Below are 144,179 nucleotides of genomic sequence, written 5' to 3'. Positions count from 1 at the left end.
TTTGTTCAGAATATGATTGTTACATTCTGTGGCATTTTAAGTTCAGGCTTCTATTGTTTCTCTTGAACAACTTTGTCAGTTTGATGTCATGTATAAAACATTAGTTACATTGGTAACCGCTTAAGTATGATATATGGTCAAGATGGGTTACAAAAACTACAATTCAAGTTAAAGCAATTACATGACTTGTTATGCATATTTACTTATATAAGAAAATCATGCTTCCCCTTGATGTTCACTGTAGTGTATGTCATTTATGACAAGTTAAGGCAGTAGTGTTATTATACATAAGCCCATGTTATTAAATCCTGTTTTTAATATCTAAATTCAGCAGACTGTTTCATCTTATATGATGATTATATATTTTATATCTAGATTTACTAAAATCATACATTACATAACTATTGTGTGTGTGTGTGTGTGTGTGTGTGTGTGTGTGTTTTTTTTTTTTTTTTTTTTTGGCTGTTGCTTAGTTATTTGAGAGACCACAAGCTGTAATGCTTATTCTTATTATTAGCTCCTTCCAAGCATGTTTATACAGTCCATAGACTTTAAATTATGAGACCCTTCTAGTTTCTTATTTGTTATAAGTATATTTCCATCCTTACATACACAATTATCAGTACTTCAAGCACAAGCAACAATGCCCATCCAGTTTTGCCAGAATACCATTCACTAGTTCATGTGGTGTGTTTCCAGTCTGTTCTTAAAATATCCAAACCAATATTTGTACTGTTCCATTTTACCAGCCTGTTCCATGCAGTGGCCACTCTGCCAGTGTACCACTCAATACACCTTCCATTCCCACAGATATTCCACAAAGGAAATCTGATGACTCTTCAGCACTTCCTGGCAACCCCAAACACCCCTAGAATCAGCTATCCCCATATGCCCAACACGTCTGAGCAAGCTCACCTCCCAGACCACTGCAAAGGGTACTGCACAAGACCAAGTGCTCTTGGTCTTTCACAATAACTCAGACTTCCACTCTCATGTAAGTCCTTAATGTGTTTGCACCAAAATACATTTTAAATATAAAATTGTGCTTATTTTTTTTTTTTATCAAGAATCAACTTAATGAGCTAAACAAAGTGTTGGGAGACCATCAATATGTGTACATGTGGTTTAAAACAGACCTTTTATTATATATTTTTTTTAACCAAAATCTTCATTGCTGAGAATCATCTTGGTGGCTCCTCAGAGCCGTTAAGTATTATTGTCACTTTGTCTCCATTATCATAGCATCCTGGGAAGGTCAGTTTCTGTTAGTGTGTCTGTGTACTGCATACCAGAGGCTCATGATGCACCTGAAGCAAAGCTTCACTTCACTGCAACTTCAAGCCTAAATTCCCTCCCTTTCAGCGAGGCAGCAGCCAGGAAAAGAACGGAGAGCAAACAGATCAAAAAAAAAAAAAAAACTCCCAACAAGCTGCCACAACAAGAGATAACACATTCTTCCAGCCTTCCCACCTCTCACTCAGCAGATGTATAAACAAACTATTCTCTTCCAAAATATCCCAAATCACAGTTTTATCCACCCCCTTCCCCTGGATCCAGGCTAAAACACCAAATGTCTCTTCCTAACACACAAGCATCAGTAAACCTCGATCAGAAGCTACAACCCACAGCTTCCCAGAGATGAAAATGGCAACATACAACAGCTGCCAGACACAGCTGCATCCACACACATCATGTCAGGCTTAATCAAACAGCACCTGAAGCTATGATAACTGCCATAACTGATATTAACTATGTATAGACAGAATAATAATGACATTTGTACTATCTGCCAGACACAGCTGCACCCACACACACCATACCAGGATTGATCAAACAGCACTTGAAGCTATGATACCTGCCATAATTGATATTAATTATGTTTAGACTGAATAATAATGACATTTGTACTAGCTGCCAGACACGGCTGCATCCACGCACACCATATCAGGATTGCTCAAACAGCACTCATAGCTGTGATACCTGCCATAATTTATATTAACTATGTTAAGACAGAATAATGATGACATTTGTACTAAGAGCTTGCTACTATTATTTAATCAGGATATACATGACATTTCTAAATCATCCTTTAACTGAAGAAGGCATTAGTCTCCATGACAGCATTTTCTTTTCAAAACACTCGTTACTGCTATTATATATAATGTTAATTTGTTACATTTGAGTCTGAACTCTGATGAATGGTACCTTGTTGAATTAGTTAATTAATTACTTAAATTATTATAAGTAAAATCAATGAAAAATGAACAAGATAAGTATTCACTGAGTTCAAGTAGGGGAATATAAACTTCTATGTTTGTTTTATATGTTGCTTTGTTTGGCTTATATATAATGTAAATAGTAACCCATCTTGACCTACCTTTGTTTGTGAAGAATTATTGGACTCGGAACAGTCTGAATAAATCATTAGTGTTTCTCAGTTGTTTAAGAAACCCTCCTTATTTTAAATAAAAACAAATGACAAGTGATGTACCATATCAGTTGATACTTTGAGAGATGTAGTTGTAAGAGTTATTTTTTGGGGACAGCTATCTTGGAATCAGTTTTTTGTTTCTTCTTTCTAGCATCAGTCCAAAGATTTGTTTCTTTTATTCTTTTAAGAGTATGGGCCATCCATTCCATTTCTTCTGGGACAGACACTATGCTGCTATTTTTGTGAATATAGTAGCTTCTTCTAAGTCATTAAAGGTTCTCATCTCATTGGCAAAAAAAGTATTTTTATCTTGACTGGAAAGGCCAGCTGTGCTTTAATTTTGTTTTGTTTCAACAGTTTTATTATTGACCAGACATTTTTCCTTTGTTCCAGTATTCTGGAAGAATAATCATTGTCAAACCTTATCAGGCTTTGATTGTATTTTAAGGGTGATTTTCTCCAAGCAGATTTTAATATTAGTTCTTTGTCCAGAAATTAAAGAAATTTTATAACTATGGATCTAGGTGGAGTATTTGTTGAGTTAGAAGCAGGCCTCCTCAGTGCTCTATGTGCCTTTTCAATTCCAAATGAAAGTCCCTCTTTCAAGTCTAAAAATTCAGGAATCCAGGTTGTTAAGAATGAAATAATGTCTTCTCCTTCAATGTTTTTAGGCAGACCAAAGATCTTTATGTTGTTTCTCCTTTCCCTGTTTTCTAAGTCATCTATTTGGTTAAGCAGCCATGTATTCTGTTTAAGCAGATTTTTTTAGGAATTATTCCTCTTTGAGTCTCCCTTCAATGTCATTTTGAGAAGTCTCTATATTTGTTATTTTTGTATGGTGTTGCTGTAATAGTTCCCTATGAGTATCAGTCTGTTTTTGAGAATTTAATTTGAGGTTTTCTAAGTAATTTTCAAAGCCATCAATCTTCAAAGATAGTTCCTGTAAGGTAGATGTTATCAATTGCAGTTCTTTTTTCAAAGCAGCATCTGGGTGAGAATTCCTTGAGTTGTTCATATTCAGTGACTCAATATATCTCCAATTTACGTGACAGGAAACTTTTCTATATCTCCACCAAAATTGATATTTATGTAGGTTAGTAGTTTATCTATAGATTTCTGATGTTTTAAACTTGAAAATAATACAATTTTCCTATATTATTATACTAGTTTATGGAGCTCTCAAAATTCACTGCTCTCAGTTGGCCATCTCACCATATGAAAACTCAATCATGTGACATAGACCTGGTTTAAGATCTCATCTAAATGATGATGCACTCAGAAATACAGCACTCTCTTTATGCTGCACTAGAATGTCAGTACTCCATCTTTGGGACTAGAACCCACAACTTTCTGTATCAAAGGTAAATGTGCTACTTGTTACACCACTACCAATGAGCTACCTGCACTTAGTGGTAACTTTGGATGAACTACATGATTTGTGAAAAGATCGCTGACCATAAGATCCAGCCATGTGTATTAGTTTAAATACAAGAGTATTTGAGAGCATAGAAATATTAACCTTCTGATAATGTGCTTAGTCAATACCCACAGTCTCTCCACAAGTCAAAGTCATCTGACTAATTCCACATTAAAGAGAACTACTACTAATACAGAGGTAGTTTTAGCAAACAACTTCATCTACAATTGCAGTGCCTGCTCCCTTGTAGAGTCAATTGCCTATGTATGTAGCATTAAAAATGGTGTGCTGGTGATATTGCCATAATATTTTCTAATGCAATAGGGAATGGCTGGCAAACAATGACAACAGGTTCAAACTTACTAGGCATGCAGTCCTGGAGACCATTAAGGAGCCTAGCCCAATCTCCCAATTACTCCAGATCACTTTTTGGTTAAGTGATTTATTCAATGTCACAGAGTAGCTAAATGAACATTCAAACCCTGCACCTTTGCTACAGGAAGCAGTTAATTAACACATTGGAGCTTTAACCCTCTGCACTAACTGCTAAAGTAACATTTTCCAACTAAATGCAGAAATCTTTTACAATCCAATCTTGTAGAGAAGACATTATCACAGTAATATGCAACAATGACTACATAATGGATACTGAGGATCAGACAGTTTAGAACATCAGTCTAGATAATGTAGACTATATCACCTGACAATGTCAACCACTTTACAGTTACTGGAGACTGTAAAGAAAGAAATGCAAACTATATTACTAAGATGCAAATTGTTTAGACTATAGTACACAATTCAGGCATTATAATGAATTAATTAATTCTTTAGTACAGTGAATAAAGCTAGCTTTTATAATAAGCAGCATACACGGCACAGTAGCGATGCAAGGCAGGAATATATAAGGCAAACAATCGCACAGAAAGGATTTCCACTGAATAAATGTTAAAAACACTGGTTTATTACAGCACAGAAAAAACGTGACAAGCACTTTCACCTGAACAGGCTTCTTCAGACCATACAATTAAGTCCTCAGCACTCTTAATATACAAAAAAGAGCGCCAAAAAACATTACAAAATCCTTAACGATACATCACACTAATCATAGTGCTTCAATCACACAATGTCAAATCTCAACAATAAAATCCTGTTAAAAATAACTAAACATACATATAAAAAACAACAAAGTCAAGCACAGCAAAGTATGCTCACTTAAATCTCCTAGATCTCAAGAAGAGTCTCAGGGATATCTTATCATTCAGTCCAGGGAATACATCCGCCCTAAGCCTGACAATCCACCTGGACTCAGCACCTTCCATCCTACCCCTTACATCACCACCCCCCCCTCCCCCAGAACTAATCTGTATAACATCTAACACTTTAAAATGGAAAATGTGTGTATGGTCAGTGGACAAAACATGCTTGGAAAGGGCATTAACAGTAGAACAAACCCTAATCTGATAAAGATGTTCCCTTATCCTGTCCTTTAGCCTCCTGTCCATCTTACCCACATAAAATGCGGTACAGGCACAACAGGAGGCTAAATAAACCACATGGGAAGAATTACAATCAGCAAACACTCTGACCTCATCCTTTCTGTGTGATTGTTTGCCTTATATATTCCTGCCTTGCGTCGCTACTGTGCAGTGTATGCTGCTTATTATATTTGGATTGTGTTTGGCACAGGGAGTGTTTACCTTGTGGGGAGTGACTCTTATTGGATTCTTTTTTATTATGTAAAGCTAGCTTTTGTTCAACAACCCACAGGTCATACAAAATTCAGAAATATTACTGCATCCAATATGCCATTTATTGTTTTTTTTGGGGGGGGGCTTACATTCTTGCAGGACACGTAGATCTAATTTTTGACCTTCCTGTGCCTTCTCTGTCATCAAAAATAACAAATTCCTCCCTCACCACTCAGTACAAGTCTGACTAAAGTTGAATGGCAAATAATGTGATATTGTTGCAGCACAAACCTCCTGAGTCAACAAAGGCAGATCGTGGACAAATGGGGACCTATGCAGGGTAATGAATCAGTCCATCCTCAGCCATACCAATATCCTATTACCATAAATATTGTTCAAACCAGTCAGGCTGCATACTATTGTCTTCTTTACTTTTACCATTATCATATCAATGTACATACTATTTCCTTATTAGCTTTTATAGTTATCACAGAGATGTGAATTTAATTTAAAACTTACTTCAAATTTTATGAAAAAAAACACAGATAACCATCTTCCAATCACAACACTCTCATACTGAAGACAGACATCATGAGAAACATTAAATGCTTCTTCCCTTGAAACTCACATTTAGTGGAAAATGCATCCGGCAACTCATTAAACTACAAGACACATACAGGGATTCATACTCAGCATATATTCATACTCAGTGAAGTACTAATGCGAATGTGAAGGGTGCAGGAATTCGGAAGATAAATGATAATGCATTTGCTGATAACCTGGAACAGCCAATTTGATACAGATATCTCTCTCTTCAGGAGCAGCTCCAAATATTGTTTGGTGAAGTAACTTGAGTCACATATAAGGCAAATGAAGGCTGAGGGAATCAAACCACGTACTACAGGAAGTGCTAGACAGACTGTTGTAGCCCAAACAGTGCATTTCACACCTGTGTGCCTGCAAAAATAAAACTAAATTAAAAATGTGTTTGTGGCTAAAATATTAACATTAAATTCAGACCTCATGCCCTCCAATTTATTCAGAGCTAAATAATAAACATGCTGTTAATATTCAACAGAACAATAAAACCAAGGATCATATCTAAAGAATATGGCTCCTATGATGAGCCTGTTTACTACAGTCAATTTCCTTCTTTACACCATAACTACTGTTGTTCATGGACAGTTACTAAGCTTGCAGTTCAGGGAACCATTTAGGTGCCTACACCAAATTCCCAGTTACCCCAAAGCACCACATGATTAAGTGACTTGGTCAAGGACAGAACATAAATATGGAGCAAAATCAGGGATGTCCTGCAAAACTAAAAACGAATAAGAGCAGAGTACTCTAAATCACTTAAAAAGTTAAGTGAACAACAGGTTTTATATCAAATGTAATTTGTGAACCATGAAACTCTAATGGCCAAAGTTGACAGACTGCAATCCTCGGTGATTTATCAAAGAAAACAGCAAAAAAATCTTAAGGAGATCTGGCAGTTGATTTAGAGGATGAAGGCCTTGGCCTTCAATACCCTTGATACAGGGTTTGAGTCTGTGTGACATCTAACTAGACAGTCCCCCAACTGGAGCAATATACACAAACACACACACCTCATTCCATGGACACCACTAACCTGGTGTTACAAAGATTGTTCAAGAGGCAGAGTTACAATACATTTCCTGGTTTGGCTCATTCAGCATGGAAAAACATTTCCAAGGCTCCTTCTGACTTTTAAATGTTGTGCAGAAAAGTCCTGCTTTGGCGGAAATCTTGCATGCCACTCTGCATGTGTGTCTACACACTGAGCCATTTAAAGGGGAAACAGAACTTTTTTAATCTCTTTGTGTTTTAAAGGGAAAAATGGACATGTTTAATAAAGCTTCATGGGGAAAATGGATTTTAAATAAAGTTACATGGGAAATACAGACTAAACTGAATTTTTTAAAATAAAGTTTCATGTGAAAATGGACTAAACTGACTTTTTTAGAATAAAGTTTCATTGAGAAAAAAGACTTTTATTTAAATAAAGTTGCCTTGTTTGCCCCCCCCCCAGCCAGCACCAGGCCATAGGCAACTGCCTAGGTCACTGTGTGCTGGATCCAGCCCAGTCTATAAGCAAAGTTGAGTTCTGTAATGGGATTCAGAAAGGTTACCATCAGCAGTGAGCCCTTTCTACCACTAGCAGAAACTACTTCCAATTCAGAGACAGTCTTGACACAGTGCTTCACCTTGAATGATACCGCACAGTGGCGGGTTGTCAATTTGGCTTACCACAAATGCCAATGAGTATTCCAGGGGAGTGTTATATGCTAATTATACATGTACTCTCCCTGGAAATGCCTGTAGTAAGACACTTACACAGCTGAGCAATATTCTGAATCATTTGACCTTGATTCACCATTGCCAGCTGAGTTAATTAACTTGGCCAAATGGTAGCATTCAGCCAATACTTTCACTGGGTGAGACTGCATTATTAGTTAAGTTCTGGGGACTTTAGCAAACTGCTAATTGTGTGTGTGTGTGTGTGTGTGTGTGTGTGTGTGTGTGTGTGTGTGTGTGTGTGTGCGTGTGCGTGTGTGTGCGCGTGTGTGTGTGTTTGTGAGTGTGTGTGCGTGTAGGGATTTATGGTCTTGGGTGTGTATATGGTTAAATGTGTAAGTGTAAGGTTTTAAGGCTAAGAAGGCTGCGTAAAGGCCAAGAGAAAAATCCATCCATTCCTTTTTAAGGGATGTCCACTGAGGAAAAACATGTTTTGCCTTTTGTTTCTTTTTTAAAGAGACATCAACTTTAACAAAGTGTGGCAGAGTGGAATTCTGATGGATCTTGATAAGAGAGCCAGCTACCTGTTCTTTCACTAGGATCTGAGGTATGCCCTCTGTTCCCTCAGAAATTATCACCCTGGGTACCCCCTTCTCTCCTGTAGCAGTGAGAGATTTGGTTTCATTGGACATGTGGATAAGAGAAGCCATACTGGCCTCCGGTTGGCTTGTGGTAGTAGGTACCTCAGATGGAGTCAGACATGCCACACATTCTTGCTGTATCTCAGATGGGACATTCAAGTCCCACTGGGCAGCCAAGTATCAGGCTTTAACTTTTTTGCACTTCTTTTTAGGTGAGAGTGGGACATCTGAGGCTGAGTATTCTAATATTTTGATAAGTGCAAGGCTCTTGAGGCATTGTGTCTCCAAGCAACTGTTCAAAGAAGCTAAGCTGGTTCCAAGAGTTTCAGGGATGAATAACTGACAAATGTTACAGCTATAGTAATCATGCTGAGCCCCTAAGCAAAACAGTGAAAGTGGAGTTCTTTATAAGGAATTTGCCTTCAACAATTGCACTTCCTTTTCTTAGCTGGCATGAACAAACCTTTAGGACAAGAGGAAGGAAAAAGAAGGTTCCCCAACAGGGCCCTTATCTGACCAAGTCTTGATAGTGATAGTGGCAACAATAACGCAGACTGACATTAGCAAAGCTTCTACATTCGGTATACCTTCGTTTGTGTGAAAGGCATGTGACTTTAAATGCCAACACACAACATATCGAAAAAACAAACTGTCGAAAATGGTAATCTGGAAAACCAGATTAGACCAATTTCAAACTCAAAACATCGTTATGCAAGGGGTGCAAGCCTCCCCTGCACCCCCACACCCCCCCTGCTTTAATATACAAACTCCAAGATCGCACTACAGTGAGGGAAGGGTTCATTCCCGATCCCTGCTATAGTGCGATCTGCACCTGAAATGCCAAATTCCAATGAGCAAATGCCAATGTGCATTCGCTCATTGGAATTCACACTGTCACTCGACATTCCATACATCTAGAGGTTGTACTTTTGCACTTTGGTGCATCGTACAACCTCCTTTCAAATAAATGAAGGTATACCTCTATGTTCAGACTGGCAGCAAGATAGTCCAAGGATCCTATGCCAATATCTCTGCTTATTAACTGGAAGTCAACAGGAGGATTGTTGGGCAGAAAATATCCCAATAATGCAAGCATCCAAATCAAAACGTGTCATCAAGATTGAGGATTGTGTTGTCAGCCTTTGTTTCCCAATCAATTAAAAAATCATCATAAACACATTTGATTAAGGATAGAAGTTAATCAGAGGCTATATCGTCTTATTTTGCTAAAAGGAACTTAATTAAGTTAAAAAACGCAGACTTCGAAAATTTTTGCTAAAAATCCATCAGTGTCTCCTTTATTCATGGTAGATGAGCACAATGATGCATTTGGTTCCAACCAATTCAAAACAAAGTAATATATAACTATAATTGACATAGCTTACAGTCAATGAGTTCATGAGGTAAAATTGTGTTACATACAAAACAGGACTTTTAATTTGTCATTATACATTGGCACAAGTGTAAAATCTCTCCTACTTAAGGGTAGTGGGGCTTTTATTTTTCCCTTCATTGGTATTTTCGACATTAGAAACTTGATACGTGTTAGTACAATAGGACACTTATGAAGCTGGGGATCAGTGTGTGGACATTATGCCTGGGAAACCTGAGTGGTAAATATTTCAAATATAAAAGGAAATAACCAATAGTGAGCGGGCAGTGGTGCACGGGAATCTGTGGGTTGGAGTGTGTCGAAGGTAGAAGAAAGTGGGGTGGATGAGAAGAAGGAGGCAAAGTGAGTATGATGGATCGTATTGGGATTGGTTAAATGATGTGGGGGCAGAGCCAATGGGAGCATATGGATTGTGATGTTGGGGTTGGTGGAACTGCTCTGGAAGAAATGTCAGCTGAGGGGCAGAATCTCCAGCTCAGAAAAATTGTGATATGGGAAAAGGGCAGTGTATAAAGTGTGTGTTTGAACAATTGGATGATGAAAAGTAGGGGGGTTTGCATGTGTCAGGCGGGACGTATGATGCGGTTGTATGGGTTTTTTGTGGGGCGGGGTGTGCTTAGTGGGAGACAAATCGAAGGACTGTCTCAGTTGGACTGGGTATGAGAGCCACAGATGAGGGTTGGTTACTGTACGAGAAGGTTTTCTAGGGTGCGCTTGTGATTGCTAGTGTGTGATCTAGGGTACGGGGGGCCCATGAATTCATGAGGTTGATGTTGGGTGGGGCTAAGTGGCCTGATTAACATGCCAATTTTCTGGACAGGTTATTCCCAGTAAAAACACAATAACATTTAGTGTTTTAATGGAGATTACCTTTACATATGAACAGTGCTCCTAAAGTATTGCTGATTCTGTTAACCCTTGAGTACAGGGTGGATTTCTCTGGGGCAGGGATTGTCCCATGTGCATTAAAATGAAAAAAAACTTATCATTAGTAAAAATCTGAGGATTTAGAAAGGCACATGGTGCAAAACTTAAAAAGCTATACAGAAAAAATAAATAAATAATAATAAATAAAAAGAAGAATTGTTTTCCGGTGTGTTATAACTAATACGAAGAGTTGTGGTCCGGTGTGTTATAACTAATACGAAGAGTTGTGGTCCGGTGTGTTATAACTAATACGAAGAGTTGTGGTCCGGTGTGTTATAACTAATCCGAAGAGTTGTGGTCCGGTGTGTTATAACTAATCTGAAGAGTTGTGGTCCGGTGTGTTATAACTAATACGAAGAGTTGTGGTCCGGTGTGTTATAACTAATACGAAGAGTTGTGGTCCGGTGTGTTATAACTAATAAGAAGAGTTGTGGTCCGGTGTGTTATAACTAATACGAAGAGTTGTGGTCCGGTGTGTTATAACTAATACGAAGAGTTGTGGTCCAGTGTGTTATAACTAATACGAAGAGTTGTGGTCCGGTGTGTTATAACTAATACGAAGAGTTGTGGTCCGGTGTGTTATAACTAATACGAAGAGTTGTGGTCCGGTGTGTTATGACTAATAAGAAGAGTTGTGGTCCGGTGTGTTATAACTAATACGAAGAGTTGTGGTCCGGTGTGTTATAACTAATACGAAGAGTTGTGGTCCGGTGTGTTATAACTAATAAGAAGAGTTGTGGTCCGGTGTGTTATAACTAATACGAAGAGTTGTGGTCCGGTGTGTTATAACTAATAAGAAGAGTTGTGGTCCGGTGTGTTATAACTAATACGAAGAGTTGTGGTCCGGTGTGTTATAACTAATAAGAAGAGTTGTGGTCCGGTGTGTTATAACTAATACGAAGAGTTGTGGTCCGGTGTGTTATAACTAATACGAAGAGTTGTGGTCCAGTGTGTTATAACTAATACGAAGAGTTGTGGTCCGGTGTGTTATAACTAATACGAAGAGTTGTGGTCCGGTGTGTTATAACTAATACGAAGAGTTGTGGTCCGGTGTGTTATAACTAATGAAGAGTTGTGGTCCGGTGTGTTATAACTAATACGAAGAGTTGTGGTCCGGTGTGTTATAACTAATACGAAGAGTTGTGGTCCGGTGTGTTATAACTAATAAGAAGAGTTGTGGTCCGGTGTGTGAAAGAGCTGGTAAGAACTGATCTGTAACATGTTTGTTAAAGGGAAAAGAAGGGATGGTGGTTTCGTAGGAAACAGGGGCCATGAGATTGTGAATGGGCCAAAGAACTGGTTTTAGAGGGGTGCAGGTGGGGTGCAGGTATCATCATATATGTCTCTGCTTATATACTGCTCCGCCCACAAGCTGAGGCTATACACTGGATGTACGGAGTGTCAAGAAAGTTTTTTTCACCTTGGTACCCAGGTCAGATGTAAGGTTACCCTCAGCAGGATAACCCATGAATATGTAAATACTACACCATTAATCTAAGGAAGGACATCATAAAGTTATTGCTGCTCAACACTATGAGCCTTAACAAAAACCTCCACTCCTACAAGCACTCCTTATCCTGGAAAATACTGCTCTATGCATTGTCAAAGAGATCTAGTTCAAAATCTGTGACAGCACGCTTTCAGTGCAGGGTTTCAATGCCTACCACCCATTCGGACCCACCACATTAGATGAAGGCACTAAATGCAGCAGTATATCCATATTCTTAAAAAAGCATTTCACTTCCATACTCGTTAGACAAGATAATGAGCTGGAAATTGTCCATGTCCAAGTTATTATTACCAGCATCCCCTTATTATATCATAGTTAACTATAGACTCCCTCCATGTCCCTCTCAGCCCATACTTCCTATATAACCAGTTTGAAGTCCCTATTTATGCATTAAGCCAACCACCATTCTCCTAGGAGACATTCATTAGCTACCACTCTATTAACCTGAAGACTTCTACAGCCTCAAACATGTATGCCCAGAAATTTCTGGACTTCATTGATACAATCTTAATCAACCACATTAACCTAAAAACTGAAGCTGGAATAACTTTGTATTCAGAAATTATGTCAAGGCTAATCTACTAAAACTTAGTGATGACCTGGTTAAACTCAAAAACCCCTTCCATGTTGAGAAGTTCACTGCTTACGCAGAGTCCTTTACATCCAAATTCTATGCACATGTAAATAGTTGCATAAGTGCATCTGTCCCCCTTCAGAAAGAAATAAAACACAAAATTCAAATATAAACCCCTATGGTGGAACCATAATATAAACATAATAAAAGAAAAAATCCTTGCACGCAAAAATAAATTTTACTCTCTAGACACCAATAACACATTAGCTAAACTTAACAAGGAACTCTGGACCCCTAATGAAATCAACCAAAGCCATATGTGAGGTAAATATAGTCACCAAGGTAAAGGATAGCCACAAATGTTAGAAATCTCAGAAACAATGTCCAGCAGTACACAAGGTAATAGTGAAGGATATGACATACTTGTAACCAGAGGACATAACCAATATACTAGCTGGCACATTTAGATCAAACTTCATCCCACTCCTCCCTCCTATATTCCCAGAACAAATAACTACATCTATACCCCCCTTAAATTTCCCAAACTAATAGGTGGTGTCAAAACCATGGACTAGAACTAAATACCAAGAAATGTATAACCATATCTTTCAGCAAGCACACAACTTCCCTTGTAAATCACATTGACAACAGACCCATGAAATATATCCCATAATTAGAGATCTGGAAACCTATGCCAACAATGAACTGACCTTTGATCACCACATATACACTACTGTAAGGAAGACATTTTTCATCACACAGCTTATATCTAAAGGTATGGCTTTCAAGTCCAGGATGTAATCATTCCACTGTACATGTCTCTCATCAGGCCAATCATTGAATATAATTCTCGTTGTATCCGAAAACCACTTGTTACAACTGGAAAGACCATAATACTTTCTCACAAAAAAAAAAAAAAAAATCAAAGGCCTAAATCATAAAAACTATGCCAATCATCTCAAAGCGTTTTTCCTCTACCCAGTACTATACAAGCTACTAAAATGTGACCTCTGACTTCTGTAATAGAGCCTCAGCAGACCCTGTCCTATCACACCTATTGCACATTTATTTTATTTATTTATTTTAACATGTATTTCGCGGGAGAGTCCAACTGGGACACAGCCCATTTTCAGAGGAGATCCAGGGAGAAACACTCCAGATGCATGTCTTTGGAATGTGGAAGGAAACTGGAGCACCCAGAAGAAACCCGCACAAACACAGGGAGGACACGCATACTTCACACAGAAGGCATTCCAGCTGAGAATCGAACCCGAGAGCCTCTTGCTGTGGGGCAACAATGTTAACCGCTGCACCATTGCACCACCCAATGGTAGAGTGAACACCCACATAAGGGATCTCAATCAGTTTTGCAATATAAATAAAACATGTTGGAGATAGGTATTTATCACAAAGAATACCTCTTCTATGGAACTGTCCTCCTCTCCACATAAAGCAATGTAATTCTCTTACCTGCTTCAAATGTAATATGGATGAATGAGTTTACCCATGGTTTAGCATCCACGTCCTTCATAGAAAGGGGCAACAAGTAAATATGCCAACATATCCTTGTTTCTGCCTGCCTGTGGGTTATTTGTATGCAAAACATAAGAGTTAAAACCTACCGTGGGAATATAAGGCTAGGCTTCTTAAGATCCTCACAGAGCAATAGCCTAATAAGTACCTATGAACCTAAATATTACTATAAATCAGTTAAAACAAACAGACAAAGGGCAAAGGTTCTTTATACCCTTAGTAACAGAAAGCATCACTTTTACTAAACAGAGCTTTATTCTATTCCACCTGGGGACTTTGTGAAGTGTCAGGGCTGGAATCCTAATGTATTTTCTGAACAATAAGAAGTCTGAACCTCTAAAACAAAATCAAAGCAAATGAACAACAAAAATAAGAAGTCTGAAACTCTTAATGTCTGGCAGTACTGACTACAATAATCTGTGAGTTATGAGTAACAGACCAGGTATAGAATGTGAAATCAGTGACATTCTATAAAATCATTAACAGCTGTGAAAAAGGATGGAGATGTCTGGGGAGGGATGCCATACCTATAAATAGCCATGCTCAAGACTTCCAGACAAATCCAGAAGGAACACTAGACAACACCAAGGAGAATATTACTTGGACACTTAAAAAGATAATAGAGATCTAGCACCACAATGCAATTTCTGAGCAATAGGAAAAATGAAACTCTAATGTATGGCATCATTAATTAACTGTAATCATCTGATTTATGAGGGGCAGATGAAAAAACTAAGATGCTACAGTAGGGATGTAATGAAACTAAGGGACTGGCAAGAAGTGTGGTGGTGTGTCCATATGTTTGAATGTCTGCATATGTGTGTGTGTGTGTGTGTGTGTGTGTGTGTGTGTGTGTGTGTGTGTGTGTGTGTGTGTGTGTGTGTGTGTGTGTGTGTGTGTGTGTAAGAATGCATAAAGGGAAGTACCTGTGGCAATGGGATGCATGGGCATCCAGCAGTGGTTACTGCAAGAAACTACTGATCAACACAGGCGGTAACATCGAGCAATTCAGAGACATGCAGATCAGTTGATAACAAGGTCTTTCCTCATTGCAGCTAATGTGTCTCTGTATCACATTTTCCATGATTGCTCTAGCAATCGGTTTACATTTAAATTGCTGAGGAAAGTTTCGGCGACCACAGGTTGTCGGATGACATTTGGTTGACCCGTGTTGCTGATCCTTTCCTTGTGCGAGTTTTGTTTAAGTGAATGCTCAGTGCATTCGCAAAGATGAGGTTGGTCATTGAACTAGAGACCGCGGTACAGTGAGGATCGGGAAATGTACCCTTTTCCCCACTGTAGTGCAATCTTGGAGTTGGAATATATATTTTGCAGGAGGTGTGGGGGGGAGCAGGGCGGCTTGCCCCCCTGCAAAATCCTCACGTTACATCTGGTGCAGTGTAGGACTGTAGTCTAGTAATGTTGAGTAAGGTCGAATTTGCATATTAATATGCGGATTCGACATTTTGCACATTGGTACACTCCGTTTTCGGTTTTCCAAGTAGATATTACTGCATATCAGCCAACTGCATTTCATACTTATGATAGTAAACCCTAGCAAGCCCTTTTTACTACATTATTACTGCTTGCAGCCACGTCTGTCTCTGAATCCAGCTCTAATCGTTCTCCGCACCAGCTTCCTTTCTTATTATGAATATACTTACTTTATCGCTTTCTTTCCTAGCCTTGGTAGGCTAACCTTCTATAATCTTTTTTCTTATCAGTAATTCCTTTTAAATCATTCACTATGAGATGGGTTTCATACAACAGTTAAGGTCTTTGACTTTTAGACACAAAGTACAGGGTTTGATTCTCACCTTGGGTTATTGGTTAGGCTTAAAATGACCCTTGCAGGCAGTTACCTGTGTACCTAAACCTTTGCCGCATTTCTCTTAATACTGTTTCTTCAGCTCATGCTACCAAATACATCTAACTTTCAAGTAGTGCTTACTTTTTAATATCTATTCATCCTTTCTTAGTCAAGCTTTCTTATCCAATACCAGATATTATTTATTAAAATGCTCCTAGTAATTATTGTAATAAATCCGTCTCAAATGTAAATATGTTTTATCTAGTCTATGAAGTGTATACTACTTGTACGTTTTTTTTTTAGGTCGCCTATCTTGTTGACCTATGTTAAATATTGCTATAATTCTATGCATCTCTTTGTACATTAGTGATATTGTATCACTTTGTGCTTTTGCCCTGGGCATCCACTAAAAATTAGCTCTAGCAAGTTGGATTATGCTGGTGAATGAATGAATGATTGAATGAATGAATGAAAAATAGATGAGATAAAGAACTAGAAGCAGCGATGGAGGGAAGGTTCAGAAGCAGCTTGAACTGGAAATTAATTAAACGTAATTCACAGAACTCTGAAACTAAGGGGGTCATCAGAGAAAAGTATAATGTAAACACACACAAAGAAATAGTGAGAATTTGGCTTGACACAGCCTAATAGGGATTACATGTGCATGCATGTCAATGTAAGGAGGTCATGCTAAAGAAAGCACTACTTAATGAATCTTTGCAGCTTTGATAAAAAACAATAAACATGCTACTGGACCAAATGCAGTATGAGTGATCATGTGAACCAAAGGAAACCATCAGGCAGGGAGCGTGCCTATGTTTTACACATTCACACCTGTGTTCAGGTGTCCTATAGCTGCAACACTGGCATAGTAGGCAGACAATACAAGTGCATCTCAGCAAAGTACCAAGTCATTTTACTATGCATGAAGGGAGGAAATGGGAGACGGGGCAGACAGAAATTAGCAAGACACAGTAGAGAAACCTTCAGAAGAGCAGGAAGGGAAGTCTGGTATGGGGAATAAGGGTCTACATTTTTGCTGCTTAAAATGCCCATTTAGCAGCAATTGAAAAGTGTGGTTAAAATGGAGGGTAAGAGCAAGGAACAGGGGCAGGCAAACATGTAATGCAGGCAAAGTCTGACAGGGAAGGTAGTGACACATAAGGGGTGGGGCAGCAGTGCTGAAACGTGGAATGACAGAGTACAGACGACTATTGATGGGGAGGATTGCACTACACTGGACTATAGGGGATGGGAAACACAATAATGGATGATAGTGGGGGATGTTGATGGCCAGTTTAGCCAGCCCAGAGAAGAACCTACTTAGAAGACAATCACCTGTGTGGCTGACCTCATGGGTGGTATCTGCCCCTGGTGACTTAATGGTTGGGGCGGGCTAGTTGAGTGACTTTATCAGCTGTACATGGAGGTGCTCCAGAGTGCCATCCAGTCAGCAGTCCACCACAGTCCTCACCAGCCACTGCACCTCCCACCAGGTGATTCTGGAAGGCTACTCTATACCATTCTCAAATGAGGAGCCTCTGCCCCCTCTTGACAGATGCCCATGGAGGCCAGAAAGAAGGGTGGACTGCTGGGGACCCAGTGATAGGCATAGTGGCTACCATATCATCACTGCTTGCACTAGGGCTGATCCATGGAGAAAAACAAGTCAAACTAAATAAAATCAGAAAAAAAAACAGACACAAATGCAACAGATTACTAATGTGCATAACAGTTTATTAAAATAGTGCAGTATTGCCAACAATACTTTATGTTTAAAAGAAAAACAATAAATTACGCTTACCCTGCTACCTGGAGAGCCTGTCTCACCTCCTCTGACAGGGGATCTTATTTATCCAGAGGTGCTGGAAAACATAAAACAAACAGTAAAGCACAAATCATATCTCTGACAACAGGTGGCAAATACAAATAGAAATACTAGATAATATATAGAGCAACACCTTGTAAAAAAAAAAAAAACAAAATCCTTGTTTCCCGCCTTTACTGAACTAGAATAGTCCAGTCTTCAGGTATTGCTGATCTCTGGGCTGTGTCATAGTTCCTGTGTTGCCCATATCCTTATTTGGATAGGGGGAAGCTTCTTTGTTCACCAGTGAGAGTGGGGAGCTCTGAGCAGCCTATCTGTCCCTTGAGGAGTGGTTACAGCCCAGTGACCTGTAGCTTATTGGCTGTTTTGGGCCATTTCCTATCTCTTCTAACCCCCTGCTTTAAAGCCAGCTTTAGCGCGCTTTTGCGCTTGAAATTTAAAGTTTGTCCTGTTTGTTGCATTTACCTGTTGAGGCTACACACTCAAGTGTGCTAGCCTGTGTTACATATTTATTGCATTTTCCTGCTGTTTGTTGCAAAAAAAGAAAGAAAAACAAAAAAAATTATCCTTGTTTCCCGCCTTTCCTGACCTAGGGAATACAGGCGTTGTTGTATTCTGGACTTTTGGAAAGTTCCTGTGTTGCTCATTTCCTTTCTTGGATAAAGGGGGGCTTCTTTGTTCACCAGTGACAGTGGGGAGCTTAGAGCAGCCTATCTATCCCTGGAGGAGTGTTCCCAGCACAAGAATCTGGTAGTCTATTGGCCATTTTGGGCCGGTTTCTAGCTCTTTCAAGTCCCCCTGTATAAAACCCGCTTTGGGGCGGTTTTTGCGCTTGTTACTACTCAGCCAAGCTCCTCGGGGTCCTGCAGAGTGGTGCTAGCAGCAGAGAGGCCAAAAGAGCAACTGCTAACCTGATAAAAGTGTTTTCTTTCCTGCTACTACCTGGGCGACTGTCCGATCTAGCTAAACTGCAAGTATTTCTGCTTCTTGAACTGTTTTAAACTGTTTAAAGTTGTTTTTGCACCTGCACTTTTAAAGTTTGTCCTGTTTGTTGCATTGACCTGTTGAGGCTACACACACTGAAGTGTGCTAGCCTGTGTTACATATTTATTGCATTTTCTTACTGTTTGTTGCAAAAAAGAAAAAGAAAAAAAAAATTATCCTTGTTTCACGTCTTTTCTGACCTAGAGTAGTCCAAATACAGGCTTTGCTGTATTCTGGACTTTTGGAAAGTTCCTGTGTTGCCCATTTCCTTTCTTGGATAAAGGGAGGCTTCTTTGTTCACCAGTGGCAGTAGGGAGCTTAGAGCAGCCTATCTATCACTGGAGAAGTGTTCCCAGCACAAGAATCTGGTAGTCTTTTGGCCGTTTTGGGCCAATTTCTAGCTCTTTCAAGTCCCCCTGTATAAAACCTACTTTGGTGCAGTTTTTGCGCTTGTTACTACTCAGCCAAGCTCCTAGTGGTCCTGCAGAGTGGTGCTAGCAGCAGAGAGGCTAAAAGAGCGACTGCTAACTTGATAAAAGTGTTTTTTTCCTGCTACTACCTGGACGACTGTCCGATCTAGCTAAACTGCAAGTATTTCTGCTTCTTGAACTGTTTTAAACTGTTTAAAGTTGTTTTTGCACCTGCACTTTTAAAGTTTGTTGCATTTACCTGTTGAGGCTACACACTCAAGTGCGCTAGCCTGTGTTACATATTTATTGCATTTTCCTGCTGTTTGTTGCAAAAAAAAATATATATATATATATATATATATATATATATATATATATATATATATCCTTATTACCTGTCCTTCCTGACCTAGAGTAGTCCAAATACAGGCTTTGCTGTATTCTGGACTTTTTGAAAGTTCCTGTTTTGCCCATTTCCTTTCTTGGGTAAAGGGAGGTTTCTTTGTTCACCAGTGTCAATGGGGAGCTTACAGCAGCCTATCTATCCCTGGAGGAGTGTTCCCAGCACAATAATCTGGTAGTATATTGGCCATTTTGGGCCAATTTCTAGCTCTTTCAAGTCCCCCTGTATAAAACCCGCTTTGGCGCGTTTTTTGCGCTTTTTACTACTCAGCCAAGCTCCTCGTGGTCCTGCAGAGTGATGCTAGCAGCAGAGAGGCTAAAAGAGCGACTGCTAACCTGATAAAAGTGTTTTTTTCTTGCTGCTACTACCTGGGCGACTGTCCGATCTAGCTAAACTGCAAGTATTTCTGCTTCTTGAACTGTTTTAAACTGTTTAAAGTTGTTTTTGCACCTGCACTTTTAAAGTTTGTCCTGTTTGTTGCATTTACCTGTTGAGGCTACACACTCAAGTGCGCTAGCCTGTGTTACATATTTGTTGCATTTTCCTACTGTTTGTTGCAAAAAAGAAAAAAAAATATCCTTGTTTCCCGTCTTTTCTGACCTAGAGTAGTCCAAATACAGGCTTTGCTGTATTCTGAACTTTTGGAAAGTTCCTGTGTTGCCCATTTCCTTTCTTGGATAAAGGGAGGCTTCTTTGTTCACCAGTGGCAGTGGGGAGCTTAGAGCAGCCTATCTATCACTGGAGGAGTGTTCCCAGCACAGGAATCTGGTAGTCTATTGGCCATTTTGGGCCAATTTCTAGCTCTTTCAAGTCCCCCTGTATAAAACCCACTTTGGCGCGGTTTTTGCGCTTGTTACTACTCAGCCAAGCTCCTAGTGGTCCTGCAGAGTGGTGCTAGCAGCAGAGAGGTTAAAAGAGCGACTGCTAACCTGATAAAAGAGTTTTTTTCCTGCTACTACCTGGGCGACTGTCCGATCTAGCTAAACTGCAAGTATTTCTGCTTCTTGAACTGTTTTAAACTGTTTAAAGTTGTTTTTGCACCTGCACTTTTAAAGTTTGCCCTGTTTGTTGCATTTACCTCTTGTGGCTACACACTCAAGTGCGCTAGCCTGTGTTACACATTTATTGCATTTTCCTGCTGTTTGTTGCAAAAAAGAAAAAAAAAATATCCTTGTTTCCCGTCTTTCCTGACCTAGAGTAGTCCAAATACAGGCTTTGCTGTATTCTGGACTTTTGGAAAGTTCCTGTGTTGCCCATTTCCCTTCTTGGATAAAGGGAGGCTTCTTTGTTCACCAGTGGCAGTGGGGAGCTTAGAGCAGCCTATCTATCCCTGGAGGAGTGTTCCCAGCACAAGAATCTGGTAGTCTATTGGCTGTTTTGGGCCAATTTCTAGCTCTTTCAAGTCCCCCCTGTATAAAACCCGCTGTAGCGCGGCTTTGTGCGATTTTGCGCATAGCGCATCGGGCAACCCCGCTTAATTGGGTTTAAACCATTCTCGGCTCCACAAAGTCTGTTCTTCACTTTTTCCCTTAGAACTGATCTAGTTCTCATAATAAACACCCTATTCCTACTCTAAAGACTGGCACTTGCTCACTAAAGCAATTATATAAGTCAGCACTAAAAAATTAAAAGCACTACACCCTCACAAACTCCTCTTGAGTACCTTGTTCCCCATTGGCCCTTTTTTCAATTATAAAGGAATTCCCAATACTATTCTAGCATGTCCAAAGGTCAGTTGTCAATCTCCTCTCCGGTCCAGCTGGTGAATCTGGGAATCTTGAGGCAATGTTACAACTGCCTCATGTACACAGACAACCCTCTCCTCCTCCCAACAAATTCCAACACATGTGAGAGATGCAACCATATAGCCAAACTGGAGGCTAAGCTCTCTCAACTCAGTACTGGCGTAACCAGTCAGGAGGAGAAGGAAACCACACTCACTACAATTCCAGTCTCACATAGACCTACCACGACAGCAAACCAAACACATAAACACACAAAAACATACTCGGAGGCTCTAAATAAAAATCTGAATAAGCAACAGAGACCTCCAAAGCAGACACCCAAGCAACCGCTACCCCAAAATAAAACACGTGCAACACATAGCTCACAAAGCCAGTGTGCCGAACAGTCACAGCCCTTAAGGCTAAACAACACACCTGATACACTTGTAATAGGTGACTCTATTGTCAGGCACACTGATGTCCCGCTCACCAGGCTGAACAAGGAGAAGGTCACAGTGAGCTGCCTGTCAGGCGCTAGGATCCGCCACATAACACAAGCACTCAGGTCACTCCAAGGCAAGTACAAATATGACTCAGTCATTGTCCATGCTGGTGTGAATGACCTGAGACGCACCTCCCTGGACTACATGAAAAGAGACATAGAGGAGCTCTCTGAGCATGTAGCCCAGGCCGGTATGACCCTGACCTTGAGTAGCATCTTATTCTCACCAAGAATGATGCCACAATATGAAGACAAGATGATCAATTTCAACAATTGGCTTAAGTATTGGTGTCATTCAAAGGGGATCCAATGCCTGTCAGCCTGGGATGACATGCTCGACAAGCCACGATGCTTCGCTAAGGACGGCTTGCACCTGTCACCCCTGGGCTTTCGGATATTGGCAAAGGCTCTTGCCACCCCCATAGTGCCTTTTTTTAGGCAAGGCTCAAAAGACAAACCCACCTCCATAGGTATCACAAGGGATAAGAAACTAAGAGTAATGCTACTCAATGCCAGAAGTCTAAACCTCAAGATGCACGCACTCGAAACTCTCCTTAGCATGGAGAACATCGATATCTGTGCAGTAACAGAAACCTGGTTCAAGGCTCCTGAGAGCACCCCAGCACTACTAGATTATACCTCATACCATGTTTTTCGCCCCCAAAACTTGGACCGAACCACAAAAGGAGGGGGAGTATCAATATTCATCAAAGATACCCACACCTCCAGGTTGGTGGCACAGCACGAAGCATCAGAGACTATCCATGTGCAACTAACAGTGGGTAAAACTGCCTTCCAGTTGATAGCCTGCTACAGACCACCCTCCCAAACCCAGGAACCCCACTCAGCCTTCCTGAGAACACTGGAAAATATGAAGGTCTCTCCAAACACCATTATATTGGGCGACTTCAACTACCCAAACATAGACTGGGAGCATTACTCTAGCTCCAACACCCTAGCCCAACGGTTCCTAGAGTTTAGAAACTAAAATGCTATGGAACAACTTGTTAACACTCCCACAAGAGGGGAAAACATACTGGACCTGATCTTCACCAACATGGGGACTCTATGCTCCAGACCAGAAGTGTATCCCTCACTGGTAAGATCAGACCATAAACTAATCTCACTAGATATTCACATCCCGACCCCAGCCCCTGCCCAGAAAACCACAGTGAAAAACTTCTCTAAAGCAAATTTCACACTCCTCAAAACCGAGGTGGAATCCTTCAAAACCCCCGGGCCTGTGGAAAATATGGACCAGACTGCAGAATCCTTTATAAACGCATTCTATGAACACCTTCAGGAATGCATGGATCATGCAATCCCAAACAAAACCAAGACCTAATCCTCCAAAGGCAGGCATCCTGTCTGGTGGACCCCAGCCATAAACAAACTATGCAATAGAAGGAGGAAGCTACTACATGATAGAGCAAAATCCCAAAAAGGGAAGGCATCTCTGATCAGTATTAGCAAAAAACTACGGGCACTCATAAAATCATCTAAGGCCAGCTTCGAGAGAAAAATTGCACAGGACACTAAGGATAATCACAAGGCTTTCTTTAGTTATGTTAGGAACCTGGGTGGGAATTCCCAGATATGCTCAGAATTAGTCCAAAATGACAAAAAATACACTGAACCCACAGACATTGCCAACATCCTGACAGGTTCAGCGCAAACTTCTCCCCCCCTTCCCCACCAAAAGGGCAAATATCTATGCCAGCAGAGTGCTGCCCCCCTAACATCTCAGATACTCAGGTAAGAGCCACCCTCTCCAAAGCAAAAAACACAGCATCAATGGGACCAGATGGTGTCCCAGGCTGCGTCCTACATGAACTCCAAGAAGAACTAAACCCAAACATAAAACTACTGTTCAATCTCAGCCTTACTACAGGATATGTACCCAAAGAGTGGCGTACAGCAACAGTGGTCCCCTCTCCATAAAGGTGTTGCCACAACGGATCCTGGAAACTATCGCTCCATAAGCCTGACTAGCTTGGTCTGCAAAGCTATGGAAAGGATCATCATGGACCTCATAAATAAAGATATTGGGGACCTACAGACACTGGATCCTACCCAGTTTGGCTTTATTAAGGGCAGATCCTGCCTCTTAAACCTGGTGGATTTCTTTGAAACAGTCACCAACGCCATTGACGAGGGGAAGGTGGTCCACACAGCCTACCTGGACCTCGCAAAAGCCTTCGATACAATATATCATATGCCCCACTCGGGCATTATAGATAAGCTCACCAGCTTAAATATAAACCCCTATGTCACTAGATGGGTTGCAAACTGGCTCAAGGACAGAACCCACATGGTTAGAATTGCTGGAGCCATGTCAGACTCCAAACCAGTTACAAGTGGCGTCCCACAAGGCTCAGTCCTGGGACCTCTCTTGTTCAGTATATATTTCTCAGAGGTACAGGCCAACACGGAAGGACTGTGGCTGACCAAGTTCGTAGATGACTGCAAACTGGGCGCCATAATCGACTCTCCAGCCGACACAAGCATCCTACAAAAGGGCCTCATAGAAACAGACAACTGGTGCCAGAGCCATAGCCTCAAGCTAAACGCCAAAAAGTGTATAGTCATCCCCTTCGGCAAAAACAAAGTGCCCACATATTACCACATAGATGGTAATCCATTAAGTGCGGAAAAAGTAATTAGGGACCTGGGGACCCAAGTTGATAGCAATCTCTCATTCGACAACCACGTGGCCAAAGTGGTTAATAAAACATTTTATATAGCCCACCTAATCATGAAGGGATTCACATCTAGATCAGGGGAGGTCATCGTGTCTCTTTACTCATCCCTCATCAGGCCCATAATTGAGTACAATGCCCCTTTTGGGATGTACCTTACCAGACACCTGCAGCAACTGGAAAGGCCCCAAAAGTACCTCACCAAGAGGATCAAAGGGCTCAAACAGATGCCATATGCTGCCCGGTTAAAGAAACTCCAGCTCTACTCAGTGGCATACCACCTGCTCAGAGGCGATCTATGCCTGACGTATAAAGCCATGTCCAACCCGGAATTAATGGACATGCTGAACCTCAGAAAATCCAAATCCCATTGAGCTACGCGCTCGTGAGACTTGAACCTCAGCACTGAAATAAATAGGACATGCTGGAGGGACAGATTCATAACCCAGAGGCTCCCTTCACTCTGGTTAGGCAGAGTCCCTCATTGACTCTCTTCAAGAGGAATCTTGATGAGTGGATGCGAGATTGTAGATTTACGGGTATCACTTCTGTGTCACTGTTAGACAGAGGCTCAGTATACTAACCTCGAAAAAGGGCATAGCAAAATTCATTTAAAATGGGTGGCGAAAGCCAAACACACTCTGGCTAGGCTTGTAAATGCCCTAGGGCAGATAGCCTAGTATGAACCTATGAACCTATAAACAATAAAAGTGTGCATGTGTGTGTGTGTGTGTGTGTGTGTGTGTGTGTGTGTGTGTGTGTGTGTGTGTGTGTGTGTGTGTGTGTGTGTGTGTGTGTGTATGTGTGTGCCTCTCTCTCTCTCTCTCTGTGCCTCACTCTCTCTCTCTCTTTCTTTTCCCTCCAAGCTTTTTCTACTCACTAGCAGAGAAGATCTGCATAGCAACTCCTCAGCTCACTATAGGTGTGTCTCACTGCTCACCAGAGTGGTTGATGCCAGTGGTATGACTCACACACCTGGCAAGATGGTGCCAGGGATCAGGTTTGTAATGGAGGGCCTCATACTCACCCAGTAGGTGTTACCACTTCACAGCAGATGAAGGGAGACTTTAAATTCCATGCTACTCCAGCTGGAAGCCCTGTCAAAGTATAAAACCTTTGAGCCCATGTCCACTCTCTAGTCTAATCAAGCAGAAAAATGGTAGCAGGGTGCATAATGTGAATCAGATGACAGCAGGGTAGTTTGATGCCCATTAAAAGTAAATGATGTAGAAGGTTAGCAGCACCATGCAAAGTAACAGTAATGAGGCCAGACTTCACAGTGTCATGCATGCACAACATAAATGATCTCCCAGCCTGGGAAACAGCAGACTCAAGCCTCATAATACAGCCTAGAGCTGATAACACATCATGTTCTAGGTGTAATTCAGAAAGACTCACACAAAATAACCCCATTAGCATAATTACTGCTGCACAAGCCTCATTTGAACATGATAAAAATCATGGTTACCATATTTCAGGAGAAGGCATTATGGTAAAAAAATTGGATAATCAGAATATAAGCATATGTCACAGCGTACTGCCATATAAGTAAACCGACAGTAGACATTGCTGCTGGTAATAAACCTCAAAGCTGTAGCAACTGGACAATGTTGCACAATACAGGGTGGTGCAGCATGTGGGGAAGACTGAACAAGGTGTGACAGGAGACCAACAAGCTGGGGGGGCTCAACCAGAAAGGGAATGGCCCAATTACTGTCATGCTGTGTAGGTGCCACAGCACATTGGCTACCTGACATACTATAAGAGAAATGGGGCCTCCACTACAGCTGGCACAGACTGTGTTATATGCATATGTCTAATATGTCAACTACTGCCATACTGAGGGCAGTAGCCACAGTAAAGGTGCTGGGGACAGTACTACATCAGTTGTTGGCTAGCACAGATGGTTATGTGCACACAAACACACACTGGTCCACACATGTAACCCACAGGTTTACAAGTCGTGTCATGAGACTGAAGGAATGACAATGAGTGGCAAAGTTCACCAGAGAGGAGATGGACATGCTACTATAAGCCGTATTTATAGATGGCATGGCATGTGCATCTTTGAGAAGAGTAATGCTGACAAAGCATGACCAGGCATGGCAGAAACTGGCACAGAACATAAATGCAGTGGGCAGCCATATTAGGACAATATTACAGGCAAATCACAGGATCACTGATATTTTACTGTATTCCAAGACCAAGGCACAGGATATTTCCAGAGACAAACTGACCACTGTGGGTGGGCCATCAATGCAAAGGCATCTCATACAGGCAAAATAATTCCTGGTTTTCCTAACTGTGGAATTGGGAGAATCCTCATAATTGGTGATGACGTGGATGTGGGAGCTACATTGGTGGTGACTGCCTGTGTCCATAGAGAATGAAGTAGATTATTAGTAACATGTACCATTACTGTACAACAGGACCTTGCAACTTTGAATAGTTAACTCAGACAAACACATATGCATATCTATCACATACAGATATCAGGTTGTGACTGTTCCAACCTGCAACATAAGCTATGTATACAACTGGCAGGCAGCAGTCTGTGTGCCGCATGGTGGTGGGAGTCACAAATATGATCCAGTACTGTCACACGTATGTTATCTGTATGTATTCACATGTTCCAGTGATAGAGGATCCAGCACAACGCATCAGAACATGCCTGATGTCAGCAGGTCACAAATGGCTGGTGATGATGACATCACGCACATGGGACAGTCTAATGACACAGTAGCAATTTCAGTAATCCTAACAGTGGATGGCAGACTCACATCATCCCACAGCTGAGGCATTGGTGGAAGGATAGGATGAACTTCCAGCATTACCTGTGTTCACTGATGGTCATCCCATCCTTGTCTTCCTCATCCCTGCTGCACAGGTGTTCCCAGCACTGATAGCAAATAGAGTCACTCTGCTGCCAGGATGCCTGGACCCAGCACATAGGACAGTCAAGTAGGGGACCATAACCACCATGACTCCAGGATATTCCCCTTTGGGAAAAAACATGTATCCATGAATTACCATATAGGTGGCAGTACACTAAACACAGAAAGTGTGATAAGAGACTTAGGGACACAGGTGGACAGTGGTCTCACCTTCGATAACCACATCGCCACAACAGTCAGGAAATCCTTCTATGTGGCACACCTCATCACGAAGGGCTTTTCATCTAGAAAAAAGGAGGTCATTGTCCCACTGTACTCATCCCTCATTAGACCCATTATAGAATACAACGCCCCATTTGGTATGTACCTCTCAAGACATCTGCAACAACTGGAAAGGCCTCAGAAATACCTCACTAAAAGAATCACAGGCCTAAAGCAGATGCCCTACGCTGACCGCCTTAAAAAACTCCAGCTATACTCTGTCGCATATCGTCTACTCAGAAACGATCTCTGCTTAACATACAAGGCCATGTCAAACCCAGAGCTGTTGGACATGCTACACTTAAAGAAATCCCAATCCCTCAGAGCTACACGCTCCAGGGATCTAAACCTTGTCATCACAATAAACAAAACATGCTGGAGGGATAGGTTCCTGACCCAGAGACTCCTCAGACTCTGGAATAGATTGCCCATACATGTCAAGCAGAGGGCCTCTTTGGACTTCTTCAAGAGGAACCTTGACGATTGGATGGGAGAAAGGAAATTCACCCCAGGGATCACGTCAGTCACCCTGCTAGACAGGGGTCCAGGAAAGTAAATAATGTGGGAAGAAATAGCCAGGGAATTGTTATGGCTAGGCTTGTATAGGCCCTAGGGCTGATAGCCTAGTACCAACCTATGAACCTATGATATTTCCAGATGTGGATTTCACTCAGTGTCAATCAGCAGATGTACAGGTCAGTGATCCAGGCACCGATGGCCACAACTCACACCCTGTCCTAGAGTATAAGTATGCTGCATGGCCTTTTGTGGAGAACTGCAACTACTGCAAGGGCTGAGAGACATCCTGCAGCATGTGCAGAGTGACAATTTGCATAGGAACTTGGAGCAAACATGCCTGATGAAGGCAATGTGTCCATCAGTCCAGCTATGTGAATGTGTACAACTGTGCATGATGGCTTTGCTCTTAGATAGATGAACATTGCACAATCACACACCTGCCTTATGCAGCTGGAACATACCATTCCAGAGATGTTTCATTGTCCACACTTCATGGCTGCTTTTGACCCTGGGCATAAAGACTCACATGGAAGTGTCTGATCCTCTTCTGGTTCTACTCTAAGTTAACCCCACTAAGCAAGGTAAACACCGTCCAGCAGTTTGACATCATCACACTTCCTTCTGTTCCTACTATAAGTAATACTTATGCTTGCCAATTCCATGGGTCATACTACCCATGTGGTATTTCAGTAGAATGTTGGTGAGGCCACTGTGGAGTTCCTGTAATACTCTCAAAGTGGTACTCCATCCCTTGGACAGGGTGCCACCAGCCCTGACATTGTACAGCCTCATACTACACATAGCCAGAATACCACCTATGGAAGTCCCATCCTATCACTGGACATTGTGATCCCAGGCTTCAAAGAAATTACCTAGCAGTGAACATGACTACTGCATTCACCACCTGAGTCATCAACCTATGCTAACGTTGTTGGATGCTGTCACTGTGCCACATTGTACCTGTGTAAATGATAACTGTGCCTTGCCCCCCAGCTTGTGTTGGCATGTTAATGTTTGATGTCCAGTGTGGCCAGTCAATCCACTGTAATGCATAGCCTGATTGCACTACTGCATGAATTAGTTTTATCTCGTCACAGCCATTGCTTGTGAACCAGATGTTGTCTTTTTATCTGTAACATGAAAACTTACTGTACCGCTTCAGTGTATCCAAACTCCATCCCAGTAATGTAGCTAGGGCAGAGTAAGCAGGGAAACTGTCCCAGGTGCAAAGTGTTAAGGGGCATGATAGGACATCTTATCCTGATTGCCCTTAGTGCATACCAGCTTTTAAACAACAGCATTGCATTTGTGACCAAACCTAAGTGTTGAAGCATTCTGTGTGTGGTCTAAACTGTGGCAAATGTTTTACAGTGCCAGACACCAGATCACAGACTTTTTTTTTTTTTGCTTCCCAGTTCTTGAGGGTCATAATACTGAGGAATGGCTCTGAGCACTATATGAGCAGCTGTACTGCTTCTACTCCCCCCCCCCCCCACTCACCCTAAAACAAACCCATAACCTTATAACATTTAAACAATGTCTTAAAGAATATCTGGTGGCAACATGGTTATATTCATGCCATTCATCAGAATAATACTGCAACTCATTAATACTCAAAAAAATTAATTTTCAAAATACAATAACTACCCAACCATATCCAATAATTCTTATTGATATTCTTTCATTTACCCTCATCTGACTACCTGCTCTTTCCCTGTGAATCATCTCCACCCACCACTTCCATAGATTTTCTCTAAACCCCTCCATTAAACCATATCTCCCACATACCTCTTCAGACTTACTTCATTATGTTCTTTTGTCTTTCATCTTAGTGCATCTGAATCTATTTACTGACAATCTAGCTACTGTACTTCACAATCTGCTGTTCCATCTTACAACTCTGTAGCCCCCAGTCTGCTTACCACCATCCTTATGTACCTTTAAACTACTCCTTCCTTCCCTCTTACCCCCCGTATAGCAGCCAAATCACTCCTCTAGGAACACTGCATTAGCCTAAACCTAGAAACCCAAGTTAATAATGCCCATTGCATTGCAGTTGTTCTACTTATCTGAGTTGATTGTTCACACTTATCTCATTCTGTTTCTCTCTTGTTGCTCATTAATTTAGGTCTATAGTCATATTTGTAACATGTAGCGTTGTCGCCTCACAGTTAGATGTTGCCCTTTCGATCCTCAGTTAGAGCGTCTTCTGTGTGGTGATGACATGCGTGAACGGGCGTTCCTTCATTGAAGGTTGTGCGTTAGGCCCGGCAAGCCAGCACGTAAAACTCTACTGCCAATCATTAGCGGACCGGAATTCCGCTGTGGCGACCCCTAACCAGGAAAAAGCCGAAAGACACAATAAAAAAAAACATGCAAATAACAGACTTCTGCATTGCAAATGCTCTACTTAGCTGGTTTAATGTTCAAGGTATTTTACTTCTTTCTGTTTTGGTTTAATACGATTATCTCCTCATTAGTACAACATGCACTCTTTTGTCTTCTAACTATTAACTGACAGTTGCTTGCATTCTTTTTTATTAGACTTATAGTTCTCTTTCTTACTCTAACCTTTTGTAAACTTAATGCATGTATTTTGTGTGGAGCTTTTCTCCCTGGGCCTCAACTAGAAAGAGGCCTTATGACCAGCTGGAATATCCCAGTCAACAAATGCTAATAATAATCATGTTTTGCACCCACCTCTGTCTGGCATGGGGTCATTCTGCAGCCATCTCCTCATCCGCCACAGCTATGTCAGGTCATGTTGTGGTGTCCTCATATTATAACTATTTTTGTAGCACTATGTTATGTGGCATGGCATAGAGCACAAACATCATGCTGCAAGTGTCTAAAGCATACGGCAGTATGCTAACAGATGTATCCAAGCAGAAGAAGCAGGCCTTCCGCAGTTCAAACGCATTTAAAATGTTACTGTTTGTGAAAGTGTTGCAATACACATCATCTGTCCCATGGTGTGGGGGGGGGTGCAGATGGGGGTTATGAGCCATGGTTCCAGGGATTATGCAAAATAATTTGCAGCACAAAACCGATACCATTATGAGTGGACTGCTACCTACATACATGGATCAAGACATTGAGAACTTTGTAGGTGGCAAAGTTTGCTCCTACCAACTAGATGACCATATGGAAAGTCACCCAGCACAAGTCGCTGGTGTAGGTTGCACATGAGATCTGCCTGGAGAGTGCACAAATACATTGTATATAATACCCTGGACACTGCATACCACCTGGCTATTGATAGAGTGAAAGATTTCTACTTGATATACTGGACACCATATGGAATTGGGGCCGTAATAGCAATGTGGGTGCAGTGAGTGGCCCTCAGGATTCTGAGAACTAGGTTACATTGTAGAATGTCTACATGCTAATTCTCTCTCCTCTGCTGTCCATGAAAGCTAAATATGTTCCCTCACATGCTGTAGCATCACATAAAGGAACTTTTATGTATAGATAAATGAGGTTGAAAGGTTGGCATAATGGTTAAGGTGTTTACCTTACAAACACAAGTTGCAGGGTTTGATTCTCACATGGGATAATTGGTTAGACTTAAAATGGCCCACGAGGGCTGTTAGCCTAGTACTAATCTATGGACCTATGATTTTATTTTATTTTACATTTGTTGAACTGGTATACATGTGTGGTTTGCCAGCCCAATGCCTGTAAAACTCAACTTCTCCCATGTCAGATGTTGAAAAGTCCCCATAGCAAGGATGGTTAATACTGCATATATATTTGTGTCCAGTGGGATAGGCAGTCCATGCACCCCCTTGATTCCATGCTAGGACTACACTTGTCCACTAACTCTCATATGGCATCTCTGTACACATGGCTGCAGTCGACAATATCCTGGTTGAGGTGATAGCATGTCAGTCACTGGTGGACTCTTCTGCACTGTGAATGGTGGTGATGCACATTGCATATGCTGACTCCCAAAACAGTCACTAATACATACTGACCAGGTACTGTAGATGTTATTCCTACCATCTTAGTGCAAGCAGTACCCCTGTACACTTAAAAATGGTGTTCAGAATAGCTGATCACTATGGCTCATCCCTCCACTTTTATATATTTCCGAGTCACGTCACCACATTTAATTTTGTTATTTGCATATGTGATAACTTTTATTAGCATGCACATGTGTTTGTTTGAATACCATGCATACCATGCTTTTTCCACAACTATGGATGAGATGCGTGTGTCTTTAAACCATCCATTTTTGTGTGTTGTTGCTCACCACACTATTTCACATAATGTACTGTATTTTTCTTTATACCCCTGTAATGTACATCTCAAATTAACAATAGACTACACAATTTATTACACAATGATAGATATTCTTAATTACTTTATTCTAGCATATTCTTGGCATATGAGTTTGGCTGTAAATAAACATGAGGTAATGTGGCTCTGTTTTCAGAAATCAAGAAGGGCATAAAATTGTGTGGGAAGGATTTGAAATAGTGAATCCTCTTGTCGGCAGCCAGTTTCATTTCAGTGTGGTTTTGGTCGCTTTTGGATCATTTTATGTGAATCTAGAAGGGTACATAAAGGAAGCAGCACACGAGTATGTCTTTAGAAATAAATTACTTGTTTAGAGACCCTGGCGTCACTGTCACCCTGTATACAATATATATATATATATATATATATATATATATATATATATATATATAAGAATGAATGAATAAATACACTGAAAGGAATAAGTGAGAGTTATTATGCTTTACAAAGTAAGGCACTGCAGTTCATAGGTTCATAGGAGGTTACTAGGCTAATGCCACTAGAGCCCTTATAAGCCTAGCCATATTTGTCCCAGTTGTCGGTGGTTAGGTGAGTGAAGTTTGCAGAGGTAAGGGTCTATGGTAGTTAATACCAACTTCCTCTGTCCAGGAAGGACATGGGCACCACCCCAGGAATGAATTTGCTGTCACCCATCCACTGATCTAGGTTACATTTGAAGAGGGTCAGGGAGGGGCTCTGTTTCACATGAAATGGAAGCTTATTCTAGAGAAGTGGCAGTCTCTGGGAGATGTATCTACCTCTCTAGCATGACCTGTTCATGTCAGAGGCTAGGTTAAAATCCCTGGAGCGAATGACCCTCTTGCAGTTTGATTTACAAATGTGCAGCATTTCCATCAGTGCCGGGTCAGAGACTGCCCTGTAAGCCAGGCACAGGTTACCCCTTAGCAACCTGTAGAAGACAGAATACAGTGACAAGGCCTATAGTCTTTCCATGGAAGATTTGTTTTGTCTACTCTGTAATTTCTTGGTGAGAAACCTCTGTGGTCTCTCCAACTGTTGCAGGAGTATGGTGAGGTACATGCAAAAGGGAGCATTGTACTCAATTATTGGTCTGATGAAGGCCGAATATAATGAAATTATAACATCCTTAGATCTAGATGTAATGACTTTACTTCTAAGATGTGCCACATAGAAGGATTTCCTTACTACTGTGGATAAGCGGTGGTCAAAGTTCAGATTGCTATCAACCTGAGTACCCAGATCACATACCGCTGGATCTACACTGGGGGGAGGGGGGTGATTCCTGTAATTAGCAGGAATGTCAGCTTTCCCAAAGGGAATAATAATGCTTTTTTTTTTTTTGCATTTATCTTTAATCTGTTACCTTGGCACCAATCATTTGTCTATGTTAACCCAGTCTGCACTGTCTGCGGTATATTAACATCACTGGGGGACACAATGATTATTCCCAGTTTGCAATCAAGAGCGAACTTGGCCAGCCATTGGCCATCCAAGTTTGCCTGGATTTCTGAGAAATAAATTTCAAACAGTAAGGGGCCTAGCACAGCCCTGTTGTACACCACTAATGACTGGTCTTTTGCTAGAGTCACCCACTTTGACAGTATGTGTCCTGTCGGTGAGCCAGTTGGCTATCCATCTGGTAATTTAGGGGTTAAAATCCAATTGGGACAGTTTCTCTATAATACCTGAGTGGGGGATTATGTCAAATACCTTATCTAGGTCAAGATAGGTGGTATGCACTGTCTTTCCCTCATCCAGTGCCGTGGTGACTTTCTCAAAGAAGTCACCCAAGTTTAACAGTCATGATCTGCCTTTAAAGAAGCCGAACTGGGTTGGGCCCAGAGTTTGGAAATTACCTATGTTCTTGTTAATAAGGTCCATAATGATTCTTTCCATGGCCTTGAAGATGAGGCTAGTCAAGCTTATGGGCCTATAATTCCCAGGGTCGGTTGATGGTCCTCCTTTGTGCAGAGGGATTACTGTTACTGTCCTCCATTCTGCTGGAACATAGCCAGTTCTCAGGCTGTGGTTAAACAAGCATCCAAGTGGGTCTGCTAGGTCATGTTTTAGTGGCAGATACATTTGGGGGATGACTGGAGGGGACAGGGGGCAGAAGTTTGCCTCAACTCTGTCAGCTAACAGGTTGACTATTGCCTCCAGTTGAGTATGAGAGGTGCCATCCATAACCACTTCAGTGCATAGCTGTGTATTCCCTTTTAGATTTTAGATGTAGTTAAAGAATGCCTTGTGATTATCCTTAGCTAGGAAGGCTATATTTGCTTTGTAATTAGCTTTGGTGGACTTGACAAGATCTCTAATGCATTTGTTTAAGCTAGAGAAGAATTTCTTCCTCTGCTGACAGTTCCCTCTTGTTCTTGAACATTAGTTTATTTCTATTGTTGTATAGCCTGTTTATACCAGGGGTCGACCAGGGTGGCTTGTTTTTTCAGTAAGACCTGATTTTAATCCAGTCAAGTATAGCCAGTTCTATACAACTGCTTAAGTGGTTATACAAGGCATTGGTGTACACCTCTGCATAGGAATCCATGTTATTTGTGTTTGCGGGGGCTTTGAAACTTCTTATACCATCACTAAGTAGGAGGTAATTTGTCGTAGAAAAATTCTTAAACATTTCTGAGCTTGATGGGGTATCTGGTCATATAATTACATCAAACGAGACTAATTTATTTTCCAATCTTACCAGGGAGGACATCACATGGAGAGGGTGCAATCTTCTCCCATGTTAGTAAGGGGTCTACTTCATCTCACTAAAACTCAGTTGCCTGCGCACAATTCACTGAAAGCTCATTTGACTGAAAACTCATTTGACTGAAACTCATTTAGTTGAAAGTTATATATGGCCTTTTCCCCACTGTAGTGCGATCCTGGAGTTAGTATATAAAGTAAGGGGGTAGTTTGGTTATATATTGTCTTCTGGAAAGACTTATTCTTTGGACTTGTAAGAATCCATATTTATGGTTTTAAACATTTAAAATAGGCTGTGCTCCCCACACACCCCCTTACTTTATATACCAACTCCAGGATCGCACTACAGTGGGGTAAAGGCCATATATAACTTTCAATAAAATGAGTTTCAGTCAAATGAGTTTTCGGTGAAATGAGCTTTCAGTGAATTGTGCGCAGGCAACTGAGTTTCAGTGAAATGAGCTTATAGTGAAATGACGTAGACCCGTTAGTGAGTACTATATCCAGGACATTTCAGCCTGTTGTGGGTGTGCTGATTAGCTATTGCAGAGTCTTTGCATTAATGAAGTCCAAGAACCTCTGAGCCAGCATGTTTGTGGTTGTGTATGTTTCCCAGCAGATGGTAGGATAATTAAAATCTCCCATGAGTAAGGTGTTTGGCTGTATGGCAAATGACTCCAGTAAGGCCAGGTATGTTATTTATTTATTTCCAGTTTGATGACCGGGGAGGTCCACTGGGCTCAAGCAGCCCATTTTCAGTGGAGGCCTGGAGAGAAAAGCTCCACATTACATACAGGTAAATCAAACATATAATTATATAAAAACAAATGTAGAATTATATAATGAGATGTAGCAAATTAGAAATGCAAAAAAGAAAAAAAAAACACTCTTCATGACATACATACATAGTTGATTAGAGAGCCATTTGCACAGCATATAGTTGAATTGAGGCAGCAGAAATAGTATGAACAAAATACCAAATACTATCAAATTGAAACTCTCATGTTAGTAGTTGCAAAGACTGAATATTTGAAAGATAGTAGTAAGTAGTGTTGGTAAAATATGTGTTAAATAAAGGTGGAGAGTATAAAGTGTACTATGTATAAGTCAAGATTGTGGTGAAAGAAGAGAGAGGCAGCTGAGCAGGAGAGAAGGGGGCAGTAATTGTACATGTATAAGAGACCATGGCAGGATTAGGTAGGTAGAGTGCAGTTACATTTCCATTTATGGGAGAGGTAGGAATGGAGCTGGGATTTGAAGCGTTCAAAGTTTTTAGAGATTCGTAGTGAGGATGGAAGTGAGTTACATTTTTTGGCTAAGGAAAAGGATAGGAGAAACTGGCCAGCCAGATGTTTTGGTTTGTATACAGTAAGTAGATTTTGATGAGCAGATCTTAGGGGTCTGTGAGGTGTGTAAAATGATAGGATATTTGTTAGAGCAGGGCAAGCAGTGGGTTTAAAGATTAATTTGTGGGCTGTAGTGAGTTGGAGGTAGTCAAGGTGGTTAGGAAGCTCTAGCCAGTTTAGCATGTGGAGAGAGGTACAATGGTGGGAGGAGTGGTTAGATTTAGTAGCGAATTTAGAAATTTTGTTGTAACAGATTACTAGTTTTGCAGAGATGGTGGAAGAGAGGTTGGTTAGTAGAGGAGCACCGTACAGTAGTGATGGTAATAAGTAGGTAGTGGTGAGAGTTTGCCTTGTAGATGGAGAGAGAAAGTGAGAGTTTCTGTATAGCATACCAAGCTTCTGGTGGGTTTTCTTAATATTTAGTTGGACATGTATATCAAATTTCAGGTTTTCATCAATGGTAACCCCAAGAAGTTTAGCAAAAGAACAACTTCAATAGTGGAGTTGGTATGGTTGATGATATTGAAGGATTGTTTGTTGAGAGGGAAGGCTTTAGAGGGGGAGAAAATAAGGATTTGGGATTTATTGGCATTAAGGGAGAGATGGTTTTGAAGCATCCAGTTCTCTGTAGTTGTAAAGACCAATTGGGTTTTTGCCTGGAGCACGGGAAGGCTAAGAGCAGAGCAGACTAAAGTGGAGTCGTCTGCGTATTGCACTATTTGAATGTTTGGAATAGCAGTGTGGAAACCATTGATGAATATATTAAAGAGCATTGGTCCAAGTATAGACCCCTGGGGAACCCCGGTTGGGGTTGGTAGGAAGGTTGAGGTACCAATTTGCCATTTCACAGCCTGGGATCTGTCAGAGAGGAAACTATTGAACCATGTAAGGGATTTGTGGGAGAGATTGAGGTTAGAAAGGTGATTCAGAAGATGGGTATGGGAGACAGTGTCAAATGCCTTGGATAGATCGAGAAGGACAGTGGAGACAATTTCTCCAGAGTCACAGGCATGATTGACTATATCTAAAAAAGAGAGGAGAGCAGTTATTGTACTATGGCCAGGACGGAAGCCGTGTTGTGTAGGGGACCTATAGCTAGCTATGATGTTGTAGGGGGCTTTGCCTATAATTAGTGGACATGCAATAGCTCAAGAAAGTCATACCGTTTGACCAGTCTCGAAGTGTACTTATCCTTACTGAAGATGGATACACCTTCTCCTTTGGTTCTTTCATGCTCCGTTTGTGGTCTGAATATAAGGAAGGCATTGTAGCCCTGCATGGCTGGGATGCTTTCTGAGCCTTTGAACCATGTCTCAGTGACTGCACAGATGTCAGCATCTTCCAAAGTGAGGAGTGCTTCCAGGGAGTGCAGTTTCTTAGACTCCTAGCATTAAGCAACAGTACCTTTGGTTTATACAAAGAGGATTTTGTTATGTTGGGAAGTTGGTTATTTTGATACTGCTTAAAAAAGGCACAGTAGGGAGGCTAATGCCTTTGCCAGTATCCGAAAGCCTTGAGGAGACAGATGCAGATATTCTCTGACAAAGTAGAGTGGTCTGTTGACCATGTCATCCCAGGCTGATAGATATTGGATCCCCTTGGACTGATACCAGAAGCTAACCCAATTGTTAAAGTCAATTGTTTGTTTGTATTGTGGCATCATCCTTGGAGAAGGCACAATGCTGCTTAAGTCTAGGCTTATACCTGCCTGTGGCACATAATCTGAGAGCTCAGTCATGTCTCTCTTAATATAGTCCAGTGAGGTAAGTCTCAAGTCATTCACCCCATGTGGATTATGATGGAGTCATACCAGTACTTGTGGTTGAGTGACTTGACAGATCTTGGCACCTGACAGGCTGCTAACCGTAACCCCCTCCTTAGCCTGGTGAGGGGAACATCTGTGTGTCTCACAATGGATCACCTATGACAACTACATTAGGTTTTGTGGTGTTACACCTTATGGGATTATCTGTTGAGACACTGATATGTGTGTTATTATGTGTTGTGGTTGTTTTTTTGCATTGCTATGTATGCAAGTAGTTTCCATTTCAGAGGCCTCTGATCTTTTGGTAATTTACTAGTGAGTACATCTGTATATGTGGGTTTCTTTGTCATGTCCTTATTTAGTGTGGGAAGTGTGTGCGTGCTGACAACCTGTTTGGCATTCAATTTGTCCTTATCTGAGAGTCTTGCCTCCAATTTCATAGTGTAACTACATCCCTTACATAAAGTATTTGTTTGTTTCAGGAGTAAGTGGTCATTAGTATACATGAGACATTTACTACATTGCTTCAAGATGCCAATGTCTATCAGGCTAGCCAGAGAGATGATGGTAAACTGCCTGTCCATGATAACAGGCTCTTACGGTATATTTTATTAGGGAAGAGAATGGGTTAATTTGACAAGACTGTGCCAGGCCAGCTGTGCCAAGACTACAAGAGGGACCTATACTTTGTGTAGGCTAAGGTTGATCAATAAGGCAACGCTGCTCAGTGTGTGACTGAGTTGCTCCTAGAGCAGCAGAAAACCTTGTAAGGGTTTCACTGACAGTTGTTTAGGGAAGAACTGAGCTTCTAGGCTTTTGCATCTATACAGCAGCACCATGCAAGCAGAAGACTTAAATATGAGAAAAGGGAAACAAGTTTTAAGCTAACTAACAATCAGGAAAGCATACAATAAACCTTCCACCAGCAATTTCCAACTCAGACAAGTTAGATCAGCACACCTCTGCCACAAGGGTGCAGAGAACCACCTTCTTAATATAGAATAGCTGTTTTGGAGCCCAGGTGTAACAAAACCACACAAGCTACCTACAACTAGCAGATAACAATGTAATACAGTGTAATTAACTACTTAAAGCAGCAGCAGCCAATGTAGTCTTTTTGAAAATGGTAAAGTACAGTCACAGTATACAATAGAAATGCAAAAAGATAAAAAAAAAAAAAACAGATAAAAGGGTGTGCCTTCGTGCGACCACTCAAAACCGAGAATTAAAGTGAGGTCCACGTAGTCCTGCTCATAAGCAACAAGTATTCAATAACTGAGAACTTCAAAGTATATATAGATATATATATATATATAAAACAGCTACAGTGTAATACAATGCAATTAACTACTTAGAGCAGCAGCAGACAGTTTATAAGAGAAGTGCAAAAGAGATACTTAGAGCCCTTTTGTGTGCTTTCCAAATAAGACAGACCAAGTAAACACCTACTGCTATTAGATGAATAATCCCAGTCCTCCTAATGTAAAAGCACAGTAAAGGAGTGTCCGGAGTGAAATGTTACCACAAACAAACTTAAAGATATGGATACAGCAGTATCCAATAAACAACTTATAAAATTGAGATTATTAAATAAAAGTCTTCACTTTGTATAAATGAGCCAAGAGCCACTCAATTCTAGAGAATTTATAAAGGTAATAAAAATAATATAAGCTGATTAATTAGCCCTCTAGCCAATAAAACTACATGCAGAAATGCCAAGTGTTTCTCCTACCTAAACAGACCAGGCTACCTCCCAGTGCATTAAACAGAAAATCCACTGATCTGTTCGTGCAAAAATAAGTGCTTGCTAGAATGTAAAAATACACTACTTTATCCAATAGGTAGATAGATAATGAATTCAGAGCAAGTAAATCAGCAGAACAGACAATAAGAGGCAAAATACACTTTTTCAATAAAAGCACAAGGAAAGGCAAATAAATAATCCACGATTTCAGTAGCAGTGTAGAAAGAAGGATCTTATTAACTCAATTTACAGTAAGGGTGTGTAGCTTAAAATCACCAGGTTTAAAAATCAAATCAAACAAGGAGACACTGGGTGGGGAAATCTAGAAGGGGATAACTAGCAGTGTTTTATTTTATGCAGGTCTGTAATCTTTTCAGAAAAAAACAAAGGCTCAGAAATTGACTGTGTATTTACGTATCACTCAAACAATTTAACCAATGTAAAACATGTGAAATGTGCAGCCTAGCTAATTTAAGTATGTATATCTCTCACATAGAACAAAAACACCAGGCCAAGCAAATTTCTTAACACAGAAAACAAAATGGAGCAGGTAAAAGAGACAGCAACTTTAGCACCCACAGACAAGAACATATAGGGAATCAGCAGCAGTGCTTTAGTTTATGTAGGCTTGAAATCTTTTCAGAAAAAGACAAAGGCCCAGAAATTCACTGTGTATTTAAAGAAAAACTCCACCCTCTTATACAGTTTATCTCAATTGTTAGATTTCTTTTATTCCTATAATATACTTCCAGCATTGTTTATGTACCAGAAACCTGCTTGTAGTTTTTAAAACTTTAATTTCCTTGCATTGTAGTCAAAGGAAGGGAAAGCCCACCTACTTTTTTTAAACTCAACTTCTCACATACTTTGCAAAGAAATTTGTCTCCACCTGCATGACATATCATAGACACAGTTAAATCTGTAGTTTACCCTGTCAGGTACTGCTGTCAATCTTAGATGGGTAATTAATCCGTCAGAATACAGCAGCTGATATAAAAAAGACAGAAAGCTGAGGAATTGTTTCCACTATTTTTATTGCAGAGGGGAGGAGAACTTAACACTCCCCTTTCATAGCAAAACAAAGCAATTAGATCAGTCAGGGGTTTAAAGGCAATTGTCAACTCTTCTGATAAATTTACATAAGCAGCAACACAGTATTGAAGTCCTAAGCTTTAAATGTCATTTATAATAGTTTGTGTTAAGATAACTTAAGAGTAGTAGCAAAGATGTCTGTGAAATTTAGAGAAAAGTCAGTAAATATTTTTTCTTGTAAAGTATAAATGCATTTACCATTTTTAACCCCCCAACACACACACACACACACACACAAGCCAGAATTGCAGAAAGAGAGTCATGTGCCAACCCTATCAAATAAGTGCACTTATACTGTTCATAAAAAAAAGTATTTTATGCTTTGTGTGACATCCTTCCAGAGGGGGGTGCATATCTGGTACATGCAGATGCATTGTAAGAGATTCCCACTGACTTTGAGTCAGTCCTTGCATTGTCAGACAGCAACCATAATATACAGCTGAATTTACTTTAACATACATTTACTATGTGCCCTTGCATTAAGAACACTAAGAAAATGAAATCAGAAGTACTTAACTGTGTTCACACACACACACACACACACACACACACACACACACACACACACACTGTGTGTTTCTGTATATGTGTATGTATATAAAGTCCATGTACAAAAGTGTGTGTGTGTGTGTGTGTGTGTGTGTGTGTGTGTGTGTGTGTGTGTGTGTGTGTGTGTGCATACAATGAATTATTTATAATAAACAGAGTATAGTTAAGCATTATTAATGTATACATTCTAGTAAATGTTGCTCAATGATTTACTTGGTCTCTGTCACACATTGGCTGTGTGTTCCATATGCAATCTTGGTCAGTGTCTTTCTGTCAGTATTTTTTTCTTTGTATTGATAAGTGCATTTAATATTTGTTATTATCTTTGCCAGTGTAGTTTATGTTGTAGCTGAAAAGGGGTCCTGGGACCAGTTCACTTTCCTGGTTACCAAAGTATAAATAAATACGAAATATAAAAAAGGAGGGGGGACATGACAGAAGTAACTGAGGAACCAGTAAAGCACATCATTCATGAGAGAGAAAAGTCCTCCCACTGAAGGCATTGGGAAGTAGCAAAGGTTAGAGTCCTACTGCTTGTCACTTGTAAATGTACAGCAAGGATTATTTACTGCAGTGAGGGTTTTCGCACCTTAGCATGAGAGTATGGGGGAGGATTTATCAAGTCTGTTAGGACTACAAAAGACTCCTCTTACAAAAAACTGTTTTTTATTTGCTTTCTTTTGCTGCAAGTAGCTAACAGCTATTTATAGCATAGAACAAGCTCTGGCAGGCAGATAAATGAGGCTCAGTCAGGTAAACAGAGAAGCAGCTCTTTTACAGAAGGTGTGTTTAGATGACAGTGCTTCACAGTCCTGCCATTATATTTTAATGGCATGAGAAAACAGCACCAAGTCCTTATGTCTGGCATGAGTCATATAAAGAGGACTTGAAATGCATTCTGGGAAGAAGGAAGGAAAGCAAGAAGATAAGATCACATTACCAAGGAAGGCCCCATCATCCGCCATTTTGAGAGAAACACATTAAAATTGTAAAAGATGCACTTGGAGTGATTTCGAGGCATTAAAATAGCTCAAAAACAAAGATACAATGAAAAAAAATATGTTTTTTTTTTAGTTGTAGGGTGGAGTTTTCCTTTAAGTACCACTCAAACAATTTAACCAATGTTAGCAGCAGGGCTGCTTTGTTAGACACTCTGCATTCCATGGAGTACACACATAAGTGTGTGTGTGTTGGGGGGGGTAGTTCAAAGCAAAGGCAGAGGAGAATTATATGCCCCAAACCTCTCAAATGTAACTCGTTATGAGCATTCCTTATTTTGAGTCTTTAAAAGTATGCATATTGCACTGAAAAGGTTTGGCACAGGATCATTGTTACGAATTACAAATATTCATAGTAACAGTAAATAATATTCAAGCATAATCATTCATCAAAGTACGAAAAAACTGTTAATAGCTTCACACATGAAGTCAGTAGTGTGTTCCACATTTGCCCATTTGTGCCACATTGCAAGATTTAGTGATATAGTAATATTTTGGAGACAAAGCTTTGAGTGCGGACCCGTAAGTAGGTCTGATTTTAAGAGAAACATTAATAACCTAGTAGGAAGGCAAAAATCAGAGAGCTATGCCTAAATTATAGCAGCTATCATATATGCATACACCTGTTAGAGCGCCTCACGTCCCCAACAGCCTCCCCATTGCATGCTGGTGTCTAGCCACCAGATGGCGATATTGTGGCATATGCCCTTCATTGAAAGCTTCAGTGACCGATGTTTATCCAAAACCCGGAAGTGTATGTATGTGTGCTGTGTATACCAGAGTCATACCGTTCAGTAACTTCTGTTTTATAAGGTAAATATTTGTATCTCCACTATAATAATTTCCCAAGTTGCGAGACGATGGGGACGGACTCTAGCGACCCAATTATTTTCATAGACAGCTGGTCGCCCATGGATACGTCGGACCCGAGGGAGGGCACCGCCAGCCCAGACGAATTTAACGAGGAGGACAACTCTGAGGACAGCGAGACTGTGGCCAAGACTTGCACCTACGAGGGCTGCACAGAGACTACAACCCAGATAGCTAAACAAAGGAAACCTTGGATGTGCAAAAAGCACCGCAACAAAATGTACAAGGACAAGTACAAAAAGAAGAAAAGTGACCGGGCCACCACCAGCACCAGCCAGCCAGAAGTAAGATGCTTTGAGTTTTGCATTTTTATTTATTTTTGCAACCTTGATTGATGCGCTGAGCTAGTAAAAAGCAATGGTTGATCATAGTTTTACTTTTACGTAAATAAATAGAACAAGAATACTTCCATGTTTACAAACACTCTGCAGAGGGTGCCATTGCAAGCTAGAGGCTGGGTTAAAACGGTATGTAAAGTTGTAAACTTTTTGACACTGATGGATGCATTGGGGCTTGCCATTAACAAGGTATTACTTGCCTGGACCAGAGTAGCAAAAAGTGCTAGGCTAACTTGTTACAGCTTTAAGAACTTTAACCTTGGAGTTTTTGGTTTGCTTTCCCCATGTTGACTGTTGTGTGAATCCTTAACCCTATGCTACTAATGGTATGCACTTGGAGGGAGGCGTTTATACTTTGTAACTACGTTTATCTAGTGGATTCATTTTCCCATATTTTCTTTAACATGTTCAGGGTCACAGGAAGAGTCTGATTGGTCAAACAGGAGACACGAGGCGAGAGCCATTCTTAGCCAGAACACCATTCCCCACATACTTGCAGGCAGTTTAGAGCCGAGATAACCAATTCACTTGCCAGAACATCTGAGATGGAGCGGAAACAGAGCACCTGGCGAAAACCCACACAACCATGGAGGGGTCAGTTATACTATGTACAGCAGGCAGTGTAGTCTGGAACTGAATGGAAAAAAAAAAAAGAGCGGTACCATATGCTGCCCCACTGTACCACCAGGTTTACCCAGTTAATGAAATAAGTCACACACCACATGCGTGTGTGCACACACGTGTGTGATGTATACCCACGTGTGTGATGTATACCCACATCACTTTAAATGCAGTATAATTACTTTTGGAAGTACATCACTCCTTCCATTTACTACATTGCTTGTATCCCTCTCAAACAAATATAAATGCCTGGGACTCTGGTACCTAGATTGATAATGACATTTCTTTTCATTTGTATGTATTGCTTAATCAGTCTGTAGGCGTTTTGTCTAGGTCGTACGCAGGCTTGGTCCTTCTGTATTCTTCTCCTACTAGGTGTATCCTGGAATACAATGCCCCTTTTGGAATGTCCTTACAAAATACCTTGACCAGCTTGAAAGACCCCAGAAGTTTCCAACCCAAAATTTCTAGACTGCATAATCTAAGCTTTCTCTAAAGATGTTGAAAATATTATCCATCTTCTGTGCCTGTATAGACTCCTGAGAGGATGATCCCTTTTTAGCTTTTTAAGCAGTGCAAGTCCAAATCTTTTTGAACAACCTCCTTTGAAGAACCTGTGGTCTGTCATACTCATGTGCCAGAGATCTCAACCTCCACCATAAGACCAGTAGTACCTGCATGTGTGACAAATTCATGACCCAGCAATTTCTTTCCCTTTGGAATAAATTCTCTCTCTGCTTTTAGAACTAGACTTGACAAGTGGACGATAGACCATAAATTCTGGTCTGGTGTACGTGGAAATAATCTTCTTACCGGAAGTGACTAATTTACTATCAATACAAAGGAGTGTGACTGCTAACCATTTGATGGCCCTTCATAGTTGTGTATTAGGCTAATGGCCCTGGGGCCTTTACAAGCCTAGCCATAGGATTATCCTGGCATAGTGCCACCCAACCTTAGTTCCCAGTGCCTGTGTCGAGTAGAGCCACTGGAGTTATCCCCTGGGTGAAATTTCTGTTTCCCATCCACTCATCGAGATTTCTCTTGAAGAGAGTTAGCGAGGTGCTCTGTTTGACGTGTATGGGAAGTCTATTCCATAGCATGGGCAGTCTCTGGGTTATGAACCTGTCCCTCCAGCATGTTCTATTAATTGTGGTAATGAGGTTGAGGTCTCTGGAGCATGTGGTGCAGAGGGATTTCTTTAGCTGTAACATTTCTAACAGAGCTAGGTCAGACATGGCTTTGTAAATCAAGCAGAGATCACCTCTAAATAGGCGATATCAGATAGAGAATAGTTGGAGTTTTTTAAGTCTGTCCATATAGGGCAAGTGTTTAAGGCCTCGGATCTTCTTTGTGAGGTACTTTTGCGGCCTTTCCAGTTGTTGCAGGTGTCTAGTGAGGTACATGTCAAATGGGGCATTGTACTCGATGATTGGCGTAATGAGGGAAGAGTAGAGGGAGACAAATGACCTCTTTCTTCTTGGATGCAAAATACCCTTAGTAATGAGATGTGCTACATAGAAGGACTTTCTGACCACAGTGGCAAGGTGGTGATCAAAAGAGAGGTTGTTCTCAGCCTGTGTTCCCAGATGTCTTATAACACCTTCTGTGTTTAGTGGACTACCGTCAATGTGATAATTCATGGGAACCGGGTTTTTCTTTAAACTACTTCCTGACAGCTTGTCAGCAAGTTTTTTTTTTTTCCATCTTGTTCCTAAAAGAAAGGCACCTTTTTTTCTTAAACTAAACCTTGCAAAGTTGTTCCTGCCTAGACTACAGATATTCAAGAACATTTCAGCAGTAAGTGACATCTAAATTTTAATTTTACTGCAAAATACAGGTTAGAACTTTTAAGTAGGATATCTGGTATTTTAAGCTGTTTTAAGACCTAATTTGTCAGTGTAGGTCTTTGTGAAGAACCGTAAATGTCTGCAGGGTGTCAAAGCTTGATTTGCACTGTGAGAAAATTGATAAACCAGTCGATATAACCAGCAAACTATGTGAATGTGCAGCATCCTTAAGGTAGAAAATACCTTAAATAGGGAAGATATAGAGCTATTGAAAGGTATGTCTGACTTTTTACAGACATCTGTAGGCTTAAATGCATCTTTAACTCAAAACCTCAGCATTTTTTTTTTTTTTAAATTTAGGCACATGTCCACAGTTTACACGTAATGATTTAGAAACAGATCCAGAAAAAAAGAATGTAAACACAGTGGATGTAAAAAAGATTTTGAGAACAATTATATTTATTTTTTTCAAATCTGCCTCCCAGCTGCTTTTAACTGAAAGCTACAGTTTTGAAATGACTCATGAGTACAGCGTCAACCCATTGTGTTCAAGTTTTTGAGCCTCACCTATTAGCAGTGTTAAACGTAAGGCTAAAGTTTCCCTTAATAATGGAAGGGGTCATAGCATATTGGCCTGTTCTTTAGAAATTCTGACAATCCACCTGTGCCAGTGGTGTAGAGGGATAAACCCTGACTGCAGCTCAGGTGACCAGGGTTCATTTAGCAGCTCGGGCACTTGATGGCGCAGACAAGGTCGAAGGGTATGCCTGTCCAGGGAGGGGTGTACAGGGAGGTGAACTCTGTGCAGAAAGAAGGTATGTACAGACATCATGGGGGAGGCTAGGTTGCTGGCTTACACTCCTCATGGAAGTGAGGGTCGGTCCAGCTTCTGACATGCCCACTGCAAAACACAGCAACATGTACTCTCCTGTGTGTGTGTTTCTTAGCAAAAGAAAACATTCATGTGTTATAGGTAAAGTAGGTTAAGAGCAAGGGAGACAAGTTCCTAAAGAAAGCATCATGAGACTTCATTCAGCCATTACATGGTGTGCACTAAGGAAGCTGATAACGCGAGAGAGAGGAAGAAACTAATGAATCGTAGTTTGTTAAAAGCCTGGGTATCATTTTGTAGTGAAGAAATTTCAGGTGCACTCTGTGGGGAAGGGTATTGCATGTGGTGGAGAGTTGCTGTTTAAAGATAGAAAATCTCTTGTGTTCCAAAGAGCATAAATGGGTATTGTTGAAATTTGCTGTGAAAGTTTTCAGTTGTTGCACAAAAGTTTACAGGGATTTATGAACTGGCACTGAGAAATTCAGCACTTGGCTGAATAATAGCTTTTTTATAAAATCACAGCCTACGGTTTGTTTCTTGCTGAATATTCTGATTTGTTGTCCCAATTTCTTTGGCCTTTCCTGTCTAATCATCTAACCTGACTCATTTATTTCACACTAGCTGTCCATGGCCATATTGTCAGCTGAGGCGCAAATATTTTCTGTTACAAGCCCTCTTCATCGTTTAGTTTGGATTTTTTGTTATGACTTATACAGTGCTCTGCATTCTTGAGAAACGCGCAGTGAAATCGGTGGAGAACATTTTTGGATGCTTTGCCAACGCATATTCGTTGCTGTTTATGGCAATGGTGGAGCTCCTGCTCACCGTCATGAACTGTAATCCCCTTACCCCCTTCTCTCCTCTAGTATAAGGAAGCTATCCCCCTTCCTCCATTTCATCCTACCATCCACTCAGGGACTGTTTTGAGCCTTTGCTGTGTGAAGCTGGATCACCTAGATCACACTGTGGTCTCCATCTCTCTGCTACAAATAGCCAGCTAGTTGTCAAGACTGATTTATTAGAAGAATTTGGATAACATGCTGGTGCAGTGGTTAATATTCCTGACTCACAGCTCTTAGTTCTCCAGTTTACTTTTAAGCTGGAGTGCCTTCTGTGTTGAATTTGCACCACCACCCCATGTCTGAGTGGGTTTTTATCAGGTGCTTTACTTTCCTTCCCCATCCCAAAGATGTGCTGTAGGTAAATTGGCATTCCACTACATTGCTTGTAGGCGTATGTTTTGTGTATCCTGTAATGGCTTGGCACCCCATTCAGGATTAGTTCCTCCTCTTGTGCTTAGGGGGCGATGGGATAGACTCTGGCTGTTTTCTGTAACTGAGCTAGCTGGTTTAAGTAGGTAATCCGAGAATGAATGACAGAATGTTACATTTGTTCAAATATATAGCCCTTATTCATAGGCAGTACTAATAATGCCTACATGGCATTGGCTGCCAGGTTGTATTGTACTGTTTCCATTGGGGGTAGGTGTATGATTTCTCTGAAGGTTGGAAAATGTTGGAAAATGCAATATCTGTCCAAGTGTAACTCTACGGAGTTGCTGTTGTGTTAGAAGAATAAAATGTATGTATTTCTTCAGACAAGGCAACTTTTTTGTTCCTGGAAGCCTGGTATGACCAACACTTGCAGTAGTGTTGGGACATTTATGATTAAGCCATATTTAAATCCATAATTGTAGAATTTAGGTGCATTTTGTACCTGATTATACCTGGGTACCAAATGCAGAGTTTTACAGGCATTTAACAGTGACTGTCATGTTGTGATGTAGTCAGTTTTAGGTAGAAAATGCAACTTCTCCAAGTATATCATTATGGAATTGTACTCTCATAAAAAAATTAAAAGAAAATGGTTCTTCCAAAAAATAAAACCTTGCTTCCAGTGCAACTGTTATGATCAGAACTCTTTGTACTGATGGGGGCAGTCGGGTAGGGTCAGATGCCATCGCCAGAACTTCTCCACTGATGAGATCAATATGATGGAGTGACATTCTGTGCTGACCAGCATTTAAATCCATATGGTCGAATGGCAGTCTTGGGAGTATGTATAAAGGAACAGTCATATGCATTTCTTCTTCTGAACAGGAACGTTTTTTTGTTACTGGGTTTATGCTTCCACCACTCCAACATATATATACACAGACACACGCACACCAAATTTAGACTCTTGCACAGTGGTTCGACGTGTCGTTACATGTGAATTGACCAGTTAAGTGCATTCTGTAGCTGACCGCATGATGCATAAGTTGCTGAGAAATGTGCTTGAATATTTAAAATGGTGTCCGAGACAGGGTCCTGTAGTGTTAGGTATGACCAGTAGTCCTTGATCATAAGCATTTGACATTTTTTCTGGCTAACAAAATCGTTATGTAGCCGAATTAAACTGCATCATTAGTGTGGTCTTATAACAACAGAACTAAAAATTCACATTTCTCAAAAACAAATTGTGAAAGTAAATAGCCAAAAAATGTATTATAGCTTGGTTATATAGGTATGCACATGACTTCCTGCCTACATGAAGTATTAGGCTGACTGCCCAGTTGTCTTGAGTCGAAAATTTTGTAAGACTGTCTCAAAGTAATGTGGAGACAAAAGCATTTGTAGTTCGGTTCAAATTCAAGTCAGAGTGGCCATCAGATGTTGGCAGACTGCAACATTTGCAAGATATTGTTTGAAGATGAAAGCATAGCTCCAGTTGAGTTCAAAGTGACAAATATAAAAGATATCAAAACAATACTAATGTGATGTAAAAGGGATATTTGTATTTTTGTTATGCAATAAAAAAAGACATTGAAAGGGTATTTTTTTCATTAAAATTCGAGCTGCATTTGGTATTTTTTAATTGAAGCTAGGAACACAATATAAAGCTGTTTTTAAGCAATGATCCCAGTATTGTTTCCTGTGAATTTCACAAAAATATGTGCAACAGTTTTGGAGATACAGTAGAGTCCCTCTTATCCAGCCTCCTTTTTAACCAGTTTTCAAATTTCTGCCATAGCCGTAGTAACAGACAGCAGAGAAGAAAACACGTCTGCCTCCTTTGGGCACTTCGCAACATCTCGGCTTATCTTTTTAATGTTAAAATATTGAAACAAAAACAAACTTGCAGTTTTTAGCTTGTTTTTGTTTCAGTATTTTAACATTTTAAGATTAAAACGATAAGCCGAGACATTCTGAAGTGCCAGGTTAAAACGAGACCAGAAATGAGACCAGATAAGAGTGACTTACCTGTATGTAGTGACTGCATCAGCTAATGCAACAACCAACCCAACAATCGTTAGATGAAATAATCAATTACGCCATCCCACAGCCCTGTTAATTCCGTATTATCAACCTCCTCTAACCCTCGGACCACTGTTATGAATTTTCGAGTTTACAAAATTATAGTCGTTAACATACGGTAGTCTCTGGGAGTTGCCCGAGCAAACTGGCTCTTGTTTTCTTCACTCACATGCTTGTGGAAGCAAAGTTCTCAAGCCTTAATTAGCATAGATCCACACACTCATGACCTCCACGTACTGTCAAACACATTGCCAGTATAATTACAAGCCATGCCTTAAAAAATAAGACTTTGACCTCCAAGCCTTTCCCTCTCTTGTATTCACTTCCAACAAATAACTAACTGTTTACATACAACATATATACACAATTCTTTAATCTGATTTACAACCTATAAATGCTATTTTGTATGCTTTTTCTGATTAACCAGCCATTCGTTTATACAGCCCAAGGTCCAGTTCCAGTGAGACCAGATCAGAGGGAGTGTACTGTGCAGGCTATTTATATAGACACAAGGAACAAAAAATGGTTAAAATGGCAGTCAGGAGCATTCCTTTTGAAATGAATCCGTATTAAAGGGAGTTAATAAGATTTATAAAGGAAGGAGTTCAGTGTCGTACATGCAGAGAGTTGATTTCATTGATATTTATTTACTTCTAATTCTTCACAGGGAAGGTACATCACTTTCTAAAGTGTTTTCATAGGTAAGTACTAGGCTAGCTGCTATTGTGGGCCATTTTAAGTTTAGTTCATTTCTCTTCCAAAGGTAAGAATCAAACTTACTTTGTGTCTGTAAGTTCAGGTTCATAGGTTGGTACTAGGCTATCGGCGCTAGGGCCTATGCAAGCCTAGCCATAACAATTCCCTGCCTATCACTTCCCTGGTCCCCTGTCTAGCAGGGTGACTGACATGATTGCCTATCACTTCCCTGGTCCCCTGTCTAGCAGGGTGACTGACATGATTGCCAGGGTGAATTTCCTATCTCCCATCCAATCGTCAAGGTTCTTTTTGAAGAGGGCCAAAGAGGTGCTCAGCTTGACTTGTGTGGGCAATCTATTCCAGAGTTTGGGGAGTCTCTGGGTCAGGAACCTATCCCTCCAGCATGTTTTGTTCATTGTGATGACCAGGTTTAGATCCCTGGAGTGTGTGGCTCTGAGGGATTGGGATTTCTTTAAGTGTAGCATGTCCAGCAGCTCTGGGTTTAACATGGCCTTGTATGTTAAGCAGGGATCGCCTCTAAGCAGGTGATATGTGACAGAGTATAGCTGGAGTTTTTTTAGATGGTCCTCATAGGGCATCAGCTTTAGGCTTGTGATACTTTTAGTGAGGAATTTCTGTGGCCTTTCCAGTTGTTGCAGATGTCCTGTGAGGTACATACTAAACGGGGCATTGTACTCTATAATGGGTCTAATGAGGGATGCGTACAGTGGGACAATTACCTCCTTTTTTCTGTATGAAAAGCCCTTAATGATGAGGTGTGCCACATAGAAGTATTTCCTGACTGTTGTGGCGATGCGGTTATCAAAGGCGAGACCACTGTCCACCTGTGTCCCTAAGTCTCTTATCACACTTTCAGTGTTTAGTGTACTACCACTTATGTGGTAATTCATGGGTATATGTTTTTTCCCAAAAGGGATAACTATACATTTCTTGGCATTAAGCTTGAGCCCATGGCTCTGGCACCAAGCATCTGTTTCTGTAAGGCCCTTTTGTAGAATATCCACATCATTTGGGGATTCAGTAATGGCTCCCAGTTTGCAGTCATCTGCGAACTTTGTTAGCCAGAGTCCCTTAGTGCTGGCCTGTACTTCAGAGAAGTAGATGTCAAACAAGAGCGGTCCCAGGACTGAACCCTGAGGTACTCCACTTGTCTGGAGCTGGATTTTGAGTTGGCTACTTTTACAATGTGGGTTCTGTCAGTAAGCCAGTTGGCAACCCATCGAGTGACGTAGGGATTAATGCCCAGCTTAGTAAGTTTATCTATGATTCCAGAGTGGGGGATGGTGTCTAACTAAGGCCTTGGCGAGGTCCAAGTAGGCTGTGTGGACCATCTTGCCCTCATCCACGGCTCTGGATACTGATGCGAAGAAGTCAGTCAGGTTGAGGAGAAAAGATAGGCCCTTTACAAAACAAAACTGGGTGGGGTCCAGTGTTTGAAGGTTGCCAATGTTTTTGTTTATAAGTTCCATGATAATGTGTTCCATGGCTTTGCAGATCAGGCTCGTCAGACTGATAGGACGATAGTTCCCGGGATCCAAGGTGGATCCCCCCTTGTTGAGTGGGATAACTGTAGCTGTGCGCCACTCATTGGGCATGAAGCCTGAGGTGAGGCTATGATTAAACATAACACTCGGGTGAGGTGCCAGTTCATTTTGTAGTTCATGTAGTACACAGCCCGGGATGTCGTCTGGTCCAATGGATGCTGAATTCTTAACTTTGGAGAGTGCGTTTTTTACCTGTGTGGCTGTGATTACCGGAATTTGGCAATCTTTTGGTATTGAGCTGGGCCCTTTAGGGGTGAGAGGGGGTGAAGGCACTGAATCTATCTGCCAGGATATTGGCAGTATCCTTGGGATAAGTATATTTAATGCCATTCTGTTGTAGCTCAGAATAGATCTGAGCATTGCCATTTAGATTCTTGACATAGCTATAGAATGCCTTGCGGTTGTCCTTGGAATCTTTGGCAATTTTATTTTTGTAACCAGCTTTGGAGGATTTTATGCAGGATCTCAGCTTCTTACTGAGGCTGGTAAGGGAGTATTTTGCATCCTGGGATTTTCCTTTTTTCTGCAACAGTTTCTTCCTTTGTTGTATAGTTTATTTATGGCAGGGGACCACCAGATTGGCTTCTTTTTTTTGGAGGAGAGCGTCTTGGTTCTGTTTGGAATGGCACGATTCATGTATGAGTGGATGTGCTCGTACAGTGCCTTAGTGCAGGATTCAGCAGTCAAACTTACAGTTCCTGTCTGCATGGGTGTCATGAAGTTTGCCACTTCTGACTTGAGTAGCATGAAGTTGGCTTTGGAGAAGTTTTTTATGGAGGTTTTCCTACTGGGGGGTGGGGGGGTAGGATGTGGACGTCAGGGGTTATTAGCTTATGGTCAGATCTGACCAATGAGGGGGTGACCACTGGTGTGGAGCATCGATCTCCCATGTTGGTAATGACCAGGTCTAGGATATTTGAGCCCCTGGAGAGACTATGGATTAGTTTATCCATGGCATTGGAATTTATGAATTCCAAGAACCGTTGGGCTAAGGTGTTGGTGCCCGAATAGTTTTTCCAATTAATGGCAGGGTAGTTGAAATCACCCAGTATTAGGTTGTATCTTAATATTTTCAGGTATGTTTAGAAAGGTGTAATGAGTCTCTTGGGGCATGGTGAGGGATTGGTAGCAAGCTACAGTTTGGATTGCAGTCTTGACTAGTATTAGTTGTACCTGTAGAATTTCAGATGCATTGTGTTGGGCAACTAGCCTGGAGGTGTGAATATCCTTGGTGAATATGGACACTTCTCCGCCTTTAGTGTTTCAGTCCTGGTTTGGTGACCGAAAAGTGTGGTAAGTGTTGTAGCCTGGTGTTGCAGGGGTGCTCTCTGGAGCCTTGAACCAGGTCTCAGTTACTGTACAGATATCGATGTTCTCCATTTTTAGAAGTGCCTCGAGAGAGTGCATTTTGAGGTTTAGACTTCTAGCATTGAGTAGCATCACCTTCAGATTTTGCATGCTTATATCTGTTACGGTGGTGGTTTTGTCTTGAGCCTTGCCTAAAAAAGGCACTATAGGGGTGGCAAGAGCCTTCGCCAGTAACCTGAATCCCAGGGGTGACAAGTGCAGACGATCTCTGGCAAAGTATGGTGGTCTGTCGATCATGTCATCCCAGGCAGACAGATACTGGATCCCCTTTGAATGACACCAGAAGCTTTAGCCAATTGTTGAAGTCAATCATTTTGTCCTTATACTGTGGTATCATTCTGGGCGAAGGCAGGATGCTACTCAGGGCTAGGGTCATACCTGCCTGGGCCACATGATCTGAGAGCTCTTCCATGTAGTCTAGAGAGGCATTCACTCCAACATGGATAATGACAAAGTCATATTTGTACTTGTTGTGGAGTGACTTGAGTGCATGTGTGATGTGGCGTATCCTGGCACACCACAAACTGTAAAAATAGCAGCAACCAATTCTCAGCTCGAGCAGGACTCCAATTCGATAAAACAGTCACTTCTTACTGGTAAAACACAGGTTTATTTCACAAATAAAATCCACACATATAAAAACGATCTCCTGGTTAAGTGCTTTCATCTGAGGAACTCAGATTTCATCAGAACCAATAGGAACTCTATCAACTCCATTTTATATATACAAATTGGCGCCAAAATATAATCAATGTATGCATTCTTAAAGGTACATATCAAAGACTTCAACCTAAAAAACTATATACAGAAAAAAATGACTAGACAAGTGTTTAAAACCATGTTTTGTGCTGAAATTTGTCGTTTATAACTATATGTACATAAACAATTAAAGTGCAAAGAGAACAAGTTATAAGATGTATCTCATTGTAAGGTTATATAAATATAATATATGATATAAAATATGTAATATATAATAAATATGTTGTAATAAATATAAATATATAAAAAATATATAAATCCTATCCTTTCAATTAATTCTTCTTGTACTAAAATATTTATAATAATAAGTATCTAATTAATAAAAATGCATTTGGGAAAAATATTAATGTGTGTAAAGGAAGTGCACTAAGGTAAATGTGAAGGGCCTGCCTAGAACTTAATCCCGGTCCAGGCTTAAAAAAGGCTTTATACTAATAAAGTCATTCAAACCGGGTGTAGTAGTGGCATCACAATATATTTGCCACTCACTTTCTTTGTATGCTAACCATGTTTTCCAGTTACCCCCGTATGATGTTTGTTCTACCTGGTCTATGATCATAAATCTAAAAGAATGGTCTTCACCCTTGTCCAAAACGTGTTTGCTGAGAGCATTTTTTGTGTCTCTTTTTCTTTATTTTATAAAGATGTTCATATATTCTTGTCTTAAATTTTCTCTCTGTCTTGCCTATATAATAGGCAGTACAGAAAGAACAGGTGGCAAGGTATACCACTCTCTGTGACAATTCCCAGCAATACTCCTACATTTAGTTTTCATCAAATTGTCTAGTGTTACCAAACTCTCTTCATTGATATTTTTGCACTGCTTACAAGAACCACACTTTTTTGTTGCCTGTCTTTTCTTTTTTGTCCTAACATATGCACTAACTTCCAATAATTTTTTCAAATTAAGTGCAGTTTTGTAGACACAAACAGGGTTCTTTTCTATGTTTGCCAAATTGTTGTCAGGGATATTCAGTAATTCCCAGTGCCTTTTGACTATTTCTTTTACCAGATTAGTGTATGGGCTAAACATGATGATACAAACTGTCCTGCTGATTTGGGTATTTTTCTTTGTATTTTCTCCTAATACCTGTCCCAACAGGGGTTTATATTTCCTACCCCAATTGTCTTTAACATGTTTAGCCACATTTTGTACCATTCTTTTTGGGTATTTTCTGTCCAAGAACATCCGTGAAATGGTATCTATTTCTTTTTCCATGCTCTCCCTAGAAGAACTCATCCTCACTGCACGAATAAATTGACCTTTTAACACATTTCTAAATACGTGTTGGGGGTGACAACTACCAAATTCTATATAATCATTTGAGAAGGTAGACTTTCTATAGATTTGTGAAGCAAATCCATCTGAGGTTGTACTTATAAACGTATCTAAATAGGCAATACCAAATTTGTCTGCCTTATATGTAAACTTTAAAAAATTAGTACTGGTATTGATGTAATCAATGAATGTCCTAATATCTTCTGAAGGACCCTTCCAGATGATAAATAAATCATCCAAATACCTAGAATAAAGGGAAATATATTTAAAAAATTGACAGGGGAATAAAAACCTATTTTCCCATTCAAGCATGACCAGGTTAGCGAAAATGGGGGCACAAGAGGCCCCCATAGCCACACCCCTGGTCTGCCTAAAATATTCTCCTTCATACTGGATGTAGTTGTGGTCAAGGATAAGCCCCATCATGTCCAGGATGAGGCTGATTCTGTCCCAACTTAACCCTGAGTAATTTTTCAAGCTGTTTTCAAAGAATTCCAACCCTATAGTAGCGGGAATGCATGAAAACAAATCTTTAACATCTATTGTGAGAAATGTCAAATGCTCGGACCAAACCTCTGGTGTAATTCTGCTCAAAAATTCCCAAGAATCTTTGACCATATGGGGAACCTCTTTATAAATGTGTTTGGTCCAGTGGTCAAGGTTATATTTATATAACCTTATAATGAGATACATCTTATAACTTGTTCTCTTTGCACTTTAATTGTTTATGTACATATAGTTATAAACGACAAATTTCAGCACAAAACATGGTTTTAAACACTTGTCTAGTCATTTTTTTCTGTATATAGTTTTTTAGGTTGAAGTCTTTGATATGTACCTTTAAGAATGCATACATTGATTATATTTTGGCGCCAATTTGTATATATAAAATGGAGTTGATAGAGTTCCTATTGGTTCTGATGAAATCTGAGTTCCTCAGATGAAAGCGCTTAACCAGGAGATCGTTTTTATATGTGTGGATTTTATTTGTGAAATAAACCTGTGTTTTACCAGTAAGAAGTGACTGTTTTATCGAATTGGAGTCCTGCTCGAGCTGAGAATTGGTTGCTGCTATTTTTACAGTTTGTGGTTTGACCTTTGGGCATTTGTGTGTTTTCTTACATCGTTGCAAGAATGGCAGAGACCGGTTCACCACCTGCTTCATTGAGCAGGACTGAGTATTCGGAGCTCCGGGCGGAAGTGACGTCACTGCAAAGTGACGTTAGTAGGCTCCTCGAGTTGGTGGGGAAGCTTACTGAAAACATTCAGTCTGGTGGAATTACCGATAACTTTAAAGGTAAATCTGGGGTAGATTTACCTTCACCACAGAGAGAGAATACTTCGGAAACCTTTGTCAGCGACGAAGAAATTCCCAATGGACAAGGTCCGTGTAACCCTACAGGAACGCCGAAAACAGCATTGGATTTAGAAAATAAGGAAGTGGATATTAATTTATCACCAGCCGGCGACTTCACTTTTGGCTTAAGCCTTTTGCAGCGGGACTAATTCTACAAACTGGGCGCCAAACCGAAAGGGAAGATGCCAACCAAATCGTACGCTGCTTCGATTTCTAAGGGACTTGTGATAAACAAATGTACAGAATCAAGAGACTGTGTTTTGAGTCCTATCTCTAAAAATATTTCTAAACAGAGCAAAAATCATTTTACAAATAATGTCGGAAATGATTTTTTGAATGACTTTTTGAATGAAGAAACTGACTATTTTTCAGAAGGGGTTAATAATAATATAATTAAGGAAAGGAAAGCATACCCTTCTGATTATATTAAAGACAAGATTTGTGCTTTAGGTAAAAAACTAATTTTATTAAAATGTGCAAAAATTGACAATGCCTACTTGGGTAAATGCCTAACTTTAGGCATTGTTCCAAAGGGCATTAGATTTTTTAAATTACCTCTTGGTTTAAAATATGAAGATGATGTCATTTGTGATTTTAATGAAATGTTTGATGAGTTTGGTTTTTATTTTATTAAGAAACTGATTAAGTATAATGATGGGAAAATTTCTTTGTTATTAAATGAAGTGGAAACTTTGAATGGAGAGATTGTGAACAATATTAGATTTGATGAATGGTATGACTTGTACCAAAAGCAATTTTTACATGCTGAGAATAAAGCCAAAACTGTTTATAGCAGGAAATTGAAGAAAATTAACAGGGACATGTGTCTGTATAGGGAACATAAAGTATACATTTGGCCACGTCCTATTGAAGGTAGAAATGTCAAAAATGGACAAGAGGTTCCAGGTAGGAACCTTTACAATGGGATGGATAGGACTGAAGAAAATTTAAATTTTCAAGGGGGGAGACACCACCCTGCACCCAAACAATACCAGAGGAAGTACTAAAGGTGAAAAAGGATGTTAATTTTAACAATGATTTTGGTTTAGAACGTGATGTTTTTTCACCAAACAACGATTCTCTGGTCTTGTATTCGTTGGTACATACGGATAGTGACACAGTAGTACAAGGGATGGACAACAATTCTAAAGGGCAACCATCCATGAATATGGAGGTCACAAATAACCAGGACCCCTTAGTTCTATCTTTTGCTGGTTTTAAAGTGTACAATTATACTAATTTTTTATATCAAATGAATTTTTTAAGCTTTTTAGTAAGGGAATGAAGTTTATTCCGACAGTGAAATTTAATTTTGTCGATGCTATTAAGGAAATCAAGTTATTTTGCAGAAGAATTAACTTGGCTATTCAATTTAAAAATGACTTGGATTCAGGAATAAATCAAAGGGAAGATAGACTTAGTAAAAAGAGTACATATATACCTAATTCTCACCCTCAAGTTGGAACATTTGAGAAAATGGTGTGTAGAGATATTTACAGACTATATAAGAATATTAATTCCAGAAACAATTTTAGTGTCCCCTTCGAAGACAATCTTACTAGAGGGGAGAGAGAATGTTTGCACAACGTGGTCAACAATAAAAATATTAGATTAATGAAACCAGATAAGGGAGGGGGCATCATTATTTTTGATACAGAAAATTACAACAAAGCAATTCATGATATTTTGTTCACCTCCGGAAATTATGAAGAAGTTTCATTAAATCAGATAAATATAGGACATCATCGGATTGATTTAATTTTAGAGGAATATTTGTTGGATAACCGCATAACCAATGAACTTTATAAATTTTTGAGGAATGAGTTTCCAAGACTTGCTTGTATCTTTGGAATTCCAAAGATACATAAATGCATAGATACTCCACCATTTAGACCTATCATTGCTGGTTCACACTCTAAGACTTATAATATGGGAGTTACAATTGACCACTGGACCAAACACATTTATAAAGAGGTTCCCCATATGGTCAAAGATTATTGGGAATTTTTGAGCAGAATTACACCAGAGGTTTGGTCCGAGCATTTGACATTTCTCACAATAGATGTTTGTTTTCATGCATTCCCGCTACTATAGGGTTGGAATTCTCTGAAAACAGCTTGAAAAATTACTCAGGGTTAAGTTGGGACAGAATCAGCCTCATCCTGGACATGATGGGGCTTATCCTTGACCACAACTACATCCAGTATGAAGGAGAATATTTTATGCAGACCAGGGTTGTGGCTATGGGGGCCTCTTGTGCCCCCATTTTCGCTAACCTGGTCATGCTTGAATGGGAAAATAGGTTTTTATTCCCCTGTCAATTTTTTAAATATATTTCCCATTATTCTAGGTATTTGGATGATTTATTTATCATCTGGAAGGGTCCTTCAGAAGATATTAGGACATTCATTGATTACATCAATACCAGTACTCATTTTTTAAAGTTTACATATAAGGCAGACAAATTTGGTATTGCCTATTTAGATACGTTTATAAGTACAACCTCAGATGGATTTGCTTCACAAATCTATAGAAAGTCTACCTTCTCAAATGATTATATAGAATTTGGTAGTTGTCACCCCCAACACGTATTTAGAAATGTGTTAAAAGGTCAATTTATTCGTGCAGTGAGGATGAGTTCTTCTAGGGAGAGCATGGAAAAAGAAATAGATACCATTTCACGGATGTTCTTGGACAGAAAATACCCAAAAAGAATGGTACAAAATGTGGCTAAACATGTTAAAGACAATTGGGGTACGAAATATAAACCCCTGTTGGGACAGGTATTAGGAGAAAATACAAAGAAAAATACCCAAATCAGCAGAACAGTTTGTATCATCATGTTTAGCCCATACACTAATCTGGTAAAAGAAATAGTCAAAAGGCACTGGGAATTACTGAATATCCCTGACAACAATTTGGCAAACATAGAAAAGAACCCTGTTTGTGTCTACAAAACTGCACTTAATTTGAAAAAATTATTGGAAGTTAGTGCATATGTTAGGACAAAAAAGAAAAGACAGGCAACAAAAAAGTGTGGTTCTTGTAAGCAGTGCAAAAATATCAATGAAGAGAGTTTGGTAACACTAGACAATTTGATGAAAACTAAATGTAGGAGTATTGCTGGGAATTGTCACAGTCAGAGAGTGGTATACCTTGCCACCTGTTCTTTCTGTACTGCCTATTATATAGGCAAGACAGAGAGAAAATTTAAGACAAGAATATATGAACATCTTTATAAAATAAAGAAAAAAGACACAAAAAATGCTCTCAGCAAACACGTTTTGAACAAGGGTGAAGACCATTCTTTTAGATTTATGATCATAGACCAGGTAGAACAAACATCATACGGGGGTAACTGGAAAACATGGTTAGCATACAAAGAAAATGAGTGGCAAATATATTGTGATGGCACTACTACACTCGGTTTGAATGACTTTATTAGTATAAAGCCTTTTTTAAGCCTGGACCGGGATTAAGTTCTAGGCAGGCCCTTCACATTTACCTTAGTGCACTTCCTTTACACACATTAATATTTTTCCCAAATGCATTTTTATTAATTAGATATTTATTATTATAAATATTTTTAGTACAAGAAGAATTAATTGAAAGGATAGGATTTATATATTTTTTATATATTTATATTTATTACAACATATTTATTATATATTACATATTTTATATCATATATTATATTTATATAACCTTACAATGAGATACATCTTATAACTTGTTCTCTTTGCACTTTAATTGTTTATGTACATATAGTTATAAACGACAAATTTCAGCACAAAACATGGTTTTAAACACTTGTCTAGTCATTTTTTTCTGTATATAGTTTTTTAGGTTGAAGTCTTTGATATGTACCTTTAAGAATGCATACATTGATTATATTTTGGCGCCAATTTGTATATATAAAATGGAGTTGATAGAGTTCCTATTGGTTCTGATGAAATCTGAATTCCTCAGATGAAAGCGCTTAACCAGGAGATCGTTTTTATATGTGTGGATTTTATTTGTGAAATAAACCTGTGTTTTACCAGTAAGAAGTGACTGTTTTATCGAATTGGAGTCCTGCTCGAGCTGAGAATTGGTTGCTGCTATTTTTACAGTTTGTGGTTTGACCTTTGGGCATTTGTGTGTATCCTGGCACACGACAGGCAGCTGACTGTAATTTTCTCCTTGTTCAGCCTGGTGAGTGGGCATTGGTGTGCCTGACTATAGAGTCCCCCATGACTAAAGTTTTGGGCACGTTGTCTTGCCTTAGGGGCTGTTGTTTGGTGGCACACTGGTGTTGTGAGCTATGTGACACTTTGGTTGTGATTGGTGTTTGTGTTTCAGCTTCGGAGGTACTTGTTGCTTGGGCAGGTTAATGTTAATAGCCTCCACATAAATGGGTTTAGTTTTACTGTGTGTGGATGTTGGAGGCGTGAGTTTTGAAGGGCTATGTGTTGCTTGAGGTGTAGTGCGGGTGTTAACCTTCTCCTCTTGACTGTCTAGTACAATCTTGGGTGGAGAGAGCTGTGCTTCCAGTTTGGCTATGTTAGTGCATCTCTCGCAGGTTGTAGTGTTGGGTGGTAGGAGGAGAGGGTTGTCTGTATACATGAGGCAACTGCTGCATGCCCCAGTATGCCCAGATTCACCAGGTGGACAGGAGAAATCACCGGAAGCTGACTGTTGGACATGCCTGGTTCAGTGTTTCTTTTGTAAAGTACAAGAGCTGTTTTCCCTTACCTTGGCAAGGTACATTGCAGTTATAGGCTGTTTAGTGCCTACGATTAATTTCTCCTTATTAACAAGGAGAGTTGAATGCTTGTTTCAGTTTAAGGCTTCCTAGTGCTTTCCAGCAGGTTTTATAGCAAGTGCTAGTCACAGGGATTGAGACTTTAGTGCTACTACTGACAAACCAGCTAGTTCTAAGGGAAAGTTTGAAGAGCAGAGTTTCTGGCACTGGGAGTAAGTGCTGGACTAATAGGCTAAAGTGCAGGAGAGCAGAGAACTAGCAGATTTTAGGGAAAAATTGAAGAGCACCGCTGGCATACAAAAAGTCCAGGATACAGCAAGTCTGTATCTGGGCTACACTAGTTCCAGGAAATGTAGGAAACAATTTTGTTTTGTTTTTTTTTTTAGCAGAAGATAATGTGATAATTCAATATGCAGAAGTTAAAGGGGTGGGCCTTTGCCAGGTTCTCACTATTAACGGTAGAATGAGCTGATGTAATGCGACTGGGTGGGAGTGTCCAGTATCAACTTAATACCAGAGGCGGGCAACTCAAAGCCACCAAGACAAAAGACCAAAACAAGAACTGGGAGGATGGGTGGGGAAAACAGTTGTACAGATTACAGAGATATTAAATCAAAATGCACACAAAAAATGAGAATAAACTCTTACCTTCTCTCAATATCACAGCTGGCAGTAGGTCAGTCTCACTGCAGCAGCCTGAGCAACAGGTATATCTGAACCATTATACCAGCCCGCATCATCTTCTTTTTCCTGACGTGTGATTCCCCTTCCAAGACTAAAAGTGCAATTACTTGGAGGAAATAACAGTTGAATGTAATTCTCCTGAGCAAATATAATCCAAGCAAAAGGTTCACTGGCAATAAATCTCAAAGACTTGTATCATGAGGACTTGATGGAAGTCATTTCTTGTCAAAACCAGTCATTCACCTTTTGCACCTCATCTGTATTAAAAAATATAATAGTTTACACGAATGCAGTAACTAATTATCTAGAAATTGAAATCTGGCAGCTCTGACCTCCTGTCCTTTAAAAATGTCTCTCCAAGACAGAGACTAAAAACTTCTGACTTGCCAGTTTGACCTTGGTTGGTCATATAATCATTTCTGAAGGGGAGAAAAGGAGAACATCGAAGCCATGGGGCAAAAAGTCCCAGACAGCATGGATTCACATTGAGAAGTTTCTGTTAGGCACATTTAATTGGTTTCTTTGACTGAATGATCTGAGAGGCCAAGCACCTAGACAATGTACATTTGTTTGGTTACAGTTTAGTGGACTCGTGTATTTAGCAATGGAGCACATTCTTACCTATGTATATTTATTTTCCAAAGTGCGTGACCTTGTAATTTGTTGTATTAACTAGGTGATATTAGGTCATTTCCCCCTACAATAAGGCTGAGCAGTGCGCATTGGAGGTATAAAGAAAATAATAAAATATTTGTTTTTGACTTCCATTTGCAAGTTTCATTTTCAGTTAACTGGACACATTGAAGTCATCCGTAACCCGTTGATCTATAATCAGGTTTGGCAAGGCATTTGCTGAAGTTCTACATACAGTATTAGCAAACAAACCTCCAGTAGTAACTAGGGAGATCACATTCTGCTAAAAGGTGTGCAGATGATGTCACTCTTATTTCCAGTTTGCTGGCAACAGTGCAAATAAAAGAATTAGCGAAGTTGATGGAATTGAAACTTCTAGTTAACATGAGTAAATCTGATACTAAATAGAATACAAAATACAAAACAGTCTTTAAATGTATGCTTCCAAGGAACTTGGCAAAAGTAGAAAATTTTACTTTACTTACAAATATTACTTATTAATAATGCTTTGTGGTATAAACAAAATGTATACTTGAAAAGAAAACCTGTAAAGAATTGATAATGTTTTTAAGCAGAATGTCTCCATCTTCCTATGTTGAAGGTCCTAAATGCAAAGTTGTACCCCCCTTGTGACTTAAAAGGGTTGTGGTTTGTTATAATGGGCAGCCCTGGGGTTCTCGAGCCTTTACAGAGATCTGTTAAAAAATGCATGCAGCTATCTTTTGTTATTGCTGGATTTATACATCAGAAACAAGGGAGCAGGCATAGATAGATGGATAGCTAATCACAAGAGAGAGCAGAGTAATAAGGTTATGAGGAAGAAATTATTGAGGAGTCATGGTAAGGGAAAGTGAGTCCGTATACAGAGGGCATTAAAATCCTAATATTTTCCAAGTAACCTGAAATAGTCTACAGTGTGATTTGAAGTCCCTGGAACTATAATTAAGGAAAGATGTCACCATTCGTGAAAAATACATTTTACATATAAAGATCATCACAGATGTTTGAAGAGATGTGGAGACTCTAGAAATTTTTAGTAAGGTTTTCTTTTTCCACATGCATATTAAGTCAACATAATTGTTTCACAGTAATGTGTGGAAATGAGGATTATGAATAATCCTTTACTGAAGCAATGTCCATGTGATACCAACCGTATAGAATATCTAGCAGACTTAATAGAATAATCCTGTACTGAAGCAATGTCCATGCAATACCAGCAGTATAGAACATCTAGCAGACTTAATAGAATAATCCTTTACTGAAGCAATGTCAATGCGATGCCAGCAGTACAGAACATCTAGCAGACTTAATAGAATAATCCTTTACTGAAGCAATGTCCGTGCAATACCAGCAGTACAAAACATCTAGCAGACTTAATAGAATAATCCTTTACTGAAGCAATGTCCGTGCGATACCAGCAGTATAGAACATCTAGCAGACTTAATAGAATAATCCTTTACTGAAGCAATGTCCATGCGATACCCGCAGTATAGAACATCTAGCAGACTTAATAGAATAATCCTTTACTGAAGCAATGTCCATGCGATACCAGCAGTCTAAAACATCTAGCAGACTTAATAGAATAAGAAATTGCCTTTCCCCAAACATGTTTGGGCCAGGTTATAATGGGCGACTTGAGTAAGATCCAGAAGTTGTAATAACCACTTTCTTTACCTCTGAGATGAGTACAATACCCTTTGTCTGGCAAAAAGTGTACAGGTGATGCATACAATAAGGAAGAAGTTTAGTTAAAGCATACCAAGTGGTATTAAGTGTTATTGTGATTTAAGTTTTTTGTCCAGTAATGGCACTGGGGAGCTGTTCTTGGTTTAACAATTTAAGCAGTGTATGTGACATGTAATACATTTCACCTACTAAATAAAACATGTTCTGATTTTGTGCGATCCCTAACCGGGAAAAGCCGAAAGAAGACGAAGTAAGGTATTCACAGAGCTGCAGGACATGAAGGTTAGTTACAAATGGAATGGCTTCAGGAAAATGGGTAGTTACTAGTGAGAACCTTTATTTTTATGTAATTGTTTAGTGTTAATACAACACAGTGTGGATTGCAACTCCTAGTTTCTTGGAGTTCCTAGTTGTGGAATTTATTTGGTGCTTTGTACTGGGATCGCTTTCCTTCATTCTGTTTGTGTAGTGGGAATTTTACAAAGGTCATTGCTGCTGGACCTTTCATTGCCTTTTAAAAGGGGCATTTGCAGAAGATCTAAAAAAAAACAGTGCCGGTACATAAGAAGAGTCATAACAAATGTATACATGTTTTGAGTGGGTGAAAATATAGCACTTTGTATTTTTTATTAATTTAAATATTTGTTACCCAGGTAAGTAAGTAGGTTGGTCTGAGGACCATTTACCTCCATAACCTGGACCAGAAGCAGTACGTCAAGAAGACAATCAATGTACATTGTAAAGCAGTGACATGTGGATGGGAGTAATTACAGCATCATAGGTTCATAGGTGTGTACTACACTAATGGTTCTGGAGCCTTTACAAGCCTAGCCCAGAAAAGTGCCTGACATTAGTTCCCAGTGCCTCTCTCTCTCTTGAAGAGGGCCGGTGAAGTGCTCTGCTTGACATGTATGGGAAGTCTATTCCAGAGCATGGGTAGTCTCTGGGTTATGAACCGGTCCCTCCAGCATGCTCTGTTGATTGTGGTAATGAGGTTGAGGTCTCTGGAGAGTGTGGTGAGGAGGGATTAGGATTTCTTTAGATGTAGCAATTCTAACAGAGCTGGGTCAGGCATTGCTTTGTAAGTCAAGTAGAGATCGCCTCTTAGTAGACGATATGAGACGGAGAATAGCTGGAGTTGTTTTAGTCTGTGTAGGATATGTGTTTAAGGCCTAGGATCCTCTTCATGAGGTACTTTTGTGGCCTTTCCAGCTGTTGCATGTGTCTAATGAGGTACATACCAAATGGGGCATTGTACTTGATGATTGGCCTAATGAAGGAAGACTAGAGAGAGATGGTGACCTCTTTCTTCTTGGATGCAAAACCCTTGGTAATGATGTGTGCCACATAGAAGGACTTTCTGACCACAGTGGAAATGTGGTGGTCGAAGGAGAGGTTGCTGTCAACCTGTGTCCCCAGATCTCTTATAACGCCTTCAATGTTCATCGATGTGGTAATTACTGGGAACTGAGTTTTTCCCAAAGTGGATGATGATGCATTTTTTGGCATTAAGAGTAAGGCCATGTTTTCGACACCAATCATTGGTCTCATTGAGGCTAGGATGTCTACATCACTTGGGGGAGTTAAAAATGGCTCCCAGTGTGCAGTCCTCTGCGAACTTGGTCAGCCAGAATCCCTCTGTGTTGGCCTGGACTTCTGAGAAGTAGATGCCAAACAGGAAAGGACCCAGTTTCGATCCCTGTGGGACTCCACTTGTGACTGGTCAGCAGTCTGACTTGGAGTCTACTTTAAACTGTGGGTTCCATCTCTGAGCCAATTTGCAACCCACCTAGTGATATAGGGATTGATCCCTAGTTTGGTGAGTTTATCAATAATTCCTGAGTGGAGAATGGTATCAAAGGCCTTGGCCAGATCGAAGTAGGTTGTATGAACTGCCTTGCCCTCATCCATAGCTCTGGTGACTTGACTCAAAGAAGTCAACCAAGTTGAGCAGGCATGATCTACCTTTCACAAAACCAAATTGAGTAGGATCTAGAGGTTGGAGATTCTCTATATCCTTGTTAATTAGGTCCATGATGATGCGCTCTATAGCCTTACATATCAGACTCATCAGGCTAATGGGGTGATAATTCCCAGGGTTTGTAGTCGCTCCTACTTTATGGAGAGGGATTACTGTAGCAGTGCACCATTCGGTAGAGACAAAGCCCAAGGTGAGGCTGTGATTGAACAGGGCACACAGTTGTGGTGCCAGTTCACTTTGTAGTTCATGTAAAACGCATTCAGGGATATTGACGGGTCCCATGGAAGCTGTATTCTTGGCTTTGAACAATGCAGCTTTAACCTGTGCTGCAGTAATGCTGGGTGCCTGGCATTCCTCCGGTATTGTGAATGGTCCTTTGGGGGGAGGGTTAAAGTTGGCACTGAATCTGTCGGCCAGTATGTTGGCAATATCTGTTGGCTTAGAGCAAACCTGAGTATTGCCATGGAGATTCTTGATATAACTGTAGAAGGCTTTATGGTTGTTTTTAGTGTCTGCCGCAATTCTGCCTTCATAGCTGGCTTTAGAGGTTTTGATGAGGGATCTCAACTTTTTGTTGAGGCTAATAAGGGAGTTTTTCCAGTGTTGGGACATCACCTTTTTTCTGCAACAGTTTCTTCCTTCTGTTGTAGAGTTTATTAATGGCAGGGGACCACCAAATTGGCTTCATTTCTTTGGAGGAGAGCATCTTGGTTCTGTTGAGTATGGCTAGTTCCATGCATTTATGTACGTGTTCGTACAGTGCATTGGTGTATGATTTAGCAGTCATGCATATATTTTCTATTAACATGGGTGCTATGAAGTTAGCCACCTCTGTTTTTAGGAGCCCAAAGTCGGCTTTGGAGAAGGTTTTCATGGTGGTTACCTTTGCGGGAGGTGTGCATGAGATGTGGATTTCCATGGTGATTAGTTTGTGGTCGGATCTAACCAGGGAGGAATTGACTATTGGTGTAGAGCAACGGTTGCTCATGTTAGTAATAACCAGGTCATGGATGTTACCTCTAGTGGGCTAAGAATGAGCTGGTCCAGGACATTGGAACTGATGAATTCCAGGAAGCATTGGGCCAGTGTATTGGTGCATGAGTAGTTTTCCCAGTTGATGGAGGGGTAGTTGAAGTCACCTAGTATGAGAATGTTGGGTTGGTCCCTAATAGTTTCCAGGGTGCTTAGGAATGTGGAGTGAGAGTCTTGGAACATGGTTGGGGACCTATAGCAGGCTACAACCTGAATCGCTGCCTTACCCAATGTTAGTTGTACCTGAAGTATCTCAGATGCGTTATGTTGGGCTACTAGTCTGGAGGTGTGCATATCCTTTATAAATATGGAAACACCACTGCCTTTGGAGCTTCGGTCCATGTTCTGTGGCCAAAAGGTGTGGAATGAGTTATAGCCTGGTAGCGCAGGGGTGCTTTCTGCTGCTTTAAACCAGGTCTCTGTTATAGCACAAATGTCGATGCTCTCCATTTTGAGGAGCGCTTCGAGCAAGTGCATCTTGAGATTTAGACTTCTAGCACTGAGCAGCATGACTCTCAGATTGCATTTATTTATAGCTGTTATCGTGGTAATTTGGTATTTGGAACATCGCCTAAAAAAGGCACTATGGGGGTGACAAGAGCCTTAGTCAGTATCTGGAAACCCAGGGGTGACAGATACTGGCCATCTCTGGCAAAGCATCGAGGTCTGTCAGTCATGTCATCCCAAGCAAACAGATACTGGATTCCCTTAGAACGACACCAGAAACTTAGCCAATTGTTGAAGTCAGTCATTTTCTGCTTGTACTGCGGTATCATTCTGGGCGATGGTAGGATGCTGCTCAGGGCTAGGGTCATACCTGCCTGGGCCACATAATCAGAGATGTCCTCCATGTCTCTTTTCATGTAGTCCAGGGAGGTGCATCTCAGGCCATTTACACCCACATGGACAGTGACAGAGTCATACTTGTATTTGTTGTGGAGTGACCTGAGTGCCACCTCTGTTTTTAGGAGCCCAAAGTCAGCTTTGGAGAAGTTTTTCATGGTGGTTACCTTTGGGGGGGGGGGGGGTTGTGGGTGAGATGTGGATTTCCATGATGATTAGTTTGTGGTAGGATCTAACCAGGGAGGAATTGACTACTGGTGTAGAGCAACGGTTGCCCATGTTAGTAATAACCAGGTCAAGGATGTTGCTTCCTCTAGTGGGGGTAAGAATGAGCTGGTCCAGAGCATTGGAATTGATGAATTCCAGGAAGCGTTGGGGCAGTCCATAAAAGTTGATAATTTCAAAAATCCATTCAGTGAAGAAATACAGAGACATGACTGCTTTGAATATTCAAGACTAACATGCTGGGCTTTATGGAACAGTGTTAGGATAAACTGAAGCTGGTAGGGGTTATTAGAGGAGAATTATCAAAACTAGGTATAGGATAAGATAAAATAACTAAAGGGTGGTCATAATCACAGTACCACTGTAAAACGTTGTGATTTGGACAGAAAGCTCTGAAAGTTTATGCATGGAGGGAAAATAGTGGCTCCAACAGAAATAAAGGAGCCTTGGATGCTCTTAATATGACATGAAAGTAAGGAAACCGTGTGAGAAAACAGCAGTGAGGGCTGCTTGGATGTTGGGGTGCTGGGGAAGAAGTACCACCAGCAGAACTCCAGGAAGTCATTATCCTTCTGTATAGACTAATGACAAGACTCCATGTGTGGCAACATTTGCAGTTCTGGTGACTGTGAGCCTGTAAGGACACAGAGTGGAGGCTTTATAGAGGAGTGCTGGTGAAATGGTGCAGGGTCTGTCTGCATCCAGAGCTCCTACAAAAAGAGATGAAAATGAAGTTTGTTTATCACATTGTGGATTTGCAGTTTTTGTTCCAGATGCCCATTTACGTTTGTTGTTGAGGAAAGTTTGGGGGCATGACAGAAACTAAGGGGTACATTGGGGGAGTAAAAGTTTGACTACTTTTATTTCAGAAATTGACAAGGACATGAGTTTGGAAACAAAACTAGCATAATCCTAGAAAAATATGTAAGGATTAGAAAAGAGTTGATAGATACAGCAAAGAGCCTTGTTGAAGGCATAGTGGGATTGATCTGTGAAGGGAATAACGAATGCGAGGGACAGACCTAAAGGTAGTCTTGGAAGAAGTGAATAACAGCTAAGGCATTTACAGAGATCTGCAACATTACACAATAAACAAAGAATTTTTAAATGTATGCGTTGATATACAAGTGTTACATCTGCTGTGTCTTGTCTTCTGGACAATTTTTACACAATTACACCAACATCTTGGAAGTGGATTTAACAAAGGTAAATGACCAGTGCCAAAACATGCATTATAATGCCCTTTGGGAAACTGTCATTTCAAGTTAATTACTCCATTGATAAAATGCCCCAATGAGTAAACCCAGTAAGGGATCTGGGAAAATATGTAGACAGCAATGTGGCCTTTGACCAGCATGTAGCTAAGATGATGATAAATTCTTTCAGTGTCACCCAATTTATAGGTAATGGTATGGCGTCCAGGTCCAATGAAGTTGTAGTACCATTCTGCTCGGCCCTTATCAGACCTATCGTTGAATACAGTGCCCCCTTCAGCATGCTTCTAACCAGATATTTGCAAAAGTTGAAACGCTCACAAAGGTTTCTCAACAGGAGAATTCAGGGTATGAATACCCTGTCCTGCACTGATAACCTAAAGGCTGTGTGTATTCAGTCTCCTATAGGCTGCTGAGTGGAGATTTTTCCCTATCTTGCAGGGCTTCCTCAGACCCAGCTCTGGTTAATCTATTACACATGCACCAAGCAAACAACACCAGAAACACTAGATCCAGGGATCCGAACTTTGCTTTTGACATAAACAGAAGATGCTGGAGAGACAGATGTGTCCCATATGTGTAAAACACTGTTCATTCCTGACCCTATTTAAACAAACCGTGACAGTTGCGATGGAAATACATTTGCCCCTGGTCTGGCCCCCTTGTCTCTTATGGACAGAGGCTGTCAGTATGAAAAGTATTATCCTAACAAATCTGTAGTTACCTCTCTATTAACATGCTCCCTTATAGACACCCATGATACTTGGGACCCAAATGGTTTGGGGTGCTTGGCTAGGCTTGTAAGGTCCCTAGTGGTCATTAGTCTAGTAACAGCTTGTGAACCTGTTATTATTTACACCTGTCTAAACTCTGGAAAACCATCCCAACATACCTAAACAGACATGAAACTTTCCGCCTTCAAGCTTTTACTAAAGCAACACCTAAACCACATGTGGTTGTACAAGTGCTCTTCACATGGGTAACTCCATTCGTCAGTTTCTATCCCTTTATAACCTCTGTCTCCTTCTAAACAGCAAACCTTTTTACACTTCTCTTCAGCTTCTTCCTACCTTAATCCCCATTTTCCATTTCAGTTTCTTTTTAAGCTTCCTTTCAAATACTCTCCACCACTTATTTCTGTGTCCATATGTACCCAAATATTTGTAACCCCATTATCCTTATCAGCTATAAGATGACCCTCTCCCTCTTTAAATGCTATATGTCTAGCAACAAATGTTTCCACAGTCCTTCCCTCAATTTTATGTATTCCTAATGTCTGCACTGTAACCCTCCTTACTCATGTCTTAGAAGTCATATCTAATGTCATATAATATACACGTGAGTGTGTGTGTATGTATGTATGTATGTATGTATGTGTGTATATAAGTATTTTTTTGTGGCTTTCCACTTCTATTTATCTTGCTACTGTATTTTCGCCTGTTTGCTGATACATTGCTACTGTTTTATTCTGCATTTATTCTGATATTGCACTTGTTTCTCAGTTTGTTACTTTAAATATCTGTAACTGTTGCAAATTGTTTGTGTAGGCTGTGATAGCCGATTTATAGCATTTATAAGTGTTTACTGTATCTGTTCTGCTTGTCTCTTGAAAAAAAAAAACCAAAAAATATCTCTTGTTTTCCCGCCTTGCTAAGCTAGATTAGTCCAGTTTCAGAGCTTGCTGATCCCTGGACTTTGTTTGCAGTTCCTGTTACTGATTCTTTACCTAATTTGGAAAGGAGGAAGTTCCTTTGCTATCCAGTGGGAGTGGGAAGCATTGAGCTGCCTGTTGGTCCAGTTTTGTGAGGTTTCAGCCAGCAACTTGTAGTTTATTGGTCGTTTTGGGCCAGTTCCTAGCTTCTTTCAGCCCCTGATATAAAAAACGCTAAACGCGGGTTTTTTGGCTTGTACCTACTCAGCACAAGATCCTCGTGGTGGCCAGCAGAGTAATCCAAGCTTCAGAGAGCTGAAACGCGACCTTACCTGATATAAGTGTTTTTTTGTGGCTTTCCACTTCTATTTATCTTGCTACTGTATTTTCGCCTGTTTGCTGATACATTGCTACTGTTTTATTCTGCATTTATTCTGATATTGCACTTGTTTCTCAGTTTGTTACTTTAAATATCTGTAACTGTTGCAAATTGTTTGTGTAGGCTGTGATAGCCGATTTATAGCATTTATAAGTGTTTACTGTATCTGTTCTGCTTGTCTCTTGAAAAAAAAAAAAAAAATATCTCTTGTTTTCCGCCTTGCTAAGCTAGATTAGTCCAGTTTCAGAGCTTGCTGATCCCTGGACTTTGTTTGCAGTTCCTGTTACTGATTCTTTACCTAATTTGGAAAGGAGGAAGTTCCTTTGCTATCCAGTGGGAGTGGGAAGCATTGAGCTGCCTGTTGGTCCAGTTTTGTGAGGTTTCAGCCAGCAACTTGTAGTTTATTGGTCGTTTTGGGCCAGTTCTAGCTTCTTTCAGCCCCTGATATAAAAACGCTAAACGCTGCTTTTTGGCTTGTACCTACTCAGCACAAGATCCTCGTGGTGGCCAGCAGAGTAATCCAAGCTTCAGAGAGCTGAAAAGCGACTTTACCTGATATAAGTATTTTTTGTGGCTTTCCACTTCTATTTATCTTGCTACTGTATTTTCGCCTGTTTGCTGATACATTGCTACTGTTTTATTCTGCATTTATTCTGATATTGCACTTGTTTCTCAGTTTGTTACTTTAAATATCTGTAACTGTTGCAAATTGTTTGTGTAGGCTGTGATAGCCGATTTATAGCATTTATAAGTGTTTACTGTATCTGTTCTGCTTGTCTCTTGAAAAAAAAAAAAAAAATATCTCTTGTTTTCCGCCTTGCTAAGCTAGATTAGTCCAGTTTCAGAGCTTGCTGATCCCTGGACTTTGTTTGCAGTTCCTGTTACTGATTCTTTACCTAATTTGGAAAGGAGGAAGTTCCTTTGCTATCCAGTGGGAGTGGGAAGCATTGAGCTGCCTGTTGGTCCAGTTTTGTGAGGTTTCAGCCAGCAACTTGTAGTTTATTGGTCGTTTTGGGCCAGTTCTAGCTTCTTTCAGCCCCTGATATAAAACGCTAAACGCGTTTTTGGCTTGTACCTACTCAGCACAAGATCCTCGTGGTGGCCAGCAGAGTAATCCAAGCTTCAGAGAGCTGAAAAAGCGACTTTACCTGATATAAGTATTTTTTTTGTGGCTTTCCACTTCTATTTATCTTGCTACTGTATTTTCGCCTGTTTGCTGATACATTGCTACTGTTTTATTCTGCATTTATTCTGATATTGCACTTGTTTCTCAGTTTGTTACTTTAAATATCTGTAACTGTTGCAAATTGTTTGTGTAGGCTGTGATAGCCGATTTATAGCATTTATAAGTGTTTACTGTATCTGTTCTGCTTGTCTCTTGAAAAAAAAAAACAAACCAAAAAAATATCTCTTGTTTTCCCGCCTTGCTAAGCTAGATTAGTCCAGTTTCAGAGCTTGCTGATCCCTGGACTTTGTTTGCAGTTCCTGTTACTGATTCTTTACCTAATTTGGAAAGGAGGAAGTTCCTTTGCTATCCAGTGGGAGTGGGAAGCATTGAGCTGCCTGTTGGTCCAGTTTTGTGAGGTTTCAGCCAGCAACTTGTAGTTTATTGGTCGTTTTGGGCCAGTTCCTAGCTTCTTTCAGCCCCCTGATATAAAAAACGCTAAACGCGCGTTTTTTGGCTTGTACCTACTCAGCACAAGATCCTCGTGGTGGCCAGCAGAGTAATCCAAGCTTCAGAGAGCTGCAAAAGCGACTTTACCTGATATAAGTATTTTTTGTGGCTTTCCACTTCTATTTATCTTGCTACTGTATTTTCGCCTGTTTGCTGATACATTGCTACTGTTTTATTCTGCATTTATTCTGATATTGCACTTGTTTCTCAGTTTGTTACTTTAAATATCTGTAACTGTTGCAAATTGTTTGTGTAGGCTGGGATAGCCGATTTATAGCATTTATAAGTGTTTACTGTATCTGTTCTGCTTGTCTCTTGAAAAAAAAAAAAAACCAAAAATATCTCTTGTTTTCCCGCCTTGCTAAGCTAGATTAGTCCAGTTTCAGAGCTTGCTGATCCCTGGACTTTGTTTGCAGTTCCTGTTACTGATTCTTTACCTAATTTGGAAAGGAGGAAGTTCCTTTGCTATCCAGTGGGAGTGGGAAGCATTGAGCTGCCTGTTGGTCCAGTTTTGTGAGGTTTCAGCCAGCAACTTGTAGTTTATTGGTCGTTTTGGGCCAGTTCTAGCTTCTTTCAGCCCCTGATATAAAACGCTAAACGCAGCGTTTGATTTAAGCCCTTGATTTAGCGTAGCTCGCGGAGCTGCTACTGTTGCACACTAGGGCAGTGCGGTTAAGCAGATTTAAACTATTAGGGCTACCTAAATTACACTCTTCAAATTTTCCCTTAAAACTACCTTCCTCGAACTATACTACTGATCTAATCAGCGTATCCTATAACTAAAAGATCATCTCTACTTGACTCCAAGTAGACTATTCTCTATCTGTTAAACCTAGCACTTGCTCCTACAGTACTTATTACCTTGATCGGCACTCTTTTCATAGATAGTACCCCAAAAAGGCAAACCCCATTTCTGTCACCCGTCCCCGAATCTTTTTCAAAGTTTTTGTCTATTCCTTCTAGCATGTCGACGGATCAGTTGCTAGTGTCCTCTCCTGCTCAGCTGGTGAACCTGGGAATTTTGAAGCAATGTTACAATTGCCTCATGTACACAGACAACCCTCTCCTCCTCCCACAAAACACAAATACATGCGAGAGATGCAACTATACGGCCAAACTGGAGGCTGAGCTCTCTCAACATAGGACTGGCAAGACCAGTCAGGAGGAGAAGGTTACCACACACACTATAGACCCAGTCTCACATAGTACCATCACAACCTCAAATCATACACATAAACACACAAAGACATACTGGAGGCTCTGAACAAAATCTACCAAAACAGCAGAGGCCACCTAAGCAGACACCCAAACAACCACCACCTCAGAACACAGCACCTGCAACACATAGACCTCACAGTCAGAGTGTCAAACAGTCACAGCCCTTAAGGCCAAACACAATGCCAGACACACTAGTCATTGGTGACTCGATAGTCAGGCACACTGGCGTTCCGCTCACCAGACTGAGTAAGGAGAAGGTCACAGTAGCTGCCTGTCGGGCTAGAATCCGCCACATAACGCAAGCACTCAGGTCTCTCAACAGCAGGTACAAATATGACTCAGTCATTGTCCATGCTGGTGTGAGCGACCTGAGGCGATGCCTCCGGACTACATGAAAAGAGACATTGAGGAGCTCTCTGATTATGTAGCCCAGGCAGGTATGACCCTGACCTTGAGCAGTATCCTACCTTCACCAAGAATGATGCCACAATACAGAGATAAGATGATCAGCTTTAACAATTGAAGCTTAACCACTGGTGTCATTCAAAGGGGATCCAGTGTCTGTCTGCCTGGGATGACATGCTGGACAAGCCACGCTGCCATGAGGCGGCTTGCACCTGTCACCCCTGGGATTCGGATATTGGCAAAGGCTCTTGCCACCCCCATAGTGCCTTTTAGGCAAGGCTCAAATTCTAAACCTACCACCCTAGAACACAAAAAGGAAAAAAACTAAGGGTAATGCTGCTCAATGCCAGAAGTCTAAATCTCAAATGCACTGCACTTTCGAGGCCCTTCTCAATATGGAGAACATCGATGTCTGTGCTGTGACAGAAACCTGGTTCAAGGCTCCTGAGAGCACCCCAGCACTATCAGGTTTTACCTCATATCATGCGTTCGGCCCCAAAATCGGACAATACCAAGAAAGGAGGGGTATCCATATTCATCAAGGACACCCACACCTCAAGACTGGTAGCACCACGATGCATCGGAGACCATCCAGGTGCAATTAACCATAGAGCAAGACTGCTCTGCAAATTGTAGCATGTTACAGGCCACCCTCACAAACTCAGGAACCTCACATGGCCTTCCTGAAAACACTAGAGGGATAAATGTATCACCAAACACCATCATACTAGGTGACTTCAATTACCTAATATAGACTGGGAACACTACTCAAGCCCAAACACCCTAGCAAAAAGTTCCTGGAATTCATAAACTCAAATGCCATGGAACAACTAGTCACCATCCCACAAGAGGAGATAACATACTTGATCTCATCATCACGAACATGGGAGCACAATGTTCAACACGGAGTATACCCCTCACTGGTGAGATCAGATCACAAACTAATCTCGCTGGAGGTCCTCATCCCACCCCACCTGAAATAAAAAAGACCACAGTAAAAACTTCTCGGCCGACTTCACACTTCTAAAGAGACTAGTGTGGTCTCCCTTTAAGGCCCCGACCTGAGACGCACTCCTTGGACTACATGAAAAGAGACATTGAGGAGCTCTCTGATTATGTAGCCCAGGCAGGTATGACCCTGACCTTGAGCAGTATCCTACCTTCACCAAGAATGATGCCACAATACAGAGATAAGATGATCAGCTTTAACAATTGGCTTAACCACTGGTGTCATTCAAAGGGGATCCAGTGTCTGTCTGCCTGGGATGACATGCTGGACAAGCCACGCTGCCCAAAGGGACGGCTTGCACCTGTCACCCCTGGGATTCGGATATTGGCAAAGGCTCTTGCCACCCCCATAGTGCCTTTTTCAGGCAAGGCTCAAATTCTAAACCTACCACCCTAGAACACAAAAAAGGAAAAAAAAACTAAGGGTAATGCTGCTCAATGCCAGAAGTCTAAATCTCAAAATGCACGCACTCGAGGCCCTTCTCAATATGGAGAACATCGATGTCTGTGCTGTGACAGAAACCTGGTTCAAGGCTCCTGAGAGCACCCCAGCACTATCAGGTTTTACCTCATATCATGCGTTCCGGCCCCAAAATCCGGACAATACCAAGAAAGGAGGGGGGTATCCATATTCATCAAGGACACCCACACCTCAAGACTGGTGGCAACGCACGATGCATCGGAGACCATCCAGGTGCAATTAACCATAGGCAAGACTGCTCTGCAAATTGTAGCATGTTACAGGCCACCCTCACAAACTCAGGAACCTCACATGGCCTTCCTGAAAACACTAGAGGGGATAAATGTATCACCAAACACCATCATACTAGGTGACTTCAATTACCCTAATATAGACTGGGAACACTACTCAAGCCCAAACACCCTAGCCCAAAGTTCCTGGAATTCATAAACTCAAATGCCATGGAACAACTAGTCACCATCCCACAAGAGGAGATAACATACTTGATCTCATCATCACGAACATGGGAGCACAATGTTCAACACGGAAGTATACCCCTCACTGGTGAGATCAGATCACAAACTAATCTAAGCTGGAGGTCCTCATCCCACCCCCACCTGAAATAAAAAAGACCACAGTAAAAAACTTCTCGAAAGCCGACTTCACACTTCTAAAGACTAGTGTGGTCTCCTTTAAGGCCCCCGAGCTGGCGGAAAACAGTACTCAAGCCGCTGAATCACTCACAAATGCCTTCTACCAGCACCTGCAGGACTGCATGGATAAGGCAATCCCAAGCAAAACAAAGACTCTCTGTACCAAAGGCAAGCGTCCACTCTGGTGGACCCCAGCCATAAACAAACTCTACAACAAAAGGAGAAAGCTACTACAAGATAGAGCAAAATCCTTAAAAGGTAAGACACCCTTGATCACTATAAGTAAAAACTAAGAGCTCTCATAAAATCATCCAAAGCAAATTTTGAGAGAAAAATAGCTAAAGACTCAAAAGACAATCATAAGGCATTCTTTAGCTATGTTAGAAACCTGGGAGGAAACTCCCAGATATGCTCAGAACTAATCAAAATGATGTGAAGATTACTGATCCTACAGACATTGCCAACATACTGGCTGACATGTTCAGTGCAAACTTCTCCCCCTCCCCAAAAGGAGAGATATCTATACCAGGCGATTGCAGCCCCCCAAACAGTTCCAACGCCCAAGTTAAAACTGCTCTCTCCAAAGCAAAAAACACAGCATCCATGGGACCCGGCGGTGTCTCCGGCTGTGTGCTCCTGAACTCAATGAGAATTAAACCCACAACTAGGACAGCTATTTAATCAAAGTCTTACCTCTGGATATGTACCCAGGGGTGGCGCACTGCAACTGTGGTCCCACTTCACAAAGGCGGTGCTTCCACCGACCCTGGAAATTACCGCCTATTAGCTTGACAAGCCTTATCTGCAAAGCCATGGAGAGGATCATAATGGACCTCATAAATAAAGACATAGGGAATTTGCAGACCTTGGATCCAACCCAGTTTGGCTTTGTCAAAGGCAGATCATGCCTTTTAAACTTGGTTGACTTTTGAAACAGTCACCAAAGCCATTGATGAGGAAAGGCAGTCCATACAGCCTACCTGGATCTGGCGAAGGCCTTCGATACAATACCTCACTCGGGTATCATTGAAAAACTCAGCAGCTTAAATGTTAACCCATACATCACAAGATGGGTTGCAAACTGGCTGAGTGACAGAACCCACAGGGTCAGAGTTGCTGGCGCCATGTCAGACTCAAAGCCTGTCACAAGTGGGGTCCCACAGGGCTCAGTACTGGGCCCACTCTTGTTTGGCATCTACTTTTCAGTACAAGCAAACACAGGAGGGTTATGGCTGACAAAGTTTGCAGATGACTGCAAACTGGGAGCCATAGTAGAAAACACATCTGACACAGATATCCTTCAGAAGGGTCTCACAGAAACGGATAACTGGTGCCAGAGCCATGGCCTAAAGTTAAATGCCAAAAAATGCATAGTCATACCCTTCGGGAAAAACAAGGTTACCCTAGCTACCAAATAGGTGGCAATCCACTGAGCACAGAAGAAGTTATCAGGGACTTGGGGACCCAGGTTGATTGTAGTCTGTCATTCGACACCCATGTAGCTAAAGTAGTTAGGAAGACCTTCTACATTGCCCACCTTATCATGAAGGGATTCTCATCTAGATCAAGGGAGGTCATGGTCTTTACTCATCACTCATCAGACCAATGATTGAGTACAATGCCCAATTCGGAATGTATCTGACCCGACACTTGCAGCAGCTGGAGAGACCACAAAAGTTCCTCACCAAAAGGATAAAGGGTCTCAAAAATCTGTCCTATGCTGCCCGACTGAAAGAACTCCAGCTCTATTCAGTCGCCACCGCTTGCTCAGAGGTGACCTTTGCCTAACATACAAGGCCATGTCAAACCCAGATTTGATGAATATGCTTCACCTCAAAAATCTAGATCCACCAGAGCCACAAGGGCGGAGACTTAAACCTCGACACGGCTATTAATAGGACGTGCTGGAGGGATAGATTCATCACCCAAAGACTCCCTATGCTGTGGAACAAAATCCCGGTATATGTGAGGCAGAGCACCTCGCTGGCCTTGTTCAAGAGAAATCTTGACCAATGGATGGGAGATCGCAAATATACCCCAGGGATTACCTCAGTGTCACTGCTCGACAGAGGCACAGCAAAATAATGGGTATAGTTCCCCATACTTAAGGGGTGGCGTAAGCCACAAAACGATAGGCTAGGCTTGTAAATGCCCTCGGGCAGATAGCCTAGTATGAACCTATGAACCTATGAACCTATATATATATATATATATATATATATATATATATATATATATATATATATATATATATTTATTTTTTTTTTTTAATTTTATTTTATTTTATTTTATTTTACATTTGTTGACCGGCTAGTCCAGCTGGATACATGTCCATTTTCAGTAGAGGCCTGGGGAGAAAAGCTCCAAGAACAAAACATACAAAAATAATATTAAAAACAGCAGTAGTTACATAAAAAGCATTAGTTTATAAAGGAATTTTTTTTGTACAAGATATTATGCTCATAGTGATTTCCAGAGGAGGTACATTGTACATTAATACATAAATTTTATGTATAATCATATAGTCTATAGGAACTATAAAGGGAAGGATATATAGGTTGTAGGTAGAGGTTAGTATAAAGGAAACAAGTTGGTCAGGGTTAGTACAAGAGCATAGCCAGTGTTTATTGAAAAGTAGTTTTAAGATTCTTTTTGAAAAGTGAGAGAGAGGTCTGAGATGTGATTTCAGAGGGTAGTTTATTCCATAATTTCCCAACAGAGTGAGAGAACAAGCAGTCTCCTGCTAAGTTGTTGGATTTGGTAGTATTGATCAAAAGGTGGTTTGAGGAGCGTAGATTCTTGAGATTATTATAAGGTGTAATGAGGCTAGAGAGTATTGGAGTGTTGCTGGGTTGGTACAGGATTTTGTGGGCTATTGTAAGCTGGTGAAGCTGAAGTTGGTTAAGATATTCTAGCCAGTCTAGCTGTTTTAGGTTCAAACAATGATGGGTTTTGAAAGGAGAGCCTGTGGCAAATCTAGCAATGTTGTTATAGGATGTTGCGAGTTTGTTGAGGTTGTGTATATAGGGGACGCATAGAATAGACTGGAGATGAGGTGGGTTCTGGCTATAGCAGTCCTAGCTAATGGTGTAAGAAAGGGTTTTATTCTGTAAAGGGATTCTAGTTTTTTGTTAACTGTTTTTATAGTGTTGTTTATATGTGTGTCAAAGTTAAGGTTGTTGTCTATTGTTATTCCTAAGAGTTTAGTGGTTGGGTCAGGAGAAATAAGAGTACCATTGTTGGATGTGAGACTGAAATGTATAGGGGTGGATTTACGGGTTGGTGTGAAGAGTAAGAGTTTGGACTTTTTGGGGTTTAGATATATATATCCATATTATATATATATATATATATATATATATATATATATATATATATATATATATATATATATAATATGGATTCTCCATACAATCTCGAAGTACTGAAATGTCGAATTTCAGTATTTCGAGACTGAATAGTCTGAAGAAGGCTTTGTGCCGAAACCGGTCTGTTTGGTTCAGAATTAATTAATAAATAAATGAATATTGGAAACATTCGTTCTGGGTGTTGGCTGTCTTTTTGACTTTGAATAGTCGAAAACCCACAATCACGAATACCACAACCGCGACCATTCACACACACACACACACACACACAAACCAAGACATAATCACACACACATACACCTACCTAACTAACATAAGAACACACAGAAACACACCTAACCTACCTATAAGCAGGGCGGCAAGCTCCCCCTGCACCCCCCCACACGCCCCCTACTTATATATTCTAACTCCGAGGTCGCACTAAACACACAAAAAACACCACCGCACACACTCACACACACTAAAATCCTTACCCAATATCCTCAAACACACAACACTTACTTGAAACCCCAGATAAAGCCGCAAACCGCACCACACGTAACGAACGCGACACCATGATAGCAGCGGAGTCGACATTTGCAGATTCGACACTTCTGCATTCAGCATAGTGTAGTTTCAAGTAACTGCACTTTCCACTCTTCGGTCTCGATGTACTGAAATTCGAGATTTCAGTACATCGAGATTGTCTAGTGTATCCACATACATTATATATATATATATATATATATATATATATATATATATATATATATATATATAAAGTATCTTAAATGTGACTGCTGCAGCTTTTCTCATCGGGCTTCTGCTAAAAATGTTTTTTTTTTTCAGTTGGACTTTTTTTCATCAACAAATACATAAACATTGTGGCTACAATCAGCTTCTTTGCAGTACTGAACTCCTTGGCAAGCAAGTGACCTGTATGCACTAGATATATGTTCATTCTTCCCACTTGTTTCCTTTGAAATTCGAATATATCTTTTGTTTTACTTTTGCAGAATCATGGTTTTCACGAATGAGCCATCCAAGTTGTGATTTTTATTGAGCAGCCAATGAAGTTCGTTAAACATCTGTAATTCATAACGTGGTAGTGATTAATTTAATTGAAGGCACTTGTGTGGTTACTGTTACTGTTATTCCTGCATATTAAGTGAATTCATTGTTTAGTTGTGTTTGTTTTATTTGGACTTGCAACAACAAGCACAGAGGTTGATCTTTCATTTATGTTTTTTATGTACAGGACAGTACAGATGGTACAGTTCCTGCCGCTAAACAACGTGTGGGTTCCCCAGGTGATCGCCCAGCAAGACCGTCTCTTCTGGAGCAAGTGTTAAACCAGAAAAGATTAGTAAGTAATTTATGTAATCCATGCATCACATGAATCTCGCAATCTCCGCACACTTTACACCCTCCTTCCTGCTATCTTTACTGTATATATGCGACAGTTGGGTATCTTACTGTCAACTTGAAATCGTATAATATGTCATGTCTAATCATATGCTATCTTTACTGTATATATGCGACAGTTGGGTACCTTACTGTCAACTTGAAATCGTATAATATGTCATGTCTAATCATATGCTATCTTTACTGTATATATGCGACAGTTGGGTACCTTACTGTCAACTTGAAATTGTATAATATGTCATGTCTAATCATATGCTATCTTTACTGTATATATGCGACAGTTGGGTATCTTACTGTCAACTTGAAATTGTATAATATGTCATGTCTAATCATATGCTATCTTTACTGTATATATGCGACAGTTGGGTACCTTACTGTCAACTTGAAATTGTATAATATGTCATGTCTAATCATATGCTATCTTTACTGTATATATGCGACAGTTGGGTACCTTACTGTCAACTTGAAATTGTATAATATGTCATGTCTAATCATATGCTATCTTTACTGTATATATCGACAGTTGGGTATCTTACTGTCAACTTGAAATTGTATAATATGTCATGTCTAATCATATGCTATCTTTACTGTATATATGCGACAGTTGGGTACCTTACTGTCAACTTGAAATCGTATAATATGTCATGTCTAATCATATGCTATCTTTACTGTATATATGCGACAGTTGGGTACCTTACTGTCAACTTGAAATTGTATAATATGTCATGTCTAATCATATGCTATCTTTACTGTATATATCGACAGTTGGGTACCTTACTGTCAACTTGAAATTGTATAATATGTCATGTCTAATCATATGCTATCTTTACTGTATATATGCGACAGTTGGGTACCTTACTGTCAACTTGAAATTGTATAATATGTCATGTCTAATCATATGCTATCTTTACTGTATATATGCGACAGTTGGGTATCTTACTGTCAACTTGAAATTGTATAATATGTCATGTCTAATCATATGCTATCTTTACTGTATATATGCGACAGCTGGGTATCTTACTGTCAGCTTGAAATTGTATAATATGTCATGTCTAATCATATGCTATCTTTACTGTATATATGCGACAGTCGGGTATCTTACTGTCAACTTGAAATCGTATAATATGTCATGTCTAATCATATGCTATCTTTACTGTATATATGCGACAGTTGGGTATCTTACTGTCAACTTGAAATTGTATAATATGTCATGTCTAATCATATGCTATCTTTACTGTAAATATGCGACAGTTGGGTATCTTACTGTCAACTTGAAATTGTATAATATGTCATGTCTAATCATATGCTATCTTTACTGTATATATATGCGACAGTTGGGTATCTTACTGTCAACTTGAAATTGTATAATATGTCATGTCTAATCATATGCTATCTTTACTGTATATATGCGACAGTTGGGTACCTTACTGTCAACTTGAAATTGTATAATATGTCATGTCTAATCATATGCTATCTTTACTGTATATATGCGACAGTTGGGTATCTTACTGTCAACTTGAAATTGTATAATATGTCATGTCTAATCATATGCTATCTTTACTGTATATATGCGACAGTTGGGTATCTTACTGTCAACTTGAAATTGTATAATATGTCATGTCTAATCATATGATTTTTTTTAATTCTTTTATCCTATCTCACTAATCCAATGTTAAAGCTTTGATGTATGAGACTGTCTATCTTTGCTGATTTACTCACTTACTGCTGATGTATTGTTTGCTGTTTAGATTAGATTGTATGAAACTTTTTTAGTCAGTACTTACCTCAGTTATCACTGTTGTATTATTGTTTGTATTACCATGTTGATGTTATTCTAATTGTGGAGCATTTCTGCCCAGGCCTACGCTGTAAGTGGACCTGTGTCCAGTCAGACTATCCCGGTAAACAAATGTAAAATAAGTAAAAATAAATTAGTAATTTCTAGTTCTCAGTGTATCGTAGTGGGGATGACAGCATTCTGCATAAACAAGATGTATGAGCAAGTCTCAGATGCTTTTGGAACTCTGACATTATTTTTGACAAATTTAACATTGAAATACAGTTGCAGTGTCTGTAAACAGTATAATGTACATTAAACTGTAGACTAAAATTGTGATTTTTTTCCCATCTATCCAATTTCAGTAGTCACATCATTGCATCATAGTGTTAGATATTAAGTAGTAATTACTAAGTCATGTTACATTATCATTAGATGAAATTATTATGTGTTATATATCACAGTGTTAGATTAGTGTGAACTGGAGTTCATTCTGAAAGCAAGTACAAAGTTGTGTGTAGCCAAAACATGACTCTGAACCTTTGCAGGATGGCATTCGCACAAGTGTGTATATGCATGTACATCTAGGAATTATTTAAAGTAGGCAGTTAGCCCACTCAACATGTCTTTCAGAAGTAGGAGGAATTATTTGACAGGAAAGCAGCATTTGCTTTCAACAAGTAAAGTTTATAAGTTCCGTATCTCTCATTAGTGATATAGCTAGTTATTCTGCCAAAAAATAAGTAGCTGCTACAGTTTTAGCACTCGGTTTGTCGCATAAACTGTAACTTATAGTCAACACATGGAGTGCTAAGTGGTGCTTCAGTTTTGCCCACAAATACGGTACAGGCATATGAATGCTGGTAAACTGCAATGAAGACATAGCATCTGCCAGTAATGCCCAGTAGTTGGCATCTGGTATGGCAGTCCACTTCGCCCCACCTTAGCTATGCTGCTATATCTGAGTCAATTGTTAGAATACTGCATGTAGCGTGGAATGTTTTCTGAGGTCTGTATTACTTTTTTTGGCCTTTGAAAATAATGCACCTTTTGTCCTGCAGTTTTAGCAAGTAAATTCTTGATTGAGTACTGCATGTAACTTTGAATGTTTTGAGGTCTTTGTCAGTTTTTTAGCCTTCACAGATAATGCATTTTTTTTAAGATCTAAAGTTGACCCAGGTTCTTAAGTTTATACTTTTCCCTTCTGCTGTCCAGCCTGTTTGTTCTTCAGAACTGAGGGAGTATGCCAAATGTTCTGCAACAGCCACCCAGTGGGGCTGTCATGCAGGCAGACTTTGGAGGGGGGGGGGGTTATTTTCTCGCTGACATCCTGACAACCAAGGACATTAGTTGTATTCCAGCACCTTTTTCTAGATGTTTACTTTGGCATGTGGGCTGCCTGTGTCCCATCACCTTTGTATGTGTACTTCTTCACATAGGAGGCGGGGGCTACCTGGTACTTCCCCACCTATTTGTTAAACAGAGAAGAATTTAATGAATGGGCATTGTAAATTATTCAGGGAAGACAGACATTTCTTCAGAAAAAATATAGCTAGGGAGTGGAATAAAAAGAAATTGGAGTTTTAAAAATAGGGTAGAAATAAAAGAAAAATAATTATGGTAAAGAAATAATGAGAATTACTTAGAGACACTGACAAAGGTTAAATTATTGCAGAGTTGAGGGGATCTCACAGAACAAGAAGAGGTGCAACTGCAGAGTGCTAGAGAGAAAATAAGGGACTACTAGGATAATGTGTATGAGTTTAGAAAGATTAATGTTGAGCAACTTTTTTTTTTTTAACTCCAAAGCAGAAAAGAGTTTAGGACTATGGCTCAGTTAACACAAAATAGAAGGGGCTGTTGCTAAGATTAGGGAGCCTATAACAAGGAAAGTACCAGAGATTCTGTATAGGTATTAGAAATATTTTGGAAATGTTATGAAACTCTGTGTAAAATAGAAGAATGTGTAAATTGAGAAAGTACAAATGGAAATGTTTATGAAAGAACTAAATATGCCAAAGTTAGAGGTAGAAGAGGCTCAATTATTAACAGTTAGAACAGGAGAAAATGAGGTAAAAATGGTGATGCATAAACCAATCGGTAGGGAGGTCTGCAGGAATAGATGGTATTCCTGTGGAACTTTGGAACCCAGGAGGGAAGAAAGTGATAAAGATCCGGAAGCTTTTGTGTAACCGTATTTTAATAGGAGGAGGAGTACCAACATCCTGGAAGAAAGTTGTGGTGGGTGTAATACCAGAAGATGGTGAAGACCCATCAGATGCAGCTTCATATAGGCCCGTTTCAATTCTAAACAGTTATAAAGTGTTTGTTTATAATGGCTAAAAGAATGGCAGATGTAATGCCAAAATTGATAGATATTTATCATTGTGATTTTGTGGAGGGGAGGCAAACATTTGACAATGCTAATAAAACAATGGTGTTTCAAAGGGAAGCACAGTGTAAGAAAATACCACTGTTGTTGGTCTGTCTTAATGCAAAGAAAGCATTCAACAGAGTAAGATGAGATTTTAGGAGTAGGAGAATGGAAGCATTTGCATTCACTGACACAATGTTAGGAAGATGTTGAAAATTAAAGGGGGGGGGGGTCTTCTCTTATAAGTTCTGTTTGAACAGAGGTAAAAGGTGAGGTGTACTCTTTCCCTTTGATATTTGTATTATATTTTGAACCATTGGCAAAAAAAAAAAAAAAAAATAGAGGACTCCTATTCGAGTATAATTGGTATGGAAATCAAGAAAAAGTTGGCCTTATTTGTAGATCTTATTTTGTACCTGAAAAGAAACGAGATTTCAGTGCTATGAAACATTCTGAGATGGTTTCATGTCTTTTTAGGATAAAAATATTAATGAAGATAAAACAAAAGGTAATCGCTCTAAAATGTGTACCCACACATGAATTAGTTCAGCGATACCCCTATTTATGGGACATAATAAAATGAAGTACTTCGGAGTATGAATTAAAAGAATTCTGTTGTGTTAGCTAAGGATATATGTAAGAAGATAATACAAACACTGGAAGCTCTGTTTTATGGGTATGGATAGCAAGCTAAAAGCAATGAAAATGTTTTTAGTCCATTTAGTTTTATAGACAGAAACATTGGTAGAATTAGTGCAGACTATGTACAAGGACCCAATGACTCAAGTATTAACAGTGTTCGGTGTCACAGAGGGGTTCTCAGTGGGAGTGGGTGTGCGTCGGGGTTTGGCTCTGAGCCCCCTGCTGTTCATACTGGTGGTGGACTATATTAGCAAACAGGTCAGAGGGGACAGATCAACAAAGTTACTGTGTGCAGATGATGTAGCATTACAAGCAGACTGTGAACAAGATCTTCAAAGTATACGGGAGTGGAATGCAAACCTGAAGGCACATGGGATGAAACTGAGTACTGATCAACTTTGTAATGGCAGCAAATGGGGGAGTTCAGAAGAAGCTGAAAATTGAGATGGAAGGGAAAATAGTGGAACAGGTTAACAGACTTCATATATCTGGGAGGGGTGGTTGAGGAGAAGGGAAGTTTGAATGAGGAGGTCAAAGCTAAAATCAGAGGGGCTGCATCCAGCTGGCACAGTGTCAGTGTAGCATATGACAGAAGAATGCCAAAGAAGCTGAAAAGTAAGGTGTACAAAACAGTGGTCTGACCAGTACTACTGTATGTTATGGAAACCTGGGCAGTAAAGGCAGAGCAGTTGAGGAAGCTAGAGTTGATGGAAATGAAGTGCTTCAGATGGGTGGTAGGATGCACACTGTGGGACAGACGAAGAAATAAGGACATAAGCGCAGAAACCAAAGTAGCTCCAGTTGCAGAAAAGGTGAAAGAGAACAGATTATGGTGGTTCTGGCACATGTGCAGAAAAAAATCCAATAAAGCCCACACGAAAGGTGAAACAATGAGAGGGAACCATAAACACCAAAAGTTTGTGCATTAAGCTTTTGGTGTTTACAGTTCCTCTCAGAGCTTCATTGTTTCACCTTTCGTGTGGGCTTTATTGGATTTATTGGTGGAGTTCTGAGCACACTTGGTGTGTGTTTCTTCATTTACATGTGCAGAAAAGCTGAAGAAAGTTTGAAGAAGATTTGAGACAGACCGGAAGAAGGCAAGAAGAAACAAGAGAATCCTGCAAAGAGGTGGATGGACTGTGTGAGAGAAGACCTGCGACAGTCTGGCGTGAGTGTTGAAGAAGGCATGAGAGTGGTGCTGTTTAGAGGGAGAGATGGCGACAGCTGACACAACACCATGATCCCATGTAGAAAATGGGGGTTGATGATGATGATGATGATGAGTTTTATACAACCAGAGAAGAAGTTGTGGATAGCAATTAATAAAGAGTTCAAGGATTTTATCTGAGAGGGAAAGAAGGCAAGAGTCAAGTTTATCCTTCAGTAGAACAAGGTGGTTTTGGATAGTTCAGAGATGCACAGTTGGGCTGCTGTACATAGTACAAGCCAAAAGTTCTATTTCAAAGTGGAAAGGAATTATGATGAAATTGGGGGGGGGGGCGCTGAAGAATTAAAGATAGATTGGGATTTTGGATTCAGACCTTAAGGAGACTAACTGTATAGGATATCGTATTCATAAAGTAGAATAAAGTATTCTAAGAACTAAGCCAACACAGGAATGGAGAAAGGAGATTCTGTCAATAGGAATGACATCAGTTATAGGTACAGTACTGGAGAAAAGGGCAAAGGAACCAAGTATTTGGAGCAAGTAATTTAGAGAAGAGAAGGTAGTAGAAGGGGAAGAGGCCAAGAATAAATTTGGACTGCAGGCTATAGACTGCCTTCCCTATCAAGGACTGATATCTGAGTGTAGGCAAAGAGAAAGGAATGTGGGGCTCTTAAGTGAAAGACCAGCACTGGTAGAGTTTTTAGTAGAATCTGTAGCAGAACCTGATGTTAGTTGGGCATGTAAAATACTGCATGATAACAATAGGAATCTATTAGAGGAAGTTTAGAAAGTTTGGGAAGAGAGACTGGAGAAGCAGTTACAAAGAAACAATAGGAGAATATCTGTATGGCTACTACTTATGCAACAAAGTCTAAAAGATTTTCCAATTTTTGCATCGAAGTGTTTGCATAGGTATTTGTATACCCCAAGCAGGCTCCAAAGAATTTTACCTCGGGTAGATTGCAAGATTTGGAGGTGTGACAAGGATAGAAATAGGCAAATATGAGCACACTTTTTTGGGAGTGTAAAGAGCTTGCAGACTTTAAAAAATGAAGGAACCACAAAACGGTGTGTTAGTGCAAAAACAGACCACAAAAGCACCAGAAGGACCATGGAACACAACGTTAAATGAAGAATAAATCCAGTTAAGCGCTTTCATCAAAGAAGTTGACTTCATCAGAACTAAAAAACAAACTTCACCAATTCATTTAAATAATCAAAAGCAATTAACATTTCCGTCCAAAACATACCAGTTAACTTTAAAAAAAAACAGATGGTTAAAATTCATTTATTGTTACTAGCAACAATAAATATGTAAACTTTCAATATTTTAAAATAACAATTAAAATAACTCAGTCTCCCTATTATCCTCAAGTAATGTTTATGCACTGAGCTTAAATAATATATTTTAAGTTAATTTATTACCTTTTTCTTTCAAAACTGGGAAAAAAGACAAATGATCATTTAAACTTGGGGGAAGGTTTGCAGCCAACCTCAGCTGCCACATCAATTCTTTTTTACAAACAACTAAGAGCTACACTGACCATGTCTATTATCCCAAATTTAAAACCTGTACCTCCCTTACATTCCATACCATCTATAAAGGGCATTTGTATCTTTTTATTTTTAATGTCATTTAAATGCTCGTAAATCCTATTTTTCAAAGCCCTTTCTGATTTGCAGACATAAAATCTTGTACAGGTGCTGCAAAGTGCGATATATACTACTTTACTAATATGACAGTTCCTTTCCTAAGATGCAAAACATTTTTTAATCTGTTCCCCAGTGTTACTGGGGAAACTTGTAAGATGTATCCACACTGAGAACACCGCCCACATGGTTTGGTGTTTTCCTCTTGGTAGGAATAGTTCCCTGTGCATGTTTCCATATTAATCCTAATATTTCTACCAACCTTTTGTAGTGAATGTGGGTTTTTCTCCCACTATTTTAAAAATCTCACTATTAACTTTGAATATTCCCCAATTGTTACGTAGGATATGATGTATTTTACTAGAAACATAACTATGTTGTACCACACATGCTTTCCTGAAATTTATGCTGTCATTACAAGAATTATTGTTAGCTCTGGGGGTACTTTCACCTTCTCTTGCACTAACCGTAAGAGGATTCTTACCACCTATAGTTCTAACATCTCCACAACTTAAAAGTGACTTGTACTTACTCCCCCATTGCTCAAAAATTTCTTTCATGGTCATATCCACCGTGTTAAGGGGGTATCCCATTTCAAGGAACATTGTTTTTAACATGTCTAATCCCTTAATCACATTTTCCTTCTCTGAGGTCATCCTAGCTACCTGAATAGCCTGCCCTTTTACTATACTTAAGTTTCTGGGGATGGTAACTATGATAGTGCAAATGCCCATTACAAAAAGTGGCCTTATGGTATACATTAGATTTAAAACCACTGTTGGACTTAGAAATTTTCCCATCTAAGTAGTTAATTTCCAAATTATGTACCTCATAAGTAAACCTCAAAACATTAGTACTACTATTTAGATACTCAATATCCTCCTGGCATCCTTTCCATAAAATATAAATATCATTCAGGAATATCGGGTATATTCCCATGTTATTTTGGAACCTACTGTTCAAAACAGATGGGAGGTACAATATGTTTTGAGGTTTACTTATGAGGTACAGAGGGAGGATGTGATTAAGGGATTAGACATGTTAAAAACAATGTTCCTTGATAGGGGATACCCCCTTAACATGGTGGATATGACCATGAAAGAAAGAAAAGGTGAAAGTACCCCCAGAGATAACAATAATTCTAGTATTGACAGCATAAATTTCAGGAAAGCATGTGTGGTACAACATAGTTATCTTTCTAGTAAAATACAACATATCCTACATAAAAATTGGGGAATATTCAAAGTTAATAGTGAGATTTTTTAAAAAAGTGGGAGAAAAACCCACATTCACTACAAAGGTTGGTAGAAATATTAAGATTAATATGGAAACATGCACAGGGAACTATTCCTACCAAGAGGAAAACACCAAACCATGTGAGCGGTGTTCTCAATGTGGATACATCTTACAAGTTTCCCCAGTAACACTGGGGAATGGATTAAAAAGTGTTTTGCATCTTAGGAAAGGGAATTGTCATGCTAGTAAAGTAGTATATATTGCACTTTGCAGCACCTGTACAGGATTTTGTCGGCAAAACGGAAAGGGCTTTGAAAAATAGGATTTAGAAGCATTTAAATGACATTTAAAAATAAAAAAAGATGCAAATGCCCTTTTATAGACACAGTATGGAATATAAGGGAGGTACAGGTTTTAAATTTGGGATAATAGACATGGTCAGTATAGATATTGGGGGTGGGGATTGGAAAAACAACTATGTAAAAAAAGAATTGATGTGGCAGCTGAGGTTGGCTGCAAACTTTCCCCCAGGTTTAAATAACCATTTGTCTATTTTTCCAGTTTTGAAAGAAAAAGGTAATAAGTTACCTTAAAATATTATTTAAGCTCAGTGCATAAACATTATTTGAGGATAGTATGGAGACTGTGTTATTTTAATTATCTTAAAATATTGAAAGTTTACATATTTACTGTTGCTAGTAACAACAAATGAATTTTAACCAACTGTTTTTTAAAAAGTTAATTGGTGTGTTTTGGAGGGAAATGTTAATTGCTTTTGATTATTTAAATGAACTGGTGAAGTGTGTGTTTTTTTTTTTTTAGTTCTGATGAAGTCAACTTCTTTGATGAAAGCACTTAACGGTCTTCGATACTGGATTTATTCTTCATTTAACGTAGTGTTCCATGGTCCTTTTGGTGCTTTTGTTATCTGTTTTTGCAGACTTTAAAAAATGCCCTGCAGACTTCTCTGTCAGAAATATTGGGTGGGTAAATGGGTGTAACTAAGGAAATGATTTTTTTGAGCTGTGATACAGAATTGGAATTGCCTAGACATAGTAAGGCCTTGCTGTGTCTAATTATGGTGTTGGCCAAAAAAGCAATTACTAGAAATTGGAAATCGGAGTCTAAACCAACAGTAATAGAAGTAGTGAATATAGTAACCAAGATAAAAGAACTGGAAGTCGAATTTTTAGAAAAGTATGGGAGCTAAAAACAGGGAAAAAATGGGAACTGTGGGAACAATACATGGAGAGTAATGTTTTGGAGGAGGAATGATGTTTAAAGGAAGGCATGAATTGAATTAGCTGTGTAATGTTCGATTGACAAGGATTGTATAGAAGATTATATGTGACGTACAATGCTTGCAACTGAAAATAAATCAATATGGTTTGTTTTCATTTTTGTCATATGATTGCCTATGTCATAAGTGATAATTCAATAAAAAACGTTTCTTGTTAGGAAAAAAGAGGAGGAGGCAGGGACTACCATCACTGGCTAGGTTAGCTTACTGGTGCCGTGTCCTGCTCAAGACTTGCACTAGCCCTCCAATGGCAGGCCTGTCTGTCTGCAGCTGCAAGCACAGACAACCAGTGCCACTGACCCACCCCTCCCAGCGGTGCCAATGTAGGTCACCTTGGCTGCAGTCAGGGTTTTATTACTCTTTGCCACAGTAGAAGCCATTAAGTTGTTTTTTAAACATCTCTATGATTTACATCTGATGGCTGCAATTAATTCTGCAGATGGTGTGAGGTAACAAAGTCCATTTAAAGAATATCATCCCTTTGCTGTTACAGAGCTCTAGGAAGACCATCTGGTGCACACAATGAAGTAAGGAAAGTTTGCAAATGGGACATCTACTCACCTTTTTTAGTAGGCCTGTACTGATTGACTATGATGCATTTTCTTGAAGTACTCACCAGTGTTACAAGAAAGAACCAAAGACGGAGTTGGGGGATGCACCTACATACCAGTCACTTGGAGACGTCCAAGGTAAGGTGACATCAGCCCAGTTGAAGGAGAGGGGGGCTCCAATATAAAAGCTGAGCAGGGCATCAGACATCACCTGCAGCAGAGATCCCTTGGATTTTAAGAGTAACATTGACCAACAAAAAAATCATCTTGTAATGTTTAAGTTTGAACCACACCACTTTTTTCCATCCCAAATTCAGTTTTTTTCTTGCATATAAAGTCAACCCAGTTTATTACTTTCATTTTTTTAACATCTCAAGGCTGCATTTTAATTCTGTAGATGGTATGAGACCAGAAGGGCCATCTTCTGGAATTACAGTCCTATGTCGTGTTACAAAGGTCTTGGAGAGTCACATTGTGCACCCGTTACCTTCATAATCCAGTTCAGTAACAGAAAGCTGGAGTGAGTCCTGGCAGTAATTGGTGCACCAGCTGGTAATAGAGCACACTGCACACCTTCCAGCATTTTGGAGGATTCAGTTCACCTATAGCACATCATTCAGTTGTAGGATGAAGCTGGAGCATGCAAAGAGAAAACACAGGAAAAAATCCAGCTAAGAACCAAGTGCTGTGAAATCTAGTGATGTGCTACTGCATTTCACTCGCACAGACTTTTGAAACTTTGGAATATTGTCAGCTCACCATCCCACCACCACAGTATCACCTTTGACTTTTAGTGCTGCAGTGGAAACTGTCCATAAAAATGTCCAGATGTTTTAATGATTGGTGACTAAGTTTTATCTTGAAAAGATGTATAAACTAAAATGGTCTGCAGTTGTCATAGTGAGTGTAATAATGATGGACTTGAATTAAATTGTAGTGATACATGCCCCAGATCCCCTTTAGTTGTCATAGTGAGTGTAATAATGATGGACTTGAATTAAATTGTAGTGATACATGCCCCAGATCCCCTTTAGTTGTCATAGTGAGTGTAATAATGATGGACTTGAATTAAATTGTAGTGATACATGCCCCAGATCCCCTTTAGTTGTCATAGTGAGTGTATTAATGATGGACTTGAATTAAATTGTAGTGATACATGCCCCAGATCCCCTTTAGTTGTCATAGTGAGTGTAATAATGATGGACTTGAATTAAATTGTAGTGATACATGCCCCAGATCCCCTTTAGTTGTCATAGTGAGTGTAATAATGATGGACTTGAATTAAATTGTAGTGATACATGCCCCAGATCCTTTAGTTGTCATAGTGAGTGTAATAATGATGGACTTGAATTAAATTGTAGTGATACATGCCCCAGATCCCCTTTAGTTGTCATAGTGAGTGTAATAATGATGGACTTGAATTAAATTGTAGTGATACATGCCCCAGATCCCCTTTAGTTGTCATAGTGAGTGTAATAATGATGGACTTGAATTAAATTGTAGTGATACATGCCCCAGATCCCCTTTAGTTGTCATAGTGAGTGTAATAATGATGGACTTGAATTAAATTGTAGTGATACATGCCCCAGATCCCCTTTAGTTGTCATAGTGAGTGTAATAATGATGGACTTGAATTAAATTGTAGTGATACATGCCCCAGATCCCCTTTAGTTGTCATAGTGAGTGTAATAATGATGGACTTGAATTAAATTGTAGTGATACATGCCCCAGATCCCCTTTAGTTGTCATAGTGAGTGTAATAATGATGGACTTGAATTAAATTGTAGTGATACATGCCCCAGATCCCCTTTAGTTGTCATAGTGAGTGTAATAATGATGGACTTGAATTAAATTGTAGTGATACATGCCCCAGATCCCCTTTAGTTGTCATAGTGAGTGTAATAATGATGGACTTGAATTAAATTGTAGTGATACATGCCCCAGATCCCCTTTAGTTGTCATAGTGAGTGTAATAATGATGGACTTGAATTAAATTGTAGTGATACATGCCCCAGATCCCTTTAGTTGTCATAGTGAGTGTAATAATGATGGACTTGAATTAAATTGTAGTGATACATGCCCCAGATCCCCTTTAGTTGTCATAGTGAGTGTAATAATGATGGACTTGAATTAAATTGTAGTGATACATGCCCCAGATCCCCTTTAGTTGTCATAGTGAGTGTAATAATGATGGACTTGAATTAAATTGTAGTGATACATGCCCCAGATCCCCTTTTGCACTTTAAGCAAGTCATAGGTTGTCGTGTGAAATCTGTGACCTGTTCCACATTTTCTTCTTTCTGTTAAGTATTCAAGCAGTTGACTTTCCTCTGTGTTTAATTTTTCTTGCATGCCATGTAATTCTAAAGATGATTGGATCTGTGAGTCTATGTGCCTCTGTATGTAATGCTGAAATATTGTATAAAATGTAAAACTTCATGTACACCCCCTTACACAGACACACACACACACACGCACTAGATCAAGAGGTAAGTATTATGGGTATTAAGGTTTGGTTATCGACTTAAAATATGAGTGTTAAACAATTAAAAAGTTCCCACCCTGCTTACTTACAGTAGCCAGGACCCCCCCTCCAGTACCCCAGATAACATTTTTTTACATTTATAAACAAGGAGATACTTCTTGCCAGCTGACAGAATGCCTTCTAGCCTGAAGACGGTTCATTACTTCTCTCTATAACTGATGACATTTTTGATCAACACTAGTGCAGGCCTGTTGTCAGCTATTCTCTTTTTTAACCTAAGAACTTTAGATCATGATTATCCTACCAATGCACAACTGAAATTGGCAAACTAAAACAGCAGGGTTTTATTGAAAGAGATTTCACTGGTTTGATAGAACTGCCTTGATTAAAGTAGGAAGCCATATGTCAAAAGCCACACATTTGCTGCGTAATGACACAAGGTTCTGCATGTGGGCCATTGCTGTTCCTGTTCATAAGCAACACTAAACAGTCGACACCCCTTCTTCAGGTCATGCACTTTGCAGATGACATGTTTTATACTGATGGTGCCCATGCCTCAAAAGGCATTCAGACTGCCCTGCAGAATGGCATGCCTTCCAGCAACAAATATATCTACCTAAATAAGTTGAGCATCAGCAACACATATATCTACCTAAATAAGTTGAGCATCAGCACCAGTAAGCCCATGTGTTGCCGCTAGGCTTAGCATATTGAGAACCCATTCAAAGTTCCAAGAGTTCATGTATTTTGGACTTTGTCATCCCTCACTCTCTGATATTCTACATGTGTTTTTTTATTGTAATGTGTTACAGCTAGTGTATAAACTCACAAGACTTGCACACCTCACCCTAAGGCTGAGCTCTTATAGGAAAAATGTTGTATAGACTCTACACACTGCATTCTTTATGTATGTCCCACAACAAAACGCCAAATGCATTCAACTCTCATTAAATGGAATCTGCAAATGCATCTTGCTGTTTAATCAGAGCAACACTGCAGTCTTCCTTTGGGGGATGCTGGTTGACTACCCACTTCTGCAAGCTGGATCCAGCTTCCACTTTAGGACACGTTTATCTCTTGTACTCTAATCAGTTTCCCTGTTTCTCCAATATACTTCATAAACATTTGTTCTGCTACTCACTGCATCATACTAGGATGCTTCAGTTATTCTCAACAGACCTCCTAGTGATTTGCAGATGGCACTTTTCATCCTCAGTTCCTCAGTCTGTGATAGACTTCCTACAACTCTTAAGTCTGTATAAAAGCTTGAGCCTTTAAAACATCCCTGGAGAAGTATTACAGTAGGCTAATTTATTGTGAGATCTGGGCTGAAACATTTGCCTCCTTCCTAGAGTGTACTTAAAACATTGTATTTTCTAGTACAGCATCATGTTACCCTTTAACATCCCATATATGTAAAAAAGTATGTACTGCTATATCTCCATATATCCCCCCACATCCTTAATAAACAGTGCAGTAACATTTCTGCTGTTGTCCTTGCAACTGTAATAGTGTTTTAATTGGGCAAGCACATACCTAAGTAACTCTATGCAAAAATGTATCGCAAGCATTAAATAGTTGTAGGTACAGCTTACAGAGGCCAGAATATAATATTTCTGAGAGATGCTCAGAAAAACAAAATCATTCGCTATAGTGTGTGTCTAATTACATACATGTCTCCTTCACTTAGAAATTCAGTAATCCAATTTCTGCTACTTCCGCTTTTGGATTTCTGCAGGGGAATAAAACTTGGGTCTGATAATTTTACCACAATGGCATGGTTAGTAATGCAACAAATACCTGCATACTTTAATTTTGCTTTGTTATAATATGACTGTTATTGGTTTGCTATTTGGTCCAAATGAATTTCTTTTCTGTTAATTGTCATCTGATGAAATGTTTGATGTAATTAACTTTCTGTTTTGATCACTAATGTTAAAACTCATTGTAGTGTTTTCTTTAATTGCTGTATGACAGACCATGACAAAAAGAATTTAAATGTGTTTCACTTGGCTAGTAGCTGAAAATGTTCCACAGACAAGCTTACTTATCTGATTTGAATAAATAAATTCTATACTTAACTTTTTCTAATATTAATGTTTAAACACTGTGATACAGCACACTGGTATATCTTTCATAATATTTATTACAAAAGCAGAGTGTGCTTCCTCCAGCTCCTGCCATGTATGAAACCCTATTGGTCCAGTAAGCATTTTAGTCATTTGAAATCCTGATGCTTTATTGAAATCTGCATTAAAGTTGACCAGGAGTGATTTCACGTGATTTAATGTTTCATTTTTATATTCCCCCAGTCTCTTCTCAGAAGTCCCGATGTTGTCCGCTTTCTGCAACAACAGCAGCGGATGCTCAGTGAACAAGCACAGCAACGGAAGCATCAGCAGTTTCAAGGGGCACCGGTGTGACTGTAGAACAGACCAACTTCAGGCATGTGAACGAGTGTTGTAGCTGCAAAAAACAGAATCCTGTATATAGGGTGCCATCGGTCGATGTAGCATTGCTACATTTCTAAAAAGAATGGATTGTACATGATTGAAGCTTATATGTTGCAATAAGCTCAGGGTCATGTAGAATAGTGAATCCCTTCCGTGTTTGTATATGCTACGTATTTGAAGGGAATGTGTTTTGTGTTGCTTGTCCTTGTACAACACTTTGGGAGAAGCGTGTGCAGTAAGGTAGCATTTGGACTTTGAGGATAGTACCAAATTTCTTCGTTATCTGACACACTAGACTAGTGATGAAAGTCCCAGCAGTAGTTCAGTGTTAACTTTGTCCAAATATGCAAGGCCAGTAATAAAGTGTGTGTTAGTGAAAGTGAGTAAAGGTTAATGTCAATGCTTAATATCATTTGCCTGCATGTCATGTGTATGTCTGTCTGTATTGAGAATTGTGAAATGGCAGACATGCTGCAATTTCTTTGCAGATCCCTGGGTCATACACTGAGACAGAAGCCTATATAAGCCTTCTCGCCACCCCCCAGAAAAAAATTTGAAACCTTAATGAGGTTCGGACAGCTGTTGCAGTTAGGTTAAACATGATGGCACGATTGTGAACGTAGTGGGAACATTTTGTGGTACTGTGTGCCATTTACTTGTATCTTTTTTGGAACTGTTGCCAACGTTTGCCATGCACAATAACATAACCAAGAGCTGAAACAAGTAAAAGGACTGGACATTGTTACCTCTTATTTCGGCACATTTTTGAATTTGAGTATTTAAAGTGTAGAGCTGAGACTCCATTTTCTTCTAGCACTGTTATTTGAAGGTGTGGCCAGAAGTGAAGCATTGCAGAATAACTTTAAATGCTTTTAACTGTTTTGTTAAGAGAATTCTGTACAGAATAAAAATATCCCAAACCACTGTGTAGTGCTTAACATCGAGTCCTGTAGTGAATGTGGTTGTACTTTCTAACCCTTGAATTGTTGCCATACAACTTCAAGATCTATACAATCTTCCATATACCAGTTTCTCGTGATACTTTTGTTTCAAGTGCATTTCTCAATATTACTCGTGTTAAAAGAGCTACCTTATATCCATTTCTTGCAGGTATATCAGTAAGCATTAATAATCACCAGAGTGGAGTTACAGAGAATTAACAGTACACTGAGGAATGTTGTGAAACCCAGTTTCACAGGTGGAAGGCCTCCCCGCCCCTGGTGTATGCCCTAGAGGTCTTTTTCTCAGTTAAAAATACTGGAGGGATTATTGAACTTAAAACATCTCTGTTCAATTATTTTGTGTTTTATTAACTTTTTTATACTAAAAAATACTAACTCCATCAAATGCTTCAAAGTTAATGCAAGATATGTAATTGTTGGGAAATAATTTTACTAATATATATCCATTATGTTGACTGTGCACAGCTCAGATGTCTTACTGTAATTTTATTTCAATCCATTGTTAGACTCATTCAAAACCATTTCCTTTCAAGCATAAACAAATACATGTATCATTTTAACTGGTGCTAAAGTTACTTGTTTTAATCCCCCAACTCCCTAAAAGAAAGTGCAAAAGCCACAGTAACTAAAAAGAAAGGCGGCACATCCTTGTACCTGTTGCCACTGCTGATGCAATTAATTGCACTTGCTCATTTTCCCCACTCAATAAGTGCAGCTTCTTAAGGGTTGCAGTTAGTGGGAAGGATTCAGTCACAGCACATTGATTTCATGCTGGAATAGGCACTGATCTTTTTTACACTGGCTCACCTTGTGTATTCAGTTATTTATTCATTCTTTCAGCATTATTTAAATTTAACTGTAGTAGAGCGCTGATCCATACTGACAATTTTCAGGCTCAGACTAAATGTGAAAAATAAATGTACCAACAATTCAGTACACAAAGAGTAGGTAACATTTACAATATGAAACTAATAACTACTATAAAAAAGATAACAAGTGGGTTGTGGAATGTAGTTGCAGAAATAAATTAGTGCCCCCCCCCCCAAGGAAAGCAGCGTGTCCCGCAGAGATCCCCAATTCTTCAAGCCTACTTTTTAACTACCATTAAAATCATTGGCTTATTGGCTTTGCTGTTCCTATGTGATAATTTTAGATGCACTTTATATAACATTAAGCTTCACTGTTGTTTAGTTCTCCCTTTAATCACAATGTTTTTCGGTTGGCCAGTATCTCTTTCTTATTCTTAAGCACATTGGAGAAGATGGCATGATGCATCAAACCTCACAAAATAACAAGTATGAGGTGTACACCAGTGGAGGTATCCTATGTTACTTAGTTATTTTGAAATCTTCGTTATGTTGATGTGGTCGGTTATTTGTTCAGTATCTGCACTGGGTAGTAGTGAGGGACAGCACTACAAAGGTCAGTGAGGGAGGATCATTACTAATACCATCTTAGGTTTATAGGTTCATAGGTAGGTACTAGGCTATCGGCCCAAGGGCCTACGTAAGCCTAGCCAACAAGGTTCCCTGGCTTACGCCACCCAAGAAAGTTATTTTCCTGTGCCACTGTCGAGCAGAGACACAGAAGTCAACCCCGGGTGTATTTCCCATTTCCCATCCATTCATCAAGATTTTTCTTGAAGAGTGCTAATGAAGAACTTTGCTTGACATAGATGGTTAGCCTGTTCCAGAGTATGGGAAGTGTCTGGGACAGGAATCTATCCCTCCAGCATGTCCTGTTTATTGTGGTGACAAGGTTTAGGTCCCTAGAGCGTGCAGCTCGGAGGGCTTGGGATTTCTTTAGGTGTAGCATGTCCAACAGCTCTGGGTTCGACATAGCTTTATATGTTAGGCAGAGATCACCTCGGAGTAGGCGATATGCTATGGAGTAAAGTTGGATTTCTTTGAGGCGGTCAGTGTAGGGTATTTGTTTGAGGCCAGTAATCCTCTTTGTAAGATACTTCTGTGGCCTTTCCAGTTGCTGCAGATGTCTTGTGAGGTACATTCCAAAAGGGGAGTTGTACTCTATAATGGGTTTAATGAGTGTTGAGTAGAGGGGAACAATGACCTCTTTTTTTTTTCCTGGATGAGAACCCTTTTATGGTGAGGTGTGCCACTTAGAAGGACTTCCTGACTACTGTGGCGATGTGACTATCAAAGGAGAGACTACTGTCCACCAAGGTCTCTTATCACACATTTGGTGTTAAGTAAATTGCTGCCTGTGTGGTAGTTCATGGATACAGAGTTTTTAGCAAAGGGGATGACACTGCACTTTTTGCATTGAGCTTGAGGCCATGGCTCTGACACCAGGCATCTGTCTCAGCGAGGCCCTTCTGTAGGATATCCACATTATTTGGGGACTTGACTATAGCTCCTAGTTTGCAGTCATCTGCGAACTATGTTAGCCAGAGGCCTTCTGTGTTGGCCTGTACTTCAGAGAAGTAGATATCAAACAGGACAGATCCCAGCACGGAACCCTGTGGTACTCCACTTGTCACTGCTTTGAGATCAGATTTGGAGTCTGTAACTTTTGCAGTGTGGGTTCTGCCAGTGAGCCAGTTGGCAACACATCTTGTGACGTAGGGATTTATACCTAGTTTAGTGAGTTTAGCTATAATTCCAGAATAGGGGATGGTGTGGAAAGCCTTGGCGAGGTCAAGATAGGCTGTGTGAACCACCTTGCCTTCATCTACGGCTTTGGTGACTGCCTCAAAGAAGTCAATCAGGTTCAGGAGGCATGATCTGCCTTTCACAAACCCGAACTAGGTGAGGTCCAGAGTTTGGAGGTTACCAATGTCTTTGTTTATGAGTTCCATGATGATACGTTCTATGGCCTTGCAGACCAGGCTCGTCAGGCTAATAGGTCAATAGTTCCCGGGATCAGTGGTGGCTCCCCCTTAGTGGAGTGGGATAACTGTTGCTGTATGCCATTCAGTGGGCACAAAGCCTGATGCGAGGCTATTATTGAACATGGTGCTTAAGTGGAGAGCCTGTTCGTTCTGAAGTTCATGTAAAACGCAGCCTGGGATGTTGTCCGGTCCCATGGATCCTGTGTTTTGGGATTTAGAGAGTGCAGCTTTTACCTGCATAGCTGTGATTACAGGGACTCTGCATTCTTCCTCTATAGATATGGGCCCTTTAGGGGGTGGGGGGGGTATGTATAGATATGGGCCCTTTAGGGGTGGGGGGGGGTAAAGTTAGCACTGAACCTATCTGCCAGGATATTGGCAATATCAGTTGGTTCTGTAATTTTCGTGCCATTGTGCCGTAACTCAGTGCAGATCTGGGTGTTGCCATCGAGATTCTTGACATAGCTATAGAGCTTTGTGGTTGTCCTTAGAATTAATGGTGATTTTTGTTTTCATAGCTAGCTTTGGAGGATCTTATAATGGATCTCAGCTTCTTACTGAGGCTGACCAAGGGAGCTCCTCCACTCATGGGATTTTACTCTTTTGCAACAGTTTCTTCCTTCTGTTTTATAGTTTGTTTATGGCAGGGGACCACCAGATTGGCTTCCTTTTTTTGGAAGATAGCATCTTGGTTCTGTTTGGGATAGCATGATCCATGCACTTGTGTAAGTGCTTATAGAGTGCATTTGTGTAGGATTCAGCAGTTGTAACTGTATTGTCCATCTGCATGGGTGTCATGAAGTTCACCACTTCTGTCTTAAGAAGCATGAAGTTGGCTTTGGAGAAATGTTTTACCATGTTTTTCTTAATGGAGGGTGGGGGCGGAATGTGGATATCTAGAGTGATTAGCTTAGGGTCGGATCGGACCAACGAGGAGTTGACTTCAGGTGTGGAACACCAGTCATTCATGTTGGTAATGGCTAGGGCTAGGATATTGTTGCCTCTGGTGGAGGTGTGGATAAGTTGATCCAGGGCATTGGAGTTTATGAATTCCAGAAAGTGTTGAGCTAAGGAGTTGGTACACAAGTAGTTTTCCCAGTTAATGGTGGGGTAGTTGAAGTCACCCATTATTAGGGTGTTTGGTTGAACTCTAATATTTTCCAATACACCAAGAAAAGAGGAGTGGGAATCCTGGGGCATGGTGGGGGATCTGTAGCAAGCTACAATTTGGATTGCAGTTTTGCCCAGAGTTAGTTGCACTTGGATAACGTCGGATGCATTATGCTGAGCAACTAGCCTGGAGGTGTGGATATCGTTCATGAATATGGACACACCTCTGCCTTTGTTTTTTGGTCCAGGTTACATGGCTGAAAAGTGTGGTATGAGTTATAGCCTGGTAGTGCAGGGGTGCCCTCTGGAGCCTTTAATCTGGTCTCAGTCGCTGCACAGATATATTTGTTCTCCATTTTAAGGAGTGCCTCGAGTGAGTGCATTTTGAGATTTAGACTTCTAGCATTGAGTAGCATTACCCTCAGTTTTTGCTTGTCTGTTCCTGTTACAGTGATGAATTTGTTATTTGAACCTTGCCGAAAAAAGGCACTATAGGGGCAGCAAGAGCCTTAGCCAGTATCCGGAATCCCAGGGGTGACAGGTGCAGGCCATCTGTGGCAAATCATCGTGGTCTGCCGACCATGTCATCCCAAGCAGACAGATAATGGATCCCCTTAGAATGACACCAGAAGCTTAGCCAATTGTTGAAGTCAATAATTTTGTCCTTGTACTGTGGTATCATTCTGGGTGATGGCAGAATGCTACTCAGGGCTAGGGTCGTACCTGCCTGGGCTACAAGATCAGAGAGCTCTTCCATGTCTCTTTTCATGTAGTCCAGGGAGGTACGTCTCAGGTCATTCACACCAACATGGACAATGACAGAGTCATATTTGTACTTGTGGAGTGACCTGAGTGTGGGGGTTATGTGGCGGATCCTGACAACCGACAGGCAGCTAACAGTAACCTTCTCCTTGATGTTCATTGTGCATACAGCTGCAGTCATAACAGATGGGTTATCCTGCCATCAGGCGGGTCCTCGATCGGCCGAATTCCAAAGTCTAGGCCCGGCATCAGTTGTCGTCGCTTCTTCCCTGACGTCAGTGCGGCAGGGGTATAAAAGAGCCAGCCGACGCCATCTTCTTCTGTCTTTCTTGCCACACGGTGCCCGAAGCAGAAGCAGTTCGCAAGTGCCGGTCGGCCAGCTCCTGAGATTTACGAAAATATTTCAGCCGAAGTCTTCTTGAAAGCTAAGTACCCGGTTGAAACTTTTCTTGCCTCAGACCGATGTCAGACAAAGTTAATAATTGCATTTCATGTGGGAAGCAAATACCGCATAAGGATTTCCACTCTTTCTGTATTCCTTGCTTAGGTCCAGACCACGACGTCTCGGCCTGCCGTTTTTGTGCTAGATTCAACAAACGCACTATTAAGCGTCGGGCGGAGTTCGCCCTTCACTATTTTGGTAAAAAATTTAATTATATTATGTCGTCGGATACTCCGATTCCAGTTTTGAGTAAAAGACGCAAAGATAAGGACTGACTTACGAGGTCCGCGACTTCTACTGACACCACGCTAAGGCCGACTACCGGTTCTCCGGTTCTCAGAGAGGCACCTACACAGCCCCTGAGTACGGATGACACTTCATTACTGGTGTCTTCAGTACCTGAGATCACAGGCTCCTCGGTCCCCATTCCAACTACAGATACCAACGCCACTCTTGGCGGGGAAACTCAGAGTTTAGACAGGCCTGCCATTTCTCAAGGTGTCTTCAGGCCTTCCTCCTTCTCTATTAAAGCTTTCACAAAATCTAAAGCAGCCATGAAAACTAAAAACAGGGACCTCAGACCCCCTCTCAAGGCCCTTTGCCTAAAAAACAGATGCTCAAGACCCCTTGCCTAAAAAGCAGATGCTCAAAATGGCTGAGGATTTGATTACTCTTATCAGGGGTTCTCAACCCCCCTCATAGGTTCATAGGTTGGCACTAGGCTATCAGCCATAGGGCCTATACAAGCCTAGCCATAACAATTCCCTGGCTATTTCTTCCCACATTATTTACTTTCCTGGACCCCTGTCTAGCAGGGTGACTGATATGATCCCTGGGGTGAATTTCCTTTCTCCCATCCAATCGTCAAGGTTCCTCTTGAAGAGGTCCAAAGAGGCACTCTGCTTGACATGTATGGGCAATCTATTCCAGAGTCTGGGGAGTCTCTGGGTCAGGAACCTATCCCTCCAGCATGTTTTGTTTATTGTGATGACAAGGTTTAGATCCCTAGAGCGTGTAGCTCTGAGGGATTGGGATTTCTTTAAGTGTAGCATGTCCAGCAGCTCTGGGTTTGACATGGCCTTGTATGTTAAGCAGAGATCGCCTCTGAGTAGACGATATGCGACAGAGTATAGCTGGAGTTTTTTAAGGCGGTCAGCGTAGGGCATCTGCTTTAGGCCTGTGATTCTTTTAGTGAGGTATTTCTGAGGCCTTTCCTCGGACAAAAGGCCCAGATTAGAGGAAGACTACCCTTCCTCAGATCAAGCCTCTATTACCTCTGAACATTCTGAGGACCAGGACTATACCTATTCTCCTTTTGAAGACTCTGATGCAGAGGAGTCTATTCCCTCGGTCTTCCCCCCTGAGGACTACTCTTTTGGGGAAACCCTGCATACTTTGAGGGAACACTTTCACTGGGAAGGCCAAGATTACTCAGATTCCAAGAAAAGGCTCAGGGATTTTCTCTTGCTTCCCCAGCATAGGCCCCTGGCTATCCCTTCTGTTTTAGATATATTAGATGATGTGTACACCGAAGCCAGCCTCAACCCAGATTCTTTACCTCCAGCTCCTGTTAAACCAGACAGGTATTACCGGGTTCCTGATTCACACCAGTTCCTATACAAAAGCCATACTGCTGACCCAGAAACTATTTCACAGGGTCCCAAGGGAATTAAGGCCTCTACTGCTAAAAACCCATTACCTTCAGAGAGAGATTCCAGAGCTTTAAAAAGGTGGGGGGGGAAAGGTGTATACCTCGGCCACTTTAACCATGAGGGCATTAAACTGTCAGTTTCATATGTTAAAGTATCAACAGTTTTTATCTCAATTGAAAAGAAAAATTACACAACCAGAACAACCAGATTTAAAAGAGTTGCAGGATTTGTTGCATGGTGCAGAGCAAGTGGGTAAACATACCTTGCAGTGTGGTTTTGATGCTTTAGAGGCCTCATGTAGAGCTGCTGTTACAGGGTCTGTCATACATAGACATGCTAGGCTCAAAGAGCAAGCTTTACCAGATCATGTCAAAGCTAAATTACTAAATGCACCTCTTCAAAAAGATGTATTGTTTGGTGTTAAAGCTGAGGAGGTACTAAAGAAAATGGAGGAAAAAATGAGATCAATGCAAACAGTGAAAGATTTCCTGCAGGTACAACCTCCACATTTCAGCAGAAACTGGCCTTCAAAAAATTGGTCCTTTCCAACCACGGACAGACCTCAAAGAGGCAGATACAGATGCCCGAGGGGTAGTGGGCAACCTCAAGGATCATTCAGAGCCAGACAATGGCAAGCACCAACCCCAAGAGGTGGAAAAGATAGATCACAGTCATTCAGAAAGCAGACACAATGACTTCCCCCTTTACCTGCCAAGCAAAACTTTAATGGCAGCACCTTTGGGCGGAAAACTGGCATTATTCTCAAAAAATTGGCATATTGTCATGAAAGACAAATGGATTCTGGACATTATAGACAGAGGCTACAAATTCCACTTTCACACCCTTCCAAAAATGAGAGGCATGCCAAACCTGCCACACAATCAAAGGGCAGAGGCACAAAAACAAATTTCAGCTCTCATGGACATGAAAGCTATTCAAGCGGTACCTGCAAAAGAACAAGGTCAAGGGTTTTATTCCAGACTATTCCTGGTACCAAGGAAAGACAAAGATTGGAGACCTATTTTAGACCTATCCATCCTAAACACATATTTACAGGTACCAAAATTCAAGATGCTCACATTACAGCAGCTTCTTCCCATGCTGGGCAAGGAGTCTTGGCTGGTAACATTGGACCTCAAGGAGGCATACTTGCATGTCCCTATCAGACAAGATTGCAGAAGATGCCTCAGATTTCTTGCAGGTTCAACCCATTATCAATTCTCTGCATTGCCCTTTGGCTTATCTACTGCGCCCAGAGTGTTTACGAAATGCCTGGCATCAGTAATTGCCTTCTGCAGACTTCAAGGAATACAAATATACCCATATCTGGACGACTGCCTGATCCAAGCGGACAGCAAGGACATACTTCTGAAACACCTGGCGTTTGTAATAAAACTGTTGAACTTTCTAGGATACACAGTCAACAAAAAGAAGTCAAAAGTAATACCCTCTCAAAAAATAATTTTCCTGGGTGCCAGCTTGAATACAACCACCCAGATGGCCTACCTCACGCCAGACAAATAAGGGCAACTATCTCAATACTTCAGCAAAATGGCAACCGTCACCAGGCTGACTGCAAGGAAAGTCCTGCAGGCTCTGGGATTCATGGCATCTTGCATCCTTCTGATACCATGTGCAAAGCTGCATATGAGGAAACTTCAATGGTACCTAAAAAACTTATGGTCTCGACATAGCCACAGTTTGGAAACAATTATACCACTCATTCCATGTCTTCAAAAGGAATTTCTGTGGTGGGCTCAAGCATGCCAAAGAAACATAGGTCTCCCTTTCTGCATACCTCAAGCAACTCAAATCATCACAACAGACTCCTCGGACTATGCCTGGGGGGGGGGGGCACACATGACAGATCAGTGCATTCAGGGAAAATGGTCCCAAAAAGAGAAGCAACTACACATCAACCAAAAGGAAATGCTAGCAGTGCAAAATGCTATTATGGCCTTCAAAGACCTACTGCATCCAGGCCAGCTATTGATAAGGACAGACAACACCACAGTGATGTGGTACATAAACAAACGGGGGAACTCATTCATACCCCCCTGTGCAGACTAGCCATGACCCTATGGAACACAGCTCTGGAATTGCATATCCAACTTCAGGCACAATTCCTGCCAGGGAAGGAAAACACACTGGCAGACAGCCTAAGCAGAAATATGACAGATCCACACGAATGGAAGTTGCATCCTCAAGTTTTCGCAAAGATAACTCAGGCATGGGGACAGCCAGACATAGATCTCTTTGCTACCCACAGAAATTGCCAATTGAAAAAATTTTGTTCAAGGACCTATCATCCACAGGCCTGGAAAGTGGACACACTTTCTTTCAATTGGACAACGTTGACAGTCTATGCCTTTCCGCCTCTTCCTCTGCTGCCCAAAGTTCTATTAAAAGCCAGAGCAGAGAGGCCAAAAATGATTCTCATTGCTCCAGATTGGCCAAGGCAACACTGGTATCCGCTCCTGAAGACCCTGACACATTCCCCACCATGGATCCTACCTCTAGTGCCTCTTCTGTTGTCCCAGCACAACTTCAAAACTCTTCACAGCCAGCTCAAAACCCTAAATCTAGCTACATGGAGAATCCCTTGATTTTCCAACAGACCCTCCTCTCCAAGGAGGTGCAGGATGTCATCTTGGAGGCCAGAAGACCTTCTACTAGAAAAGCCTACTCCGCCAAATGGAAACGATTTTGTGCCTGGAATCAGAAAAAGGACCAGAATCCTTGGGTAATAAATTTACCTCAAATTTTACAGTACCTAGCTGAGATGTTAAACAGTGGACTTTCCTTCTCCTCCATCAAAATCCACGCTTCAGCCATTTCTGCACAATACAACACAGATCCTCCTTTATTCTCTCATTCTCTCTTAAGACAGTTCCTCAGAGGGGAAAAGAATATAAAACCCCCAAGGAAACCACCAGTCCCTGCTTGGGACCTCAACTTCATATTGTAAAAGCTGACTCTTCCTCCATTTGAGCCAGCTGCTTCAACAGAACTACAATACTTGTCATGGAAAACATCGTTCCTTCTGGCAGCATGCAGGGTTTCGGAATTACAGGTCCTCATGGCTGTGCAACCTTTCATCATTTTCCATCAGGACAGAGTTTCCTTACAAACCAACCCTACCTTTATGTCAAAGGTAGTATCCAGTGTAGCCTTGAATTAGACTATCCACTTACCTACCTTTTACCCTAACCCACAAAACAAAGGGGAAAGACTACTGCGTTCCTTAGACATTCACAGACAACTTCGTTATTATTTGGACAGGACAAAGCCATTCAGGAAATCCGAGCAACTCTTTGTGTCCTGTGCTACAGGTGCTCAAGGAAAGGCTATCTCCAAACAGACCATCTCAAAATGGATAGCCCACTGCATATGCTTTTGTTATTCATTTCATGGAAAAGCTGTGCCTTCAAGCATCGGATCCAACTCCATAAGGGCCACAGCTACCTCTGCAGCTTTCCTCGGGGGGGTTCCTACGAAGGACATTTTGGAAGCAGCCACTTGGAGTTCAGTGCACACTTTCTCCAAACACTATCACCTTCCACCTTACTCTAAATATAGAGCGGGATTTGCCACAGCTGTCTTGCAGGGCATCCTTGCTCCTCCTAGTTCCACTTAGTGCCTGCCACCCCTACTTAGCTTTGGGATTCTTCCCATCTGTTATGACTGCAGCTGTATGCACGATGAACATAGTACAGTTTTGTACCTACCATAAATGTACATGTTCGAGTGCTCATACAGCTGCAGTCCAGGTTTCCCCCCCTCCATCCCCTCTTAGGACAGGCCTTATGACAAACACCTTCTCATACAACCTATTTGGGGTATTCTTTTATGGTGTATTTGCTTGCAACTACTGTTTTTTGATTATTCTATATTGCATGATTACATAAGTTTATGTTTTGCCTTCCTTCTGGGGGCACCTGACATCTGGGGCAAGAAAAACTGAAGAAGATGGCATTGGCTGGCTCTTTTATACCTCTGCCGCACTGACGTCAGGGAAGAATTGACGACAACCGACGCCGGACCTATACTTTGGAATTCGGCCGACCGAGGACCCGCCTGATGGCAGGATAACCCATCTGTTATGACTGCAGCTGTATGAGCACTCGAACATCTACATTTATGGTAGGTACAAAATTGTACTTTTAGCCTGGTGAGTGGGACATCATGTGCCTGATTATAGAGTCACCTATGACTAGTATGTTGGGTACATTGTTTTGCCTTATTGGCTGTGGTTGAGTGTCACACTGAGTCTGTGGGCTGTGTGTCATTTGGGTTGTGCTGGGGATGGAGGTAGCTTGCGTTTCTGCTTTGGAGGTATCGGTTGCTTAGACAGATTGTTATTGAGAGCCTCCACGAAACTTTTTGTGTTACTATGTGTGGATTTTGGTGGTGTAGATTTAGTGACACTATGTGATGAGTGTGGTGTGGTGCAAATATTTACCTTCTCATGACTGTCAAGATGAGTCTGGGTTGGAGAGAGCTATACCTCCAGTTTGGCTAGATACGTGCATCTCTCACAGGTTGTAGTGTTGGGTGGTAGGAGGAGAGGGTTGTCTGTGTACATGAGGCAATTTTTGTATTGCCTCAAGATGCCCAGATTCATCAGATAGACAGGAGAGAACACTGGGAGCTGACCCTTTGACATGCCTGAATAAAAAAAAAAACATTTTTCTCTAGATAAATGAGGAAAGTGAGTACAAGAGCTGTTTTTTCTCTAAGCAAGTGAGAAAAGTAAGTACGAAAATGAGGAAGGTTGAGTGCTATAGTAATTAGTAGCTTATTTAGTGCTTACAAGTTCTGAATAAGTGCTGAGCACAAATAACAACCTGTGAGAGATGCATGTATCTAGCCAAACTGGAGGTATAGCTCTCTCCAACCAAGACTCAACTTGACAGTCATGAGAAGGTAAATATTTACACCACACCACACTCATCACATAGACTTAAGACTAAACAACACACCTGATACACTTGTAATAGGTGACTCTATCGTCAGGCACATGACGTCCCGCTCACCAGGCTGAACAAGGAGAGGGTCACGGTGAGCAGCCTGTCGGGTGCTAGGATCCATCACATAACACAAGCACTCAGGTCACTCCAAGGCAAGTACAAATATGACTCAGTCATTGTCCATGCTGGTGTGAATGACCTGAGATGTACCTCCCTGGACTACATGAAAAGAGACATAAAGGAGCTCTCTGAGCATGTAGCCCAGGCAGGTATGACCCTGACCTTGAGTAGCATCTTACCCTCACCAAGAATGATGCCACAATATGAAGACAAGTTGATCAATTTCAACAATTGGCTTAAGTACTGGTGTCATTCAAAGGGGATCCAATGCCTGTCAGCTTAGGATGATATGCTCGACAAGCCACGATGCTTCGCTAGGGACGGCTTGCACCTGTCACCCCTGGGCTTTCGGATATTGGCAAAGGCTCTTGCTACCCCTATAGTGCCTTTTTTAGGCAAGGCTCAAAAGACAAACCCACCTCCATAGGTATCACAAGGGATAAGAAACTAAGAGTAATGCTACTCAACGCCAGAAGTCTAAACCTAAAGATGCACGCACTTGAAACTCTCCTTAGCATGGAGAACATCGATATCTGTGCAGTAACAGAAACCTGGTTCAGGGCTCCGGAGAGCACCCCAGCACTACCAGGTTATACCTCATACCATGCTTTTCGGCCCCAAAACTTGGACCGACCCACAAAAGGAGGGGGGGGTATCGATATTCATCAAAGATACCCACACCTCCAGGTTGGTGGCAAAGCACGAAGCATCAGAGACTATCCATGTGCAACTAACAGTGGGTAAAACTGCCTTCCAGTTTATAGCCTGCTACAGACCACCCTCCCAAACCCAGGAACCCCACTCGGCCTTCCTGAGAACACTGGAAAATATGAAGGTCTCTCCTAACACCATTATATTAGGCGACTTCAACTACCCAAACATAGACTGGGAGCATTACTCTAGCTCCAACACCCTAGCCCAAAGGTTCCTAGAATTTATAAACTCAAATGCTATGGAACAACTTGTTACCACTCCCACAAGAGGGGAAAACATACTGGACCTGATCATCACCCATAAGCCTGGACTCTATGCTCCAGACCAGAAGTGTATCCCTCACTGGTAAGATCAGACCATAAACTAATCTCACTGGATATTCACATCCCGACCCCACCCCCTGCCCAGAAAACCACAGTGAAAAACTTCTCTAAAGCAAATTTCACACTCCTCAAAACCGAGGTGGAATCCTTCAAAGCCCCCAGGCCTGTGGAAAATACGGCCCAGACCGCAGAATCCTTTATAAACACATTCTATGAACACCTTCAGGAATGCATGGATCATGCGATCCCGAATAAAACCAAGACTCAATCCTCCAAAGGCAGATGTCCTGTCTGGTGGACCCCAGCCATAAACAAACTATACAATAGAAGGAGGAAGCTACTAAATGATAGAGCAAAATCCCAAAAAGGGAAGGCATCACTGATCTGTATTAGCAAAAAACTACGGGCACTCATAAAATTGTCTAAGGCCAGCTTCGAGAGAGAAATTGCACAGGACACTAAGGATAATCACAAGGCTTTCTTTAGTTATGTTAGGAATCTGGGTGGTAATTCCCAGATATGCTCAGAATTAGTCCAAAATGACAAAAAATACACTGAACCCACAGACATTGCCAACATCCTAGCTGACAGGTTCAGCGCAAACTCCCCCCCCCTCCCCACCAAAAGGGCAAATATCTATCCCAGCAGAGTGCTGCCCCCTTGACATCTCAAGATGCTCAGGTAAGAGCCACCCTCTCCAAAGCAAAAAACACAGCATCAATGGGACCAGACGGTGTCCCGGGCTGCGTCCTACATGGACTCCAAGAAGAGCTAAACCCAAACATAAAACTACTGTTCAGTCTCAGCCTTACTACAGGATATGTGCCCAAAGAGTGGCGTACAGCAACAGTGGTCCCTCTCCATAAAGGTGGTGCCTCAACAGATCCTGGAAACTATCGCCCCATAAGCCTGACTAGCTTAGTCTGCAAAGCTATGGAAAGGATCATCATGGACCTCATAAATAAAGATATTGGAGACCTACAGACACTGGATCCTACCCAGTTCGGCTTTCTTAAGGGCAGATCCTGCCTTTTAAACCTGGTTGATTTCTTTGAAACAGTCACCAAGGCGATTGACGAGGGGAAGGTGGTCCACACAGCCTACCTGGACCTCGCTAAAGCCTTCGATACAATACCCCACTCGGGCATTATAGATAAGCTCACCAGCTTAAATATAAACCCCTATGTCACTAGATGGATTGCAAACTGGCTCAAGGACAGAACCCACATGGTTAGAATTGTTGGAGCCATGTCAGACTCCAAACCAGTTACAAGTGGTGTCCCACAAGGCTCAGTCCTGGGACCTCTCTTGTTCGGTATATATTTCTCAGAGGTACAGGCCAACACGGAAGGACTGGCTGACCAAGTTCACAGATGCCTGCAAACTGGACGCCATAATTGACTCTCCAGCTGACACAAGCATCCTCCAAAAGGGCCTCATAGAAACAGACAACTGGTACCAGAGCCATGGCCTCAAGCTAAATGCCAACAAGTGTATAGTCATCCCCTTTGGCAAAAAGAAAGTGCCCACAAATTGCCACATAGGTGGTAATCCATTAAATACAGAAGAAGTAATTAGGGACCTGGGGACCCAAGTTGATAGCAATCTCTCATTTGACAACCACGTGGCCAAAGTGGTTAGAAAAACATTTTATGTAGCCCACCTAATCATGAAGGGATTCACATCTAGATCAGGGGAGGCCATCGTGCCTCTTTACTCATCCCTCATCAGGCCCATAATTGAGTACAATGCCCCTTTTGGAATGTACCTTACTAGACACCTGCAGCAACTGGAAAGACCCCAAAAGTACCTCACCAAGAGGATCAAAGGGCTCAAACAGATGCCATATGCTGCCCGGTTAAAGAAACTCCAGCTCTACTCAGTGGCATACCGCCTGTTCAGAGGCGATCTGTGCCTGACGTATAAAGCCATGTCCAACCCGGAATTAATGGACATGCTGCACCTCAGAAAATCCAAATCCCATCGAGCCACGCTCGAGAGACTTAAACCTCAGCACTGAAATAAATAGGACATGCTGGAGGGACAGATTCATAACCCAGAGGCTCCCTTCACTCTGGAATAAAATCCCAGTCCAGGTTAGGCAGAGTCCCTCATTGACTCTCTTCAAGAGGAATCTTGATGAGTGGATGGGAGATCGTAGGTTTACCCCGGGTATCACTTCTGTGTCACTGTTAGACAGAGGCACAGTATACTAACCTCAAAAAAGGGCATAGCAAAATAAATTTAAAATGGGTGGCGAAAGCCAAACACATTCTGGCTAGGCTTATAAATGCCCTAGGGCAGATAGCCTAGTATGAACCTATGAAAATTTAAGTGCTAAAACTAAGAATCTGTATCTGCACTAGACGAGTTACAGGACAGAAACAAGTGGAAATGCAGGTTTTCAAATCAGAAAGTTGAGAGATGGAAGAGATTGCCCAAACGGGCAATTACAATTTCTGGGCCAGAACCACTCCTTATGTGGTAGACAGGTTACCTAGTGCTTACCACTCCCACTGATAAGCTAGAAGGCTTCCTTCCAACACAGAAAGGCTTGGGGGGCTCAGAAGCTTACATACAGTCCTGGAAACAGCAAATCTGTATCTGGGATACCAGTTACAGGAAAGGTAGAAAACAGGCTTACAGTTTTATTTTATTTATTTTTTTTCAGAAAAGTAGCAAAAACAATAGTAAAAACAGTTCCCATGCAGTGCAAGCAAGCACACTTGAGTATGTAGCAATATTAGACCGAACACAGTTTAAAAAATACAATTAAATTAAAAAGGACTAAAAGCAAGTGCAGAATGAGTTTATTAGGTAGAATGTGGTAAAAAGATAGGACTGGGGAAGTGTCCCAGATCAAAATCTACAAACCAAAAATAGGGAGGGTTGGTGGAACAAAACAGAGATCTAAGCAACAACCAACAGTACAAACTCTAAAACCAAAAAAAATACTCAGCTCTATATATTTGCAGATAGATTGGAAAGCAGTCCCTCAGAATACAGGTTCCAGCAATTAAATGCAGGCTGTTACTAACAGGTCTAATTTTTTGGAAGTGATCCTTGAGTTAGATAACACACAAGCTGTAAAAAACAGTTATATCAACTGAAGACACAGCAGAAAATACTTGAGATACAGGGCACTAGCCATGTTAGCATTGGCGTCCAGCCATATGGAGATGTGTACACAATATTGTCACAACAACAAATCTTTCAAAACAACACCCACATCAACACATACAGCCACATCTCATCGAGCCTCTAGTTCTAAGGCCATAAGACAAGCCACCACACATTCCAACATTCTGGTCATTAGAGACTCCATCGTGAGACACACTGAGGTCCCTTCTTGTCAGGCTGAATTTGGAGAAAGTTACGGTCAGTTGCTTATCGGGGGCTAGGATCCGCCACATTATGCACACATTCAGGTCATTGGACCACAAGTACCAATATGACTCCGTCATAGTCCATGTGGGTGTAAATGACCTGAGATATTCCTCCCTAGACTATATGAGAAGTCATGGAACTTAGAATGTGTGTCCCAGGCTGGTATGAGCCTAACATTGAGAACATTTTACCTTCTCCAAGGATGATGCAGCAGTAAGAACCAAAGATGGCTGACTAATAATTGGCTTAGTTTCTGGTGTCATTCTAAGGGGGTGCAATATTTGTCAGCATTGTAGGAGAAAGTCACCAGACCATGCTGCTTTGCCAGGGATGGTCTGCACCTCTCCCTTCTAGGCTTTCAGATATTAGCTAAAATATTGTCTTCCCGCATAGTGCCTTACCATTTTTAGGTAATGCCAAACTGAAAGTACTTCTGACATAGCAAATTAAAACCAAGAAAATCTAAAGGTATTACTGCTCAATGCTAGGAGTCTAAACAAAAAAGTCCACTCCATAGAAGCTGTCTTCACCTTACAGAATGCTGAAGTGTGTGCAGTCACTGAGACATAGTCTAAAGCTGCAGAGTGCACACCGACAGTCCATGGTTACAATGCCTTCCACACGTTTAAACCAGCTCCTACACAGATGGGGACTAAAGGTGGAGGTGTCTCAGTTTACATCAAAAATGTACCTGAAAGGCTGGTCAAACAGGACAATGCACTTGTGCTTCTCCATGATTAAATCACCATAGCCAAAATCCAATACCACTTCTTTGCAAGCTATAGGTCCCCCTCTGTGTTGCAGGAATACACCAACCAGGGGAACAACCATACTGAATCTGGTCCTCACTAATATAGGAGAGTGGTGCACACTCCCTAGTTTAATGTCTTCCCTGGCAAGGTCAGAACACAAAATGTAAAAATCAAACCAACGTGTTCCACAGCAAGACAGTCCTTTATTAAAAATCCACAAGGTAAAATAAATGCTAAAAGCACCTCGGACTAAACACTTTTGCCTGTTCTTATTCAGGCATCATCAGAGTCATGCAGGTACTAACATTATTCACTTTTAAATAGGAAGTTTGTGCTGGCATCATATCTTGTGTGTAATGCTGGTTAACAAAGTGAACTAAAATGCATATATAAAAACTACATTGTAAAGAAGCCGAGATAGTGTAATGGCTAGAGTCCCGGTTCCACATGCAGGTGTGCAAGGTTCAACCCCACACCTATCCACAAGCAGTAAATAAATAAATAACTTATTACAATCTCTGCAGTGTTGTAACACTTATTGGTTTAACGCATCCAAAATATAAAATATAAACATATATCAACATTTTAATAATTAAACTTTTTTTAAAACCTAACAAAACCAGTATGAGGATCCTTGTCGGCAGAGACCATGCAAATAAATCCTTTTATTTAAGATATCCAACAGAGCGTTTTCGCCACAGAACACCGTGGCTTCTTCAGAGGTAATAAAAACAAACATAAAACACTCCGTTTAAATCAGGCAAACCAGGAAGTGACATCTTCCTATTTCCTGAAAACGGCAGCAGATTTTTAAGTCTTGTAAACATTTTAAAAAGTTTTAAAAATACCTGCAAGGCACTCAATGTTAAGCATACTCAAGACTATTACAACTTATAAAAACCTAATAAAATTACCGTACAGATGTTCAATGTACGTTAACTTGAAACTAAAAAACCAAACAAGGAGAAAAAACATTGCATTGCATATGGTCTCTCTAATGAATGAAATTAACAACTTGGACAAAGACATTAAAATTGACCTGGACTTTAATAGATATAGATTCGATTATGGACGGATCTTATCTAGCATTGACACTTTGCTGATAAAGTTGAAGGGAAATAAAAATAAAAAATTGGTTAGAGATAGGGAAGCCTATTCGAAAAAATGTGCCTACCCTAACTTAAAGGGACCTAGGGATATTCGTCTGGGTGGTATTGGTGATAGCCAGATGATAGAAGTGGAAGAAGACAGGAATGGGTTGGACGACATAATAGAAGAAGACAATAATGAAGGATATGTAAACCCAGGACCAAGGAGGAGCAATAGAATTAAGGGGTTTGCCAGAAACAAAGGGGGACCTAGTAATTTCCAACATGGATCAAATACTAACAATAAATCAAGTAACCAGAACATTGGTAATAAGAATAATTTTTTAGGCCAACGCAGCAGCAAGCCTTATGTGAACAGGAGAAGGAATTAGATGTAATTTTAGACACTAATAGGCCAAATAGAGTTGGCCCACCCTCTCCTTTATTGTTGCACACTGACCCACCCCACTTAACCTTAGAAAATGGTCATCCTGCCATTCTTACTAATAAGAACGGCGATTTTAAGATTTATAACTTTTCCGACATTATTCTTGACGAACAGCTGGTTGAATTACTAGCTTTTGGTAATACCTTTGTTCCGAGCAGGAATGGGAGTATTGCTAAGGAAATCATAGAACTTAAGTGTTTTGTGAGGAAAATGAACCTTAAATTGATGTTCAACCAATCAACTGACACTGAGAACTTAAATGAAGAAGGTAGAGTTGCTAGTACATGTACCTTGAAACTAGCCAGTGTGTTTAATCCTCCATTACACTCAACTTTACAATTGTTTGAGAACATATGTGAAATGGATTTCAGATTTCTAGCTACTAACAGCAGTGACAGAACTAGTCTTAAATATTCTAACATTACTAAAGAACAGATGCTACTATTAGATGAGATAAGTCGGTTGCCTGTACGGGTATTAAAACCTGATAAGGGTGGTGGGTTAGTGATATTTGATAATACAACATATAACAAGAAGATGACCATGTTACTTGAGACTGATGCTTATATAAAATCTTCAAAGAGTGAGGTCAATGGCAGCACCCAGAGAATCAGGGGATATTTTAGGGATCTGTTCCTGACGGGAAAAATTGATATGAACTTGTACAACTATATTGACATCAATTGTTCAAAAATACCTGTCATGTTCGGAATCCCTAAAATTCATAAGAGCATTAATAATCCCCCTATGAGGGCGTTGATTGACGGTAGGTCGTCCATCACGTATCCTTGCTCGAAGCTCATTACAAATATACTGGATAAATACATTAAAGGGATTCCTAGTATATGTAAGGATTCGTGGTCGTTCCTTGATAGTATAAATTGTATCCCTTATAACAGTGGTAATAACTTTTTAACCATAGATGTCATAGACCTATACACTTCTATACCGCATCAAGAAGCGGTGGAGTGGATTGGGTCTATGCTCCAGGGTTTTGGGGCTTCTAAATTGGAAGTAGATCTGGCCACAGAGTTACTGGAAATTGTTTTGACCAGTAATTATTTTACCTTTAATGGTGATTTTTTCTTACAGAAACGGGGTGTGGCGATGGGCTCCCCTTGTGGGGCTGGAGTAGCAAACTATGTTATGGGATATTGGGAGGCTAACATCTTAAAGAGGGTCCCTGGCCTTATGGAACCTGTCATATTTTATACCCGGTTCCTGGACGATATGTTTATATTGTTCAGGGGCTCGGAAGTAGAAGCTGCAACTTTTGTGGAAACTATCAATTCAACAACTGAATTTCTAAAATTTACATTTAAATTTTCAACTAGTGAGATAGACTACCTCGATGTCAAACTAGTAAAGGACACTATGGATCAGGTACTGACGTCAACTGTATTTAGAAAATCTACATACTGCAATTCATTCCTGCACTTCACCAGCTTCCACCCGTACAAGCAGAAAAGGTCCATCGTGAAAGGACAGCTGGTGAGGGCAGGAAGAATGTGCAGTACATTGGTGGACTTTACTAAGGAATGTTCCTTACTAAGAGAGATGTTCATTAATCGAGGTTACCCAGATAAAATGCTACTAGAACTTATAGGGGAAGTTGCTTTTAAAAGGAATAATGGTTTTTACAAACCTTTACTATTCCAACAAAATGTTGTACATATTGACCCTAGTACCAACATAGGTTCAGAAGTGTTTCCTCTTAGGAATGAGGTGAGTGCCATAATAACATCAAGAGGTGAAGAATGTGATTTTTCCTTGAGTTTTATTACTACTTTTAGTAATAATTCTAAAGGTATTTTGGAAATTATAAGGAAGAATTGGCACCTTATTTCTTCCAATGCACTGCTGGTTGAAAAACTAGGTAGTGAGCCCAGATTTATCTTTAGAAGATCAAATAATCTCAAGGAACTATTACAAAGGGACGTACCCCAAGGTACATTTCATAAAAGGAGAGGTATGTTCAGATGCGGTTTCTGCAAATTTTGTAACAAGGTTCGTATTGGTGAGTCATTTCAGGTCAGGGACAAAAAGTATGACATCAGGTTTACTCTTAATTGTGAGAGTAAATCTATTATTTACATTGCCATGTGTAACTGTTGCCAAGGGTTCTACATTGGGAAAACGGACAGGCATGTCCAGGACCGAATGTACGAACATTTGTATGCGATTAAGAACAGTAAAGATGACAACGCACTAGCAAAGCACATAGCCTTGAACCCAGGTCATAGCTTCCAATTTATGGCCATCGACCACGTACCATTAAAGGTTAGGGGTGGCCCTATTTCGTTAATTTTGGAAAATCGGGAGCTGGAATGGCAGTTGCGTTTAGATGCATTTAGTCATCCTGGGCTGAACAGTAACTGCAACATAGCCCCTGTCCTAAAATTGAAAAGTTATCTTAGATAGATTTTGTTCCATTTGGTTGGTAATTTAATTTTTGCCTTACCCTTTAGTAATTAGTTGGTTTCCCATTTATTACACACAGGGGTTAGTGGTAGTTCTATAATTGCGATATACACACACTATATAAGTTTTATTTTATTTAGGTATTGTCCTAAATATATCTATTAGGGTTCATTTAATGAACTTTGCCTTACAGTCACCTGTATGTTTTGTGGCTATACACAGTTTTACTTACTTATAGGCATAAGTTATAGTTAGTAGTAACTTGTTTTGTAGTTCTGCATATTTGTGTACATTCTCTAGGAGAGGTTTTTTCTCCTTGTTTGGTTTTTTAGTTTCAAGTTAATGTACATTGAACATCTGTACGGTAATTTTATTAGGTTTTTATAAGTTGTAATAGTCTTGAGTATGCTTAACATTGAGTGCCTTGCAGGTATTTTTAAAACTTTTTAAAATGTTTACAAGACTTAAAAATCTGCTGCCGTTTTCAGGAAATAGGAAGATGTCACTTCCTGGTTTGCCTGATTTAAACGGAGTGTTTTATGTTTGTTTTTTTTTTGTTTTTTATTACCTCTGAAGAAGCCACGGTGTTCTGTGGCGAAAACGCTCTGTTGGATATCTTAAATAAAAGGATTTATTTGCGTGGTCTCTGCCGACAAGGATCCTCATATTGGTTTTGTTTGGTTTGGCTATTTTTTCTTTTGTTCGTTTTTTTAAAACCTAGGTTACTAAAAGAAGACATGCATTGCTTCTGTACAAATTTATATATATATATAATTCTAGATGCATTTAGCTTTCCTTTTCAAAATACTGGTCACAGAAATGGTATTATTTATGCCTTGTTTAGCTTTGGCATTTAATCTCAATTGACATTCTGTTTCCTTAACTTGTAAGTCCAAATCTGGGTCTCCCCATCTATTATTGATTAGCACTCTATCAATCATAAGGAAAATTAACTTTTTGAAATCGACACATTCAAGACTATCCCCAGGATTCAGCAAATCCTGCATAGTGTGCAGGAACAGTGCAGGAGCTCCTGGAGACAATATGTCTGCCGTGCAATCCAGGAATACGCTGCAGGGATGTGCATGAGTGCTCCTGCACCATTCCTGTATGCAAATTACCCCATTTGTAGGTGAAAACCATGCAAATGAGGTGAATTTGTGATCCAGGAAGCTGTCAGCCGGACGTGCAGGACTAGTGTAGTGTGCAGAAATGTACTTGGTTAGTAACCAAGTACATTTTTTCAAACTACAAAACGGAGCCATGACAGCTGCAAATAAAGTGTGTATATTATGGGAAACCATACCAATGGCCAAATATATGGCCATTGGCATAGAAAACAGTTTCAAAAATAAAAAAAATACAATTTGTTTAGCCGATTTCGGCTGTTTAAGAGTGGGGCAGTGGTGCGCAAACGGGATTGGGCCAAAAATATAAACAATAACTTGAAATAAGCATTCTAACCAAAATCACTATTTTGCCATTATACTCCATGGCAGGCAGAAGACAACATGGCCAGTGAATAGTGGTTGCTAAGGGGGATGCTCAGTATGGGACCTGTAGCTATGCATTAGGAAGCAATCCTATGCAAATAAGGGGAATGATACCGAATCCCAGATTTCCCCTCAATGCTAGTCAGCACCCAACAGTGTAAGTGCAGGAGTAGCATGGTTCAAGCCTAAGAGTTAGCTGATATCATAGGGGTGTGTGACAGGCATACTGTAAGCGGACTGGAGCCCTGTGGCTCGTGTTTGCCCTTAGCTTAGCAGAGCTAAGCAAGGGGGTGAGTCTGAGGCTGCCTAGCACTCTTTACATTGCCTAAGCGGGTGTGCGCACCGTGGGTTTTAAAGGGGAAAAAAACAGGAAGTAGCTGCTCTGTGCACATTTGAGCACTGTGTTTGCACAGCTCACCCATGGGCGTAAACAGGAAGGCAGTGGGAAGGGAAAACAGCAGTAGGAAGGTAATCAAGGAGAACTAGCATAGCTGGCAGGTGAAATGTATCAGAATCAGCCAATTACATAGGCAGGAGCCCAGCCCAGCACACAACTATAAACTATGCAAACACCTTTCCCTCTGATTTTTCCCACATACTCTACACCACCGGTGTATACAAGCGGAGAAATTTTAACAAACAAAAACAAAATGATAGGGGCTGCAGCAGCTATCATACATCAACTTGTGGAAGAGGCTGAGGGTGGTGAAGATGAGAATGCTGTTGACCAACCCACAGTGAGGAGATGGAGAAAAGTGTACAGACCCAGGGTAACCTACCAGGGGCTACATGAGTTGGAGATAGTGGAGCACTATAGGGTGGACAGGGACCTTCTACAGCAAATTGTTGAGCTGCGCCGGCCACACCTGACTCAGAACTAAGAGGGGAACCCATCCCAGTGGATACCAAGGTATGTGTAGGCCAAAGAATATTAGCCACAGGTACCTTCCAAAGGCCAACTGTGGATATCATGGGGATCTCACAGGCATCAGCATCCAGGGTACTCCACCAATTCCTGGATGCCATGTCAGCACATGCCAATGAGCACATATATTTCCCTAACACCCATGAGACATTGGCCAGCAATATGCATCTCTTCCACCAAATGGCAGAATACCCTGAGGTAGTGGGTGCTATAGACTGCAGGCACATACGCATCAAAGCACCACCTGGTGAGCAGGGTAGGGTCTACATCAACCACAAGGGCTTCCCCTCCATCAACTGTCAGGTTGTGTGCAATGCCCAGGGCATTATAATGAATGTGTGTGTTGGCTTCCCTGGAAGCTATCACGACTCCCACATCTGGCATCTGACACAGCTGTACCAGAGATTTGAAAATGGGGACATCCCTTACGGTCACCTAGTGGGGGATGTTGGTTATGCACTGGAGCCATGGCTGATGACACCCATCAGAAATGCACACACACCCAAACACGAACTCCATAATGAGGCACACACAGACCAGAATTATAATAGAGCTTGTGTTTGGGATGCTCAAGTCACAGTTCCTGTGCCTGGACACATCCAGTGGAGCCTTGCAGTACTCACGAGCTACATGTACTTAAATTGTCATCGTATGTGCTATGCTACACAATATGATCCTGCGGAAACAGCTGCAGCAGGAACAGCACAGGGCAGGGCCACACAGCCCCCCCACCATTGCCAAGGACTGCACAGGCGCAGAGTGACTTGGAGGAGGAGCAACCTGAGCCTGCCCCAGTAGGCAGAAGGAGGTGTGCCCAGTATGTCCTGGCCTTGGCAAAGAGGCAACGTATAGCACATACACTGACACAGTAGGGACCCAGAGAATGGCACCTCTCTCTGACTCACACATGCAGTAAAAGGGATGCCAAACCCGACACTACCTGTGCTCAACCATGTATAGGGAGTGTACTATGTGCATCCAACATAGGCAGCCCTCCAGCACCATCCTCAGTACTGGTACAGCCACAAGGTAAGTCACTCTTCTTACCAATTGCCAAATGGAGTAGTATGTGTTGTTACTTGTATATATGGTATGGATGTGAGCATGCAAGTGAATCGGGTGGCTGAATGGGATGCCAGCAGATAGTAGACACTTATAGTGGCAGCATGAGATCTGTAACAAATACTGGTGTCACCATAGTACCAGTACTACACATGGTGACAAAACCCATTGCAAGAAATGTGCTGGGCCACATGTGTGTCCATATGACACACATGCCAGTCAGGGAGGCTCACATACCCAACAACAGTCTCAGCCAGCAGGACAGGTGTCGACAAACACAAAGAAAGGCTGTGCTAAGGCCTCTGAATGATGGCTATGGGTATCCTCCCCCCCCCAGGCCTACATAGACAGACTTCATCAGGGCAGGCAGTGGGATGTTAGTTCTGAATGGTAAGTCAGAAACTGATATGTAGTTCAATCAAACCTATAACCTGTAGTACACTGATATGCCTCTAGTCAGCATGATAAGTTAGAATACAGAATTAAATGGAGTACCTGACATACCAGTACAGTCATAGCAAATGTGTACAAGTATCAGGTGTGTCCCCCATTCCTATGTAGAAATGTAGTAACAGTCTGGTGTGCCCCCAAATCATATGTAGACACATAACAGTCAGGTGTCCCCCATTCCTGTGTAGAAATGTAACACACAGGTGTGCCCCCCCAATCCTATGTAGAAATGTAGTAACAGGTGTGCCCCCCAAATCATATGTAGAAATGTAGTAATATGTGTGCCCCCCATTCCTATGTAGACACGTAGTGACACACAGGTGTGCCCTCCACAATCCTATGTAGAAATGTAACAGGTGTGCCCTCCATTCCTATGTAGACACGTAGTAATAGTCAGGTGTGCCCCCAATCCTATGTAGAAATGTAGTAGTCTGGTGTGCCCCCCAATCTGATGTAGACACGTAACAGTCAGGTGTGCCCCCAATCCTATGTAGATGTAGTAACAGTCAGGTGTGCCCCCCATTCCTATGTAGACCCGTAGTAACACACAGGTGTGCCCCCCAATCCTATGTAGTAATAGTCTGATGTGCCCCCCAATCCTATGTAGAAATGTAGTAATAGTCTGGTGTGCCCCCAATCTGATGTAGACACGTAACAGTCAGGTGTGCCCCCAATCCTATGTAGATGTAGTAACAGTCAGGTGTCCCCCCCATTCCTATGTAGACCCGTAGTAACACACAGGTGTGCCCCCCAATCCTATGTAGTAATAGTCTGATGTGCCCCCCAATCCTATGTAGAAATGTAGTAATAGTCTGGTGTGCCCCCAATTTGATGTAGACACGTACTAACAGTCTGGTGTGCCCCCCAATCTGATGTAGACATGTAGCAGTCAGGTGTGCCCCCAATCCTATGTAGACATGTAATAGTCAGGTGTGCCCCTCATTCCTATGTAGACCCATAGTGACACAGGTGTGCCCCCCAATCCTATGTAGACCCATAGTGACACAGGTGTGCCCCCCAATCCTATGTAGAAATGTAACAGTCAGGTGTGCCCCCCAATCCTATGTAGAAATGTAACAGGTGTGCCCCCATTCCCATGTAGTCATGTAGGAATAGTCTGGTGTGTCCCCCAATCCGATGTAGACACATGGTAACAGTCCGGTGTGCCCCCCAATCCTATGTAGAAATGTAGTAAACTGTATGTGTAGGTATAATACCAGTGGAGCACAGATGAGGTGGCCAAGGTAGCAGGATAAATTGTAGCATTTGTACAATGTGCAGGTATGCGTGTGTTAGGTTGGTGTGTGTTTCATATTGTGTGAGAGTGGTCAGTATGTATGCATGGTGAGGTCTGTCCAGGTGGCCATTGTCCAGTACTGCCGATGATAAGGCCAAGTCCTCACAATTGCAGTGCCAAACACAATGCTCCCCATTATAACACATTCTAGCAGTAAGCCATTGTAAATGTATGGAGGTAATATGTGTCAGCATCTGAAAGCTGGACATGGCATGACTGTTGGGCCAGATACACAAGGAGTACACGGAGAAAGTACCCCAGACAGTGTATAATGTGTAACTGTTAAATGGACACACCCTTGGAATTGTACATACAGGTTTGCATCACATTATCTGGGCTTGTAGTAGGGACTACCGATGTCATCTGGCCAAACATTGCAAACCACAAAGGTCATAGGAATGATGCATTGAGAAACAGCTGATGTCCCTGCACAAGCCAGTATAAGTGGAATGCCCCATGCATATTTGTGAGTCAGATGCAAGTAATGTCCATAGCATACATGCACCCAGCTCACCCCACCACCACCCACAGATACCTCTCCAGTCTTATCCCTGCTGTTAGGAATGAGTACAATATGACCCCCACCTGTGTATGGCAATAGTGAAAGAATGCAGCATGCAGTGCAAGTGTCCCATGCAGGTGTGTCCCTAGCTGTAAGCAGCACCCTGCCCACATCCAAACCACTTGATCAATATTGACAGAAAGTATTGACATGAAAACCTAGCACACCTACCCTGTCACCCCAGTGGAATATACTGCATTGCAGTCAGGGACTGTAGGACAGACAGAATGCAATGGCCTGCTACAGCTGGCATGCATCACTACCAAATGACCTACAGTCCTCTGCCAAAGGCCTGTGTCTCACCCGTAGTGCCAATGAATGTTATGGACTCCCAAATAACATAACACAGTCCACAGAACCCATTTGCAAAGCCATGTGGACAAACCACAGTAACACGTCCACCATGTACCACTGCATGAACTGTGGACCAACAGCAATATGCTGCTGTGATTTGGTGATAACTACAGGAAAAGTATCAGAGAATGTTTGCATAATGTATGGAAGAGGATAGAATAATAGGGGGGGTGGGAGCATGGGCAGCATGGAATGTGCGAAGTCCGAAACACAGCCATGTACACATACTATCCCTGGCTGCAAACACAAAAATGGGTAGCTACAAACCTGCTTGTTAACCACAATAGGGGTAATGTCCTGACTTATGACCCCTGCCTCTGGGTAACCTGTGTGAATCTGTACAGCTCCCTGCCTCTGGGTAACCTGTGTGAATCTGTACAGCTGTGAGCTATTGCCACAGCAAGATTAGGCCATACTGTCACGTCAATGGATGTGCAAGTATGGGATCCTCTGCCACCACTGTACCAAGGTGCTGAACCAGTTACACAAACCCAACAGCACGTGTCTGCAGCTCTCCCTCCAGAATGGCATTGGTTTGCAGGAATATGTAGGCATTTGACCACAGTACTAGACACAGCTACATTCACCCTGTGTTCCCCAGGACATCACTGCGAGCAAAAGTGTCTACCTGACCGTACTTGATGACATAAAACATCACAGTGTATAACAGTACACACGTCTGAATATCTCTACTAACACCAGAACCATGTAGCAGAAGCAGCACAGACACAATTGCCTACAGTACCCACTATCCCTTGCCCAGTTTGACCCCATATTGTCAACTGATCTACAGATATCATGCAGAAACAGTTTGCTAGCTGTAGGTGTAGAACACAAAAGTCTGCACTGGAGTACAGTCTATCTAGAATGGATCCACACATTCAATACAGAAGGGCATGCTCCCACACTTGGAGAAATGTAGCTCATGTCTGTGGACCATACATATCTGACAGTTGTAGATGTTGGTGCATACACTCCTCAGTATGCACCAGTCATGCTTTGCACACACATTGGATTGGAATACACACATATATATCCAAGGACAACACACTATATACTATGTCAAAAGTACACCTACATAGATGTGTGGAAGAGAGTGACAGTGACAAAGAGCCTTCCATCATGAAGCTTGTCCCACAAAGCACACAGCCAAATGACTACAGCCACATGATGTGTAAATGTTACTCACCATAAACATTTGCCTCTGGAATCCCTCAGCATTATAGACTCTGTGGTGCTAGTGTTAACTGTGCAACATGACTGTGCAAGGCAGTAGTCATCTAGCAGTTGTATACACGTACCTGTGGAATATAAACCTGTGTGTGGTGTGTCTGTCTCTAGATGAATGGGTTATGGCCCATGCACACACACTGCCCTCCCCATTGCCCTATTATGGTAAGCCTTCTGATGTCAGTCACTTTGAAATACATCTTTGGGGAAGGGATAGCCCAGTAATCTCTGTGGTGTCCTATAACTGTGTAATGCTGTAGTGTGATAAACTATCTAGGTAGGAGTTTAATCTCAGATGTGGCAACATTGTAGAGATCAATGCTTTTTAGGCTAGTCACACTCACTACAATTCAAATGCCCTACTTTGGCATGCCTGCTGATGTCATTCACTGTGAAATACACCTTTGGAGAAGGAGTAGCCCAGTAATCTCTGTAGTGTGTCCTATAACTGCTTAATGCTGCAGTGTGATAAACTAGTTAACTCATTCCTTCCAGTAGAGCTCATTTGACTGTGTACCTTTAACTCCCAGTGGGTGTGGCTTCAGCCTTTAAAAAATTAAGTTATTACCTTACAGTTCTACTCATTACTAATTGACAGAGGTCACATAGCAATACAGTTGTGTTTACCATCATGTATGCTTCAAGTTAAAATATTCTGATGCCTTGTATATAGCATGATTTTGGAATTATTAATGCAAATATGAACAGGCAATATTTGATGCCTAGAGGCGTACTAGGAGGTAACTGCAGAAATGCCTGGAGACATCACTCAGCTGTAATGAGTTAAGTAGGAGTTCTAATCTCAGACATAGCAACTGTGTGTCTGTGTTTGTTTGCCTGTGTAGGGAGCAATGCTTTTGAGGCCATTCACAGTCACTACAACCTCCATTGCCCTTTTATTGGCAAGCCTGCTGATGTCATTTACCTTGAAATACACCTTTGGGGAAAAATATCCCAGTAATCTCTGTGGTGTGTCCTAGAACAGTGTAATGCTGTAGTGTGATATAGTAGTTCAGTAGGAGTTCTATTCCCAGATATGACAAGTGTGAATGGTTGTGTAGAGAGCAATGCTTTTGAGGCCATTCACCATCACTATAACCTCCATTGCCCTTCTTTGACAAACCTGATAATGTTATTCATTTTGAAATACACTTTTGGGGAAGGAGTAGTCTAGTAATCTCTGTTGTGTGTCCTATAACAGTGTAATGTTGTAGTGTAATACAGTAGTTAGGTAGGAGTTCTATTTCCAGATACAGCAAGTGTGGATGTTTGTCTGTGTAGGGAGCAATGCTTTTGAGACCATTCAGTCACTACAACCTCCATTGCCAAGCCTGCTGATGTCATTCCCTTTGAAATACACCTTTGGGGAAGGAGTAGTCCAGTAATCTCCGTGGCACATCCTGTAACTGCATAATTCTGTCATGTGATAAACTAGTTAGGTAGGAGTTCCAATCCCAGACATGGCAATTGTGAGACTTGGTGTGAGTGTTTGTCATTCGTATCCTGTGTGGGGGTGGCTGTGAGTGTGTAACAACTGGACACATTGTGGTGCTGGTTTTGCAAATTTCCTATATGGTGAGCCTATTATATGTCACAATGTCCACCTTAAAAGGATAACAGATGCCAAATAGCCAAGAGACTGGTGTTGCCAATCCATACCCTACATGTGGCATCAAGGCCTGGCGAACAAATTAAGCAACCCTTGTATTACCCAGAGAACAATCTCAACCCGTGTCTCAGACACAAACACACTTGCCTAGGCAACAACCGCTTTGTTGGTAGCACCCTGCATATTGTCCACAGATAGTAACCATGGTGTGATTGCAGTGGACTACAGAGGGCATGGCACCCTGTCCCATCACTACAATAGGCACATAATTGCAGACAGTGCGTCTTCACTACTTTTCCTACTGGATGCCTGCAACAACTGTAGTGCCATCAAATGTGACCCACATAGGACATACCATGTCTTAAACATATGACCTGTATGGACAGATGCCACTGACACCAGGGAATACCTGTATCATGCTAACAATGTAGGTGAAGGGTCAACCTGGTGTTCATTACCAGTTCCCGCCACATAAGGCCAGGACTGGCACATCTGACGATAAGAATATGTGTACACAACATGGGCCAGACACCCAAGGCACAGTTCCACATGTCACTGAACATGCATGTGGGACATGTCCATGTCATGGACTATAGAACACATACATGGCAAGCATTGCACAGCACTGGCCACACACAATAGTAACCCAGGTGACTGGATGGTGAATACAATACCCACCTGTGTGGGCCAATCCAGGCACTACACCCCTGAGCTTTCATGTGGCCTGATGCCAAGGTATACCCTTTACCTAACCTTGTACAGCCTACTGGCACAGTCAACCACTACACACCTGTGAAGCAATGCACCCATGCATGTCACTACTGGCACCCTATCTCTGTGTGTGTGGAGTATGATGCTTTTGACCACATTCACACTCACTACAACTCCCACTGGCCTAGTGAAGCATGCCATCTGATGTCAGACACCTTCACATACCCTTTGCCCCTGTGGTGCATGTGATACCTGAGTATTACTGTATTGTGGCAAACTATCTAGTTAGGAAGTCTATTCCTGACCCTGCCAACTGTGTTAATGTGTGTGAGTCCCTGAGAGAGTGTGGCTATGTTGACATTGACACCTGTTCATGTGGACAGATGTGTACTACACCTACCTTATCGCTCCTATGTCACTGTTGCAGATGTCACTTACCATCAGATATACCTTTGGACAGCTCCCCAACATGTAAGCTGTGTGGGCATGCAATAACTGCATAGACATGTGATAGCAATACATAGTCAGAGGTTTGAAACCCATACTGGTAAGTGTGTGACACAAACATGCTTAGGTTTTACTCTCCCACCTCCTCCCTGACTTACTTTGTCTCTGTCTGTCTTTCTCAATCCCACTCTGGTGGATGTGGAGAAGTACATCTGCTTTGCTTAGGCAGCAGCTTGTGTTTTGTAAGTGCTGCTCATGATCAGCTGATGGCCTCTGCACAAATTGCAGTTCCCCTCTAGCTGATTGCATGTGGAACAGCTGTGGTAACATTCCCATAGCCAATTGCATGGAAACACACTCCAATATCTAGGAACACCATGTGGGTGTTGGGCCTTTTCATTCACTGTGAGCAGGACCTCAATTTGGTGTTTGGCAAACAGTATCACAGATGGTATTGGGATTTACCTCTAACAACATATGCTGTGGAGACAGGCCAACAGTCAGGAGGGGATGTGCCAGACATGACTATAGAATGTAAGTGTTGCTGTTCTGCATTTGGAATAATGTTGGTTTAACAGGGTGTGCGTGGATATGGCTGGTCTACATGATTTCATACTTGTCATAACAGTGTTATGTGTTTGAGGAAACTCCCACCTGTAGGGTTATCTGTAGACTGGGCAGTTTGTGGAGCCTTATGTTTCTTGTTTTACTCACAGAACACCTATCTTAGAACTGCAGAAGCATAGTCTGAGGCTTGCAGTCAGTACATGGTGACAGCCATGAAAGTTACTGACTTCATATCCCTCATAGGACATATGTCACAACAAACCCTGGTACAACAGTAAATGTATGAGTTTATCACAGCAACATGCCAATATTGGCCCAGTGTTTGTGGCTCCAGCCACAAGTCTGTCAACCTTTGTACATATGTCATGCAGTAAGAGGTGTATATGTTCTGGACACCATTATTTATTGACATCATACCTGATAAGCCAGTCAGATATCAGACTGCCCGACATTTTATGTATAGTAGGGGTTATTTCTGAGGACATAACCTTGGCATTCTGTGGTTGTGTGTACAGTACTGGGGTCTGTGTACTTATGGTGATTGTCAGCAGTATGTGTATTGTGCATATGTACCTTGGGCTGTGCACAGACTGTTGTAGATGCCATTGTTCTTGGTCCTGTTCTATCTGATGTTACATGCTGCTCCAGTGTATGGTACCCTATCGGCTCAGGTCTGTAGGGCCAAACACACACATGTCCCATTCCACAAAACAGGCATTGGACCACACTGTGTCGTGACCCAGTTTATGTAGGGTAAGTGTGTGAGTGGCACATATGAGGATGGTATTTATCGAACAGTCCATATAGTGTCATATTAAGCTTGTGCACCATATGTGGCCATGACTGTGTTCACATTGTTTGTGGGTATGCACTTTCTCACAGGTGTCTGTTACTCTGTGCTGTGACATGCATGTAGAGCCTGCTATATTTGCAGGTACATGTGTATTCCCCCATACAAAATGTAGTCCAGTGTTGTGGCAGTCTGCTGGTAGTTTGCGCAGTGCTTTGTGACATGCCTAGCAGCTTAGTGTAATTACCCAGTGTGCTGTTATGTCCAGTTATTTGCAAGACATACTGTTGCCAGGCCACCATAACTGTTGTGTATTTCTGACAAAGCAGTGGGATTCTGTATAGATGTAAGTCACTAACTACTAGGTATTATGTGGCCATGTGACCTCTGCACCACCAAGTATTATGTGTTAAGACAGACTGGCATGTGTGAATGCATAAACTGTGTGGGCATATGTAGTCCAGTATTTACATGATATACCCATCTACATGGCTGTTAACATCCACATTGTGAGGTGTGGGCCACATGTCTCGCATGAAGGGGATCTGTGTACACCTCTGGGCTGACCACAGAATTTCAGACTGTCCATGTATATTGCTCATATCTCTGCTGTAGTCCACAGGATCATTACTGTGCTAGCAGTGGTACTGTACTATAATGTCCTTAGGATTTCTGTTAGTAGCCAATGGCATACATGTCAAAAGTAGATGTGACCTCCCACACACAATGTCTGTTAAGAAAACCCCTGTCACAGTAGCAACAGTCTACATATATACCTGCAATAAATACATGACATCCCCTTGCACTAAGAGGTTGGGACTATTGGTGCTGAGGTAGGACTCCACTCCATGTTCTGGACATATGGTAAACATATATGTGTGTGTGTGTATATATATATATATATATATATATATATATATATATATATATATATATATATATATATATACACACACATATACTTATCTACATACATATATATATATATATAGCTATATATGTCTACACATATACAGATATATAGATATATATGCACATAGTTATGGATATCTACATATATATCAACATAAATAGGTATATCTGATTAGATATGTATGCACATATAGTTATAGATATCTACATATATTTTGACATAAATAGATATATCTGTACACATAGGATGTGCATACACACACACACACACACACACACACACATATATATATATATATATATATACATATATACACATACATACAAACAGGGAGATCTAAAATGGCCATATATATGATGCACTATACAGATGTGTAGAAATACATATGTATGAATATATATGTGTATGTACATGTAGGCATATATCTATATGTGTATATGTATATATCCATATTCTTGTTATGTGTAAACATCATGGTTGTATATACCTTCCCAGATGTATCTCACCGTATGTATCTGATATGTGTATATTTAGATATAACAACATATGTGATGCAACAGTAATATCAATAACAAGTACTACACAATTTTTGAAGTCAAAGCAATTGTTCAATACTATTCAATATGTGTACTGACAGATATATTGGAAAAACAACAGCTGTCTTCACAGCTGTCATGGTGTAGTGATTAACTGTTGTGACTATAATGTACAGGGTACTGGGGTGAAAGGGCTGTGTATTTTGTTGCTGGGCAGAACAAAGGCTGTTGGATACAGAGTGGTTGAGGCAGTTTTGAGCAGCTTTAAGCACATTTGCATGGGTTTGCATGAAGCTAAGCAGTGCTAAGGTATGGTTAAACATACAGGCACTTACGCCATGTAGGCTTCGTTTACCAGCGGGCAAATGTGCTTAGCATTTATATTGCAGCAATGCTGACACCTGCAAAGCATGGCTCAGCCCTGGTAACCAGTGCTCACATCCCAGTCTGATAACATAGCAGGGTAATGACATCTGTCATAGGTGTGTGTAATGCCATGTACATAACATGCATCTATGTGCTGTCAATATAGTAGCAAGGGGTGTGAGTATCATGTCTGGGACACTCAAGTATATAAGACCTGTACGGCACTCTTATCCATGTGAATGTGTTACATACAAGGGTAGTAACCCAGGTTACATGCTGTCACACTGGCATGTAGTGAATCATGGCAGTACTACTGTTGACAGTGCTTTCCCAGGCAAGAGTAGATTGCTAAATGCAGTACTGACAACAAGCACCCCTGAAGGCATAGCTGGACTCTGAGGTCTCACTGTCGTGTTCCTGGTGTGTGAGCTGTGTCACAGTATATATCCCCTACTGGATATTGATCTGACATGTAGAAAGTAACTGTAGACTACTGTCTGTACAGCACATGTCAGTGAGGGCTTCCAACATGTAGTAATGGCATACATATTGGTGTCAGACGTCTGTCTGTTGACACATTCATCCTACTGCATAGCTACTTGCCAAGATGATGTCTGTCAGTCCCTGTACAGATGTGCTGATGGCAGGTATCCAGATTGGATACATACAGGAAACCTATGCTTGACTGACACTAACATTTCTCCCCAGTTGTGTTATAAATGGCACATATAGGAGACAGCACCCTCTATGCACCACATGCCACAGGTACATCAACTACACTACCACAGTCAGCAGAACATGCTTCGGTATAGGTCTCCATCACAGACACTAACCATGTGTTGTAATACATGTTGCATACATGTCAACTGGATCACCTCAGTGACCATTTGCAGGAGGCACACAGAGGATTGGCTGATGCATGCCACTCTCACCCTGAGGGTCACCACAGTGTTGTCTGTCAATAGATTGCCTGCTGGCACATGGCAGGTGGCATGATACTACTGTACACACATCTCTTACACTTCCCATCTCTCCATGGACATTAGCCATGTACACACCTATGACCACTTGCAGAGATGCACCCCAGTACTGACACGTGTACATGTGCATTACTGAGGATAGCACTGTCTGTGTGTTAGTACACCTGTAGTTAGGAATACCATGAGGGCCTTCACAACCACTGCAACACTCATTGCCATAGTAAGATGTGGCTGCTGCTGTATTGGACATTACATGTACCCTATTATGCTCCTCTGCCTAACAACTACATGAGCCTTGCAGTACCAGCACAACAGTGTTGTACAAATGGGTTGATAGGCATGGGATACCCATTGAGTTCTGGCAAGTGTGTGCATGCCTGTATATCTGTAGGGTACAGCATTCTGAGGCCACATACACCTATTACAATACGCATTGCCACACAGTAGTATGGATAGTGTTGTTGCTGCCCATAGGTGAGGCATGACAATGCAACACCCTACTATGCCTGTGGCATGTACATTAGATGCATATCCCTGTAGTACCACTGTTGGGATACACAATTGGTTGTATTGCAGTCATGGGCAATGTGTGATGGTGGGTATGTCAGAGAGTCATCAAGGGTTCCAGTGAGTACAATATCCACTGTGGGATGTGGGTGCTGTGTACACTGTCATTACACCATGGTACACCCAGTATATATCCCATGTACCACTATACGGTGACCACTATCACCATCAGCCATACAGGTAACTGATACCGCAATCCAGCCCAGTTATGAATGTGCTGTGTGCAGCCTACCTGTAACACATTGGACACACTGACAAGTTAGCACCAATAGGCCCAGGTCTGTCAGATGTCTGTCTGCCTGTTATGTATCTGTTAATGTGTATATGATGGTATGTCACACTATGTATTGTCCATATACAACCATTACATCCCCCATTACCATACTGTACATGTCTGTGGATGTTCTGCATGTAACATGTAACCTGGAACACATCTCACCCTAAATGCTGTGTGGTGTGTGCAATAAAAGCCACACACTTCAGTAGCACTACATAACTAGGTAGGGATCTAGTCCTAGTGTTGACAACTAAGAGTGTGCATGTATGTGGATGGGTCTACATCAGGTTGCTGATTATACATGTCCCAGCGGGTCACCTGTCTATGTGGCACAGGCAGTAACTGTTATACAAACCTGTGACATGTGTTCAACTGTACCCAGGATATTTCACAGCCGTGGTGTCACCACAGTGCCATACCCCTTCTGGAATATGGCTGTAGACCATCCTCCTGCTGACACATGTATATCTACAACACAAATGGATAACATTATGGAGACCACAATCACTCAGTGTTACTAACAGCTATAATGCTTCATGGCTAGACAGATACACTACCTGACATGTATTCATTAAACATTACTCCTGACAACATGTTACACAGCAGTACATTGGTACACTGTAGTACAGTCACTGTGTGCATCAGAACCATATTAGCCTGTCCCTGCATCAATGTGATGGATGACAGGGATGTGGTACAGGTATCATCATATGCAAAGGGTGTGTTGTTGGTTTGCCAGAGACCGAGGATGGGCCATACGTTTGACACCATGTGTGTGGGTGAGGGGTGTAATTAATTGAAATGTGCATGGTGATGTGGTGTGTGTAGGTATGGGGTTGCCCTAGATGTGTTAGTACAGTGTGTGGGTATGCATGCACACAGTTCTGCCATGTGGCTGCCCTATGCAGATGTTTCTTGGATAGCTGCAGACCATACCTGGTAGGGTGTGCAGTTCACCACCTCTTGACTGTGCCTGCACGATCCCAAATGGAAGTACTGCCGTATGAACAACCCCAGATTCACACGTGCATACATGAACACCCACACAAACACACACACACACATCCTACCTGCATCAACCCCCTCCACTTCACCAGATTGCACTTACAGACCAAATAACCCCCCAACCACACACACACACACACCTTCAAGTGAGATTGCACAAAGATAATAGACACAGTCCTCCCATTACCCATCTGTCAACATGCATAACATATGGTACTCAACAACATGTAGTGCAGCTATAGTAACTCCATGCTAGCAACAGTATACATGTGTGCGATGCATGGGCTGTGTTAGTAGGTGATGCCCCTTCCCCTGGAAAACACTGCACCCATGTACACAGTATTGCTTTGCATCTGTTCTGCACACTGCCATGTTCTGTGCACCAAACCTCACAGGTGTACAAACCATTGATGAATGTGTATTACTGTGTCAGTTATGTCTGCTCTAATGCTCACAGCCCCTATGTGTTTGAGTGACACATACCTGGGATGATATGCAGACAGATGTCATTTGTGAATGCCAGATGTCTGGTTTACAGATCTCAACATCAGTGGTGCATGTATGACCAATACAATACTATTACACTGACAACCGTCAGACCTTACCATGGCTATGGGAAGTGTACACACCATTATTGATATGACACACCCTTCATTGCTATGCCATGGGACCAAATCACTGCATATATTAACATTACATGAGCCTGATGTATGACATATGTCCTGTATATTCACATGCAGTGTCTAACAAATGTGTTAGGTGTGCAGATGCTGACCATGATGCATACACTCGGTGGGTGCATATATGTGCAGGCCCTTATCATGACGGTTTGTTCCACCCATTGTTATGTGTACTACAGGTTCTATTCCTGGCAGGGGTATACTAGCATGTGCCATCTGTATTTGCCAGTATATGGTCAGTCTGCCCTATACATGTCCCCCAACTCTGCATGATTGCAATGTCTACTCGTGCACATCTCTTGGAGTTCTCACACTGCCGTCACTATTGCTGTGGAGTTAGGGTTACATCTGCCACAGTTCCTGAACCTGACTGTGTGCAGATGCAGTCATTCTTAGCATCCTTAGGATCCCTGCTGCGGTGCACTGATGAGTCATGATGACACACCCTCCCCACCTTCAGCCTTTTTGTAGATGCTTGACAACTATGGCCTACACATGTGTGTCAGTTTGCAGTGTCCCAAACACTGAACACCACGTGTAACAGCCTAGTCCCAGCTAATAATGTGGACCACCAGTATTATGTTATGCCATAGTGTAAATCTGTAACATTTTCCATAATACTGGTATATACACTGTTGTAGCACTGTATAATGGTTATGTTCCACACATGTCCCTACTGTAGACCATGTTTCCCACCATTATGTACATCCCTGTGGACACATTTTCTCAATGACAGGATGTTGATTATCTTGCAGGTGTCTGACATAACCTTCAGATCCCTCATCATGGTTGCCACTGTGATGCAGTGCATTTAACAGCAACAATATGTGAACATGTGCGGCATGCATTATGGGCAGGTGTGTTAGATGTGTGCAAGGAATATACCATAGCCATTACCTGTCCGGTGTATTGGCAAGCATGAACATAAACCATACTCACCAGCTACAGGCTGCTGCCTTCGTGGTATACCAGAGGGACCTACATAAGAATGTGAGAGATGTGATGTCAGTGGTCACAGCTGTGGCATTGCTACAGGGTGGGTGCAGCATTACAGTACATCATCAGTACAAGTCCACAATACTACCATTTATGCACATCTGTTTATTACTACTACGCAGCAACAGACTATATATATGACATCTCACATATGCATGATCTACCTGTACAGATGCGGATGCATATGCAGCAGTGGTCTTCTGATGTGCCCTGTGGCCTTACCTGCATGCTCCTCAGCCAGTGTGTGGGTAGCATCCACCTCCACAATGGTCTCTGCCAGTTATTGGGTATGCGGGTAGGCAGGTGCCACGAGGCTGGCGAGGAGTTCCTCAACACATGTCAAGGAGGGATGGATGGCGTGACCCCCCTGTTGTGAGGTGATCCCCCTGGACTGCAGCAGCACACCAAGGGACATTGCGAAGCAGGTTAGTACAATGATTCCGGACCTGCTCATAACTTGCGTTATGCAGGCCGACATCATTGACCCTGTGGACAAGGTCGTTCCACAGGGTGGTCTGCTCCTCCTGCTCATGGGCTGTCCTGCCAAAGAGAACCTGGAAGTGCTGTATCAAGTAGTTCATTATGACCTCATTTTCCGCCACTGAATACCCTGGTAAACGGCCATGGGACATCTTGCCTGAAAGACATAAAGATGGACACAGGTCTGAGCAACTCATACAGCAATGTCACCATAGTTCTTAATACACATCTCTGTCTCCCCTCCACTATATCAGTGACAACAAACTGTTCACACAACTCAATAGGTATGGCTACAGCTTACCTACCATTGGGACATATATTGTATTGTACCACGTTTTGTGCTACGTGTTTGTAGTCATGTTCCCTTTGGGGACACTATCATTGCTGGCCTGTTACAGACTATTTCACCTGCATGCCATTGTCAGGGCCACTATGGTTCCATATATGTATATCATATGCTTGCTATGTGATTGCTGCACATCTGTCATTCTGTGTTATTGGGGATATCTATGCATGCTGTTGGACATGTTCCAGGATTGTGTGGACTATTACTACCCACATATGTTCTATAACAGTGACACAGTAGCATGTTTAGGGAACAGTTGCCAGCAGAACCATCTCTCCCACCTCATCTGGCCATGTTACCAGGCCACATCACATGTGGGACCCACCCTGGGGCCTCCTCATCTACTGCAGCAGCACTACCTTCAGGTGGAACCACCTCAGGGGTTAGTGTCCCCCCCACCCCGGAGGCACACACAGACATGATCCTGTCACCCGAGGTCAGTTCCAGGGTCTGTTCCATAGGGGGCTCCACAGAAACTTGCGGGATGTGCTACAGCACCTTGAGGCCCCCAGTACACAATCACAGGGTCCACATGCTCCTCCTGCTCAGCCTCCAGGCCAGGCACCTTCAGGGCCGTGGAACTACTGTTGTGACTAGCAATGGGTTGGGGCCTTGTTCCCATTGTTTCCATATGGGGGCTCATGGGGCTTACACATCGCAGACCACGCACACCATCCAGGGTGTTTACCCACCACATGTGTCATATACCACCCCTGTAGGTGGTCCTCTATATCTACCAACCCGAACCACCTCCACAAATATATTTGCTATCCTTCTCCATAATCACATTCCCTACTTCACAGACAAGGGCAATGTGGTCCCAACAAGGGGTTCACATGTGACATAACCATCTATGTTGCACATACTTACAGCTGTATACATCTGTGTGTATTGCTATGTGTGATGTTCCCTCACACATAGCATGCAGCATGCATATAGAGTGTAGTTAGAGGCTGCTGGACTATACATCTGCATTACTTACAGTTGATTGATTGTTATCCTGTGGCCCAGTCTGTCTTTACTGTTGTACTACCTGAAGGCCTTGGCCTGGACAGCAATATATGTTATGCTTTTGGGAATACTGTATTAAATGATCTGTTGTGAGTTGCATTAATCTGTTTATATTTATTTCAAGGTCTAAACAGCTATATGACATGGCATATACAACTGTAATAGTACACAAATAAAGCTTTCTCATTTATTTATTTATTTTATTTATTTATTTACATTTGTTGACCGTGAAAATCTGACTGGACACAGGTCCTTTTTCAGTGGAGGCCCTGGGAGAAAAGCTCCACAATAAAAACAATTAAAAACAACAATTAATTACAAGCTACAAGAAGTATAGGTAGGTTTTGTTTAACAATAGTAGTAAACAGTTATAGTTCAAAATGAAATTATTTAGTTAAATGGTACAACACTTATATCATTGGTGCCATAAAGACTAATAAGTATTTTAATAGCTGAGCTAGCAGCTATTACCCTTGAATAACAGTGGCTAAGATTACAGCTGAGATTTAGGTTTACAAGCAATGTATTTGGCTGCAATCCGAGGTAGTTAGAGGGGTGGAAGAAAGGGATTAGTGAGGTTTGTTACAGGGGCATGTCCAGTGCTCTTTTAGATGAGATTTTAGAGCAGCTTTGAAGTTAGTGTGTGATGACACAGACATTATAGTGTGAGGAAGGGTATTCCATAATTTTGCTATGGAGTAGAAGAAGAGAACTTTTCCAGCAGAGTTCCTGGTTTTAGTTACTTGTAATTGTTTTTTGTTGCTGGAGCGTAGTGGTCTGGTGGTATGATAGGGTTGGAGTAGATTTTGGAGGGAGGGGACTTTTAGAGAATGACTTAGTAGTTTGTGGGTAAGTGAGAGTTGGTACCATTGAAGGAGGTGAGGGAGTTCTAGCCAGCCTAGTTCAGTAAGTGAGGTGCAGTGGTGGCTACGGTAGTTTGCACCAGTGGCAAACTTTGCTATTTTGTTGTAGCAAGCTTTGGGTTTACCTAACTCACTTTGCCTTGGGTTGATAAATATTGGAGAGGTGTAGAGTCAGGTGTAGATAAGGTGGCTATTTGCAACTGAAATCTTGGCTGTTCTGGTGAGGAATTGCTTATTTCTGTATAAAGCTGCTAGTTTTTTGTGTACTTTTTTATGGTTAATGAGATGTGGATGTCAAACTTGAGGTTATTGTCAATTTCAACTCCAAGTAGTTGGGTGTGGTCTGTTGGGGGGATAATGGTGGTGTCATTGGCTTTAATATTAAATTGGTGGGTGTTTAGATTGTGGTTGGTGGGTTGGAAGATGAGAAGTTTTGTTTTGTTTGGGTTAAGTATTAATTGTGCATCTGAAAGCCAAGTTTCAATTGAGGAAAAGGCTTCTTGTGTGGTCTTTTGAAGTTCAGGTAGGGAGTGGGCTGAGCAGATGATGGTGGAATCATCTGTGTACGAGAGTGGCTTGTTTGGTAGCAGTATGCAAACCTGTGTATGGTGTTATATCCTTTGATGTCTCTGTGGGTATATGTTTCAGGCAACAATTGTCTTTTGTATGGGTGACTCATACACTGTCCATTTGATAAGGTGGCAACTGTAGGAATACTGGCTGTTCCTTGTGGTGTGCACCCTCTAACTATGTATCTTCCTATACGTATCTGTGTGTGTGTATGTGTTGTTACATATATATCTCTCTATATGTATGTATATATATATATATATATATATATATATATATATATATATATATATATATATATATATATATATATATATATATATATATATATATATATATATATATGTGTGTGTATGTGTGTGTGTGTGTATCTTAGGAATGTTTATTGCTTCCACACTGTATATTCCATATGGTAGTCAGACTGTACTGCATGATATGTTATTGAAACCAGACTAACATCATACAGGTGGGATGGATTAATGTTAACATCTTGTGCCCATGTTGTGTCGGGTCCTGGTTATGGGACTTGCAAAAGTTTGTATTGTATTGCAGGGCAGACCTGTTTGGCTGTGGGGGTGGGGTAATATCAATACATACAAGACATATGCAGTTTGGGCCCCCTCACCCCCATTAATGGTACCTGTGGTCATGTATGTATTTGTTATGGTCTCTTTTATATTTATAGATATATACCTGTATATACATATATATATATATATATATATATATATATATATATATATATATATATATATATATATATACACATATATATGTAGACATATATATCTATACATGTATACATGTATGCATATGTATGTATATATGTGGATATATATATATATATATATATATATATATATATATATATATATATATATATATATAGATATAGATATATATCTAGTTAGATAGAAATATACACACACACACACACACACACACACATACATCTACATGTTTAAATACATTTCCTGTACTGTTGAATGACTGTGGTGGATGATATGTTTGTGAAAACATCAGCATTATGTATATCTGACATGGCTTAGTGGTAAATCACTTTGGCTATGGTGTGCAGGGTCCTGGGTCCAAGCTGTTTATTTTGTTGCTTGGCAGAACAAGGGCCATTGGATACAGAGTGATTAAGGCACGTTTAAGCAGTTATAAGTGGGTTTGCACGGGTTTGGGCGAAGGTAAGCACCGCTAACTTCCGGTTACAGTTTCTTATACTGATTTAGCTTCTCAGTTGATTAACCTGTGTAGGCACTGCTTACCTCCACGCAAACAAGCTTAAGCATGCTTACTGCTGCTTAAAAGTGCTTACTCCTGCTTACCTCGTGCTAATTTCTTTAAAAGAAATGAAAAAGGGTTGATAGGAAAGTGGTGAAAAAGGAGCACAAAGAGGAAAGAGAGTAGGGAAAATAGCTAGGGATGTGCAGGAAGGGTGTAGGGAAGGTCCATAGCTGCCCATTTCTTCTACAGCAACAACTGTGCATATACACTGAATTTGGAGATAGATTTGGACACTCATACCCCTGAGAGAGGGTTGAGGACAACAATAATATGTTGTTAAGACAATTAGACCAGATTACATGTGTCCAATGGACACGTATGTGAAATGGACAGCTATGTATGGGGCTAGATGTTTTTTTTGGAAACAGATTGCTCTTTTTTTTCAGGTGAGAGTGGGATGTTGGGGAGGGATAGTAGTTATTTTTTGGGAGGTAGGTTGGGTAGGTTAACAGACAAGCCAAACAAGATGCATACAGGGGCAGTATATTACACATGTGGGGGGGTAAACACCTTAATGGGAAGGGGTGTTTGGAAATCAGAAGCCCATAAGCCCCCTAGTGGAAACAGTCACCACTGTACCTTTACAGCCCCAAAGGTGACTGTGCTGGGGGCAGAGTAGGAGAGCCAGGCTAAACCTCTAGTTGTGACACATGGCCCTTAAGCTGGCATAGCAGATCTCTGACCTCCCTGTGCAGCTCACTATGCACCACGACCTGGAACTGGCGACAGGTCACAGGTTCCTGTCCATGCCCGCTCCGGGGGGGGCAAGCCCCATCCCCTGAGGTGGTTCCACCCAAAGGTGGTGCAAGACCAACGGACAAGGAGGTCCTGGGTTGGGCCCCAGACATGCTGGTGCTCAGTGCCATGGCCAGCTGAGTTGGGACAGTTGGGTCCGCCGAGACCGGCCTTCCCAAATGTGCTATGGTGTTTAAATTTTATCAACATATATGGGTTAGTAATAGTCAACACATTCCAGGATTAGGTATAACAGCATGCATAGATATTCCCATTAACCCAAACTCCAGATATGGAACAGTTGCTTAGCAAACAGAACACATGCATATATAGGACCACAGTGGTCATTTCAACCGCATGCAGGTACATTGATGGCAGCATGCCACCAATGTGGGAGTATTTCAACATGGCACATGCATGGAAACATATTTAATAATTATCAAACAATAGGACATATGTCCCAACAGTAGAGTTAATTCAGCACATACCGATTGAGCTGTG

General features: G+C 41.1%; 1 protein-coding gene across 1 annotated transcript; it reads left to right on the top strand.

Moving 5' to 3' along the window:
- Positions 1-43,600: 43,600 nt before the first annotated feature.
- On the top strand, positions 43,601-99,499 carry LOC122803603 (regulatory factor X associated protein). The gene is made up of 3 exons (XM_044073313.1): positions 43,601-44,045; positions 82,759-82,866; positions 98,421-99,499. The coding sequence occupies exons 1-3, from the start codon at positions 43,752-43,754 to the stop codon at positions 98,529-98,531; spliced, it is 513 nt and encodes a 170-aa protein (XP_043929248.1). The 5' UTR covers positions 43,601-43,751; the 3' UTR covers positions 98,532-99,499.
- The last annotated feature ends 44,680 nt before the right edge of the window (positions 99,500-144,179 follow it).

Source organism: Protopterus annectens, chromosome 5.part1 (assembly GCF_019279795.1).
Source record: "Protopterus annectens isolate FY-2018-M chromosome 5.part1, PAN1.0, whole genome shotgun sequence".
In the NCBI taxonomy this organism is placed as follows: Eukaryota; Metazoa; Chordata; order Ceratodontiformes; family Protopteridae; genus Protopterus; species Protopterus annectens.
The sequence above is the reverse complement of the archived record's forward strand: the minus strand, read 5'-3'. Positions and strand labels throughout refer to the sequence as shown.

Excerpts from the sequence above, each read along its gene's own strand:
- LOC122803603 (XM_044073313.1), top strand. The coding sequence starts at position 43,752 with ATGGGGACGGACTCTAGCGACCCAATTATTTTCATAGACAGCTGGTCG. Across the intron at positions 44,046-82,758 it reads CCAGCACCAGCCAGCCAGAA|GACAGTACAGATGGTACAGT; the intron begins GTAAGATGCTTT and ends TTTTATGTACAG. Across the intron at positions 82,867-98,420 it reads TGTTAAACCAGAAAAGATTA|TCTCTTCTCAGAAGTCCCGA; the intron begins GTAAGTAATTTA and ends ATATTCCCCCAG.